Genomic DNA, 144,179 nt, shown 5'->3' with positions numbered 1-144,179 from the left:
AAAGATTGAGGGTATATCTTGAAAAACCAAGTATGCTTATGCTTTGGATTCTGATAAAGGAACGAATATGTCCAAGCTGAGATATAATCCTAATAATTGTAACCGTATCCATAAACAAGTTTTCTGGATAAATTAAGATTTAATCCCCAGTCAGAAGGCTTATAAATCTTTTTAAAGATAGCTTTACTACAAGTAAGAGGACTATCTTTAAAATTCAAAAATTGCTTCGTGTGGGTAAATTCCACAGAGGAAGTTTCAATAAGTATAACTTCATAGACATATCTATGGCGATCATCTGGTGCTGCATATTGCTGTGTTTGGAAATATCTGGATGTTATCTTCCAATGATCTGGCATCCACTGCTCATCCTGAGAATCCAGTACCAATACTGTTTGTATATACCTTTCATTAGGTAACCAAGGAGTTTCTTTTTTAAGAACTTCCTTCATTGTTGGTTTTTCTAGTGAGTTGCCCACTACTTTAATGGGTGAGCGAAGCAAATCAGCGAGATGCTCCAGAGCTGGATACTAATCCTCATTAAGTGGTATAACCACCTTGGCTTTGCCTTTGCCCTTGCCACATCCTTTTGAGGCATTACCACTGCCTTACCCATTATGGGGCTGACTCATGAACCCTGTAAAAATTCACGAGTAAGAAAATCAGGTAAAGAGTTAGAACTGCCTTTAATATATTCAATTGAAAAATCAAAAGCAGATAAATCAGCTTGCCAACCAGCAAATATCTGTTTGGAAACTAAAATTTTAACATCTTTTTCCAGTACTTATTTAGCAGCACTACAGTTAATACGTAATAAGAATTTCTGATTAATTAAATCATCTTGGAATTTATAAATGCATTTAACTAAAGTAAGAATTTCTTTCATAATAGTCGAATAATTTAATTGTGCATTTTTCCAAGCTCCGGAAGTGAAGCGAATAAGCTCATCTATTCCTATATCTGGATTCTTTTGCTTAAGAATACCACCATATCCAATGTTGGAAGTATCAGTTTCAATAATTTTAAACCAAGAAGAATTTGCTAAGGCTAAGCAAGGAATCTGTTTAGCTCGAAGTTTAATCTTCTGGACGGCTTTGGTGTGTTCCTCAGTCCAAGGAGAAGGTGACTTCCTTAGTCGTGTATATAAAATTGCTGTATCCTGTGCAAGATTTTTGTAGTAATTACGAATATAATTCAAACTACCAAGAAATCTTTGAAGTTGAGTTTTATCTTTAATTTTATCAGGGAACTTAAAGGCAAACTCAATACTCCTGTCAATGGGTTTAATTTTTCCATCACAAATTTCATGACCAAGAAATCTTACTTGAGTGAGAAAAATTTTTAGTTTAGGAGCAGAAACTACTAAGCCACTTCTGTAAATAACATCTTTGAAAATTTTCAAATGTTTATAATGTTGATCTATTGATTTTGAAAATATTAAAATATCATCAATATAAACAATAGAAAATTCAGTGTAAGGGTTAAAAATGTCATTCAAAATATATTGAAATTCTGAAGGGGCATTTTTTAAACCAAATGGCATTATTTTCTATTCATACTGTCCAAAGGGTACACAAAAAGCAGTTTTATATCTATCCTTTTCTGCAATCTGTACCTGGTAATATCCCGATTTAAAATCAAATTTAGAAAAACTTATAGCAGATTGTAATCTATCTAACAGATCTTTGATGTTTCGAATTGGGTATCGAATCCAACTCAAGGCTAAGTTAAGTGGTCGATAATCAATTACCAATCGGGGAACTCCTCGTTCTTTTTTAGAGTTTTTATTGACATAAAAAGCTCTGCAACTCCATGGGGAGTAACTAGTTGTAACTAGCTTCTTTTCCATTAAAGAGCTAATTTCATTCTTGTAAAGTTCCAAGTAGTATGCTTTCATATGGCTAGGACTAGCTTTGGAAGGGATCATAAGATCGGTAAATCCTTTTTTATAAGGCAAAGAAACAATATACTTATTTCTGTCCCAAAAAGCATTAGGAACATTACTGCAAATATCCTTTAGAAAACTTTGTCGTATTGCCTCAATTTTCTATTGCTTAGTGGGATGTACCAATCTCTGATTGATTGCTAAGGAAGAGACTTCCTTTTGCAAATAATTCAGTTGCTTTTCCTTAAAGATAATGCTATCTTTAAGTGCATTGATATGCTTGTCTACTGGTTTAGTCAAAAATTCAAAAGTAATTGACTGCCCCTGTATAACAGAGCATATTCCATGAGAATCAATTTTCTCAATTGGCATAATCAAGGCTAAAAAGGGAGTGCCCAGAATAACCTGTTGTGCCATGTTTTTAATAAGTAAAAAGGTAGATAGAAGACAAATACCTTGTTTACAAATAAAAACGTGATTAAGCTTATACTTAATCTGCATCTTACCATCACTTGCACTGGTAAGACCTTGGGTGGTTTTCTTAAAATATTGAGTAGGGACCAATCCTTCTTGAATACAGTTCATATCTGCACCACTATCAACTAAAGCAACAACATTAGTGATAGTAAATTCCTGATTAAAGACTAAATTAATGGATATATACCATTTTTGGTAAGTGACCTGATTTAAAAGATTAAGATAATCTTTAGCTTCAGGTTTGGGTACTTCAAGTTATGAAGTTGAGGATTCAGTAGCATCATTAGCCTTGTTCATCCTTGACAATCTTGACAGCTGAAAATATCTCTGCCTTCTGTACATCAGTGAGAACATTATCCTACCATCCTTTAAGGATGCCTATAAAACCAGCAACAATAAACTTTACAATTGTTGGATCAGTGTTCTGGCTAACTTTACAGATTTGACTATACATCAACATTTGATTTACCACTTCGTAAATCTGATAGTCAGATTTACCATTAATGTTCCATTCGTAAATGGTTTTCCTATGGAAATATTTCTGTGTATGAAAATAATCTTCTTCATACAAGATATCTTGAGGGGTTGGTCTGGGATAGTAATATCTACTCAGAGCAGGGGATGTATTTGAGTGGATATTTTTATCATAGACAATTTTGTTGAAATCAAGCATATTGGAGATTGAAAAAGCAGCCTGAAGATCCTCAATATGAGGAAAGAAATCATTTTTCGAAACAGTATCAGATTCAGTACGAGACAAGGTATTTATTTTAAGTCCTTGAATTTTCTGAGTGAGAAGTTGAAGAAATTCCTCATTCTTTTTCTGATGAGACAACTTGAAACCTGAAACCTCAATAGCAGGTTGAGCAAGAGCCTTTGATAAGGTAGCCTCAGGAGGAGGTTTAACAGTTATGGTTTTAGTATTAAGAATATTTAATACTGTATCCATTCCTGTTTCAATTCTCCCTAACTAGGACACTATTGTTTGCATACAGACATTTGTATAATTGTTTTGTCGGTATACTTTATAAATGTCTTCTTTGATAATAAAACTGGTATCTTTATCAATAGAAGATGATGGTTGGCTATAAGCCTTAGTTTCTACTTTAGAACCAGTATCTTGATCTGTGGTTTTCAAAAGTAGAGTTTAACATAACTTAAATTTATATTGTTAATGTTTACATTTTAGTAGGATGATTATTATCATACTTTTGTAATGAATAATGAGACTACTAATCTGTTTAAATCCTACTTAAACCAGATTCTATTATGGGTCGTCCAAAAGTCACATTGGAATATTTAGACCACTTTTTGCATTAAATTGCTCCACAGGTCATTGTTTCCGTAAACCATTGACAGGCGAGTAATAGGACCTCTGTTAAGCAGCACGACGACAGAATAGTAACTTACTATTCATTATATAATATTATAATAATTATGTTATTTAGATCTTAAACATTAACAATATTTTAAGATCTAGTGTGATTTAGGTGCATGTTTTATCCATTTAGAAAGTGAAATCAGTCCATCAATACTTACATGTCGTGTATACAACAATAATAATGGAAGTACTTGTTTCAGTTATTTAAAGTTTGCTACATGTATGTTTTTTTTTTTTTTTTTTTTTTGGGTAAAAAACTATTACGATCTAGACCAATCACTAATTAACACGTAAATAAAAAGTTGAATAAAACATCTTTACATGTCAGCGAGTGATTTACCAGGACAATGTAACATTTTTATCTATTCGGCTCAAACCATATGTCCACGTCCACCTATCATATATGTATGATATTTTGTGTAGGAACAAACTCATGTAACATACAAATACTAAGGTATACAAATTGATTGAGAAGTTATTACATTGTCCCTCACCAATCATCATTGGATACGTAAATAATTATATTGAAAACGTGCACAAAAATTTCAATATTTGTTTTCTTATGGTTGGTACTAACTGTAACAATTTAGATGGTACTTTAAACTTTTAGGGTTAGTCGCTTGAAATGACAAGAGAACCCCTTTGAAGTTTGCAGATGTGGACATGAGCTGTCTGGGAGAGTATGTACTGAAATGTAAAAGAACAGTTCTTCACAAGTTGTTCGGTTCTCGAATTTTCTAGCATCCATCCCCCATGGGATATACCATAACGTAGTTTGGGGCGCATACTTCAAACACTGTGTCACTCACAGTGTTTTTTTGATTTGTTGCATATGTACAATAAAATAGTTCGACAAGGATGCTTGAAGCAAAGTAGTTCTCCCACACCTCTTAATTTAACATGGGAAAACTATACTTCAGCTCGACTGGAGCCCTAAATAACAAAGTGATTTATTTTAAAATTTATTTTTTATTTTAGTTGAATTAAATAAAATAATTACATATTATTGTTCAAGTCGATAATACCCTTGAAACTCTTATTGCAAAATACTTAATTTTCATTCTTAAATCAAATAATTCCTTCAGTAATAACAATAGTAATAATAATTGATTAAATATTTTGTGTGTAGCGTTTATTTATCTGTTATTTGTTTATGCTAAATATTAAATTATTAATTTTAACTGTGCATGTAATAAATTGGTTGTTCTTACTGTATTATTTTACTGTGTAATTATAATGTTAGTTTTTATCTATATATAGTTATTTATTATGTGTTTAGATTAGTTTAAGTTAGATATTTATGTTAAAATTAGATGTTTTGTTAGATTACGTAATTGATGTTATATCTTTATTTATTTATTTATTATTTAAAGTTAGTTATTTGATTTGGATGATTAGATTTTATTATTATAAAATTAGATGTTAGATAGGAATATTTAAAGTTAGATAGGTATGTTATATAAAGATTAGATATATTATAAGTAAAGTTAGATAGTTGTATTCTTTTCTGGAAAAAAAATAAAAATAAAAAAAAATAAAAAAATAAGATAGTTGTATTATTTATATAATATATTAGTTTATAGATGATGGTTAGTTGTACTTAGAGTGTTTTGCGTGAAGTGAGGAATGAAAGAAGGCAGAGAGTTAATTTGGCAAAGTGCAAGAGAGAGAAAGGAAGGAAGGAAGGAGAAGGAAGGAGCTTGACCCGAGAAGGAGTAATTTTATCTGGCTACCTTGTATTTTGGGTTTATTTCAAATTCATAAGACTAAGTTTTTACTCTACCCTACCTTTTTGAATTTATGAACCTATCACCTTGATTATCAAAATTATATTTTGTTAATTAAAATAATTTATTAATTGATTTTCTATGAATATGTTTATTTCTTTATAAATTATAGATTTAAACATGTGTATATCGTGTAGGTGTTGATATAGAAATTTAATGTTGTATGTAGTGTTTTGGTTAATTTAATTTTGGTTATGTTGTTAGAAACCATGCTAGGATTTTAATAAATTAATATTTAGTTTATTAAATTAATGAGATTTTAATTATTTAGGGTGTTAAATATTTTTTATAGGCCTATGTAATTAAATTATAGCCTAAAGTAATTATTTTAGGCTTAGGGGAATTTTCAGGGAATTTTTAGGAATTTTCGATGAATTTTCTGGCAAGATTCCGGCCACCGGCAGTGGTGAGATGACCGGAGTAATCTAGTGTGATGTGGCGCACTGTAGGTGAGTGTGCACACGAATCCGACCGTTGAATACATTGGATCGATCCAGTGCATCGCAGTCCATGCTAATGCTATGCATTCGGATCAAGGATCGTTAGATGATAGGATGATGGCTGGATTCATTCGGTGGGACGCGCACACAAGAACCTGATACATGTAGTGAATCAGTAAGCGTCGCGTCAGCAGGAAGCTTCAGTGCGCGCGAGGTAGCGCATGCGTGCGAGTGGCAAACTCCAGACGTGCATAGATGCACGTGGGGAGTGCGTGTAAGCGCGTGTGCGAGTAGGGAAAGGTGGCTGGGCGTGGGAAGGCTTTAAGGGGCGCGTGGGAAGGGTTTAGGGACCTCTGTAGCAGCTGGAAAAGTCCATAATACCTCTAGGGACTGTTTGGTAATTTCTAGAACCTTAGACCTTCATTTTAGGGCCTATGGTTGGTATTTACGGGTTTAACGGGACATTAAATTATTATTTTTTTACCTGTTAATTATTATTACTGTCCAATTAATATTTCTAAGTATTAATTGTATTGTTTCCAGTACAAACCGCTATTAAACAGATTTAATTTATTTAATGGCATTGTTAAATAAAAAACTGTATCATATGGTATTTATCATTAATGTTAAATTAAATGATTGCATGATTTTAATCATATAAATTGTCCATTGTACATTATGGAATTATTTATGTTGTTAATGATATATAAATCATTATTATTATGCTGTATGCATTTCAGGTATTAAATAGAGTGATTAATAAATTAAGTTACAGTTATATTATATGGATGTGTTGCCATATAGAACCATGTGAGCTGACTAATAAATTTAGACTCATTTATACCTTATGCATTCGTTGATAGACAAATAGGTTGCTGTCGGGGTATGTGGTACAATAGTAAGGGCATTTGTTGCCTAAGTATGGATTTATTATATTCATTAGTGTAATATTTATGTTTTTCACCATTTTTCATTTTCTGATTTTTCGAGAGTATTTTCATCTTTTCTCGTTTTGCGTGTAGGACACCGTGGAGTGTGCCGGGTGTGGCCGAGAGTTGATTGGGGCATTTCTTTGAGTTCAGAAGTCCTAGAAATGCAATGGTTGCCATTTCGGCATTTTTTAGTTTTTCGGGCCGGACGGTCCTAGGTGGGACCCGTTGCTGGGACTATTGTGTACGAGAACTATGTTTTGGGTCCATTGTATTCCATGCATATTTTTATGATTGTGTATCATTTTGTGTGGTTGTAAAATAAGTAGCCTATATATATAAATTTGTGGTGGAAATTAAAGTTAAAAGAAAAAAAAAAAAAAAAAATCTTTTGGAGGGGACCCACCATCACCTAATTTAATGGTTATGAGACCATGTTTGGTCTCATTCCTCTCACCCTTTCCCGTAAACTCTCTCCGCTCTCTCTTTCCTTATCTTTTTCTTTTCTTTATAATTTCTAGCTCTAATTACTCCCTCAATTTTTGGAGTTTTTAAGTGCCGTTTGCGGCAAATTAAATATCACGGCGAGATTTACAATTGGATCGGAGCAATTTCTTGTTTAGTGCACTCTAAAAAATTTGTAATCTAGGGCACAAATTGGGAGGTTTTTGCAATTCTTGAGGTAGGGGTCTCTAATACATGATTTCTTATACTTTTGTATGTTATTTCTCTATAATTTACTGATTTGCATGCTTAATTGGTTTAAATTCTTGCAAATTGCCTAAGTGTAGTATATGAAATATGTGATAATGTGTTAATTGATATGTTGTGATCAAGCATGTTTGTATGAAATAGAAATTCATGATTTACATGCTTATTATGTTGGAATTGTTGTTGAATGGAAGCAGGAGATATGTACTTGTATAGAAACTTATTTGAAGAGCATGTATAAATTTAGATGTTAACTTGAAATATATGATTTTTTCTCACTTCATGACATTGTAATACATGGACATTCATGCATCCATTGGGAAAGAAAAAGGAGAAAGGTGTTTTTAAAGCAAATGGTTTTGTTTTAGAAAAAGGTTTTCTTGAAAGAGTTTGTGAAAACTGGATGCCTAGGAAGTGCCTAGTGGTCCGTGGTGTTAGAAATGATTTTGGGAAAATGTTTTGAAAAGTGTTGCGAAAACCCGAATGCCTAGGAGGCGCCTAGTGGTCCGTGGTGTTAATGTAATCTAGAGGAAGGTTGAGCTACCTAGGCCTAGACGATGCCATGGAGGTGCCATGTGGACGGGGATTGCTAGCCAACTCTCTCCTCGTGACGCCATAGAGGTGCTATGGGTCGGGTTGCGTTAATGGTTTGGAACGATGAAATGGAGATGTTTCGGAAATGGGGAGCGACATGAGTATGGCATTGCACTTCATTGGCATACATGGTGTATTTGAGACTTGGATGACATTTGTGTTTATATTGAATGTTGTTGTTATGGTTTATACCCTTGGTGTAGTATGATCCCGTTCTCTTGTTTTCTATTCTATACGTGGATTCATGGGGTCATAAGAGGCATGTCTTAGACACTTCCTACTGAGCTTTATGCTCACCCCTTTATTATTAACATTTTTCAGGTCATGGTAAAGAAGTGGCGGACAACAATACACCATCAGATTAGCCGAGTTGACGGACTTAGATTCTTTTGAGCTTAATATGTATTTTACCCCTTTTTGCTATAAAATGTATTAGGGATCATTTTGTATCTCTCACATGGTTAGAAATGGTCTTGTGACCATTCAATTGTATTTTGTGTTCTCATTATGATTTTAATATTCATGTAAGGCCTTAAGGCCATATTTTTGCTGTATAACACTCTCGTTTAATTTTAATGATGTAACAGACTCATGTATGGCCTTATTAGATTTTTAATACTATCTAGTTGTGTTAGTATCATCATTAAATGAAGATTTGTGACAGGTTTGGGCTTTAAGTAAGATCACCAAGGGACCAAAGTTGTGCCAAGGTGTCACAGATTACAATTTTAAGCTGTTTGGGCCTATTTTGAGGTTTTGGGCATTTTGAACCGGTGCAGCCCCATTGAACCGGTTCAAGGGGTGCATTTGGTTCATGGATGGGCTTACTATCGATCTTGAACCGGTTCAAGATCTTGAACCGATTCAAGTCCCTCAGTGTGTGTATTTTGGTTGTCAGCTTATTAGCCTTGAACACCTGACTTCAGATGGTCATAACTTCTTTGTTACGAACCCAAATAGGGTCATTCTTGAGTCCATTTTCAAGAATTTTGAGTTAGCTTTCCAATGAGACTAACCTTACCCTCAAATTCCATTCATGTTGAGAGTTATGATTATTTTAATGGAATAGTGTTGGAATTCGCCTTGAACCGGTACGGGCGCTTTTGGGAATTTATATCCGATGATTGTGGAACCTCACCGAGTATCATAGAATGACTAGAATAGTTGTTTTAAACCTCATTTGACTATTTTAATGATGGTTTATCTTTTCATATTATAAAATGACCATTTTACCCCTAGATTGTCCTCGGGTTTGGGTAAGGACCTGGTTAGTGATTTGAACCCCTAAATTGGGTCGTTATAATTAGAAGACTAATTAATAAGTTAAGCTGCACTTATATTATATGGATATGTTGCCATATAGAACCATATGAGCTGACTAATAAGTTTAGACTTATTTATACCTTATGCATTCGTTGATAGACAGATAGGTTGCTGTCGGGGTATGTGGTTCAATAGTAAAGGCATGTGTTGCCTAAGGTATGGATTTATTATATTCAATATTATTGGCATGTGTTGCCTAGGTAAGGATTTATTATATTTAATAGTATTGGCATGTGTTGCCCAGGTTATGGATTTATTATAATCATTAGTACTTTAGGATGTGTTACCACTGTGTAGGACTTATGGTATGTGTTGTCTATACTGTGCACTGTGTATTAATAGCTGATTTCCCAGGTTAGGGAAATGCGACACTTAATCACCTCGTGTGTGTATAAGTGATCATCGTTTATTCTGGTTGAGGTCCTATTTTACATTGTGTGGTCTTCATTAGTGTGTATATAGATATAGATATGATTTTGGTTAGAGATGGTCTGTTTATCGATTCTCTGCTGCGTTGCAGAAGAAAGGACTTGCTCGTGGGCTGACCTACCTTTTGTTGAAATATTTTAGGACATCGTCAGTTTTAGTATAAGGATTGAAGCTTAACACTGTGGAATCATCATCCGTATTCATCTTCTCTTACAGTCTATTATAGGATAGAAGTTTTATGTATTATTTGGATTTCCATCTTACTTTTCAGATGTTGGACTTTTGAGTTTGGATTTTAGGGATCCTCGATATAGGATTTCCAAGTTGTATAATGGAGGATTTTATTTAATGAAGGATGGATATTTTATTGTTCAGAGTTCCTTTCCTGTTTAAGTTCTTTCATTATTATCATTTGGTATTCTATGCTTGCATATTACCAATTGTTTTTTATATCACATAGCAGGTTGAGAAACTAAGCGATGCTTCTCAAACTAAAAGATTAAAAGTCAACCAAACAAGTTAAAAGAAAATTAATTAATGTGGCATTCACCTAATTGAAAAGTATAACCAATGATCAGGTACAAGCCTAACAAGGGTGAAGTATTGGATCCCAATCTCTTTCTTCGAGGCTATTTGTTACAAGGGGAGATTTGTTCCACATTGAATTCAAATAGAAGAATGATTGGGTATAAATAGACTGAATGTTAATCCCACCTAATATTTTAAGTTTTTTGGGTAGGATTACAAAACACCCACCCGTTATAGTTTGCCCTATTATGATTGTTTTTTTTAAAAAAATTAATTTATTGTGTATTAATCTTTTGGAGAATTAATTTTTTTCAGAAATTATTTCTAATGTTTTATACACTAACATTCAAATTTTAGAATATAAAATTATATGTAAAGTAACTTAATGCTATTTTAAGTCCAAATTTTTATAATACAAGGTTAATGCTATTTTAAGTCCAATGTCGAGAGCATCAATATATATATATATATATATATATATATATATATATATATACTGTCCTATCCATGATAATTATCAAAATACGGGCCAATAAAATATAGGGTAAAGTGTAAAAAATCCGCCTGAATTATTGGCTTTTTGCAACTAACCTCCCTGAACTAAAGATTGCCCCCTTAAACTATTGATTTGTTGCAATTAAGGACAAATCCATCACAAAAGACTGTTTTACCATTTGTTATTAAATTTGTCATTTCTTATTAAATTATTATATTTTCTCTTATTTAAATATTAATTATACAATTTACCTTAATTTTATAATTAGTATTAATTGATTATAAAAATGGAAAAAAATAAATAAATTTGTAGCTATCATTTTCTAAAATGATTAACTTATTATAATAAAACTTATTTGTAATGTTTTCAAATTTTACTATTTTTTTTTTTATTTTTTGTTTTTACGAGGGCATTTTTGTCTTTTCTCGTTTTGCGTGCTAGACACCGTGGAGTGTGCCTGGTGTGTTCGAGAGCTGGTTGAGGTATTTCATTGAGTTCAGGACTCTTTGAAATGTAAAGGTTGCCATTTAGTTTTGTTTTTTGAGCCGGACGGTCCTAGGTGGGACCCGCTACTGAAATTGTTGCGTACGGGGATTTTATTTTAGGTCCATTGCATATCATGTACATTTATTTTATGCATAATTTGTGGTGATGTGCTAAATTGTGTAGTGGGAAATTTAATTGAATTATATCTATATATAGAAAAATAAGTGGGATATTTTATTTTAATTGATGGGACCCACTACCAATTGCTTTAACTTTTAATGGTCAAGAGACCATTTTTGGCCTTAAAAACTCTCTCTTTGCCCGGCACTCTCTCTTTTCCCTCTCACTTTTCATTTTCATTTTCATTTTCTTTTCTCAACAAAAACTTCAATCTTTGAATTCTTTCTCATTTTGAGAATTTTTGGGTGTTGTTTACGGCAAAATAGAGAGCACATTAAGATCTACACATTGATGTAAACAATTGATCATTTGGCCAACCATAGGATTTTCGAAATCTAGGGCTTCGAATTTGGGGTTTTGCATCTTAAGAGGTAGGGATTTCTAATTTATATTTTCTTGGGTCTTTTGTGAATTAACCTTATTAAATTGTGGTTAACATGCTTGATTTGTAGAAATTTCATGCTATATTGTGTATATGTTGTGCCAAAGTTGTGACTATGTGTTGCTTAGTATATATGATGATGAAACATGCCTAATTGATGATTAATTTGTGCTCTTTGTACCTTTGGTGCTAAATTTCATGACTTGAAAGTATGAATTGTGCCATAGAAATTTTGTAAATTATGTGACTATGTGTTAGTTAAAATTATATGAAAAAACATGCTTAATTGATGATATTACTTGCCTATGGTATGGAAAATGTTAGATGTTGTGATATGAAAGCATGGTGTTTATTTTCTTTGAAATTCTCTACAAGGCATGTTATATTGTTAATGTTTGATTTGTGAAGCATGAAATTCTCCATGGGCATGGCATTGAAAGGCATGATGCATTTTATGCATGACATTGGACATTGAAAAGGGAAAATTGATTTGAAAAGAAAAGAAAAAAATGGTTTTTGGGAAAAGTTTAGAAAGGAGGTTTTGCGAAAAAATCCGGTCGCTTAGGAGTTGCCTATGGGTCCGTGGCATTAATGTGACCTAGAGGGAACTAGGGAGATTGCCCTAGCGTGGTTGAGTTAACTAGGCCCTAAATGACGCCCTGAAGTTGCCTTGTGGTCAGGGACAGTTAGCCAATCTTTCTCTCGTGCCGCCATGGAGCTGCTATAGGACGGGTTGCATTAACGGTTTGGAAATGATGAAGGAAAAGGTTTTGGAAATGGGGAGTGATATTGCATGACATTGCATTCCATTGTCTGGCATGGCTTGTTATGACTTGGATTGTTTTTTGTTGATATTATGGTCATATTTTTTCTCTGGAGTTGTATGATCCCGTTCTCTTTTGCTTTATTCATTGTTTGGGTTCATGGGGTCACAAGAGGTATGTCTTAGGCACCACCTACTGAACAATTTTGCTTACCCCTTATTATTAACATTTTTCAAGTCAAGGGAAGGAGGTGGTGGATGACATTCCTCCACAAGCATGAAGGGGAAACATGAAGTGTGTTTTGCAACCATTTTGTAGACTTGGGCCATTTTTTTGTAAAGCAACATTTTGACATGTATTAAGAGTGTTTAGCATGGCCTTGCAAATCTAACTATGAGACTTTGGCTCTATTTTGATGTAAATTGGACAAAATGTAAGACTATGCAATATATCATATTTGAATGAGAAAAATGATGTTATATTCTATTAAATTGTTGATGTAAGTGACCATGACATGTAGAACATTATTTTGCATTGTGCTGGGACAGGTTTTAAACTTGGATTAGGGTCACTATGGGACAATGGGGTACCAAAGTGTACAAATGTTTAATCTTAGGCTTTTTAGGTCTTCTTTTAGGTTCTGGATTTGGGGAACCGATACCTTATCCGGGAAACGGTTCAAGGGTACTTAGTTTACGTTTTGGGCATTTTGCCTATGTGGAATTGGTACCAAGTTTAGGAACCAGTTCCAGCCCTGTATATTTTTGCCTTCACAGTTTTATCAACTTTGATCACTTGACTTCGAATGGTCATAACTCCTTCATTCTAAACCCAAATAGGGTCATTCTTAAGTCCATTTTCAAGGATTTTGAGTTAGATTTCCAATGAGACCAACCTCATCCTCAAATCATATTCATGCTGAGAGTTATGATTATTTTAGTGGAACAGTATCGGAATTTTCCTTGAACCGGGTAAGGGTACTTTTGGAAAATCTTATCCAATGACCGTAGAACTTCACCGAGCATCATTAAATGACTAGAATGATTGTTTTATACCTCATTTGATTAGTTTAAGGATGGATTACCCTTTCACATTGTAAAATGACCATTTTACCCCTAGTGTGTCCTCGAGTTTGGTTAAAGACCTGGTTAGCGATCAGAACCCCGATATAGGTCATTACATTATTTTACTCACTTTAAAAAAAATTAGTATAAAACAATATCTTCTTTTTTAAACAATAATCATGAAAAATTAATAAATTACGTAAATAAAAAATATCTTCTTTTTAATGCAATATATGGTCGGTGCTATCCGATTAAAATTATAATCAACCATTTTCAATAGCACAGATCATTGTAAAATAGGGCTATTGTACGGGTAAGTCGAACCACTGGGATTACTAGTTTATGGCAACCAAGGCCTTGAAATTCACTTTGTTTGATGAAGAGGGTGTATAGTTTTTTGTTCAGTTTGTCACTTGGTAACATGGAATTAAAGATTACATAAAACAATAAATGCAAGGAATTTAAAGAAGAAAGAAATTTAGATAGAGAGAACTAGGGAAGTGAATCCAAACCAATCCTATAAACATGTTAGATTATGATTAACTTGGGGAAACAACATATATAAGTGACCATGATATGTAGCAACACATGGTTGCTACATTATCTTCAAGAAATTCATTAAATCAAAAGGTAAGAATAACCTATCAAAGTTTCACATGCTTGAACTACCTAAGCTAGGGTGTAGCCTTAGATATGCTCACTAAGCTAGAGATTATTAAGCCCTCAATCAAATGATAAAAGCACATGAAGTCAAGAGTCAAGATTAATCCATCAAACGGAGGCCCTAAGCTATGGACTAACAAATTTCTCATAAAGCATGCCATTAAAACCATTTCACAATCTTATTCCCATTGTCACTTAGAAAATGCAAGTCATACAACCATGGGAGCATATAATCTAAGACAAGATAATAGATTCAATATGATCATTTATAGAAATTAATATCCATTACAACATGTAAAGTGCTCTAGATTATGAAATAACCACATATATATATCATTCCCCTAATTTACCAAAACTAAGGCATACTTATAAGGGAGGGTTTCATCACCTCCCTAGAAAGGGAGTTAGTTATTGATGGATGCAAAGAAGGAAGGAGAAAAGATGACCACACCTTCCATTTTCGCACCTAGAGGCCAAGAACAACACAAACCCTCCAAAACTCAATATTTCTCTCTCTAGAACCCCTTACAATATGATATATCTTTATACAACCATACAAGCCTTTTATATATCCAAGATAGCCTCCCAGCCACTCTAATTTCGTGGCTCACCATCCCTAGAAGATTGCAGAACCACACATTGGGTTAAGGGGACAACATTGGGTGAAACAAAGTTGTTGGTGGCTTGCTGTCTGCAGGACGGGCGCTCGCACTATGTCAAAAGGGGATGCCGCGGGGCTCAGTGGGGGCCCGCAGCTCATAGCGGGGCCTCGCCAAATTCCAATTTCTCTGCCTCATTTCGCGGGTGCCCGCGGGGCTTGGCGGCGCTCACGGGTGGCCTATCATGACATCTGGCTGGGGCCTGCAGTGTATTACAGCCCCTGTAATTTTTGAATTTTTCTGCCTGGAATTGCGGGCGCCCGCAGCTCCTTGTGGGCACCTGCAATGTTACTACTTAGGTTGTGAGTTGCTTCTTGAATTGGCTTCAGCTCAGCCCGATGACATAATCATTGTTCTTAGCGCTTTTTGCAGAGAAAACATGAGATCAATGGGTCACTGGCTTGGGCAAAAATGAAGGTTCCCAGTAACAGCCTGCTTTGATTTTTCACGAACTCAACAAAAACTCACTTTGAACTATCTTTGGGGAACCAACTTGAAAGTAAACAAAAATATGGAAATGAAACTAATATATACAATATGATTAACTAAGGGACTATACTAATGCAAATAAGGGCGCTTAAATATTCATTATTCGGCGCTTATCACACCCCCAAACTTACATTTTACTAGTCCTATAGCAAAACCAAAAATGAAGATCTTAACAAAAATGACAACATTTGCAATGCTATTAACATACATCAACTATGGTGTAAGAAAATACACGCATAACTCAATTGCAACTTGGAACAGACAAAATATTGGAGACGGAATCAATTTGCAGACTACTTTGTGTATATGAGGCCTTTATATAACACAATGGCTAAACACATTTCAATTCTCATGCATCAACATCATAGTCTATATAAATACTTCAATTGTCATCTTTTTAATAGAAATCAACTTTAACTCCAATGAAAGTGAACTGGATTCCCAATATGTGGTTTTTACCTTCTTTTCCCAATTTCAAAACACAAGTCTTGAAATCATTGGAAATTTCTTTTAAATGAGGTCTCTAAGGCATGATTTATTCAAAATATACATTTTTTTTTATGATACATATTATGGTCGTGCAATGCTGAAGTTCTTTAAGCTTTCTAACCGACCCATGTAGCAAGTGTTAGGCCAGCAACTCCCAAACCGGATGGCTTTAGGGTGCTAAGTGTAAAGACACTCCAAGGGCTTAATAACTTAAGTTGGCAAGGCTACGAACTCCAATGAACCATATTTATTTATTTTTGTTTCGTGAATGACCGTGGAATGCCTAAGTCCCTTAAGGTTTCTAACTAACTCATGTAGCAAGTGTTAACTAGTAACTCCCAAACCAGATGGCTTTAGGGTACTAAGTGTAAGGACACTCCAAGGGCTTAATAACTCGAGTTAATAAGGTTACGAACTTAAACTAGTCATTATCCTTATTAATTTTTATTTTTTAAGATCTATGCCAAAGATATCCATTCATTAGGGTCATCAATTCAAATCAACTGAGTCATGGTCAAGGTAAATCGGGTTGCATGCCTCATAATTGAGTTTCCGGTGTGCATCTGTGAAGTGTGAAGCATAGAAGAGTATGAAATCGGATGAAAATCTAATTGAAGCATTTATACAAACCGGTTTGAATCAACATGATCATTTCAGATTTTTCTTTATTTTCAAAACTATCATTTGCCTCTATACACAAAGTATTAAACATATATTTCAATCTCCAACAAGTTCCAAATTACAAGATCGTTGCTTGCCAAAAATTTAATTTATTAACTTATATGAACAATTTAGCGCATGTAAAAAAAAAAATGTAATACCAAAAATGCAATAATGTACCCCCAAACTTAAATGTCACATTGTTCACAATGTGAGAAGACAAAGAATGATTAATGAAAAATAAAGAGGGTAACAAGAATAATATTACGAAGTGGAGGGAAAATTAGTGGCGGTCTAAAAATATGCCACATTGTGAATTCCAAAAGCACGCCCCCAAACTTGATTCTAAAAACCTGTCAACAACACATCTATGCACAACAAGCATCATATAAATCCAGACAGAGATAAAACTAAACAACTGCAATTTTATTTAACAAAAAACCAAGTAGTTATGCAAAATATAAAAAAGAGTTGCAGTTAGAGGTTCAAAATAAGAACTGAAAAGCATGCCAAAAGTGACCCAAAATAAATCCAGGTAGTACAACTGAAAAAACAAAATAGATACTAAAAGCATAAAATAACTTCATCATCGGAGTGGAGGATGAGCCACTTGCGTTGCCTGACGAGTGGTCAATCAAGGATTGTAGCATGGCCTGCAACACCTTCTGTCCCTCCTGAGTCTCCTTACGAAAGTTCGTAAGGGTGCTTTTGAAGTTCCCGACTCGCAGGTGAAGTGCATCAAGACGAGTGCTAAGAGAGACATAATCAGCACGGAACATAGCAGGCGGCAGTGGCGCAACAGGTGCGAGAGCAACCGGCGTAGGAGCAACAGGGACAGCCGGACCTCCTTAATCCAACACATCGCCAATGCAGGCTTGACGAGAAATCTTAAGCTGGACGTCGCTAGACTTTTATGCACCATTGTCGAAAAAAAAAACCTTCGTGTTCTTTTCTTCTCCTCAGGGGACCTTGAACTATTTAGTTTTAAGGAGCTTGGTGACCAAGTACGGAAAAAGAAGTGCCTAAGTGAGGGCATTATCCGACTGCGTCACAAAAAGGTCATTGTAGACCTTAAGAAGCTGGTCGCAGATAAGCTGTGGGACACAAAACCAATGTCCTTTCTCAGCTGTATAAAGGGTGTGCAGAAAAACCCCCTTACGCTCAGAATGCTTAAGAACAGGAAGGAAATTTTTTGCCAGGATGGAGTCCACGAACCAGAGCCGGCACGGGAGGAATGACTTATTGGTGCTCGACTTGCGATTCCCGGTATACTGGTTGTGGCAAATTTCCTCCATAATTTCTGACAATTGCAGATCAACTGGAAGATCAAAGTATAGAGGCAGACCCGCCTCATCCATAGGAGATTCCAATGGACACGCCAAAGCCGTGGAAAGGTCATGAATGTTGAATTCAAAAGTTGCGCCATCAATGGTGGTCTTAATAATGTCCGGGTCCACACACGAATAAAACATGTTGGAATAGAACTGGCGGATAATGCACGGATAGAAAGAGCTAGTGCATGGCTTGAATAGAGATTTGAGTCCATGGTCCGTTAATTCTTTGACCGCCTATGTAATGACCCACTCCACCACATGGTATGATATTGTCCGTTTTGGGCCTGAGCCCGCGCGGTTTTGCTCTTGGGTTTCACCTCAAATGGCCTCATATCAATTGGAGATGGCATACTTACATATAAGCACTTCACCTTTCCTTTACCCAGGCGATATGGGACTGTGCACCCATAGCTCGCCAGTGTGGTAGCTTGTTAGTGTCTCTTGCACCCACCCACGGCACACCCGCCCACAAGGTCATCACAATCCACCCCCCTTAGAGGCCCGACGTCCCCGTCGGCACACTTCCAGCTGGGTCAGTCTCTGATACCATTTGTAACGACCCACTCCACCATATGGTATGATATTATCCGCTTTGGGCCTGAGCCTGCACGGTTTTGCTCTTGGGCTTCACCCCAAAAAGCCTCATACCAATTGGAGATGACACATTTACATATAAGCACCTCACCTTTCCTCTACCCAGGCGATGTGGGACTGTACACCCGTAGCTCGCCAGTGTGGTAGCCTATCAGTGTCTCTTACACCCACCCATAGCACACCCACCCACAAGGTTATCACAGCCCATGCCGTTTCCGGATTATCATCTAAGCCGTCTTTGATGACAAATTTGGCCTCGGTTCAATGGGCCATTTCGCCCAATTTGGCATGGGAGGTTCCTCGGATGGTCCCTCGGATAAGCGAGCGTGCTTGGTTGAGGTTTTGGGCACCATTTGGAGGAGGGATTTGGCTTGGGCAATTTATCGAATACCTGGTGCGCAAGATAATTTGGAAGAGAGACAAAGGTTGATTAGAGATGTGTTTCCCAAATATTTTGTCCCTACAATTGCAATATACAACTCCCAAACAATCACAAATCCTCCACATAATCAATCCCGTCCTCTATTGATCAAATATTGAGAGAAAGAGAGAGAGAAACTTACCCCAAGGTGAAGAACTAAAAGCTCCCTGGTCGTCGTCCTACCATAAGCTTAAGAGTGTGCATTAAGGCAAGAGCCAGTTTTACATTTATATAATCCACTACTACCTTCACTAAAAATATAGTTAGGGCGAGTAAGGATCGTCCCAAGGGATTATACGTGTTGAAATTCAACTTCTACTCTAGCGTGTCAAAAGATTACAAAGGAGGGTTGGTTGTTTGACTACTCTAGAATGCAATGAATTAAAATGTAATTAAAATAAACTAGTGAGAGATAAGGATTTAAGAGATATGAAGAGAGGACTTAGGGTGTTGGAATCACCACTAAGCTCATGTAATTAACCACTTGCTTTCCATTAATAGGGAATACATTGTTGTGAACAAAATGCGACTACCAATTGCAATATTAAGCATGGACCATCAAATTAAAGAATGAATTGTCTACCTAAACTAAGTGTAGCACAACCCATCAATTCTAAGCAGGACCCATCAAACTAGTCACAATTGTAACACACATCAATCTAGAGAATCATGGAATTTGCAATAATAAGCCATGGAACATCAAAGCAAGTATAGATTGTCTACCTACCTATAAACATGAATTAAATTGCAGAATAACCCATCAAGCATAAGTATAAATCATCAAATTAATTGACAAACCCATTTAATGAAAAACCCATGTCTAGCCATCACTAGATTCTCAATCAACCACACATAGACATGCAATTAATATAGAAAAACTAGTGTAGAGATCAATTCCCAAATAATCACACATAAGACAACATGTAATTAAAATAGAGAATCAATAGGAAGAATTAAATCATATGAATCATGTGAGACATAATTCCTAATTTAATCACACATAGACATGTAAATAAACTAGAGAATTAATAGGAAGAATTAAACCATAAAAATCATAGAAATATACCAAGATTCATGAAATTCACAAGGTTAGAACAATAATCACAACAATATATATATAAATCCCCAAAAATAGAAATACAAGGGTTTAGATTACACAAGACTTAGGGCTCATCCAAGCCCTAAATGTAGATCTAGCCAATCATGGAGGAGGTGGATGTGGTCATGAAATCAAGCTCCAAACATGGCTCCATCTTCTTCTTCTTCTTTGAAGCTCTAGAGATGGAGAGAGAGTGGGTCTAGAGATGTGTTCTTGAGATGTGCCTTCACTTCCCTCTTTTTTTCTAACCCTAATCTCTAACTTTGCTAGAGAGAAAATAAAATTACAATGTAAAAATAAAAAGATCAAAAGCTCTTTTAAAAAATGGGTCACTTCCCTTTATATAGAAGGTCCTTTTCTTAGTCACTAAGTCAGGAATATAGCCCTAAAAATATCTAATCCTGTACTATGTGGTAGGTGGACTTTTGGGCGTGCACAGGAATAAGACAGCTCGCTGCCAGCACATGTTCGATCGATCTAACTTTTCTTCGATCGATCTGAGAAAAGTTCGATCGATCTTAGAAAGTTCGATCGATCCAACTTTGATTTTCGATCGATTCAACTTTGATCGATCTCAGAAAAGTTCGATCGATCTCACTTTTTCTGCAATCGATCTCACTTAGCAGCTTTTCAGCATCAGCCTCTTTTTGCTCTAGATCAGCCTCTTTTTGCTCCAAATTCTCACCAAGACTTAGTTTGACTCCAAAAAGGCCTTAAGAAGCCATTTTTAGCCCATTTTAACATTATTGACCTGAAATAGACAAAAACACAAATAAGTACTAAAATGGGAAAGTAAGATAGATAAAGGTCCTAGAACACTCAAGCTTAAGGGGTTTAAAAGCACACTTTTCAGCGCTCATTACACCCCCAAACTTAAATATTGCTAGTCCCTAGCAATAAACTATAAAGTAAAGGAATGAAATAAACAACTAAACAACTACGAACTATAAAGCAATAAATGGATAACGCCACTTTCGTAGGGAACACGATTGCACTTAGCACATGTAATAAGCTTTTTAAACCCCTAGGTTACCCCTAGTGGACGAGTGAAGTCTCATGAGGGTTTCCAGAAATGATACCCACAAACATTAAGCTCATTCTTTCTAAAGAGGCACTAATAATGCAAACAAGCATTGGGAGAAAACTACCTCAAGTATGCAAATTTTCAACCCTTTCCAAGTAATCTCCCAAAATCTTAACATTAAGCAAGCAAATATAGTCCTCCACACATCAAGAAAATGATCATGCAAATCAAAACAACTCTAGAATCATTTTGAGTGGACCGGCATCAAATATGTTGCAATCTTAGCCAACTAAAGAATTAATCACATCCTTACCCTCAAACTAGCACACAAATCTAGTACCAATCATTAAGACAAAAAGTGGACCTTTTATTAAAGTTTATTGTTCTAGGTGCGCTTATTCTTTTCAATCATTTTATTTATTTATTTTTTATTTATTGAGGATCAAAGATGGAAGCATGGTGCAATGTGTTGATCTATTAAGCTTTCTAGTGATTCATGAGATCGAGCGTTAGGTCAATGACTCCCAAACCAGACGGCTTTAGAGCATTAGGCGTTCAAACACCCCTACGGACTTACAAGCTCAAATCAACTAGACTACAAATCAAAACAACCTCCATCTAATCATTTCCTACTTCTCACCTTTTGGAAGAAGTCCTCACTTTTTATTTTTTAATTTTTTAATTTTTTTTTATTAACCTAGAGTTTGGGTCCTCCACCTTTCGGTGCGAGAAATTCAATGCTTAATGAGGCTAGAATCCTGGTTACTTAGTGAAAAGGGGTTGTTTTTCACCTTTATCAAGAATGAAAACTTTCAATGCACTACTAGCCCAATTGGGATATAACCAATTCAATAATCAACAAAGCATGTACCCCACAAATGAATGCTAGTGTGCACCTATTCTAGTGTAGAATCCTATAGTGAATTTCAAAACAATCACAAAATCAAGATGATGTGTACCACAAATGCAAGCAAGATATCAATCTTTCGAAAAATTAACTCCTAAATGGCATCTACAAGGCATGCAAGGAGTATTGGACTCTCAAGTGAAGCAATTTTTAAATTTTAAGTAATATAGTCCTCAAAAGATAAAAATCATAGCTAACATCAATCTCAATTCTCAATCATGCATTTAAAGTTCAACTTTAAGTAGAATGCAACAAAGACACCTTACCCCCAAACTTAAACCGCGTATTGTCCTCAATGTGCAATGAGAATAATGGAAAAGATGGAAAGAGTATACCGTGGTGGTGTAGACGTGAAGCCCGGTCATGATCCAATTCAAAAGGCGTCTCCCCCAAACTTGGAATCAACAACCTATTTGAATAACCACACTAGCAAACTCACATCCAATATCAAATGGGATAAGACTAATCAAATCAAGCATTCTAAGGCAATATAACACAAGATGAAAGAGAGATATGAGATCAAGCCCAATATGAAATATAAAAGTAGCATGACTACACATAAGGGCACAATGGTGAAAAGTTTTTATATTTTTTATTTAATGAGAGCAAGTATATACAAAATGCAAGAAAAACAAAAAATGAAATGCATGAACAAAATATAAAAAGAAAAATAAAGAAGGTAAAATGTAATGAAAGAATTGTACAATGCAAGCAATGAAAAATAAAAAATAAGAAATGATGCAAGAACAAAATAATGAAAAATGAAAATAAATTTTTTTTATATATATATATATATATATATATATATAATTATGTGAAAACATACAAAGAAAAATGAAAAATGTAAGAAATATGCAAAATAGGTGCTAAGTTTAACGTCTCTAGCAAGACGGAATGCTTCTTAGAAAACCCGTCTCTTTTTTTTTTTTTTTTTTTTTACTATTTTTATTTATTTATTATTATTATTATTTTTTGAAATAAAAATAAATCTTGAAAATAAAAGTAAAAATGAAAATAAAAATCTTTTTAGAGTTTTCTAAAATAAAATAAAATAAAAATATTTTTATATTTTTAACAAATTTTAAAACTTTTTATTTTAGGAAGTAAAATAAAAATGAAATAAAAATATTTTTGAAGTTTTTGAAAAAAAAATAGAATAAAGTAAAATATTTTTGGAATTTAAAATTTAAAAGTCAAAACAATAAATTCGAAAATTGAGATCGATCTGAACAAAATGTTCGATCAATCTGACAGAGAGGTAAAATATGCAAGTTTTTGGGTTCAGAAATTTTTATAAGTGTTGGGACTTGCAGATCGATCCAATGATGAAGTTGGATCAATCGAAGAACTTTAGATTGATCTTGAAATACTTTCGATCGATCGAATCATGTGAAAATGGAGATCCCGAGAGTTGACATTTTCAGATTGGATGAAAGCTCAAAATTTTTCTAAGTGTCAAAACTCAAGATCGATCGAATTTGATGTTTGGATCGATCGAAGGTCATCTGATCGATCTAACAGAGAGCTGAGATCTAAAAATTTCCTTGGATCGATGAGACAGAAAGGTGATTTGGATATAGGTTTGCTGTAGGATGAAGTTTGATCGATCAAACCTCATTTTGAGATCGATCGAACTTATGTAAAATGCTCAATTTCAATATGGAAGCTCTTGCAATCCTAACCATAGTTCCTAGCTATGTATATGAACCCAAAACTAATATCTAGAATTTACAAGAAATGAAAGATAAAAAGACATAGTAGAGGAATAGAGTTGGAAACTCTAAGAATACTAGTGTTTAACGTCTCTAGTAAGACGTTGGGTCAACTTACTAATCAAAAGAATCAAAAACCGGATATGAAACATCCTTATTGACCCTCTTTTCACTTTTCTCATTTAATGTCCCACTTACAACAATGAAATCATCCTCTAAAAGAATGATGATGAGCACTGAAAAGTGCATATTTAAACCCCTTAAGCTTAGGCATTCTAGTACCTTTATCTATCTTACTTTACCGTTTTAGATTAATTTCGTATTATTTCCCTTTTTAGGCACTTATCCCGAAAATAAGCTAACTCAACCAAATAAGAGCTTAAGTGAAGCAATTAATCAAAGAAAGGAGCAAAGTGGAGAAAGAAGGAAGCAAATGAAGCCAAAGGTGGCAAGCAGCAAAGTTCGATCGATCCAAGTTCAAGGTTCGATCGATCGAACAATGATCGATCTCAGCACTTCAAGATAGATCCAAGCCTTGAGCCAAAAGCATAAAGTTCCAAAAATTCGATCGATCCAACACCATCCTTTGATTGATCAAATACTTTTGTCCTTATTCAAATGATTGATCCTATCCACAATTGTACCACCCGCTAACCACTTTTGTCCTTTTCCCATAAATATCTCGGATTTGTCTTTTTCCAAAAAGCTCAGCCAGTTGGATCGATCCAGCCTAAGTTCGATCGATCTCATTTACCTTCGATTAATCCAAGTTCTAGGTTCGATCGATCGAACTTCCTCCAATGCGGAAAAGTTAAAATTCCATCTCATTGAAAGTTGTCCTTTATCCAATCATTAGGGAATATTGTGTGCATAACCCCAGCTCATTTTGGGTGTCATTTTGACCTACCTATATAAGGATAAGGATTGTTTTTTCAAAAGGGAGCCAATTTTATTTTCATATCATCTCTTGGAGAGGAGGAGGAGGCTAGAGACACCATTGGAGACTCTTCATCAACAAGGAGCAGATCTCAACCATAGAATTAGCCCTTGAGGGTTGGACCATCATCATCATGAGTGGCTAGACATCCTCTTGGGGCTAGAGTTAGCCCCAGGCATGCTTTCTATATCTTAATCTTATGTATCATTGAGGGATTAGTGTTGTAATTGATGTTTTGACACTTTGATATATATATATATATATATATATATATATATATATATATATATATATCTTATTTATTCAATGATTTATATGGTTTAATGTTTCTAATTGGTCATTTCATTCTATCTATATGTCCATGTATGCTAGAATAGATGTTCATGTGCTTATCTCTAGATTTTGTGTTATTGATGCATGTCCATGTGTATTGATGCTATAAATTTGGAGATTGTCAAAACATTATGCTTAAAAGAATGCTTTTGTGATTCTCTTGATGGTTCATGCTTATCTCTTGATGGATTGTGCCTCTCCCCTAGTTTATTTTCATGTTAGTAGTGTAGATGTAGTGTAGTTGTAGTGTAGTGTTAAATGGGAGGACAATCTATGCTTGTTGTTTGATGATCCAAGCTTTTGAATGCAATTAGCATATGTCTCTATCCTTGTGTTGTATTTGGATTGTGAGCTTAATAAAAGGACTAATGACTTGTTTTGATCTATTATGCCTTTCACATGTTGTTTAGACAATATATGTTTCATTGCTTAAATATATTGTGCCTTTCACATAATGTTTAGATAATACATGCTTAACTAAACATAGCAACCATTTCTTTAACCCATTTCACATTTCTGCCCTTGCTTAGCTTTTGAACATATGGCCATTTTTTTTGTGCAAGGCCTCTCAGAAATGTCCCTTGTATTTGTACAAATTTTCATTTGGAAAGTGACCGCTTTGATAGAGGAGTGCTGGGTCAGTGGCCATCGGCCACTGCCTTCTCTTGTCAGCATTGGACATCCTTGTATCAGATTTGTGATATTTTTTTTTTTTTTTTTTTTTTTTTTGCCCCCAAAAATGGTTGTGTGGAACTTCTTAAAATACTTCATATTTCATCGTAGACAAAACAATACTCATTTCACATTCATCAAACAATAATAAGGAAATGAGTAGCGCGGCTCCAAACGAGCAAAATGTGAAGGGTAAGTGTTATCATTTGACTAGACACCCATTTATTCTTAGGAGAACTTATTTCATTTCTCGTGCATTTTGAGGGAGCACCACAACCCGAGTAATATTTAAGATTTGTAAAATGCATGGTTATCAAAATTGCGGTTTTGAGTCGTAGAATCACACGATTCTACGATTCAGAACTCAAAATCGATCCAAATCTTAGCAAAATCGCTCAATTGGTAGAGTCGGGGGTAGAATCGGTAGAATCGTAGGTATAATCATAGAATCGTACGATTCTACATGTTTCTACAAAAATTGGGTATTTGGACGGGCCTTTTTGGTATTAGTTGTTTGGGCTTTATACTATTGATTGTTTGGGCCTGCAAAAAAGGTCTACTAAAAATAATAAGTTATATATTTATTCTATAAATTATAAAATATAAAAATTTCACTACGACTTACAAAACCTTAATTTGTTATTACAGAAACCATAGAAGAGGCGACATAGGCTCAAAGAGAGCAGATCGGATCCATATAGTCACAGACAGCTTCGGCTAGGTGTGTTCATTTTTTGTTTTCCTTCCTTGATCAAGTGATGCCAGCTGTGTTCATTTTTTTTTTTTTTTCCTTCCTTGATCAAGTGATGGCATGATCCAAGAAACCCCCAATTTATTATAACAGAAACTCCCTTTTGTTAAGATTAGGTATGATATAAAATTCATATCTATACAATATAGATTAATTTTCTATTTTTAGCTTTTAATTAATTAAATTTATATTTATTTTATGCACATCATATATTCATCATGTGATAATTACCTAATAAAAAACTACAATAATAATAAATAAAAAAAAATAGTACTTATGTATTGGTATGTATGTGTGTTAACATATACTATTAGTATATCACAAATATAATATTGTATAAATTATTATAATATTGTATAAATTATTAAATTGTATTAATTTTCTTTCTTTCTTTATGCTTTATAGTTGAGGAAATTTATGCAATTGATGATAATGAAAACGTAGATTGATGATGCCAATGAGGAAGATGGTGATGAAAATATTGATGGTGACGAGTTCAATGATTATGGATATGTAATTTTAGTTTCTAACTTTGGAGATGGTTGAGTTAGGATTTAAGATTTGTGACCTCTATATTATTTTAAGTTACATTTTCTTTTATTTATATTCAGACTTTGGAATATTCTCTTTTATTTATATTTAATTTTGAAATATTGTTAGGATTTAAGATTTGTGAACTCATGGATATGTAATATTGTGTGTTTTGGCCTTATTTTGGTTATATTTTATAGATCTTATTGTTTAAGAAGTTAGTTTCAATTGTTTTTTCATAATTTGGTATAATCTTACGATTTACGATCCAATTCTACGATTATGATTCTACGAAACTCAAAACGATTCTGTGTAGAATCCCGATTTTAACAACCTTGGTAAAATGTCCCATGAGCATGACAGAAAACCCACATGTAAGATGGTTGTGTCAAATAAAAGATGCTTTGTAGCAGTGCAATTTAAATGGCGACTTGATACGTTTTCACCATCATACATGAGTAGTGATTGTTGTAAAATAATGCCATTCGTGTCAATGGACCTATCCTTATAATCAATTAATTAAGACCATGAATATAGTTCACGATTTGGAACCTTTGTTAGTAGCAAAAAAATATTTAATGAATGCTAGCTGTATCGGATGTCCGGTGGTTGAGTTTACGATAACAACGGTACCTTTTCATGACAGAAACAGTATTGGATGTCTGGTGCAGGACCGGTGGTTAAATTGTATTGATTTTTCTTCCTAACTAGATTCATGAACTTGTAGTACATGCAATATTTGTAGAATGTGATTCAACGAGCCGACTTTTATCTATATAGAATTGGCAATCCCCACATTTGAAGGTGACATTAACCTACTGAAAATTTATTCCATGTCTTTGTAGAATGGATCCTTTTTTTTAGAAGTATCTACTAGGGAGTAAAGGAGAAGTCCATCATTTGTTGTTCAGTCGCAGTTCAAAAATAAAGACCCACAGTGGAAAGTAGAGGTGCATCAAGACTTTTAAACCTTCAATAATTGTAAGGGCCGGGTACTTTGTAATTTTTAATATATATATATATAAAAACACAAAGCGTAAAATTTTTAGAGGGGCCACGTGTCCCTCTGGCCTTAACTTTTAACATGTGTTCTCATTTAGGAAGTACGTATGAGTCGTACGCAGCGAAAAATACTTAGAAAGTTTTATTTATTTTAAAACAAATCTTTGTCTTTTCCAACTTTACTTTATTTTAGCAATTAAACAATTAACCACATGCAGATAAAATAAAGCAAAGTATAAAGTTAGAGATGACACTAGGATTTTAGCGAAAAAACCTCAGTTGATAAAATACGTCAACGGTTTGTATGGAAAAAACCTCATGGACTATGCAGTCCAAAGTAAACCGATCCACTATGCTTGAAACAAGGTATACTGAACTTTGACTCTGGCTCACACCCTATCGTTCTACCAAATACTAACTACTGACAATCCTCTGGCTTGGCTTCTCCCTGTCCAACTGCAACTTGACCTCAGGCTTATGCTTGATATTTGTAGAAGAGTAGCAGGTAGATTAGACAACATTCCTCGAATGCTCCAACCCTTTCAAAGTGTGATCGCTTTTATTTCTGTTCTTCAATCGTCTGAATTCGATGTAGAAGTAGATCTGCTTTCGTCTAATCGATGTAGATGTAACTGTATAATCATGATCAGGATTTGAACACCACAACTCTAAACTCACTGTGTGTTTATGTGTATGTGTTCTAGAAAGATGACAGATAAATCTCTTGGATTTTCTGTAAGACTAATCTTCCTAAGGCTTTTAAAAATAATGAAGTTTTGTAACAAAAGCAGTAAATAAACCTATATGTATGACATGGTTTATATAGAGGTTTTGCAAAGTCCTATTCCTTCTGAAAATAAAGGAAATTTTGTACATCGGACTTGGAAGGAAAGTTAGATTAAAAAGGAATCAAATAGAATAAGCTAACTGGAAACCTTTTACAATCAAGACTCCTGGAATTAGTTCCCAAATTTGGTACTGGTTTCCAAAGGACAGAATGAAGTTCTTCGAATCTTAGCTTCTAGAACCAGTTCCCAAATTCAGGTACCGGTTCCCACTTGATAGAATCCAAATGGAACTTGGATTTTCTGTTTTTGGAAACTCTGAAAAATATGCCATAAAGGTATTTGTGTCCTAAGTGGGAAACGATGTCCTAACATGTTGTTCTTTCCTTTTAGATGATCAATAGTACTTCCTCTTCGGAACACCCTTTTAATTCCGTAGTTGATGTCGATTCTGATATGGTAATGAATTTACAACTCGACTAGGACTTGTTTTATTATCGAAATATGCCAATTACAAAAATATATCTCACAATCTCCCCCTTTAGCAATTTCGTGGCAAAACCCTAAAAATAATTTATAATCTACCCAAAGCAAAAAAATAAATTACAATTGTTTAAGGAAACACGAAATTTTGTATCTCTGTTCTCTTCTACTCTTAGACAAAAATTTCTCCTGAATTCTTGCACATGGATCAAGCAAAACTACCAATGAAAGTTTAATAAAACAAGTTAAAAACTCCCCCTGAATAAATTATCCAAAAATTTTAGATTTTTTCTACCCCTTAATATAACCTTGTTCTCCCCCTTTTTGGAACAAAATTGACATCGCAACTGAAACAGGTCATTGAGAGTAAAAATAATACTAAACAGAGAAAGCAGTAATCAGTTTATTATATGTCAGCAATTAAAAGGTAATATCCAAAAATATCAAGTCATCATAATGTAAAAACTAAACAAAAAGTGATGCATGCATGATATGAACATGAAATCAAGCATCAACATCTCCAGCAAACGGAACAGTAGTAGTCGGAATTTCCTCATCACCATCATCAGTGTCACTACCACTACCATCCTCATCATCCTCTGCATCCTCATCTATCTCATCATCCTCATCTCTCCTGTCTCAGGAACAAGTGACGAATCTAGAGGGGCTGGTCTGTAGACGTTCTAAGAAGAACTACCAGTCCTCTACTCCTTAAAAAATTTAACCTTAGCCTTAGGATCAAGAATAACATCCATCATGGACTTCTGATTCTGAGCAGCAGAGAGTATAGCAGATTAGCATCTGGTGTGGTAAAATTCCATTTAGTAGGAAAGAGTTGAGTAATCTCAAGAAGAGATGACGAAGCAGCTGAACTTCTATTTGTTTTCCTAGATGAATCCCTTACAGATTTAGACTTATTAAAAGCCTTAACATCCATCTCAGATATAATCTCACTATGATGAGCACAGGGTGGAAGTGGAATCTCAAACTGTCGATACAAACCCATGATGATCATAAGGAATGAAGATGACTTCTTCTTGAATTGTTCTTGTAGTGTGCTACCATCAATCTATAAATAAAAGAATCAAGATGTATCAGTGCATCAATAGATAGTAGATATAATACCTTTGCACAATCTGAGGAGATAACATCCTTCTTCTCGAAGTAACCAAGATTGGAGATGGCAAACAAATTCAGATATGCCGCTTCATCCGTGAGATAACGAGATGGTATATAATCGAGCTATCTCAGCAAATCTGGAACACATAACTCATTACAAGTATCTTCCCACTTCAGTCCAAACTTGTTAAGTGGAAGATGATAGCCCATACTTATAAAACTCTTGGGTAGGCCAAGAATTTTTCCGATCACTTTTTTTTATCAACCACGTAGTCCTTGCCAAATAAAGAGGCCTCAAAATATCTAGAATCATGAAATTTTTGGATATTTGAGTAGAAACAGTGAACCATATCTTGGTAAAGAATAGCCAATTATGCTTCTAAATGTAGTCAACGATTTTTTTTCTCGGACTTTCTTTGAGCTTCTTCAAGTTCACATTACGTTCTGACTTAATCAGACCATCTTTATACACCTTAGTGTATACCTTCCATGCATGCTCATTGTAGATTTGTTCTTGAGCAAACTCTGACTTCCCGATGTCAGACACTAAAAGATACCTAGGTGGTATCTCAGTTAAAGGGGAGGAAGAATGCATATGTGAACTTAGGTCGTCCCTAGAAACATGTGGACCCTCTTATGGTTCCCGAATAGTCATCATTGTTCGGGCTTTCTTTGGAGGTGGAGGAGAAGCAATTCCTTTTCCTTTGGCTTTCTGAGACAATTTTGGAGGCATCTTGTGTTCGAAAAATTTTGGTTTGAGGCTCCGAAGTTCACTCGGTAATTTTGTCGAACACTTGGCGTGCACTTCAATACTTGTTCTTAGATAAACAAGTTTGAATCTTTAAAAACCTCAATCAACAATCAACACAACAAGCAAAGGATTGTCACAAGATCAAAACCCAAGTCTTCAATGTCAATCCACAAGCACTGTCACCAAAAACTCAACCAAATTCTCTAAAATCTTCTTTCAAACCCAAACTCCTCAATCTCAATCTTCAACTTCCCCCAATCTTCAAATCCAAGATCAAAGAGATGATATATGTTCAATCTTACAATATGATGAGAATGATGCAAGAATAAAACAAAATATGAAGATATATATATGTATATATATGGAGTTATGTAGAGAGAGAGTTACATATAGAGAGAGAAATTCGATATGAAGCAATGCCCAACAATATGTCAAAATAGGCTACTTAAAGAAAAATCCCACTACTAGGAACCGGTAGCCCAGTTGGGAACTGGTTCCCACTAGGCATTGAGCAACCATAAAGTGTGGACCACTTTTGAACTGGTATCAAACTTGTGGTACCGGTAGCCAAGCTCCAGTAAGGTATAACCTTACAACTTGGTACTTTGAACCGGTAGAGGCCTTGATGAACCAATAGCAATTGGGCAGTATACTTTCTAAAGACTTGGAAAAAAAAATTTCAAAAAAATTTTATATCGGACTTTTTTAATCACTCAATGGTAAAAAATAATAATAATAATAATAATAATAATAATCCTTCAACCTAAAATCAAAAATCTTATTGAATATATTTTTTAGTTTTTTCATTTTTTTAAATTTTTTTTTAAAACAAAATTAAGAACAAATCATTAAGCAGTCAATTAAAGTCATTCAAGTCCAAACATGATCCAAATTTCCAAAAAAATTTCAGAGATATTTATGAACGAAAATTTCGACTCTACAGAATATTCAATCAATTTCAATTCTCAAGAAATAATCACAACACGAATCTTAACTTGCAAATTTTAATAAAACATTTAGAAATCAATTAGCAAGTTCAAGTGTGTGTGTGCAATCCATCTAATCAATTTCCAATCACTTATCAATAAATCATTGTCCAAACCATATTGATAAAAAAACATCAAGATAAAATTGTCTTTGAGCAATTTTTCTAAGTAAGGTGGTTTTCACTCTAAAGAGCAGACAACAATTCCCCAATTCAACTTGTCTCCACCTTTCTTTTTACTCATTTAGCTCCTCTTCAAAGTTTAATGGGAGCTTTCGAACACATCTCAATAGGTAAACTTTTCCTAAATAAAGAATTCAACGTATTCAAAATTTTCTTTTCTTTTTATGCTGAATATTTCATTTTTTTTATCATTTGATTTCAAGCTCCTTTTTTTTTTTTTTTTTTTTTTTCTAGACAATAACCTTTATAGCTTTTATAATCAATATACCCTAGTCAACAATTCAAAGATTTTCAATCAAATTTTTCATATTTGAACAAGTACACAAAAGGTTATAAACTTAAGAGATTCAAATCTAAAAATATCCTAATCAATGCAAATCAACTTTTATTGTATAGATTACAAACCAAGAATCTATTTTTAATCAAAAATCGTTTGTCCCAATTTGCATTCAAAGATAGATTATAAATTCAGTGGAAGAATTTTATCAAATATATCATAAAGACTATGATCAGAAACTCAAAACCCTAACCAAACCCTAACAAGTGATCCAATAACAACAAAATTTTCTTTTAAGCACAAGACGTGATCACTGAATTTTATAGGACTTAGTTTGAAGGTGAAGTCCTTTTTCGAAACTTATTCCATGGACTTAACAGGCACATGATTGATTAATTCAGCTTTTGATCTACACAATTCTCAATCTCATTTCCTGAAATTCTTTATCTTTCTTTACCTCTTTCTTAGGCAAATTTTCAGCTCTAGAAATCTTAGGTGTCACATTCTTTTTCTTCCTAGAATGCACCTTTTTCCTAGCATGAGAATTTTGAGAATGAATTTTAGAAAAGTCTTTCTTTTTCCTGTGAAAGCATGAGTTATACTTATGTCCATTCTTTTCACAAAAAGTGCAATGCAATAATTTAGGAACATAAAACATATCAGAATGTGATGCATCAGGTAAACATGGTTTAGACAAAATAGTAGGTTTAACAAAAGTTGTTTTACCTTGATTACTAGAAGAACCTTTAACAAATCCTAATCATGTTTTATCATTCACATCCTTACCCATGTTGATTATCTTATTCACACTGTTTTGACTCATATTGAACCCTTTCAGTTTATCTTGTTCAAATTTCAAGATAATCATTTTTCAAAGTAAGACATTCCTTCAATGAGTTAGCAATACTTACCTTATCCTCAAGAATGATAATCTGTTTCTCAAGCTCAGTGATGACAGAATTGCTTTTAAAAGCTTTCCTTTTACCTTCATTAATCTGTTTCTTTAGATCTTCATTCTCTCCTTTTGCTTGGATAAACTCCTTTGATAGCTTATTGATTGCCTGTTTTACTTCCATGGTTTCTTTGACCATCTTTTTCAATCTCTCATCGTCATTTTCAGCCTCTTCCACTTGTTCATCATAAACTTCATTGTCTTCATTATCTGAAATATCAAAGTCAAATAAAGTAACAACATGAGGACCTCTTTTAAGAAAAATGACATAAGAAAAATTATTATTATCATCCTGAGGAAAATCATCATCACTTCAAGTAGAATTTTCAGACATAGAAACTTTCATTGTTTTTCCTTTATTCCTATCCTTTTGTTCTTTCCTAGGACTAGGAAAAACATTGGATGAGTGACCTTTGCCACCACAATTCCAACAAATGAATTCAGTTTCTTTTGATTCTTCTACTTTTTTTTCATTAAACCTAAACTTTGACATCTTGTCAAAATTTTGAGGATTAGCTATGTTGTTATTCCTTCTACTCTGTTGTCTTTATAAAATCTGACTGAATTGCCTTGACAAGAATGTAAGATCATCATCAGAATTGTCATCCACAGAATTCTCAACCTGTATAGATTTTAAAGCAAGATTTTTCTCTTTCTAATTTAAATCAAAGTTCTGCATCTCAAAAGTTTTTAATGAACCTACCATCTCATCTACTTTATTAGTAGACAAATTCCAATGTTCAGTGATGGTTTCAACTCTAATCTAGAATCTTTTACGTAAAGACCTTAAGATTTTCTCACAAATTTTCTTATCACATACTTTTTTTACCTAAGTGATGCAGTTCAGAATTTATTTTAGGAAGACTAAAATAAAAATCAAAAAATGATCCATCTTCTTTCATCACGATATTCCCAAATCTATGAGAAAGCATCTGAATTTTAGACAATTTCACTTTTGAAGTTCCTTCATGAGTAACCTACAAAATATCCCAAGCTTCTTTAGCTATTTTACAATAAAAAATTCTAACATATTAAGATGGAACAACAGAATTAATAATTGAATATAAAGCTTTGCCATTAGCATCATTACACTCAGTTTCAATAGCAGTAAAAACAAAAGTATCTTTTAACTCTTTAACTATTTTAACATCCACAGTTGTATCTACTGTAGGATGTGTATAGCCAGATTCAACTATTGCCCAAGTTTTACCACCAGAATTTTACAAATAGGCTCTCATCTTTAATTTCCAAAAATCGTAATTATCTCCTTCAAACAAAGGACCACGTTGACTAGAACCACCTTCTTTCAACGCATAAGACATGATTTTGAAAACAATTTTTGAAAAACAAAACAAAACTTTCAACAAGGATCAACTCAATGTATAGAGATTGGCTTTGATACCAATTTGTGAGTTGTACGCAGCGGAAAATACTTAGAAAGTTTTGTTTACTTTAAAACAGATCTGTATCTTTTTCAACTTTACTTTATTTTAGCAATTGAACAATTAATCACATGCAAATAAATTTAATAAAGCAAAGTATAAAGTTAGAGATAACACCAGAATTTTAGCGATGAAACCCTAATTGATAAAATACGTCAACTGTTTGTATGAGAAAAATCTCGTGGACTGTGCAGTCCAAAGTAAATCGATCCACTATGCTCGAAGCAAAGTACACTGAACTTTAACTCTGGCTTATACCCTATCATTCTACCAAACGCCAACTGCTGACAATCCTCTGGCTTTGCTACTTCCCGTCCAATAACAACTTGACCTCAGACTTATGCTTGATATTTATGGAAGAGTAGCAGGTAGATTAGACAACACTTCTTAAATACTCCAACTCTTTCAAAGTGTGATCGTTTTTACTTCTGTTCTTTAATTGTTTGAATTCGATGTAGAAGTAGATCTGCTTTCATCTGATTGATGTAGATACAACTGTATGATTACGATCAGGATTTGAACATCACAACTCTAAAGTCACTATGTGTTTATATGTATGTGTTCTAGAAAGATAACAGATAAATCTCTTGAATTTTCTACAAGACTAATCTTCCTAAGGCTTTTAAAAATAATGAAGTTGTATAACAAAAGCTGTAAATAAACCTATGTGTATGACATGGTTTATATAGAGGTTTGCAAAGTTTATTCCTTCTGAAAATAAAGGAAATTTCATGCATAGGACTTGGAAGGAAAGTTGGATTAAAAAGGAATCAAACAGAATAAGTTAACTTGAAACCTTTTGCAATCAGGACTCCTAGAATCGGTTCCCACCTTTGGTACCGGTTCCTAAAGGACAGAATGAAGTTCTTCGGATTTTAGTTTTTGGAACTGGTTCCCAAATTCAGGTACCAATTCCCACTTGACAGAATCCAAATGGAACTAGGATTTTCCATTTTTGGAAACTCTGGAAAATATACTATATAGGTATTTATGTCCTAAGTGGGAAACGATGTCCTAACATGTTGTTCTTTCCTCTTCTAAGCAACCATTTAATTTCGCAGTCGATGTCGATTCTGATATGGCAATGAAATTACAACTCGACTAGGACTTATTTTGTTACCAAAATATGCCAATTACAAAAATATATCTCATAGTACAAACACTTTTATGAAAGAGCCGTACCCGTGTCAAACACCGACATTCCTCGGACACTCTTCAAATACGTGTCCGACACTTCATATACGTGTCCATAAATAAAAATTAATTTTATTATTTTAGACACTTCATCGACACTTCACTGACACTTTTTCGATACTTCGCCGACATTTCTCTAACATTTCTAAAATAATATAAATACTATCATAATCTTTAAAATAAGATGAATACTATCATAACAAAGTAGTGAAATAATGGTATATATAATATAAAAATTATTATAAGAATGACATAAATTCATTTTCTAATTCATTTCAGAGTAACTCTTAGTATATAAACTATAAATGAATTAAAGTGTTATAATACTATTATTGAATAGATGTATAATAATAAAAATTTATATTATTATGTAGCCGTGTCCGCGCCATACCCGTGCCTTACTTTTTAAAAGTTTGCCGTGTCGACGTATCCATATCGTATCGTGTCCGTGTCCCGTATCCGTGTCCGTGCTACATAAGTTCTCATGTTTTTATTAGCACTTCGTCACTTTTACTTTGGTCCCTTAAAATGTTGCAATATTTATTACTTCAAATTAACATTTTTTGCATTTAGATTGAAGAAATTGGAAGAAAATGATAAAGGGAAGAGGAATGTGCTAAATTGCATTGAGTCCTCTTTCTAGCTATATTCACAAAGACAAGCAATTTGTAGAATGTATGACCTCAACAAGTTGATTTTTTTTTTTTCTAATTGGTATTCACACACCTTTTTAAAGAATTGTCTGCACCTAGCAAAAATTGATTATGAGACCTTATACGTCACGAGGCACTAGGGCCCAAGTCTTTTCCAACTAAGTCAACCCTTGCGGTTCAACAAGTCAATTTTTATTCACAAATAATTCGTAATCCCCACAAATGGTTTTGGTTTCCAATTTATGGAGGTGATCGACATTAACATCTTTGCAGAACGGACTTATATTGTAGAAGTATCTCACAGAGAGTAAAAAAGAGGTCAATCATTTGTTGTTAATCGTTAATAAAGACCGTGGAAGAAGCAAAATGAATACAAACTTAACTTCACATTATTCACATAAACTATGATTACTTTGGAGCTCGAATATGCATTCTCATGCTTGCATGGTAGCTAGTAAAAATACATGTCACTTTTTTGCATGAGATGAGGCAACTTTGAACAATAATTATGTATAATGGATATCATTAGAAATTGAATGGGGGTATACCTAAAATTTTAATAAAAAAAAGCACAAACATTTTAAAATTTTCACAAAATATATGGATAAGTTTGTAACTAAAAAAAACTCAGGGGGGGCGGCTACCCCCACTGACCTTTATGGGTTCATGCCTGCTTTCACTTTTGTTGCTAAAAATGTTGTAATATTAATTTCAAATTAACAATGATTACATTTAGACCCCCACTGAGTTTCATGGGTCCATGCCTGCTTTCACTTTTGTTGCTAAAAATGTTGTAATGTTAATTTCAAATTAACAATGATTACATTTTGGTTGAAGAAGTTGGAGGAAAAGATGAGAAAAGAAGAGGATAGAGTTTATCTCATGTTTGCTTTAAAATGAAAGAACTATAATATAGCAACTGACTTAATGTGTCGCAAATTAAGGTTGTTCTGCTAATGCATTTGTTTCGTGTGTTTTGTTTTTGCTATTGTACTGTACTGACGCAAAAACACAAAACATGTTTGGTAACATTTCCTTTCATTTGAATAGTATCAAAGCGCTTCCAAAATTGAGGCCAAAATCGAAAGCATAAAAATGATATTTTTATTTGTTTCAGCATTGTAGCAAAGCACTGTTCAAATATATATATGTATTTAAAATGACATTTTTAACTAGCCATTTAATTTTTCAAACTTGCAACACTTTTTAGCAAACATGCTTACATGTTTTTGCTTACAAAAATCTTGCAGCAAATTTACGTTACCAAACAAGCTTCAAAATAGTGTTGAACATACTCTAAAGCAAAAATATTACCTCTACTTCGAGTCAAAGCAAAAGCATGAAACAAAAGCGGTTGCCAAACGAGCCCAAAAAAACCATCCCTTCAAGTCCTTTTTCCTTTGTTTGGTAGGAAAAAAGGAAGAGGTGTGAAAAAAATCAAGATTGAATTTGTTTGCCGGAGATGATACTGTTGGGATTTATATGCCCTGGCATAGCAAATTCCTGTTTGGATTAATTGACATATGTTCCTGACGTTTCTGAAATATTTATGTTTTATACAATTGGTGAATTCAATGTATTATATTTCGATTCACTATGAAATTGATAGTATCTATGTAATTACAAGAAATATTTATGTATATGTATGTGATGGCAATCAATGCATGATATATAAATAGTAATTATAAATTGTTCATAGTCGGTAATTATGGATGGACTCATAATTAATTAAGACTTGAACTGGATCCGCGTTAGGTTGAGATATATTGCGAGAGCCGTCGTATGCAATTACTCCCTATCACCGTCATGGCATTTGACTCTTAAGCATGAGAAAAGTATAGACTCTTTTATTAATTAATAATTACTTTGATTTGTTCGGCGGATTCTTCGGGATCCTTAGACCGACACTTCGGGTAGTTATGTAATTAATAGTCAGAGGGTTATATTTTCAATATTTGCATCATTGCTACTTGTATTTATTTTGTATTGATTATGGTTGATCACAAAGTAAATTCGAAGGCCTTCGTATGATTTTAGACAAAATGATTTATTATATATTTATTTATTAAATTATTATTTTTGTCGAACAAATGTTTTATTGTGATCAAGCCAGAAATAATCAAAGGTACCAAAATAAATATATTAATTAAGTAGTCGGATTGATGGCATTATTTATCCGATAACTAATTATGCATAGAGGGGTCAAAGTGCAACATTGACTTAGAGGCTATTTATTATTTAATTGGAGTTCAATTAATTTCTTTTAGTGGAGTAGAAATTAATTTATGAATTAATTGAATTGGGTCCATGGACCGGGCCAATTATTAATTCATTGTAGCCAATAAAATAATAGGCCCAATGGATTCTCACTCATAGCCCAACTTGATATTGGAATCATATTAGATTTGAGACATATGAATTAGAGATGGAGAAGGATTTGTTGTTTCCTTTTCTTTATTTTTATGTTGCCTATAAATATACATGGTCTATGTATATTTTGGTGGGTGATTTTTATGAGAAGGAAAAAGGAATAAATTTTCTCTCTCTAGAAAATTAGGGTTTATGTTCTCATCTAATGGAGGCTCCCACAAGCCTAGTTTTCCAAGGTCATTCAAGGAGGCTTATGAGTGATTCCTAAAGGCAAGACCATTACCAAGAAGATGGAGATCCATGGAAAAGATGTCTAGCAAAAGGGATCTACAATAAGTGAGAACATTCACTTTAGATGAGAGATCTGAGGTTTACTCAAACCTTGATGTAAGTATTCAATCTTTTAGTTGAATAATACATCATATTTTATTTTATTTTTTGCATAAAACTTGTCTCTATGTGATGAATCAAGATCTATGAATTTAAATCCCTCGAAAAGTTTTTAAAACTTGCACGTTTCCTAACAGATACAATAAAAAAAAAATAAATAAATAAAAAGAATATAAGGTATGTGTCGTCCTTCATTCTTTACAAATTTTTATCAGTCCAAAATGGGCCGAAGAGATGAGGGAAGAAAAATGATTGAAGTATAAATTAAATAGTATCCCAAATTACACAAATTTTAAATTACAATATTATCCTTTAAGAATCACACTATTATAGATATTAATGGACATAATAATAAAAATAATTTAAAACTTTAATTTTCCTTCTCTCATTATTATTCTCTTCTCTTCCATCATTATTCAAAAACAAAATAATTATTCTCATTATTCGGTGAAAGTTTCGGGATAACTTTCAGTGTTTCTATCATTATTCAAAAAATAATAATAAAAATAAAAATACCTACAAATAAAAAAATAGAAAAAAAAAAAAAAAGGAAAGAAAAAGGATAGTCTGTCTAAAATAAAACAATAGAAACCAAATAATAGTATTTTAAAGTCCAAGAAAAGAGGGGAACGGGATGAGGGAATAAATGATGAGGTCAAGTGAAGGTAGAAAAGAATAGTAGCAGCATTTATAATGCACTAACAATTAAAAAATTAATAAGAAATGGCTTAGCTTTTTCGTTTACCTAGACTAGACATATACACACACTCATTGGAGTTCTGGCCACCACTTTTCTTCCGGAAGAGGCGTTAAATAAGCGAAAAGAAATGCCACTAACGACGCCAAATATTCTTTGACAGCCCACCAAATATTTTCTTCCTCTAAATAAAGCTGGTCTTTGTAGCTTATAGCCGAGAAAATTTTCCAAAGAGCTTCTAGTTTAATGACCTTCCATTTGGGAGGGTTCTGGAAATCAGTGAACATAAGTGTAAGTGAGTATCTGACACTCAAAAAAAGAAAAAATAAAAGCTTATAGCCAAGAAATTATGAGAACGCCACGAAGGTGACCCTTCTTAGACTTATATGCAAAGAGAATGTGAGAGAAAAGAGCAACAAATGTGAAAGATCGAATTCAATTAATGTATATACCACTTGGTGTGACAACACTTCAGTCTACTAGTTAATTTTACGATCCTACCACAAATAACAATAGGGAGTACTATAGATGTAGTAAAATGAAGGGGTAAAATCATAAAACCTTCTTATACTATATATATATATGCATATGATCTCCAGTAAAATCAAATAATCTTCATAATTAACAAAATTTATCATGTCACATTATATTCATGTTTACTGAGTTGTGAAATGACAAAATTAGCGTTACTATATAATGCGAAATTAAAATGCTGATTAATTGTTCTTTTAAAATTAAAATTTTAACCTTCGTGGAATCCATTTCAGTTTAAGTTTAATGTGCTTATGGGGTGTTTGCTTTCAATTAGAATAGACCTCACGAAGGTTAAATTTGTAATTTTAAAATACTAATTATTAGTATTTTAATTTAATATTAAATAATAAGATTAATTTTATCGGATTACAACTCAGTTAACATGGAAATGGGATAACATGATAAGTTTTGTTAGTTTTGAAAATTAATTGATTTATTTTGTTAAGCATTATATGCATATTTTTAATAATACAGTGTGTTTTCTGATTTTATCCCTAAAATAAATTTCAAATTGTTGTTGCATGTTGATGTTCCTATAACAGCAAAAGAATATGTTCCAATTGTAAACCTTCTTACCAACAAGGCAACAAACATATGTTAATTTTAATATTTGCTTAGAATATTTGATTAATCAACGCCAGGAAATTTGTTAATCTAACTCTAGTTTATAAAACTTATTGTCGTGGACATGCTGAACATACAAAATAGAATAAACTAAAGGCTGTAAATTTAGTGACAAAATATACACATACAATGAAAAAATATATATATTAAATAAACAAGTTAGAGAATGATTTTCTCTTTTTAGCCAAAACAAGAATCATGTACATGTACAAGTTTACAATAATCTGATAGAGATAGTCAACCAAGTCAACTCATATGAGGATTGATCATATATACGTATATTCTTGGATTTTTCTAAGAAATTCAATTAATTAATTAGGTCATATATAGATATCCCAGTCAAAGGTAGCTGTAATTCCATTAGGGTCTGGTTTAAATTCAAGAATTTTGAGAAATATTAGTCATGCTCGATAATGACTCGTATATTCTAAATATTGATAATACTAGTGAACTTAATTTCACATAATGAAAATTCCAGTTAACATGAACTATGTAAGCATTTTTCTTCATTTTGAATCCATTTTATTGTGGGAAACCAAATTTTGACTACGAATATGTCTTAGATTCCTGTGAAGGGACAGTTTACAAGAGGACACACGAGAGGTAAGGAAAAAATTAATTAATGCTTTAGGAATTATTGGTTTAGACCATACCAGGTGTGTCGAGGGGATATGCTGTGTGAGATAATTGAGTGTGATGGTGAAGGAACCTAGAGTAATTTATCAGGGATTTCTGGATTGTGGTAAGGTAACATGTTAGCATAAGATCAATGTAGGTCGAGCCTATCAATAGATCCAATTAATCATATATTGGAGAATACACTTCTAGATTAAATCAAGAACAAAACATGTTTCACCAATTGATTCATAAATATATGATACACTTATTACATAGCAAGAAGACATGCAAAGTACCATACTCCAGCATTGTAGGCTGGCCTTAAAATACGTATGTAGCTAATGCTAATATGAAACTGATTCAAATGAAGCATAACTTGGGTTTCAGAGGAATGAACACTTTCGCGCAGCCATTTCTTGATATAGTTTTTGGAACAAAGTGTTGTCTAACAAAAAAACTTCTACTTCCATGATGTTTAAAGATTTGATTGTAACAAACCGAGTTGATGATCACATTTTCCTTCTTCGGTCTCGACTGAATCGATGGTAGAGTCTTCACACCCTTTTAATTTTGGTATTCCAATGGATTGTAAATTGCTTTCATTATGTCTTGAAGGAGATCTACATTGGAGTCGAATTGGTTGTTAGAGTTGAAAAACATCTGAAATACTTTCAGACATGATAAATGGAGATGCTTGCCTGGTTTGGGCAAATCATTAAAGCCATCCATCAAAACATGTTCAAGTAACTCTTTCTTCTTTTCATCCAATATCTACCTTACATTAGTGATTGAGCTTTCAATGTTTGCCCATGGATTTTCTTTCAAATCAAGCAAAACAAGGTTCTTCTTCCCATCCTCTTGTTCCTTCTGCACAATAAATGAATATATATGAGATTTTTTTAAATGCTTACATGTTATTAGTGGGCATTAATTTAGATGTTATGATCTCTCATCCAAAAAAAGGAAGTTGAGTGTTCGTTGTGGGGGTGTACATGAACTTTCTGAAAGAAGAAATGTTTACATGTTCATGAAAAGGTACATTCATTAATTAACTACTAACCTGGTATCTTTGAATGTCATTCAACAAACGAGCAATGAGCATGAGCAATTTCGTGACAGTTTCATACTACGCGGGCTTGAGTAGTTTGTGAGGCAAGCTCGGACTCATAAAACACGAAGCCAAAAGAACAATAGTGTGTGTAGCAATCGATATCATGCCTGTTTCAAGGTATTTATCGATGGATGATAAATATCCGCTCTTGCTCCATATAGTTTCTGTTAGCCAGGAAACAAATGTTTCGCGCCACTTTCACACAGGATTTTCTTAATTATTTTGAGCTTTAGTTGATAAATAGCTCAAGCATTTGTGAAGTAACTAGTTGAACTACACATGTAAAAAAGCTTACTATCTTTTGTAGATCATTTGTTATGTCACTCCCTTATCGATGGAGTTGTTTCGCTGCAATGTCCCTCACAAAATTGTCAAGGGCATGAAAGATAATCTTACCATGGCCAGTGCCTTTACCATCCCATCTATTATAAAATAAAAAATTATATATAATGTGAGACAAGGAGGGCTAGAAAAACAAAGTACTATGCAAGGTGTTCGAATTCTTAAGTGTATATATATATATATATATATATATATATATATATACCTTAGAACTGCATTGGTTAATCGATGTAACTCATTCAGAGGGCCTTCTATATCATAAAAATCATCAGCAACTGTAATAAGTATTGCACTCTTGGCAACTACCATTCGAATTGTGAGGAAGAGAACTACTGGCTGCAACGACAAAGTAACAGTAAGAACCCACTCCTGGGACCACCTATAAGAAATGATGAAATAGACAAGCCATTTTGATTAATTGCATGTTACTATATATGCATAAATATAACTATCAGGTTTTTGTGTGTGTGTATATGCATGTACCTTTTAAGTTCCTCCAATTCATTCCTGTAGATTGATTGCCGAAACTCATAGTTCTCCATAGCAAGTTGCATTAGCTTGTCATTTTGAAGAAATGATAACCTAACAATTTATAGTTTTTTTTCGTTAAAAATATCAATCATATTAGTATGAAATTTGAAAATCTAAAGACTGACTTGTACCTATAGAAGGAGACCTTTCCAATGCACAGAGAGTGGATGTTATTAAATTCAATCCACTTTCCGTGATCCAGAGGATTAAGTCGAGCAATCCATGGAACTGTCAACTCAGGCTCGATCTGTGCAAAATTATGGAGTCATATGATTAATGTGATTAATATACAGTAACTTTGAGTATTGAATATTCATGCTTCACAAGCTTACAAGACACTCCACTCTCCTATTCTCCTCAAAAAAAAAAAAAAAAAAAAGAAGAAGAAGAAGAAGAAAGAAGAAAAAGATTATAATAATAATTATTATAAAACTCTGAACCACACAGAGCATTTTCTAATGTCATAATTGCCTTTACTATTCAAATTAAATGATATTTGAGGAAATATGCATTTATATTCTTTTTGTTCCTAGTTGATATTTACACATGTACCCTACCTCAAAGAATTGTTTGCACTTAAGAGTGTGATATCTATTTTTGTAATTGGCATATTTCGGTAACAAAATAAGTCCTCATCGAGTTGTAATTTCAGTTACCATATCAGACTTGACATCGACTACAGAATTGGAAGTTTATTCAGAAGAGGAAAGTGCTTTTGATCATCGAAAAGGAATGAACAACACATTAGGAATCATTTCCCATTTATGACACAATTACCTACATGGTATATTGTCCAGAGTTTCCAAATACAGAAAATCCAAGTTTCAGTTGGATTCTGTTAAGTGGGAACCGGTACTTGGATTTGGGAACTAGTTCCAAAAGCTAAGGTTCGAAGAACTCTATTCTGTCCTTTAGGAATCGGTACCAAATGTGGGAACCGGTTCTAGAAGTTCTGATTGCAAAAGGTTTACAGTTCCCTTGTTCTGTTTAATTCCTTTTTGATCCAATTTTCCTTCCAAGTCATATGCACAAAATTTCCTTTATTTTCAGAAGGAATAGGACTTTACAAACCTCTATATAAACCATGTCATACACATAGGTTTATTTACGGCTTTTGTTCTACAGATTCATTATTCTTAAAGCCTTAGGAAGATTATTTTTGTAGAAAATCGGAGTTGATTTTTTTGTTATCTTTTTAGAACACATACATATAAACACATAGTGAGTTTAAAGTTGTGGTGTTCAATTCCTGATCGTGATCATACAGTTACATTTACATTGATCAGACGAAAGTAGATCTACTTCTACATCGAATTCAGACGATTGAAGAACAGAAGTAAAAGTGATCACACTTTGAAAGGGTTGGAGCATTCGAATACCTGCTACTCTTCTACAAATATCAAGCATAAGCCTAAGGTCAAGTTGTTATTGGACGGGGAGTCGCAAAACCAGAGGATTGTCAACAGTTGGTGTTTGGTAGAACGATAGGGTATAAGCCAAAGTCAAAGTTCAGTGCATTTTGTTTCAAGCATATTGGATCGGTTTACTTTGAACTGCACAGTGCACAAGATTTTTCCCATACAAATAGTTAACGTATTTTATCAACTGGGGTTTCTTCGCTAAAATCCTGATGTCATCTCTAACTTTACTTTACTTTATTTTATATTGCATGATATTGATTTATTAATTGCTAAAATAAAAAAAGTTGGTAAAGACACAGATCTGTTTTCAAGATAAACAAAACTTTCTAAATATTCCGCTGCGTATGACTCACAAATTAGTATCATATCAGATCTCTATACATTGAGTTGATCCTTGTTTGAAAGTTTTGTTTTGTTTTTAAAGAATTGTTTTCAAAATCATGTCTTATGCATTGAAAGAAGGTGGTTCTAGTCAACGTGGTCCTTTATTTGAAGAGGATAATTACAATTTTTGGAAATCAAAGATGAGAGCCTATTTGCAATATTCTGGTGGTAAAACTTGGGCGATAGTTGAATCTGGCTATACACCTCCTACAGTAGATACAATTGTGGATGGTAAAATAGTCAAAGAGTTAAAAGATACTTTTGCGTTTACTACTATTGAAACTGAGCGTAATGATGCTACTGGCAAAGCTTTATATTCAATTGTTAATTCTGTTGTTCCATCTAAATATACTAGAATTTCTGATTGTAAAATGGCTAAATAAGCTTGGGATATTTTGTAGGTTACTCATGAAGGAACTTCAAAAGTGAAGTTGTCCAAAATTTATATGTTTTCTCATAAATTTGGGAACATCCTGATGAAAAAAGATCAATTCTTTTCTGATTTTTATTCTAGTCTTCTTGAAATAATTTCTGAACTGTGTCACTTAGGTAAAAAAGTTAGTGATAAGAAAATCTGTGAAAAATCTTAAAGTCTTTACCTAAAAGATTCCATATTAGAGTTAAAACCATCACTGAACATTGGGATTTGTCTATCAGTAAAGTAGATGAGATGGTAGGTTCATTGAAAACCTTTGAGATGCAGAACTTTGACTTAAATCAGAAAGAGAAAAATCTTGCTTTAAAATCTATACAAGTTGAGGATTCTGTGGATGATAACTCTGATGATAATCTTGTTTTCTTGTTAAGACAATTCAGTCAAATTTTATAAAGATAATAGAGGAGAAAGAATAGCAACACGGTTAATCCTCAAAATTTTGACAAGACGTCAAAGTTTAGGTTTAATGAAAAGAAAGTAGAAAAATAAAAAGAAACTAAATTCATTTGCTGGAATTGTGATGGCAAAGATCACGCATCCAATGTTTGTCATAGTCCTCTAAAAGAACAAAAGGATATGAATAAAGGAAAAGTAATAAAAGTTTCTACTTCTGAAAATTCTACTTTAAGTGGTAATTATTCTCCTCATGATGATACTAATGATTTTTCTTATGTCACTTTTCTTGATAGAGGTCCTCATGTCATGTCTTTATCTGACTCTGATATTTTAGATAACGAAGACAATAAAGTTCATGATGAACAAGTGGAAGAGGCTGAAAAGGACAATGAAAGAGTGAAAAAAATGGTCAAAGAAACCATGGTAGTAAAATAGGAAGTCAATAAGCTAGCAAAAGAGCTTATCCAAGCAAAAGGAAAGGATAAAGATCTAAAGAAATAGATTCATGAAGGCAAAAGGAAAACTTTTGAAAGCAATTCTGCCATCTCTGAGCTTGAGAAGCAGATTATCATTCTTAAGGATAAGGTAAGTATTGCTAACTCATTGAAGGAATGTCTTGCTTTGAAAAATGATTATCTTGAAATTGAATTGAAATCTGAAAAAGATAAACTGAAAGGGTTTAATATGAGTCAAAACAGTTTGAATAAGATAATCAACATGGGTAAGGATGTGAATGATAAAACAGGGTTAGGATTTGTTAAAGGTTCTTCTAGTAATAAAGGTAAAACAACTTTTGTTAAACCTGCTATTATGCATAAATCATGTTTGCCTGATGCATCACATTCTGATATGTCTTATGTGCCTAAATTGCTGCATTGCACTTTTTGTGGAAAGAATGGACATAAGTATAACTCATGCCTTCACAGGGAAAAGAAAGACTTTCTAAATTATTTCTCAAAATTCTCATGCTAAGAAAAAGGTGCGTTCCAAGAAGAAAAAGAATGTGACACCTAAGATTTCTAGAGCTGAAAATTTGCCTTAGAAAGAGGTAAATAAAGATAGAGAATTTCAAGAAATGAGAGTGAGAACTGTTTGGATCAAAAAGTCTGATTTGATCAATTATGTGCCTGTTGAGTCCATGGAACAAGTTTCTAAAAGGACTTCACCTTCAAACTGAGTCCTATGAAATTCAGTGATCATGGCTTGTGTTTAAAAGAAGATTTTGTTGCCATTGGATCACTTGCTAGGGTTTGGTTTTGAGTTGTTGATCATAGTCTTCACGATATATTTGAGAAAATTCTTCCATTGAATTTATGATCTATCTTTGAATGCAAATTTGGACACATGATTTTTTGATTAAAAATATATTCTTGTTTGTAATTTATACAATGAATGTTGATTTCAATTGATTAAGGGATATTTAGATTTGAATCTCTTAAGTTCATAACCTTTTGTACACTAGTCCAAATCTAAAAATTTTGATTGAAAATCTTTTAATTCTTGACTAGGGTATATTGATTACAAAAGCCACAAAAGTTATTGTCTGAAAAAAATAGGAGCTTGAAAAAAAAAAATGAATAAATTCAGCTTAAAAAAAAAAAATGTGAAAAGTGCTGAATTTTTTAGGAGAAAGCTACCTTTTGAGATGTGTTCGAAAACTCCCATTAGACTTTGAAAAGGAGCTAAATGAATAAAAAGAAAGGTGGAGACAAGTTAAATTGGGGAATTGTTGTCTGCTCTTTAGAGTGAAAGCCACCTTAGAAAAATTGCTCAAAGACAATTTTATCTTGATATTTTTTGATCAATATGGTTTGGACAATAATTTATTGATAATTGATTGAAAATTGATGAGATGGATTGCACCACACACTTGGATTTGCTAAATTGATTTCTAAATGTTTCATTTAAATTCCAAGTTAAAATTTGTGTTGTGATTATTTCCTGAGAATTGAAATTGATTGAATATTCTGTGGAGTCGAAATTTTCGTTCATAGATAACTCTGAAAATTTTCTAAAAATTTGGATCATGTGTGGAATTGAAAGACTTTAATAAACTGCTCAATGACTTGTTCTTTATTTTATTTTTTTTTTAAAAAAATAAATAAATAAATTAAAAAATATAAAAATATAAAAAGATATTTTATTTTAGTTTGTAGATTTTTGCTTTGATTTGATCATTGAGTAAATCAAAAAGTTAGTTGAAAAGGTTATGAAAAAATTTCAAGGCTAAAAAGCATACTGTCTCTTTCCTACCGGTTCCACACATTCCTACCGGTTCAGGTTGCAAAGGAACAAGGCCAAAGCTTACTGGAGCTTAGCTATCGGTAACACAAGTTTGGTACCGGTTCAATAGTGGTCCTCGCTTTGCAATAGCTCACTGCCCCGTGGGAACTGGTTCCCACTCTGGCTACCGATTCCTGGCAACGTGAATGGGCTTTAAGAAACCCATTTTTTGCCCTATTAGGTTTGTTGCATTTGCATACACTCATATTCTCTCTCTAAAGTGTGCACTCTCTCTCTCTCTCTACACAACTTCAAATATATACATATATATATATATATATATATGTATATATATATATATATATATCTTTATATTTTGTTTCCATCTTACATCATTTTCATCATACATTGTAAGTTGAACATGGAATCATCTTCTTGAACTTGAGATTTGAAGATTGAAGATTGAAAAAGGGTTTGGGGTTTATGAGAAAGAAAACTTAGAGGATTCGGTTAAGTTTGTTCTAGATCTTTTGTGATACCCCTTGATTCTAGAGTCGCGGGTGATCAAGTCCGAGCACAGATCCGAGGGATACCAAATAATTAAGTATATAAACAAGCATTTGAATACAAAAAAAAATACTAAAGAAATAAATAAATAATAAACTGAAGGGAACTAAATAATAAATCCTTATTTAAAAATCCTCAAATAAATAATAATTAAAAATCCCATAATAAAATCCTCCAATCCTCTGATACCAGTAATTAATTAAACTACAACTCGGGAATCCATACTGTAGACCCTTAATAATATCATAACTGAAATAACTGAATCGAAATAAAACTAATAACTAAAACATGAAGAAGAGTCTTACGTAGAGTCGGTAATGGTGGGTCAAACCCACAAACAAGTTCTAATCTAGTACATCCCAAACAGAGACCCGATACACAAATACATCCTAATTAATTCAACAATAACTAAATAGTCCATATATAGATATATACACACTAAAGGAACCTCACTAGACTATAGAGTTGTTCCAATCTGAATAGTAGGCAACATGCAAAACGCACCTATAGTGGGCATGAGTACTTAGACCTACCAGGTACACAACTATACTATATCTAGCTACATATCCCTGGCAATATACGCACCCTAACCACTAATCCTGAGACTCAAGCTCATATCATAGCGCATAATTATATGTGTAAAATCCGTTTTATCCAACCATCGAAATAACTTTTCCAAATATTATTTTAATAATATGTCATCCAACTATTTCGTTGACCTGACATGAATAAGTATGACTTAACACTATGGTTAATCCGTTTCCTTATTAAAAATAGGTAGGACTCAACTTTTAAGTTAATCCGTCCCTAATATAAATCATATATAACTAAACATGATATAAATCATATATACATCCTTTACATTTAATTAAGCAAAAATAACAGTTATAAGTATCATGCATTTAATTTACCTCATAAGAAATTAACATGTTTTTCAATTAATTGCACTCCTCCACAATTTGATTAAATTCATTTAAACCCAAATAATTGATTTAAATAATTTAATCCAACCCTATTTAATTAATTTAACTTTTAAATTAAATTTCATACTTGGCATGAGTACTCTAAATCATACAACCCAATCATTAATAAATCTATTTAAATTAAATAAATATGTAATACAAACCATCAATAAAATATATAAAAAAAGTAAATATAAATTTAATTTAATCATAATATCAATCATTATCTCATTCATTACTTTACTTTATAATAATCTTTATTTCAATCATTAAAACAAAATCATGACTTCAATCATTAAAAACAAAATCATGACTTCTATCATTATTTTAATCATTCCTTAACTAAAAACCCCAAAATAATGAAACTGAATTCACAACTTAAAACTGGTACATGCCAAACTCAATCTCGCCTTGTTCGGCGTGCTGTCTCTAGGGAAAAAAAACAAACAAATTAAATTAAAATTAAAATTACACAAATTGGTGCATTATTCCTTCCTCATTCAACGTGCCAAATATGTGAAGTATCAATTTCGTCCAGGTACACAATTTGGTTAAAGTTGATTTATATAAAAAATACCTTCCTCGTACAGGTACACATTATGAACCTATATATATATATATATATATATATATATATATATATATCCATTAAGTATTAAACTATTCATGCTAGCAACAATTCACGTAAAAATAAAAATAAAATAATTTCAATTTAATTTATTCCAAGAACCTATAATTAATCTAATATGTATAGGTTATGAATCAAATGAGAAGAGAAGAATTAAAACCCTAGCCTCCTTCTTCCTTTTCCTCTTCCTTCTTCTTCCTTCTTTCTCTCTCTAAAATATATTACGTAATTAGTTTTTAGCTCCTTTTACAACCCTATAGTTATATATTTATAGGTAAATAAAATAACCCTAATCCTTTTCCCAATCCAAGTTAAACTAATAATAAAAATAAAGTAAAATTTAAATACTAAAAAGATAACTAAAATATATTTTACGTACAATCTATGTGCAATCCTTTTATATATATATATGCACATCAGATTATTACTAAAGAACTTTCCTTATATATATATATATATATTTATTTATTTATTAAATATGCATATACAATTATCCATTGGTAATTATCCGTGCCCATTAAACCTATTATCCAAATAGTCCATGGGACCCAATTGGTTGGTCCATTACTACTATCCATATCTGATTCCTTAAAAATAATAATAATAATAATAATAAATAAAAGTAAAACAATTAAATTCCTAAATAAATACACATCATCATATACAATTTAATTTAAACAAATAAGTCTAAAACAAATAATTTTAGCACACCATTTAATTTTAAACAAACAATTCAATTAACACATAAATAATCAAATCAATTAAACAAATAAAAGGAATCAAATCAATTCAATTAACACATAAACAATCAAATCAATTAAAATAACTAAAAAAAATATCGAGACTATCCTTTTGAAATTAGGGGTATTACATCTTTGGAGTTGAAAATTGAAGACTTTGGGTTTGATTGTGCTCATCTGTGCTTGATTCAGTATTGATTTTTGGGGGTTTTGAAGATTCAAACTTGTTTATTCAAGAACAAGTATTGAAATGCATGCCAAGTGTTCGGCAAAATTACTGAGTAAGCTTCAGAGCCTTAAACCAAAATTGCCTAAACACAAGATACCTCCTAAATTATCTCAGAAAGCCAAAAGAAAGGGTATTGCATTACCTCCACCTCCCAAGAAAGCCCGAACGACAATTTCTATCTAGGAACCGCAAGAGGGTTTACATGTTTCAAGGGATAATCCGTCTTCACCTAGCTCACCTACAACTGAGATACCACATGGGTATCCTCCAATATCTGATATAATGAAGCTAGAGTTTGCTCAAAAACACTTTTATAATGAGCTTGCATGGAAGGTATACACTAAAGTGTATAAAGATGGTTCGATAAAGTTGGAACGGAATGTGAATTTGAAGAAGCTCAAAGACAGTCTGGGGAAAAAACTTGTTGACTATATTGAAAAGCACAATTGGTTTTTCTTTACCAAGATGGGGAGTACCTACAGTCCAGATATGGTTCATTATTTTTATTCAAATATCCAAAAAGTTCATGATTCTGGATATTTTGAAGTCTTATTATTTGGTAAGGACTATATGGTTGATGTAGATGTGATCGGGAAAATTCTTGGCATATCCAAGAGTTTTACAAGTAGTGGCTATCGTCTTCCTCTTGACAAGTCTAGATTGAAGTGAGCAGATATCTGTAATGAGTTGTGTGTTCCAGACTCGCCAAGGTACCCCGACCACATTCCCTCTCATTATCTTACAGATGAGGCGGCGTTTCTGAATTTGTTTGCTATCTCCAATCTCGGTTATTTTGGGAAGAAAGATGTTATCTCCTCAGATCGTGCAGAGGTACTATATCTCCTATCTATTGATGCACTGATACATCTTAATTCTTCTATTTATAGCCTGATGGTAGCTCATTATAAGAACAATAGCAAGAAAAAGTCATCTCCATTCCCGATGATCATCGTGGGTTTGAATCGGTATTTTGAGATTTCACTTCCACCACGTGCTCATCATATTGAGATTATGTCTGAGATGGATGTTAGGGCCTATAACAAGTCTAAATCTGCAAGGGCTTCATCAAGGAAAGATAGCAGGGGTGCAGTTGCTTCTTCGTCATCACTTCCTGAGATTACTCAGCTCTTTCTGACTAAACAGAATTTCACCACCTTTGATTTTAATCTTCTCTACTCACTGATTCTTCAGAATCAGAAGGCCATGATGGATGTTATTCTTGATCTTCAACAAGATGTTAGATTACTTAAAGAGCAGCGATATGGTAGTACTTCTGAGGACGTCTATAGAAGCCTCTTCAGATTCATCACTTGTTCCTGAGGCTGATAGAGATGAGGAGGATGAGGATAGTAGTGGTAGTGATGCTGATAATGGTGATGAGGAGATTCTGACTTCTTGTATTCCGTTCGCTGGAGATGACATTGATGCTTGATTCTATATTCTTATCATACATGCATCACTTTTTGTTCAGTTTTTACATTGTCATGACTTGATATTTGTGGATATTATCTTTTGACTGCTGACATGTAATAAACTAATTACTGTTTTTTCTGTTTTATAGAATTTCTACTCTTTATCACCTGTTTCAATTGCTTTATCAATTTTGTTCCAAAAATGGGGGACTTTTTAACGAGGAGAGTGGAGAGTGTATTATGAAAATCTGGTATTTTTTTTAGATATATCATTCAGGGGGAGTTTTTAATATGTTTATTAAGCTTTCACTGGTAGTTTTGCTTAATTTATGTGCAGGGAATCAGGTTTTGCTCAAAAGAAGAAGAGAGAACAAGATATAAAAAAAAATTCCATGTTTCCTTAAACAATTGTAATTTACTTTTCTGCTTTGGGTAGATTATAAATTTTTTTTAGGGTTTTGTCACGAAATTGCCAATGGGTAAGATTGTGACATCTATTTTTTGTAATTGGCTTATTTTGGTAACAAAATAAGTAATAGTTGAGTTGTAATTTTAGTTACCATATCAAACTCAACATTGACTGTGGAATTGGAAGTTTGTTCAAATGAGGAAAGTATTGTTGATCATCGAAAAGGAATGAACAACACATTAGGACATCGTTTCTCACTTATAACACAATTACGTACATGGTATATTGTCCAGAGTTTTCAAATACAGAAAATCCAAGTTTCAGTTGGATTCTTTTAAGTGGGAACCGATACCTGGATTTGGGAACCGGTTCCAGAAGTTAAGGTTAGAAAGAACTCTATTCTGTCCTTTAGGAACCGGTACCAAATATGGGAACTGGTTCCAGAAGCCCTGATTGTAAAAGATTTACAGTTTCCTTGTTCTGTTTAATCCCTTTTTTATCCAATTTTTCTTCCAAGTCCTATGCACGAAATTTCCTTTATTTTAAGAAGGAATAGGACTTTACAAACCTCTATATAAACCATGTCATACACATAGGTTTATTTACGGCTTTTGTTCTACAGATTCATTATTCTTAAAAGCCCTAGGAAGATTATTTTTGCAGAAAATCAGAGTTGATTTTTGTGTCATCTTTCTAGAACACATACATATAAACACATAGTGAGTTTAGAGTTGTGGTGTTCAAATCTTGAACATGATCATACAGTTGCATCTACATCGATTGACGAAAGCAGATCTAGTTCTACATCAAATTCAGAAGATTGAAGAACAGAAGTAAAAGCGCTCACACTTTGAAAGGGTTGGAGCATTCGAGGAGTGTTGTCTAATCTACCTGCTACTCTTCTACAAATATCAAGTATAAGCCTGAGGTCAAGTTGGTGTTGGACGGGGAGTCGCAAAGCCAGAGGATTATCAGCAGTTGGTGTTTGGTAGAACGATAGGGTGTGAGCCAGAGTCAAAGTTTAGTATACTTTGTTTCAAGCATAGTAGATCGGTTTTTTTTTTGGACTGCACAGTCCACAAGGTTTTTCCCATACAAACAGTTGACGTATTTTATCAACTAGGGTTTCCTTGTTAACATCCTGGTGTCATCTCTAACTTTACCTTGCTTTATTTTATATTGCATGATATTGATTTATTAATTGTTAAAATAAAGGAAGTTGGTAAAGACACAGATCTATTTTCAAGATAAACAGATCTTTCTAAATATTCCGCTGCGTACGACTTACAAAGAAGAGTCGAACAATTGATCTGCTGCTTCAGGTCTAGGCACCAGGACCAAGTTCTTACCCATATGAGCCAACCCCTTGGGGTTAATATGCATTTATCTTAAATTAAACTGTCAAAAAAAAAAAAAAAAGATAGACTACAAATTTTGTTTTTTTGACCATGACAAGAAGATCACTCACATATCTCATCGGAACTTGAATCCTCCTCTTTCTACTTTAAAAGGAAATCGAACTTGGTAAGTTAGCTAGGGTTTATTGAGTTGTATTCAATTACTTCCAATATATGACTTTTGAGTAAGACTGTAATTTTTGGTTATTTTAAAATGAGGCACCTTCAGGCTATCTACTTCTATCAAAATGATAGTAAATTGATTTTGTTTACTAGATGCTGAGGATCATGGGTGGTTATGACACATGCCCTGATGACTATGCAAAAACTACAGCAGGCCTGATGTTCAGAAGGCACTCCATGTAAGCAATGGTCATCACCTAAAGAACTGGATCATCTGAAAGTAATGCAATTTTTCTCTCTTCTTTTTGAAGGTTGTCATGTTTTATTAATTCATTCAACCATGCCCATACTTGTATAGATACTTGAAGAATTTTATATATTTAGAGATGCCTTAAGTATGAGTAGAAACGTATAAAAGTATATGTAGCATGAATATATTTGATCATTGGATAGATTCAAAGGAATCTGTTATTCTAATATACAAGAAACTTATTGTTGCGGGGCTTTGAATATGGGTCTACAGGTACTTGTTCCCCAACTAACATTAGTTTCTATGGACTGTAGTGAAATACTCTGTTCATTTTTATAACGTTCTATTCTGGGTGTTTTCTGGGTGGGTCAGTGGAGACACAGATGGAAGAGTTCCTGTTTTGTTCACAAGATACAGCTTAAGCTCTCTAGGACTGCCCATCACTAGGGCATGGAGGCCCTGATACCATTAAAAACAGGTAATCCTTATATTTTCATATGTAATGCTCTAACATTCTTAAATGAGATGAGGAAAGAAGATCAGATTCCACTACTATTTTGGAAGTTCTAAAAATTTTCACTACCCAGGTGAATATTTTTTGGATTTTCTTAAAGACCGAAACACAAAATGTATGTACATATCATCTTCTTCTTCTTTTGTTTCCTCTCTAAATGGTCTGTACATATCTTTTGATTGTGCGAGTATGATTCATAGTTTTTTTTGGGTATAAAGCACCATTAAACAATTATTTCTTTATTCCTAGTACAGTTTTAATATGAATTATACTTAGTAGCACCCCGATTGGAAACAGAATGCAAGAGTTTTATTTATTTATTTTATTTACCTATGCTTCAGCCTCAGTTCCCCGATAAAAGTATCTGTATTAGTCTAAACAAATAGATTATGATCATTTGAGTTGTTTGGCAAAAAATTTCAAATTCGATGGTTGCAACCAAATAGTCATAAAATTGAGATAATTCCTAATACCTTTTAAGTGTTGATTCTTTTATATCACGCTTTTAATAACATGGCATGGGAACCAAAGTATTACAGTTAGCCAAATAGTATGAAGCAAGAACAATTATAAATACATTTAAGCACCTACAGCTTTCATGTGTAGCAACCACGAATCTTCTTCTAATTAATGCACTACTTTGTTTGGATCAGGTTGGGGGTTAGCTTCAAGAGGATGAGGGGCCACTACAACAAATTGGGGTTTTTGCCACGAATTTTTTTTGCCACACATAAAATTCGTGGCAAAAAGTGGTGGTTTTGCCATGAAATTAAATTCTTGTGGCTAAATATTGTGATTTGCCATGAAGTAACTTTTTTATGGCAAATCTTAGGTTTTAGCCACGAATATTAGGGACGACCTAAAAATTTGTGGCAAAATTGGCCTTTTGCCACGACAAATTAGGGACAACATATAAAGTTGTGGCAAAATGTTACCTTTGCCATGAATTGTTATTGGTGGCAATTATATGCTCTTTTGCCACGTAACTATTTTCGGGGCAAATGTATTAGTAATTCGCAACGATGCCAGTATAGTGGCAAAAAATGTCATTTTGCCACAAATATTTTGTCTCGTGGCTAAAAGATTTATTTAGCCACAAATTTTCAACCGTGGTTATTGTATGCTCTTTTACCACGTAACTATTTGCATGACAAATCTATTAGTAATACACCACGATGTTATTCTTATGGTGAAAAATGTTATTTTATCACGAATTTTTTGTCTTGCGGCTAAAAGACTTATTTTGCGAATTTTCAATCGTCACTTTTGTTTGCTTTTTTGCCACATAACTTTTTTCGTGGCAAATTAATTAGTATTTTGCCACGATATCATTGATTTGGCTAAAATGTCATTTGATGTAGCCATAATATCTAGTTGATTTTTTTAAATATAAAATTGTTTTGTTTATTTTACTTGTTATATGAGAAAAAGTATAAAGAAATTTATTTAGTTACAATTATTTTTATATATTTAAAATATTATAGGTTATAGTGAACGATAAAGTTATTTATATGCAATTGCTTTAATATATTATTTTCTTATATAAAAAAACCATCTTAATAGAGATGAAAATTGATAGCAGTTTTACATATATTATCGATGGTCAATCTTAAATAATTTTTCCAACATTTCTTTATTAGCTTTCATAGCAATTGTTTTAATATAATTAATATAAAATATTTTATTTTATAGGGAAAAATAAACGTCATTAGAGGGAATTGTTTTTATCTAAATTTTTCCTTATTAGAGAAATTTATGTCGTCCAGTTTACTCGATTATTCCAATAAATTGATCCGTGACCGCTAATATGTCTCAAGCTAACAAAAATAAATTATTCTGACGTATACTAAGTTTCAGTCTCCTATTCATATTTTGTTGACTAATCTTCCCTAATTCACATATATGTTTAAAATTTTACATAAGGAGACAGGAAATACAAGATCCCCTTCTGAACCAACAAATTATTTGTTGATAAAAATTCAAAATGATTTTTTCATAAATTTCATCCATTTTAAATTTTACTTCTTATTATTAAAAATTTTAAAAAATTAAAAATAGTGGTCGTAGCAAACATTCTCTAGATTTTCTCTTATGATCTGTTTGGTAGGAAAGGAAGAATGGTGAAGGGAATATAAAAAGGAAGAAACCAACTTTCTTCGATTGACAGAGAGAAAGTAAGGACAGAAGAGAAAAAATGATGGATGAGAGAGAAAACGAGATGGACGAGAGAGAAAAGGGGATGGATGAGTCATCTTTTCTCTTTCATAAATTTTCATCCCTTTAAAAATGGATAAAAGACATACGGCAAGGGAAAAAGACGTGGTTATTATAAACATTTTTAAATTACAAAATTTTCCTTTTGGTCAATCTTAAATAATTTTCCCTACACTTCTTTATTAACTTTCCTAGCAATTATTTTATATATATTTATAAATATTATATCTTATAGTGAAAGATAAACTTATTTAGAGGGATCTTTTTAATCTATTTTTTTTTTTAATTAGAGAAATTCATATTGTCCAATTTACTCAATCATTCCAATCAAATGATCCGTGAGGTATACCAAGGTTTAGTCTTCAGTTCATATTTTGTTGACCAATCATCCCTAAATCACATCTTTATTTAAATTTTTACATAAGGAGTTAAAAAATACAAGATCCCACCTAATCTTGCAAATTAATTGTTGATAAAATTTAAAATGGATTGAATTTTCTTAAATTTGATCCCTTTTAAATTTCACCCCTTATCATTAAAAAAAAAAAAACTAAAACAGCAAGGGTAGCAAATATTTTCTCTTAGGCTATGTTTGGTACGGTGGGTTTGAAGGGGGGGGATAAGATTAGGTATGAGGGAAAGGGAAGGGAAGGGAAGGGAAGGATAATTTTAACCCTCCGTTGTGTTTGATTAGTTAATGAAGGAAAAGAAAGGTAAGGATAATAATTATGTTTGGGAAAAGAAAGGAAATGGAAGGATAATAATAAATTTACTATTATACCCTTATTATATTTTAAAATATATATATATGTATATATATATATATAGAATCTCTTATATTTTGCTACAAGAAAAGAAAAACAAATTTAGGGCAAATCTCGGCTCCATCTCTATTATATATACATATATATATTTATATATACTGTCTCCTCCTATACCAGGCCATGATGGGCCAAAAGAAAAGACATAAAGAAGAAAAAAAAAAAGATTAGGGCAAATCATTTCAGCCTCCATCTCTAATCTCGTTCTCAAATCACCTCCATCTCTAATCTCGTTCTCAAATCTGAACTTGCCCTCTCATACCTTCTCTCTCTCTGCACTACAAGACCCATATCGTTCTCAACACTAAAAAATCAAAACCAATATCTTTCAGTTTCCAAGAATCAAAAGTTCAAAACCCATATCGGCATATCATTTCATATTGTTCAAAAAATCAAAACCCACATCTTTCAGTTTCCATCGCTGTTCCAGTTTGGGTTCGCCGTCCGCCGTTCGCAAGCTTTAGCCGCTGTCTTCTTCAAGCTTGCCCCTCTCTCTCTCTCTCTCTCTGTGCAACTGCTAACTCTTGTGTATGGGTTTTGTGTGTGTGTGTGTGTTTTTTTTTTTTTTTTTTTTTTTTTTTTAGGGCCTAAATCAACTAATCAATTTGGGCAATGTTGGTAGTTACAAAATTTTGTTACCCTTTCCTTCCGTTTCCCTCCGTTTGTTCCTAATTTTGGGAGGATAACAAAAATTGATCTGAACCTTTGTTGAATCCCTCTGTTTCATTCTGTTTCCTTTCTTTTCTTTCTCATATTTCACCCCAAACACAAAATCCCATCACCCTCCGTTTCCTTTCTTTTCTTTTCCTTCTATTACTTTCCTACCAAATTGGCCCTTAGAAAGTTGTCAGGACCCACTCTTCTTTATATCGACAACCAATCCTATAATTTTAGGACCCCACTCTTCTTTATATATTCCTTTTGTAATTTATGTCTATTCCTAGAGTATATTTATTATGCTATGAAATGTTGAGTATCAATTAAGTATTGAATGTTATATATATAGAATAATGAAATGTTATTTTTTCTAATCTAATTTTTATACTAATCTAATTAAGTATTGTGTATTCAACAGGACGGGGCACCCACTTCACAAATCTATCCCCTAATGAAAATCTTTTCTCAAACCCAATTATGAGTACCCGATATACATACTTTTTTGAATAAACAATTCAATCGCTAATAAAAGGGTATTTATTTATATATTGGTTGTCAGTCAAGGCGGGTTCAGGCTTAAAACCTATCCCAAAATCCAACTATAACCTTGTTATGAAGATTCAAAACAAGTCCCAATAAGGGCGGGGCCCAATCAAATTAACATCATTAGTATAAGTGGAAGATTTATACATAGGAGAAAAAAGTAAATATGATAGTATTAGTTATGAGAGAAAATAAAAGAAAATAAATGATAGCAATAATCTCTATTTATGTTTAGATAGATAGAAGAGAAAAAAAAATGATAATATTCTTATTTAGATATGATATAGGGGAGAAAATAAGAGAAATGATAACAACCAAATTACTATCATATCCTTTTAAATATAAGGGATACAAGTGATAAGCGCCGAATATTGCATATTCAAACGCCCTAAATTGCATTAGTTAAGTCCATTATTTGATTTTATTATGTAGATTATCTTCATTGGTGCATTTTTGTTTATTTTCAGGTTCATTGGCTTAAAAGAAGCAAGAATGATGTTTTTGTTGAAATTTTGAATGCAAAGTGCTCAATGCTGAAGCTTGGCAGCAGTGGAACCTGACTTTTGTCGCCATTTTTGACCTAGCAAACTAAAGAACTGGACTTCCATCATAACATAAAAGATTTAGAGCTCTGAATCAAATTTCCAAATCTTCAAGCGGTTCATCATTCGGAGTTCGGAGCAGAGAGTTATGATCTTCTTATTAGAGGTGCTCAGAACTGCCTGGCAGCAATGAGTTTCTGCCTTGATCTTCAATTTTGACCAACCAGACTTGAGAATTGGATCTTTACCAAAACATAAAGTTTTTAGAACTCTGAATTAGCTTTCCAAATCTTCAAACGGTTCATCATTCGGAGTTCAGAGCGCAAAGTTATGGCTGTTTTACCAAAGTAGATCCGGGCGAAGCAAAGCAAGCATGGAGCAATCTGCTCCATCTTCGAGTGCTCGAGGCCCTATTTCGAGTACTCAAAATTCCGGTAGATTGCACTTCAGAAATGGCTCATTTCAGCCACTTGTGCATTGGGTTCCTCATTTCTACTTACCTTCTTTATGGAGTGGTTGGAAATGTTTTTGGGAGGGAGGAGAGAGAGCCTTGGTTGGGGTCTTGATCTAGATAAGAGGGAAGCAAAGCCACAGAATGGGATAAGCTTCATTTTGAGAAGATAGAGGAGAAAGAAGAGAGCAAGAAAGAGGAGTTCTTCAAGCCAACACAAGGGAGCACGAAAATGGAGTTGGAGGCCTTGCTTCCTCCTTCATCTAGATCTACCATAGGTAACTAAACCTCTTCTTAGGGAGTTGATGTAACCCTTGTCAAGTAAATATGTATTAATTGTGTTTATATTTGGGGAACTTTGCATTTATGTAACAAGTTATCTAATCTAGAGATACACTTTGATGTATTTGTGTTTCATTCCATATTTAATCTTGTCGAGACTCTTATCTTGTCTTAGAAATTGTTTCTTCATGATTATGCTACTTACATCTTTATAGTGAGAATGAAGATGAGATTATACAATGGTTTTAATGGCATGTTGTTTAAGAAATTTGATATTCCATGGCTTAGGGAAACCTTTGATGGATTATGGCTTAGTTCTTGACTTCATATGCACTTACCACACAAATTGAGGACTTTGATAGTTCATAGCTTAGGAAGGATACTTCATTCTATACCCTAGTTTAGATAGATGACTTATGCCAACCTTGGATGGATTATACTTAATTCTTGAATGTGTGAACTTCTTGAAGATATTGTAGTTGTCTTGCATTTCTACATATCTCGGTTGCATGTATACTTTGTTCTCCAAGTTAATTGCAATTAGGCATGTTTATATGGCTTGTGGTGAAGTCAATTCCCTAGTCTCTTCTCTATTGTTCTATCTCTTTACTTCCTAGCACACTATTGTTTTATGCACTTTGAATTCCTAGTTTAGTGATTATCAAACAAACCCTTATTACCCCTTATCATTCTAAGAACAATTCTAGACTCTTAGGTTACCATAGACTAGCGCAATCCCAGTGGTTCGACTTACCCGACCAATAGCCCTATTTTACAATGATTCATGCTATTGCGAAGGTTGATGTTAATTGACCAACCGATCAATTTTTGGCGCCGTTGCCGGGGACTGCAAACGGTTTAGCAACCAAAGTTTAGGGTTAAACTTAGTGTGATTGTTAATATTGTGTTTTGTGCATATTTCTCGTGTGGTTTAACCATTTTTATATTGTAAGATTTTAGGGACTCGACTCTCGCTGTGGGAACGCTAGCAAAGTGTAAGTCTAGAGGACCCTAGGTAAGCTTTTTGACCTTTTAGTTTCGCATTGTTATATTTTGTGCATGTGTTAAGCTTAGAAGTAGTTAATTTATTTGCAAGCCCTTGTTGAGGCTATATTATTGTTTTAATTTCGTGTTCAAGCATCGGTCCTTGTCGTGGCCATTTATTTTCTGTCTTGATAATTGAGGAGAAAAGGAACATCGTATATAGAGTTATGGTTGATGAATTGTTTTGTTGAGTATATGCTTTGTTGTTGATGTTCGGTCGTAGGTCACTTTCCTTACCCACAATCGATTCTCCCATTGATATTAACTCTCTTGAAAGAACTCTTAGACGGAACCCTAGGGAACCTACTCTTACACGGGATCTTGAAACTGAATTTAATACAATGGGGGATAATATAGGAAATCCGAGGAATGAAAGGGCTGAAATTCCTAATATCGAGCCAATGACTCTTAGAGATCATTTCATCCCTACCACCTATGCTTCTCCATCTTGCATAGTGATGCCAAACATCGATACAGCTCAATATGAGATCAAATCTAGTACCATCCAAATGCTTCCATCTTTTCATGGTTTTGATAATGAAGATCCATATAAGCATCTCGATGAGTTCCTTGAAATCTGTTCGACCATCCGGTTGAGAGGATTTCCTGAAAATGCACTCCACTTACATCTTTTCCTATTCTCCCTAATGGATAGGGTAAAATATTGGTTGAACTCCCTCGCTCCCAACTCTATTACTTCTTGGGCTCAATTGCAACAAGAATTTCTTAAGAAGTATTATCCGGTGAGTAAAATCAACCAAATGAGGCGTTCCATTCTAAGCTTTTCTCAAGTTGATGGAGAACAACTCCACGAGACTTGGGAAAGGTTACGAGATCTTCTTCGGAAGTGTCCTTATCATTTGATCCCAAAATGGCAATTAGTGCAAGCTTTCTATGCCGGCTTGACCGACACCCATAGATTCATGGTTGACTCTTCTTGTGGTGGGATGTTCATGTCCAAGAATGCGGATGAGTCTTGGACCTTACTTGAGAATTTGAGTGAAAATTCACTTCAACACAATTCTCGTAGGGCTCTGACCTTAACCACTCTAAAGAACACCAATCCTTGTCAACAAAAATCAATAAGGGAGGAATCATCTCAAGTGGATGCCATTACTCATAAATTCTACCAATTGATGGCACCACATCTTCCCCCTTCATTGTCTCAAAATTCGGCAAGTTCGGTTTGTGCTTTATGTACTAGTCCATTCCATCTCTCGGAAGATTGCCCCACAGCGGAGCAATTTCCCAATCCCAACCAAGAGCAAGCTAATGCCATGTTCTCAAGGCCCGGGCATAACCCGTATTCCAATACATATAATCCAGGTTGGAGGGACCATCCGAATTTTTCGTGGCGGCAATAAGCCCCACAAAATTCCCAACTTCAAAATCAAGGGCCTCAAAATCAGCCCTCTTCTCAATATCAAGGTAGGCCTTTCCAAGCCTCTTCAAGCTACCAACCTCCATACAATCCAAATGTCTCTACTCAACCTCTTGTGAATCCAATTGATGAGATAGTGGCTGCAAACAAGCAAATGATGGAATCATTAAATGTGCAAATGATGTAATCATTAAACAAGCAAATCATGGACTCCAACAAGCATCTCTTGACATCCTTGCAACCTACTCTCCAAATGGTTCACTCCCATACTCAATCCATAGCTAGGCTTGAAAATCAAATGGGACAAATAGCTAACCAAGTGAACCAACTTCTTCAAAAAGACAAGAGTAAGCTTCCTACTCAACCATTTGAAAATCCTAGAGGGATACATGCAATTGATGAAACCCCTCTTCCGAGTGGGCCGAGTCTTGAGCATGTTTAAGCTATCACCACCCTTCAGAGTGGTAAAGTGGTTGACAACAAGGTCGATGGAGACAAAAGTGAACAAAATCCTCCTTTGAAAAATCCAAATTCAAGCTCTTTCAATCCAAATCCAAATCCAAATTCTTCTTGTCCAAATACCATTCACGGAAATCCCACGCATGTCACCCTAAATGTGGAAACTACTTATGAGCCAAAAGCTCCGTTCCCTCAACGTCTTCAAGAGTCGACACATTTTGGGAATAAGAATTGCAAAATTCAAGACATGTGGGAGGTCTTTAGGCAAGTAAAGATCAATCTTCCTCTCTTGGATGCTATCAAGCAATTTCCTCCCTATGCAAAATTCCTTAAGGATTTGTGCACTCAAAAGCGCACTTCCAGAAGTCATTTACCAAAGAAAGTGAGGTTAAATAAAAATGTTAGTGCGATCATTCAGCATAGCACTCCTCCGAAGTATAAGGATCCGGGTGCCCCCACAATCTCTTGTGTCATTGGTGACAACAAAATCGAGAGGGCCCTCCTTGACTTAGGAGCTAGTGTGAATTTGATTCCATATTCGGTTTACCTACAACTTGGTTTGGGAGATCTTAAACCAACTCCGATAGTATTGCAACTTGCTGATAGATCTATTAAGCAACCACGGGGAATCATTGAAGATGTTATCATAAAGGTGGATAGGTTCTACTTCCCGGTAGACTTCGTGGTTCTTGATACGGAACCAGTCCACGACCCAAGAAAACACATTCCCATAATTCTCGGACGTCCTTTTCTAGCTACAGCTAATGCTTCTATTAACTGTAGAACCGGATTGATGGATATCTCTTTTGGGAATATGAATGTTAAGCTCAATATTTTCAATGCTATGCATCTTTCTCTGGATGAGAGTGAGTGTTTTGCAATCATTATTGCTGATGAACTCATTGAAAATCCAATTCCACCTCCTTCAACGGAGGATCCCCTACAAGCTTGCTTGGTCCACTCTGATTTTGAAGATTTTGATGAGGAAAAATCCATTCGGAAAGTCAACTCCTTACTTGATATTCCATCACCATTTTCCTCTCCTTTATGGGTAGCACCAAACCCATCTCTATCTTGGGAATGTCCATCTCCTTCCATTTCTTCACCGGAGTTACCTCAACATTTTGAGGGTGAACCACTGGACAAAGGTAAGGAGAATGTTGACAAGTTGCTGAAAATTCTTTCAATCATTCCGGCCCAATCTAGAATCATTGTCCATGATACTCAACCTGTGAACAAACCATTTGAGTACAATGAGGTATATGACTTGGAGATTGCAAATATGAAAGATCATGATCCTCCCATTGTTAGTCAAGACAATGACATTCAATGAGCCTCCATAATCTCGAACAAGCAACACCTTTGCTTAAATCTGAAAATAAAAGAAGTGAGATTAAAAGCGATGCTCAAATCCTCTAAGGCCAAACTTGTTTCTCTTCGGAAGGATCAATATCCCTCACCATTCATTGATCCAAGTTTGAGACCATATGAAGGAGGCAAGTTGCATACGGAGCGTTAAGGATCCATTTCTCCAATGGATCCTGATCCTGGTTCGTCTAGCTATCGACATTAAATTTAGCAAAGCAAGGGAAGAAATTCTTTCGATGTTCCAAGCTTCCCTACCTTCTCAAATTGCTCGTGCCTTGAAATTTTCTGGGAAATGGTTTAGAAAAGCCAAAAATTTGATTTTTCTGAAATGGTCTTAAGTTGTGTTCCGCAATTTTAGACCGGCCTCTTAGACCTTCATAGCTCTAATTTTCATTCCCGAAAATTTTCATCACTTTCTAGCAATTTCATAGGATCTTTGGCATGCAACTCATATACACAACCTCTCATTTTCAATGCATTGTTGGATCATGGTTCCCCAAAATTTTCCATACATTGGAGATGAAGTGCAAGGTTTAAAAAAAAAAAAAAAAAAATTTCCTACATCCCATCCATGCATTGAAGAGATGTTCTAAGGTTTAAAAATTTTGTCAAAATTATTCATGCATTGTGTGATGTTGCAAAGGTTTAAAAATTTTCCTACATTCATCCATGCATTGGAAATGTGTTGCATTTTGAAAATTTCTCCAATTTGATTCATGCATTAGCAAGATGTTGCAAAGTTTGACACATTTGTTTCAGCAATTGCATCCATTCAAAATGCTCACTGGGCCAAGATTCTAGTGCTCGAATGATCTAACCAAAATTCTATGAGCTACTGCCCATTTTTGGAGCACTCTAGCTTCCATTTGGATTGCTCCAACTTACCACACCAATTTTGCATGCTCACTGCCCAAGTTTGGAGCGCTCTAGCTTCCATTTGGATTGCTCCAAACTTCTCCACCAATTTTGCATGCATCACTGCCTTCATTTAGAGCACTCTAGCTTCCATTTAGAGTGCTCTAAATTTTCAGCCCAACATCCCGCAACCACTGTCTCCAATTCGAGCACTCGAAGGCCAAGCTTCAAGTGCTCGCAACTGCTATCCCACTGCAACCCAACATACCGAACTCTCTGTCTTCAAATCGAGCACTCGAAATCCCATTTCGAGTGCTCGAAATCCCTTTAACCCGAGCCATCCATGCAACCCCACTCACCTTCCCATCCCTTCACTCCCTCGGCACCTCCACTCTCCAACACCATTTCAAACCTAACCAACACTTCAACATCACCCTCACCTCACCACCAACCCACCTCACAAACCACCACCTCTCAACCACCATCAACCTACCCCAACCCTCCTCCTCCCCACCATGCCGAGCTCTCCTCAACCCACAAACAAACCCCTCGGCACACACATACATGATGTCTTTAAGAAAAAAAAAAATACATCATACTATATATATATATAAATAATAATAATAATAATCTTACTATATATATATATATATATATATATATATATATACATAATAATAATAATACTAAATAAATAAATAAATACATAAATTTTTGGGTTTTGTTTAGATTTTTATCTTGCCATATAATTCATGTGACTATTTTTCTTTCTGTTTTGATTTTTCTTAAAAGCCTATGCTTTTACTTGTGTATAGTAGTTATGTTTTGACAGGTCTTCCTGTCCAAGTTTGGGGGACGCGTTTGCGCATTCACATCGATGGATATCTTTGCATTCGTCACTCCACTTGGTAATATTGTTCTTTTACCTTCTTTTCTCTTATTTTGTTTCACTTGTCTTCACACATTGAGGACAATGTGACATTCAAGTTTGGGGGTGCAATATGACATTTTTTGTTTCATATTTTTGCTAAGCAATGATAGTATGATTTGAACTTGTCAGGGATGAAGCATATGTTTAATACCTTGTGTATAGAAGTTATTGACATTTTTGAAAATAAAGAAAAATTTGAGTTGAAATGATTATATGGATTCAAATTAGTCTGTATAAATGTCTCAATTAGATTCTTGCTGGATTTGACACTCTTTTAAGCTTCACAATGCACATATGCACATTGGAAACTAAACTGTGAGGCATGCAACTTGATCGACCTTGACCTTGGCCTAGTTAATTTGATTTGATGAACCTGATAAATGAATATCTTTAGCATGATTTAAGTTGTCTAAAAAAAAAAAAAAAAAACTGAGAAAGAAAGAAAATAATGACCAGTTGACGTTCGTAGCCTTTCCAACTCGAGCTATTAAGCCCAAGGAGTGTCTCTACACTTAGCACCCTAAAGCCGTCTGGTTTGGGAGTTGTTGGCCTAACGCTTGCTATATGGGTTGGTTAGAAAGCTTAAAGGACTTAAACATTGCACGGTCATTCAAAAATTTTTTTTGTAATAAACATGGTTCGTTGGAGTTCATAGCCTTTCTAACTCGAGCTATTAAGCCCTAGGAGTGTCTCTACACTTAGCACCCTAAAGCCGCCTGATTTGGGAGTTGTTGGCCTAATGCTTGCTATATGGGTTGGTTAGAAAGCTTAAGGGACTTCAGCATTGCACAACCATTCTATGTTTCGCTTATGAGTTACAATAAATTATCAACAAGCAACAAAAGTTGTCTTGTAAATAAAATCATGCCTTAGGGGCTTCATTTAAAGGGGAATTCAATGATTTGAAAACTTGTGCCTTGGAATTGGAAAAGAAAGTAAAAGCCGCATGTTGAGAATCCAATTCACTTTCACTGAAGTAGAGTTGATTTCCATTTAAGAGATGACAATTGAGTTATTTATATGAACGATGATGTTGATGCATGCATGTTGAAATGGTTTTTGTCAATTTTTGTATCAATGCTTCATATATGTATGGTAATTTTCCCAATGACTTCGTCTCCAGCTCTTTGTCTGTTTCAAGTTGTATTTGAGCTATGTATATATTTATTTTTGCCATGGTTGATATTTTTGTTTTAGCATTCCCATGTTTTTCATTCCATCAAGTTTTTCATTCTGGTTTTGCTAAGGGACTAGCAAAATGTAAGTTTGGGGGTGTGATAAGCGTCGAATATTGCATATTCAAGCGCCCTAAATTGCATTAGTTAAGTCCATTATTTGATTTTATTATGCAGATTATCTTTATTTGTGCATTTTTGTTTATTTTCAGGTTCATTGGCTTAAAAGAAGCAAGAATGATGTTTTTGTTGAAATTTTGAATGCAAAGTGCTCAATGCTGAAGCTTGGCAACAGTGGAACCTGACTTTTGTTGCCATTTTTGACCTAGCAAACTCAAGAACTGGACTTCCATCATAAAATGAAAGATTTAGAGCTCTGAATCAGATTTCCAAATCTTTAAGCGGTTTGTCATTCGGAGTTCGGAGCAGAGAGTTATGATCTTCTTATTAGAGGTGCTCAGAACTGCCTGGCAGCAATGAGTTTCTGCCTTGATCTTCAATTTCGACCAACCAGACTTGAGAATTGGATCTTTACCAAAACATAAAGTTTTTAGAGCTCTGAATTAGCTTTCCAAATATTCAAACGGTTCATCATTCGGAGTTTGAAGCGCAAAGTTATGGCTGTTTTATCAAAGTAGGTCCGGGCGAAGCAAAGCAAGCATGGAGCAATCTGCTCCATTTTTGAGTGCTCGAGGCCCCATTTCGAGTACTCGAAATTCAGGCAGATTGCACTTCAGAAATGGCTCATTTCAGCCACTTGTGCATTGGGTTCCTCATTTCTACTTACCTTCTTTATGGAGTGGTTGGAAATGTTTTTGGGAGGGAGGCGAGAGAGCCTTGGTTGGGGTCTTGATCTAGATAAGAGGGAAGTAAAGCCACAGAATGGGATAAGCTTCATTTTGAGAAGATAGAGGAGAGAAAAGAGAGCAAGAAAGAGGAGTTCTTCAAGCCAACACAAGGGAGCACGAAAATGGAGTTGGAGGCCTTGCTTCCTCCTTCATCTAGAGCTACCATGGGTAACTAAACCTCTTCTTAGGGTGTTGATGTAACCCTTGTCAAGTAAATATGTATTAATTGTGTTTATATTTGGGGAACTTTGCATTTATGTAACAAGTTGTCTAATCTAGAGATACACTTTGATGTATTTGTGTTTCATTCCATATTTAATCTTGTAGAGACTCTTATCTTGTCTTAGAAATTGTTTCTTCATGATTATGCTACTTACATCTTTATAGTGAGAATGAAGATGAGATTATACAATGGTTTTAATGGCATGTTGTTTAAGAAATTTAATATTCCATGGCTTAAGGAAACCTTTGATGGATTATGGCTTAGTTCTTGACTTCATGTGCACTTACCACACAAATTGAGGACTTTGATAGTTCATACCTTAGGAAGGATACTTCATTCTATACCCTAGTTTAGATAGATGACTTATGCCAACCTTGGATGGATTATACTTAATTCTTGAATGTGTGAACTTCTTGAAGATATTGTAGTTGTCTTGCATTTCTACATATCACGGTTGCATGTATACTTTGTTCCCCAAGTTAATTGCAATTAGGCATGTTTATATGGCTTGTGGTGAAGTTAATTCCCTAGTCTTTCTCTATTGTTCTATCTCTTTACTTCCTAGCACACTATTGTTTTATGCACTTTGAATTCCTAGTTTAGTGACTATCAAACAAACCCTTATTACCCCTTATCATTCTAAGAACAATTCTAGACTCTTAGGTTGGCATAGACTAGCGCAATCCCAGTGGTTCGACTTACCCGACCAATAGTCCTATTTTACAATGATTCGTGCTATTGCGAAGGTTGATGTTAATTGACCAACCGATCAACGAGTGGAATAATAATTTTATCTTTTTAATTGTTGAGGACACTTTCGGGATTATGAAAATACTATTTAAATACTATCATTTCTCTCCTTATCTTCTCAATTTTGCAAAGAGACTCCCAATCCTTTCTTTTCTCTCATTTTAAGCTACCCAAACATACTTAAGCCATATCATTTCATTTCATTTCTTTCCTTATCCCTCCAAATCATCCCATCCAAATGCACTCTTATAGTGATTTGGGACTTAAATGGAATTTTTTTTTTTAAAAAATGACTTATTGCTTATGAAGAACCTTTTTTTTAGGATTTATTTGTTTATCAATGAGAAATGTAAGATGGGGTAGTAATTTTTTCTTTTAATATAAAACTTTTAAATAGAGTAAATCAAACTTATATCGGTGTCATTGGAGAGAATACTAAATCTAAGTAAAACAAAATGTAAAAACATTAACAAAGAACACTAACGTGAGTTTCATTATCAATTAGTCTGTATATATACACACATACCATACTCTTTAATGGGAAAAAAAAAATTAAAAATAAGATTACATATAAGAAGATATTATAATTATTTATTATTTAAATAAATTTACTTTTTTTTTCATAATTGTATATAAATTTACTTATATATGAAAATTAATTTAATTTGTATGATACTTATATAAAACTTATACGTAGTACTGTAGTAGTATATATCATTCTATTTAACAAAATAATTTATTTATTTAAATTGCTTATAAAAACTTCCAAATATTTAAATAGTTTATATTTAAACATTATTTTTGGGCTAAATGCATCGGGCGCCAAAGTTTGGCGCCTGAAAATTTCACTGAAGAAAAATTAAATTTAATTTGCATTGGGATGCTAAATCTCTTATAGGCACCTCATTGTCTCACATCACTTCTATCCAACAAAGCCTTGTTAATATTATTTTCTTATTATATTCGTCATAACCTCCGAACATTACCCTCGATGAAGACTAGAGGTGCACAAAAGAACCAGAACCAGAACCGAAATCGTTTTTTTCGGTTCTCACAGTTCTGGTTCCGGAATTTTGGAACCGTGAGTTACGGTTCCGGTTCCAGTTCCGGCTCCAAATCGTGGGAACCGTCAGGAACCGGAACCGTATATATATATAAGTATATATTTAATTATATGTATTCCACAATTGTATAGACAGATATTTGTAGCTATGTGTTGACAGATGGATGACATAGATGAGTCAACAAGAATCATTACATAGCACGTGGTGGTCCACTAAAACTCAAATCTCAAGTCTCTTATCTAAATTCTAAACCTAGATCTAATATCTCAAATCTCAACTCTCATCCCAACTCTCGGTTTGTTCTGAAAATTGATCGAAGCCGCCTTCTCGCCTCGCCTGAGTCGCCTCATCAGTGATCAGTCCTCGACTCCTCTCTATTGGCCGCCTCGCCTCACCTCACCTCGCCTCAACGTCGTCGCCTCCCCTCACCTCTCATCGCCCTCGCCTGAGTCGCCTCCTCTCATCTCCTCAATCCTCATTGCCCTTGCCTCTTCTTAAGTCTCAAGTCTCATCTCAAGCTAATCAATTCATCGTCGCTGTTTATTAACTGCATCGTCTTCTCCAAGAGAGAATCCAAAGCACCGACTTCTGTCATCTCTCTTAATTTAATTTTATTTTTTACTCTCTTTGAAAAATCTGGTACAGGTTTGGAATTGATTTACTAGGTAAATGATGATGGTTGAAGAAGGAAGTGGTTGTCCGATCAGCATACAATTTCAGCCTAACAAGTCTTTTGTATTTATTTATTTATTTTGAGATAAATTAGACTTCGTTAGAGTTTATTATACTGATATACTCAATTGATCCGAGTGCCACATGTGATGGTGTTCAGTTTCACCATTGAGATGCCCACATGCATAGTTTCTCTACCGTGCATAGAGTAATATTGATTTTTGTTATTGTATCTTAATTTACACACAAACAAAAACCAAACAGTTAGCGGTTCTGGTGGAACCAAACCGGTTCTAAGGTTCGGTTCCGGTTCCGGTTTCATATTATGCGGTTCCGATTCCATTTTCACCGTGTGCACCCCTAATGAAGACCAGGTCATTTTTCCTTCTACTCTGTCATAACAATACTCCCTCTTCCATTACATCAACGGACGCGGCCATATCCGATCATTCTATTCTCTTCGATCTTTGGCTTGATCTCTTCACCACTTGTAAGTGTTCTCACTCGTCTTAGTAATTTGATTTACATTTAGGGAATTTTGAGTTCTAATGTGGCTTTTAGGGTTTAAAGGATTTTGGGTATATGGATGGATTTTGAATCTTTCCTATGTATTTTCAATTACTTATTGCTCTGTATCTTCATTGTTGAGTGTATAATCTACTACTGCAGCTTTGATCTATTTATATTGTACGTTCGAGCTTATCCCGTCAATTTCTATCACTTTTCTGCTGGGCCTCGCTTCTACCGATTTCATATTCCACTTTCCCTGCGCTTGGCTGAATTGAACCCGTTGTGTAAGGTGCATCCATTCCATTATGATTGAAAACCCAAAAGTTTGTTGTTTTGCTCTTCAGCCCCCGATCCCCTGACCTCCTCTTCATCCTTTACTAATCGAGTATGCACCCACTTATATATTTTTGGAATAAAGGGCCTGCTAGTTGTAGAGCGCTTGGTCAAGTTTAGTATTCTTTAGCTCAATGTTTTTTTTTGGATTTGAGGAGACAGAAAATAAGATTGATGTTAGGGTTTATAGAATTTACTATTGGGAATCTGATTTCAATTTTTTAATTTTTTTATGGTTTTGGGTATTAATGGTTCTGAGAATTTGGGAACTTTACAGTTATCATGATCAACACTCCCCCTTTTTTTAAAAAAAAAAGAAAAAGAAAAAGGAAAAAGCTTATTATATATTCTAATTCGTGCTCTCTTTGCAATAATGTATATTAAAAGGTAATTTCTAATAGCAATTTAGTTGTTTAAGAAAGTGTTTGAGTTGTGCACTTGGCAGTTTGGGTTTTGACAAAGATCTGCATCTGTAAAACCAAATTCACCGGGAAAAAATAGTAAATCAAATACAAAGATCCATAGAAATAGATATATATATCTTTTGCTAAAAAAAAAAAGAAAAGTAAAAGAAAAGTAAAAGGAAAGAAGAAGATATAGATATATCTGTTGTGTTGCAAATATGAAGAAAAAATAGTTACAAGAAATTGAATACCTTGAATGATGATGATATGAATAACTCTGAAAAACTAGTATAGAAAGAATTTAGCACATCCTCTAAATTCTTTTCTTGCTTTTGGTAGCAACAATAAACTTATTTCTCTCGTCTGATTAGATATTTAAAAAAAAAAAAAATTGTTTTTTTTTAAATAAACACTTTAGGAGTAAGGATTACAGAAAAATAAAATTTGAGAGAGTAATTTTTCATAAACAAATAAAGATTCAGATTAAAGTAGGTAATAACAAGGTATTTCAATCAGATACATAAATAAAACCAAAATATTTCAGGGAATGCAATTCGAAACTAAAATATTAATTGTTGCAGGAGTATCACTCTAACTTGCTATAACACTACAACAGTACTATCTACTAGTTACCGAAGTATTACTGTCCATAAGTATAGCATGCCAAAGTTCATGCTACTGTAACATTTATAATTAGGGCCTTTTATGTCTCTGTCTATTTATTTATATTAAATATAATGTATAACTGACACCAAAACTGTTTGATGATTATGATTTAATACTAGTTATCTTTAGGTAATATACCTTACAATTAGAATATATAACAACTTTATATGGAGACTTCTAGTGGTTAATGAAATTTTCCTTTAGCAATTTGTTGAATCTGCTTGAGATAATCTCATAGAAGAAGAAGAACTCAAAGGAGAGGAGAATTATTATATTTTTTACAATGATGCTAATTTGGAACCATTTTATTGGAATTAAGAATGAAGGAATTAATGTACTGGAACCATTTTATTCCACACAAAAGCTTGATAATAGAGTAAAATATCAAGTGAGCCAGCTGAGCAGACATTCCCCTCTAACACATCATACCAAAAACCTCACCAATGGAATTATAAGAAAAACTATCACCACATCAACATAAGCACGCTGACTGCAAAAATTCCAACAGCAGCCGCCCAAAATCTCAATAAGAGTTCAACAATAGAAAAAAGAACAAACATTTAGAGCCACAGGTCTCCAAGTAAAATCCATTCATAAGCTAACCACCTATTTTACATAGTAACTGAAAATTTACCCAAAGAACAAACCCTCAACCCCACTGTTGGGATTTTTATCAGTTTCATTGCAATAATTATTATTTTTTAATTTAAATCTATTGGAAGTGTAAAAATTATGAACCTCCTTGTAGCATGTTGGGTTTATTATTATTATTATTATCATCATCATTATTATTATTATTATTATTTATATATATATCATGTGGAAGGTAGATTTAATTCCCGTTTATCTACTTTAATCCATTGTGGGAAAAAGCTTCAAAATTTATTTTGTACATCGTAGGGGTTCCATTTTTCTGTTAGTATATCACTATTCACTAATATTTGGTAAAGCAAATCATTGTAATCATTGCATTCGTGTTTTCTTTTTGAAGTAGGGCAGGGGTCGATTTCAAGCACTTGCATTTTCTTCTTTGTTAATGATTTTGCCTTAATTTCAATTCCATTGTCCTCTTGAAGTTTTGTCGTTCCGAAAGTTTGATGTTAGTTTATTTCTGTTTTTATGTGTTTGTTGATATAGACAGTTCATTCTTAGAAGTGTGTCAATTTTTTTTTTTTTTTTTTTTTTGGGTGTTGTGGTGGAGGGTGTGCGGGTTGGCATTATGGCATTGTGTATTTTATCTTGTGTATTATTTTTGTTTGTTTATTTATTTATTCCTATATGAAGTTTAGATTATTTGCAGTTGTCCAAACAAGGGGCCACATTCCTTGTTCAGTTTGAGGCTTTGAGCACGACTCTACCTCATCCTTATGTTAGTTTTGTTAGGATATGTGTGCCCTAGCATAGCAAATTCTAATTTTGGATTGTAAAAGTCATGGTTTCCTGTCTGGATATTATTATTAAAGCATTATACAATTGGTGAATGGAATGTATTATTTTTCGATTCTTTATGGAATTGATGGTGTCCGCTTGATTACAAAATATATTTATATATGTATGTAATGGCAATTAATACTATGATATAAATTAGTAATCATAAATGGTTTAAAGTCGGTAATTATGGATGGACATTTAATTAGTTAAGACTTAAACCGAGTCCACGATAGATTGAGATATATTGCGAGAGCTGTCGTATGCAATTGCTCTCTATCACAGTCATGGCTTTTGACTCTCAAGCATGAGAGAAGTATAGACTCTTTTATTAATTAATAATTACTTTGATTTGTTCGGCGGATACCTCGGGATCCTTGGATCGACACTTTGGGTAGTTATGTAATTAATAATTAGAGGTCTATATTCTCAATATTTACATCAGTGCTATTTGTATTTATTTTGTTTTGATTATGGTTGATCACAAATTAAATTCGAAGGCCTTCGTATGTTTTAGACAAATGTTTTATATATATATATTTATTTAATAAATTATTATTTTTTTTGTCAAATAAATATTTTATTGTGATCGAGCCGGAAATAATCAAAGGTAACAAAATAATTATATTAATTATGTTGTCGGATTGATGGCTTTAATTATCCGATAAATAATTAAGCATAGAGGGGTCAAAGTGCAACATTGACTTAGAGGTTATTTACTATTTAATTGGAGTGCAATTAATTTCTTTTAGTGGAGTAGAAATTAATTTATGAATTAATTGAATTGGGTCCATGGTTTAATGGACCGGACCAATTATTAATTTATAAGAGCCAAGAAAATAGTAAGCCCAAAAGGATTCTCACCAATAGCCCAAGTTGATATTGGAGTCATGTTAGGATTGAGAAAGTTGAATTAGAGATGGAGAATGATTTATTGTTTCCTTATTCTTATTTTTATTTTGCCTATATATACATGAGTTCATGTATATTTTAGGTGTGACTTGGAGAACAAGAAAAAGGAATACACTTTCTCTCTCTAGATTTTAGGGTTTTGTTTCTCTTCTAAAGGAGGCTACCACCAGCCTAGATTCCAAGGTCATTCATCAAGGCATATTGGTGATTCCTAAAGGGAAGATAATAATCAAAAAGAAGGAGAAAGGATCTTGCTAAAGGGATCTATAATAAGTGAGAACATTCACTTTAGAGAAAAGTTCAAAAGGTTTACTCAGACCTTTGATGTGAGTATTCAATCTGTTTATTGAATTATGCATCATCTTTTATTTATCTTTGCATAAAACTTGTCTCCATATAATGAATCAAGATCTATGATTGCAAATCCCTCAAAAAGTTTTAAAAATTTGCACGTTTCCCAACAAGTTTCTCATAAAAATAAGTGTTATTTATGTTCCCCCAATGTTCTTCAAATTTCAATCAAGCACAACTAGTTCCCAAGTGTCGTAGAATCTTAAATGTTTATCTTTATCCTTGAAGAAAGTAAGTTGATGAGAATTAGTGTGATAACCTTGACAACCTCATCCAACACCCCAATTTTTCCCCACTTCAAAACTACTATAAACTTAAGTCCCACTATTAGAATATTGGTCGCTACCTCCAGATTTTCAAAGGTAAATTTTGATGAAGAATTAGATGACACTCGGAACAAATAAGCATTACTGGAACAACATTAACATAGTTCTACCACATGGAAACAAATTTTGCAGCGTATAACATTAGCTAAACATGACACTTCTATTGAATAAAGCAATTTTAATTATATTTACCATATTTATTATTTAGTTCAACGATATAGTGTGCAACTTAAGCCCTGGATTATACCATTTAGTTTTGTGATCCTCAAATAAATAGTTCTCTTTAAAATCTTGCAATTTCACCAAAATAGTTTTAAAATATAATGTGTATGAAATGTTGGCAGATTAGTAAAAAGTGTGAGATATATATTTTTTTAATTGTTTAATTTCATTGTCAAAACAAGTCCAATCGAGTTGTAATTTTTCAATTCAAAATTTTAAAGATTGAAGATCGGATGCGGATTTGAAGAAGTTCAAGTGTTTATGGGTTGCTACACTCTGGGATGATGATAGTAATGCTTTAGAAATGTATGTGAGTGAGTGAGAATACTTTAGGGAGTTTAAAAGGCTGAAGGAAACAAAAATTTCAATTCTGTCTAGTGGGAATTGGTAAGAGAATCCTTGAACCGGTAGCAAGCCTTGGTTCACAACAAGTTTGTTCACTGCTAATCTTGAACCGGTACCACAGTTGGAAACCAGTAGCCAAAGTGCATTGGATAGGTTTCTACCTTCTTAAACCGGTACCAAGTTTGGGAACTGGTATCAAGAGTCCTGACAACATTAAAACTTTCAGTTTCTTCTTCTAATTATTTCCTTTTTGATCCCAACTTCCTTCTAAATCCTATGCACGAAATTTTTTATATTTTCAGAGGGACTAGGACATTCTAAACTCTATATAAAACCTTGTTAATCTTCTAGGTTTATCCATGGCTTTAGGAAAAATCAATTCTATATTTTAAGAAAGTCTTTTAGAGAGAGAAAATCAGAAAATCAAATCTGATAATTCTGAATTTATTTATGAGAGTACACACATATATTCATGAGTGATTTATTAGTGCTATTTTCTGTCTCATCGGAATTGGAGCTATATTGAAGATTCAGAGATTTCGAATGAAGAGTATGATTTAATTCTTCGACATCAAGTTCAGATCTTGAAGAACGGAAGTAAAAGCGATCACACTTTGAAAAGGTTGGAGCATTCGAGGAGTGTTGTCTGATCTACCTGTTACTCTTCTACAAATATCAAGCATAAGCTTAAGGTCAAGTTGCTGTTGGACTGGGAGTCGCAAAACTAGAGGATTATCAGCAATTGGTGTTTGGTAGAGCGATAGGGCTTGAGCCAGAGTTAAAGTTCGGTGTACTTTGTTTCAAATATAGTGGATTGGTTTACTTTGGACTGAATAGTCTACGACGTTTTTTCTATACAAACGATTGATGTATTTTATCAACTGGAATTTTCTCGCTAAAAATCCTAGTGTAATCTCTCTAAACTTAACTTGCTTTACTTTTAAGTATTTATATTTGATTGTGGATGTTTAAATTAATCACATAATTTAATCAATCGTAAATTAAGCAAGTTGACCTAATAATCAGATATAGGTCATTAAAGGAGTTAATCACAATTAAAATCAACTAATTATTTCCACACCCCGCGTAACTTTATTTTCACAATTTGGTATCAGAGCGAGATACTTGATATACAGAGTAGATTATATTTGTTGATTTTTGCATCATGTCTGAAAATTCATCTATTAATGTTTTACCTCCTGTTTTTGATTCTGTCACAAGCATGCAAATTGAGTGGTCCAAGTTTAACAAGGATTTTGAAATTTTGTTAGAGAAATTGAATCTTGCGGAACTTGATAGAGATATTTATAAGTTAGAAATTTCTATCTCTAATAAAAATTTGAGTCTTCTTCTTAAGATTGGTTTTCTGGAAAAGGAACTTAAGAAGGTAAATTTGTTTAATAAATCACTAAAATTTAAAATTGATAATTTAAATAGTGAATTTGTTAAATCAAAACAGTTTGTTCAGAAAGTTGATATTGACACTTGCAAAATTGATAAGTTGAAAAAAGTGGTTGAGAATATTAATCATAACAAAGAATTAACTTTAACTTCAAAGGATTTGTTATCTCTAATTCTCCCAAACTTATTTCAATATGTCATTTTTGTGGTGAAAAATGACATATCAAATATAAGTGTTAGAAAAGAAAAATTGAACTAAGGAAGAAATTAAAAATTCTAGAGAGTTCAAATTTAAGGAAAAAAGAGGATTAAGACTATTGAGCCTTGTGACACTTTGTCTAGAATAATAGGGAAATCATTGCATAATGAATTTAAATTGGCTGGGTAAAGAAAGATAATTTTAAATGTCTTGCCATGCACACAATAAATAGTTAGGACTGTGATATATCTCGATTCCAGAGCCACGAGTGATCAAGTCTGAGCACAAAATACAAAGAATATCAAACAATTAATATTTAAAGAATCATTTGAATACAAGATGAATTAAGAATAAATAAATAAGCTGAAAAAGAAAATTAAATAAATAATAATTGAATAATGCAATAATAAAATCTTCTAATCCTCTTATAGCAGTAATTATTTAAACTATAACTCGGGAATCCATACTGTGGATCCCTAATAAAACAAATTGGAAATAAATAAATAATCCAAATCCATAACTAAAATATAGAGAGGAATCCTACGTAGAATCGGAAGAGTGAATAAAATATCTCTGCTTAGCACGAACAACTTTTAGGTCTGGAATTGACGAACACCTGAAAAATAATGATAGGTCAGGCCCACAAACAAGTTCTAATCTATTACATTCCAAATAGAGACCCGATACATATATACATCCTAGTTAATTCAACAATAACTAAATAATCCATATATAAATATATACACACTAAAGGAACCTCATTAGACTATAGAGTTGTCTCAACCTTAATAGTAAGCAACATGCAAAACACACATATAGTGGGCATGAGTTCCTAGACCTACCAGGGCACACAACTACACTATATCTAGCTACACATCCTTGACAATATACACACCCTAACCACTAATCCTGAAACTCAAGTTCATATCATGGCGTATAATTATATATATATAATGCGTCCTATCTAACCATCAAAATAAACTATCTAAATATTATTTTTAATAATATGTCATTTAACTGTTCCGTTAACCTAACAAGAATAAGTAGGACTTAACTACATAGTTAATTCCATTCCTTTATAAATATAAATAGGTTGGACTTAATCATTCCATTAATCCATTCTTAAAGTGCCTTTATCCCATAATGGTGCACTAATCTTAAATAATAACCAAATAAAAGTTTTCATATCTATATAAAGATGCAAACAATATTTACATCTAATAATCCAGATAAACATGATATAAATCATATATACATCATTTGCATTTAATTGAGTAAAAATAACAATTCTAAGTATCATGCATTTAATTTACCTCATTAGAAATTAACATGCGTCTCAATTAATTGTACTCCTCCACAATCTGATTAAATTCATTTAAATCCAAATAATTGATTAAAATAATTTAACCCAACTTTATTTAATTAATTTAACTTTACTTAGCATGAGTACTTTAAATCATGCAATCTAATTCTTAATGAATCTATTTAAATTAAATAAATATTTAATACAGATCCATCAATCAAAAACAACAAATATTAATTTAATATCCCAGCATTAATTAGATTAACATTAAAATAATTAATGCAAAACCACTTCAACAAAACAGTAAAAATAAAGACCCAGGCCACCAAACAATGCCCAGTTCGGCAGACTACCTAAACTTTCTCTCTTTAGAATTCCCACTGACACCATCATTCATTCAATAGGGAGACCTCCTTGCTGGGATAAATCCAACGTAGTTAAACATGGAATTGGCAAGTGGACTTTGGAATCCCAAAAAAAAAAAAAAAAAAAAAAAAAAAGGTTTTCTAAGATATTTAAATATATATATATATACATGGCCTTCCTTTATTCTCCTACAGCCACCTACGTCCCTGATAAATTTTTTTGCCCTTTTTTTTATCTTCATTGTTAATGTCATATGAATCAAATCTACATCCCGAAATTGTTCCAATAGCAACTATACATTATATCAACATGATTTGAACAACATAAAACTCAATACATTCAACAATTCCTTGAAACATAAAAAAAAAAAAAAAAAAATCAACACAAACCCATTATTATAAATACATGAACAGTAACATCCTCTCGTTCCCAAGTAGACTCAGCCTTATTATGGTGACTCCACTGGACATGTATTAGTGCTATGACCTTATTGCAAAGAACATGATCCCTACGGTCTATAATGCGACACGGTGGCTTCATATATGTTGCATCCGGTTATAACTCAATCTCACCAACATCTGTATGCTGATAACAATCCTCATCTTACAAGAATTTCCGCAACATGGAACATGAAAAACATTGTGAACTTGATGCAAGTGGTCCGGAAGTGCTAATCGATAAGTCACAACTCCAACCCGATCCGTAATCATGAAAGGACCAATAAAACGCGGTGACAACTTCACTTTTTTCCTAAAATGCATTACTCCCTTCATAGGAGATACTTTGAGTAAAGCCTGATCCCCAACCTGAAACTCCAATGCACGAGTATGACGGTTTGCATAACTTTTATACCTATTCTAGGCAGTGCGCATACGATCCCTAATAAGAGTGATCTTTTCAGAAGTGTCCTTAATGAACTCAGGACCTAAAAATCTGCTATTTCCAACCTCCATCCAACAAACAGGAGATCTACATGGTCGGCCATATAATACCTCAAATGATGCCATACCAATAATCTTCTGAAAGCTATTGTTATATGCGAACTCCACAAGTGGTAAATACTCCTCCCAATGGTCCTTAAAGTTAAGGATAGTAGAATGAAACATATTCTCCGCTATCTGATTAACCCTCTCGGTCTATCCATTAGTCTGAGGATGATAAGCAGTGCTAAGATGCAACTCTGTACCAAAAACCTGCTGAAAATTCTTCCAAAATCCTTACACAAAGCTCGAATCCCTATCCGATATAATAGATAATGGTATGTCATGTAACTTCACAATCTCTGTAATGTAAAGTCGCACCAACTGTTCCGAAGTGTAATCAGTGCGAATAGGCAAGAAATGAGCTGATTTAGTTAACCTATCAACAATGACCCAAATGGAATTGTGATTTTTAAACGAATTAGGCAATCTCTCCACAAAATCCATAGAAATGCTCTCTCACTTCTATTTTGGTATAGGTAATAACTTCACAATTTCTGTAATGTAAAGTCGCACCAACTATTCTGAAGTGTAATCAGTGTGAGTAAGCAAGAAATGAGCTGATTTAGTTAACCTATCAACGATGATCCAAATGGAATTGTGATTCTTAAACGAATTAGGCAATCCCTCCACAAAATCCAAAGAAATGCTCTCCCACTTCCACTCTGGTATAGGTAATGGTTGTAGAGAACTTGGAGGTCTCTTGTGATCAATCTTGACTATCTGGCAAGTACCACACTTAGAGACAAAGATAGCAATATCATTTTTCATACCTGCCCACCAAAACTATCGTTTCATATCCTGATATATCTTGTCTTCTCCTAAATGAACGAAAAACTCAGAATGATGAGTCTCAGTCATCACATCCTTCCTCAAATCATCAGCAGAATGTACTACTAAACGCTCTTTGTACCTCAAGCCTCCATCAGTCCCCATATAACAAAATGGAACCTCCCTAGAAGCTATCTCTGCCACCTTATCAATGCATTGCTGATCTGTGAGTTGTGCCTTCAGTACCTTGTAATGATAGAAGGTGTGACTACTATGCACGCCATAAAGACAACTCATTAATTATCTTCAACACATCCCACTTAGTGGCGAATAATACAGAAGGCTAGCATAGGGTCGGCGACTGAGCGCATCTGTCACCATATTCGCTTTCCTTGGACGGTACTGTATAGAGAAATGATAGTCTTTCACAAACTCTAACCATCGGCGCTGTCTCATATTCAGCTCCCGCTGAGAGAACAAATACTGCAAACTCTTGTGATCACTAAATAATCGGAAGGACTCTCCCAACAGATAATGCCTCTAAATACGTAAGGTAAAAACCACAGCTGCCAACTCCAAATCGTGTGCTGGATAATTAAGCTCATAGGGCTTAAGCTTACGAGATCTATACAAAATTGATCGTTCCTCCTACATCAAAACACACCCAAGACTTTACAAAGAAGTATCTATGTAGACAAGATACTCTATCCCGCTCTATGGTGTAAACAGAACCGGTGCAAAAGTTAACTTGTTCTTTAGCTCATCAAAAGCTTTCTGACAGCATTCATCCTATACGAACTGTACACCCTTCTCAGTCAAATGAGTGAGTGGTTCTGTTATCTTCGAGAATCACTGAATGAACCTACGATAGTATCCTGCCAATCCGAGGAAACTTCGAATCTCCGTAGGTAAAGTAGGCTATCCCCACTCTACCACTATTGATACCTTAGTTGGATATACCGCTATCCCCTTCTTTGACACTACATGACCCAGAAACTTCACTTCTCGCTACCAAAATTCACACTTCTCGAATTTGGCATATAATTTGTGTTCACAAAGCGTCTGCAACACTGTGAGAACATGTCTAGCATGATCGTCTTCCGACTTAGAATATATCAAAAATATCATCAATGAATACGATGACAAATTAATTTACGTAAGCCCTGAAGATTCTGTTCATTAAATCTATAAAGACTGCAGGTGCGTTAGTCAATCCGAAGGGCATGACATGAAACTCATAAGAACCATATCTAGTGAGAAATGTTGTCCTAGGACCATCTTGCTCCCTAACCTGAAGTTCATGATATTCAGAACACAGATCAATTTTAGAGAAGTATGTAACTCCCTTCAATTGATTAAAAAGATCATTGATCCTGGGGGCAAAAGATACTTGTTACGAATAGTAACCTTGTTCAACTCCCTGTAATCTATATATAGGCGAAGTGAACCATCTTTCTTCTTCACAAACAAAACTGGTGTTCCCCAAGGTGAAGTACTCCTACAAATAAAACCCTGACTAAGCAATTGTTGAATCTGATCCCTCAGCTCTCGCATCTCTACTAGTACCATTCTGTATGGTGCCCTAGCAATAGGCGCAGTGCCTAGAGCTAAATCAATCACAAAGTCTATCTCTTAAAAGACAATTGGTATGCTATCCAGTGATACAATAACCTCCTCCTCGATCTCTTCCTCCATATAAAACAAGTATGCGCTAGATACCCAATTAGAACATGGCATAGTGACGACGTATATATCTTGATTAGGTATAGCGAATACAATAAACCTATCATAACAATTAACTTGGGTATGGTAGTGAGTTAACTAATCCATCCTGAGTATCACATCATAAGTGTGCATGTCCAGGACTAATAGATTGGCTAGAAATCTAAGTCTACCAATATCTAGTGTCACAGGCCCATCACCCTCATATAAGATGGAGGTAATGCCTATAGGTGTGGAAATACTACGAGATCTATCGCATACTCATGTCGTCATCTCAGATAATACAACAAATGATTTAGACACGAATGAATGTGTAGTACCCGTATCAAATAAAACATAACCATGTGTACCATGAATAGGAAACATACCCTCAATAGCTTGAGGCGTCTGAGTATCCTGTGGCCTAAGGTTATACACCCTGCCATAATGCAACTGCTGCGGTGCCTGTCCCTATAGCTGCGGCGATGCTGGTAAAGCCGGGAAGGTTTGTCCCTGAATAAGTGGAATTTATGGAACTGGTAAAGGTAATGGTGCCCTCTGACCCTGTTGCACCTGCTGTCCTTGTCCAGTTCTAGGACATTGCCTGGAAGTATACCCAAGCTCTCCACAAGTATAGCAAATACCCTTGAAAGTACCAAACGGCCTCCTTTGCTGGTTAGCCTGTGGCTGATCCTATCCTGTCTGTGGTCCCCCATTCTACTACCTCTGAATGGGGGCCCTATCTCTGTGAGCATTTGCACTACCCTTGTGCTTCTTTCAAGACTGCTGTCCTGATAAGCGTTAAATATTGCACATTTAAGTGCCCTTAATTGCCTTAGTTAAGCCCATTATTTGATTTGTATATATAGATTAACTTGATTTTTATGTTTTTGTAGGTCTAATTGTGAAAAAGGAGTAAAAATAAGGTTTGAAGGGTTTTTTGAGCATAAGTCATATTGGGCCTAAACACCAAGTGGTTTCAAGAAGGAATGGCCCAAACAGGCGATGAATGCAACCAGTATTGTAGAAGGAAAGAAGAAGCCAAGTAGTGTGCCTCGCGTCCAGATGTAGGAACTGGCGTCCGGACGTCAACTATCAGGGCCTCGCGTCCGGTCGCCATGATTTGCATCCGGACGCAAGGCTACGGGCCCCCATTTTTAAGAAGTCCGATTTTGTTCTATCTTGAGTAAAAATTTGAATTTAAACGAGTTATTTTATTTTAAAACTCATCTAAAAATAAAGAGGGGGCAAAGACTTGAATCAAGTAAGTTAGTTTTGGTTTTTGAAAAGATATTGTGAGGGAGAGGATTATCTTAGGGTTCTTATGCTAAGCTTTGCAACAATGGTGAAATGAGGGAATTTATTCTTTTCTTCAATCCTTAAGGTTACTGCCATATCTATGAAAGGCTAACTTCCTTTCTAGGGAGTGGATGTAACCTAGATCAAGTAAACATGTATTGATTTGTATTTTAATTTGGGGATTCTTATTGTATATATTCAATTTCATAAATTAGAAGTATTTACATTGAATTGATGTATTTTACATTAAATTGATGTATGTGGTTATCATTTGAATATATAATTTTGTTGATTTGTTTATCTTATCTTAGAAATCACATTAACACAATTATACATTTGATTTCCTATAATGACAATGGGAAATAATTTATAGAATGGTTATATTGGCATGCAATTAAGTATTTATATAGGTTATACTTAAGAAAGATGAACCATGCTACACCTTTAGATTAATGTAGTTAGGTAGATGGTCCATACTAACTGAAAATAATCTATGATATTTAATTGATTTCATGTGTTGTAACATACCATTGAAGGACCTTGATAAGTCATGCCTAGGGAAGATGGTTCATACCACAACCTAGTTTAGGTGGATGAACCATGCTGACCAAAGATGGGTTATGCTTAGTCCTGAAATGTATGATCTTTTTGATGATGTTGTGGTATTTTATGCTTCTACACATCATTCTATATATATAATAGTCTATCCCCAAGTTGAGTGTAATTTAACATGTTTATGGGGTTGAGGTGAAGTCAATTCCATAGCCTTCTCTTTATAAGTCCAATCCATTCTAATCACATTATTTATTATTTTATTAAATTTAAATTCATAGGTTAAGTGACAAACTAATCGAACTATCATCTCTGTTATCAAATTAGGAAGTAATTTTACAATTCTGTTTGCCATAAACTAGCAATCCTTGTGGTTTGACAACCTCTTACTATAGTATTAATTTGCAATGATGAATGTGCTATTGTTATAAGTGGTATTTTTAAGTGGTACACATTTGTGCGCATCATGTCCCTGGAATCTGCCCTTTTCATTAGGTCGGTGTCCATTGCCATTCCCTTTCTCAGCTGACTGATTAGTAGAGTCTCTGTCACCTCGCTTCTCACCCCTAGCCTATCTGAAGTCTACGGTCAACTGATAATGCTATAGAGCGGCGTCTACCACCTGAGCATAAGTAGCGTAGGCTGGACTACCTATAATAGATTGTTTAATAGACCACATAAGTCCTTTAACGAAGCTAGCACGTTTCTTTTCCTCAGTATCCACCTCCTTTAGAGCAAAAAGAGATAAGCACGTGAACTACTGCTCATACTCTGCCACTGTCATGTTCCCCTACTCTAAATTAAGGAACTCTGTCTTCGTAGCTGTCCTGACTGCATATGGAAAGTACATCTCATCGAACTGAGCACTGAACTGATCATATGTCAATGAAGTCTGGTGTGTGGTGTTACACCCAAACCCAAAGTTTGTGCACTAAAAGATAGTGGTGTAGGGCTATGATAAATGTGGCCAAGTTTTACATTTAGAAATTGCCACTACTAGCTTTCACTAAAAATATAGTTAGACCAAGTAGGGATCATCCCAATGGATTGGTGGGTCGTATTAGGTTGTGGAATCAAGATTAGGGTTAGTAGGTCAAGTGATCAAAAGATTGGTTGGTGGTTGAATTACACAAAGATGTAATTTAAACTAAGGCAAATAAATGTAATGGAGAGAAAATAAGAGAGAGATCTTAGAGTTTAGATCACCACTAAGCATAGCTTTTCTACACCCTTAATGAGTGATTAATGAGGTAAAAAGCATGTATTGCAACATAGTGTGTGTGTGTGGTTGTTTCAACAAGCATGGATGACAAATTAAGCATATATTATCTAAGCAACATGGTAGATAGCACAATATATCAAATTAAGCCATTAATCATTTCTTTAAACTCACAATCCAAACACATCACAAGGTTAGAGATATATGCTACTTGCTTTCATAAGTATGGAACATCAAACAACAAGCATGGATTGTCCTCCCATTTAACACCTAAATTACAACTACACTACAATTAAGCTAATGACATGAAATTAAACTAATTAAACTAAGGGAGAGGCACAATCCATCAAGAAATGAGTATAAACTATCAAATAAACCATAAGAATATTTCATTAAGTACTATGTCTTGACAATCTCTAGATCTATAATATTAATATACATAGATATGCATCAATAAATAAGAAATAGAGACAAACACATGAACATCTATTCTAGCATACATAGACATATGGATAGAATGAAATGATTAATTAGAAGCATTAAACCACACAAAACATTGAATAAACAGGATCTATATATATAAAAGTGTCGAAACATGTATCATAATACAAATCCCTTCAAAAATACATAAATCAAGATGTAGAAAGCATGCTTAGGGCTAACTCTAGCCTCAAGAGGATGTCTAGCCACTTATGGATGGTGTCCTCCAACCCTCAAGGGCTAACTCCATGGTAGAGATTGCTCCTCTTCTTGGTTGATGGAAGAACTCCAAACTTGTGTCTCTAGCCTCCTCCTTTCTTTTCTTCTTCTGTAAGAATATGAAAATTGTGCTTCTATCTACTTCAAGTCTATCTCAAAAAGTGGCTCATATTCTTTATATAGGTAGGTTAAAAATCATCCCAAATGAGCTGGGCTCGTACACCAATATTCTTTCCAATGATTGGATATGAGACAACTTTTAATGAGCTGGAATTTAGATTTTCTCGGGATTTGGGAAGTTCGATCGATCGAACTTGTGGTGAGATCGATCGAACATGGTTGAGATCTATTGAATTTAAGCTGGATCAATCCTCTATGGCATCGCCTTTTTGGATAAAAATAAATTTGAGATATTTTGAAGACATTTTTGGGAAAGAGACAAATGTGGTAGGTAGGATGGTACAAGTGGATAAGATGGAATCTTTTTGATTGACCGGAAGAAATTTGGATCGATCGAACTTTGTGGGATCTTTGGATAAGGACAAGAGAGCTTGGATCCATCTTGGAATGCTGAGATTGATGAACTTTCGATCGATCGAATATTTTATGAGATCGATTGAACATGCTGAATTTCCACCACTTGCTTCCTTTTGCTCCCACTTTGCTCCTTTCTTTGATTCATCTCAAGATTGCTTCAATTATGCTCTTATTTAGCTGAGTTAGCTTATTTTGGGGATAAGTACCTGAAAATGAAAATAATACAAAATAAATCTAAAATGGGAAAATAAGATAGATAAAGGTTCCAGAACACCTAAACTTAAGGGGTTTAAATGCGCACTTTCTAGCGCTCATCAAAGTCCTCTCTTCCGCGGTGGTAACTGACTCCCACCATTGGAGTGCATCTCCAATAAACTTGAAGGTAGTAAGCATCTGCTTCTGAACCTCTGTGCACTTAACCATGCAAAGATGTCGCTTGACGTTTTTCTTTCACTGATAACCTATTTTCGCATCGGTGGAGCCAAAGAATTCAGGTGGCCTCCCCTTTGTGAAAGAACTCCTAGCCTTCTCCCAAGGATTAGTCTGAACCACTGCTACACCTGTTTCTATAGCCCGAACAATGAGGTCATTAATATGAGGATGGTACTCTGGATCCCTACCCTGATTGTAGCCCCGATCCTGAGACTCCTGATTCTACTGTACTTTCTCCTGCTCAATGTGCAACTAGCCATCTTCCTCCTGCTCCTCTTTCTGAAATCTAGGTAGTTATTGTACTTCCTCAATTTGTTGATGCCGTAGGAAATCCTGCTGCTTACGTCCCGTTCGCTGCTTATTTATCTGATTGTCCCGTCTTCTTCTGCGTTAACCATTCTGTTAACAAAGAAAGATAGACATCAGTACGATTAAAACGAATTGTAAAAAGTACAATGAATCTTAAACTTAGGCTCTAAACAAAAGAATACGCTACGCGGAAGTCTTAGAAACGATAGATCCCTAGAGACATTTGAACCTGGAGTGCTTAGATACCAACTGTGATATCCCTCGATTCTAGAGCCATGGGTGATCAAGTCCGAGCATAGAATACAAGGGATATCAAACAATTAATATTTAAACAAGCATTTGAATACAAGATGAATTAAGAATAAAAAAATAAATTGAAAATAAAACTAACTAAATAATCCTTAAATACATAATAATTAAATAATGCAATAATGAAATCTTCTAATCCTCTGATACCAGTAATTATTTAAACTACAACTCGGGAATCCATACTGTGGATCACTAATAAAACAAATTGAAAATAAATAAATAATCCAAATCCATAACTAAAATATAAAGAGGAATCTTATGTAGAATCGGAAGAGTGAATAGACTGTCTCTACTCAGCACGAACAACCTCTAGGTCTGGAACTAACGAACACCTGAAAAATAATGGTAGGTTCGGCTCACAAATAAGTTCTAATCTATTACATCCCAAACAGAGACTCGATACACGTATACATCCTAGTTAATTCAACAATAACTAAATAGTCCATATATAGATATATACACACTAAAGGAACCTCACTCGACTATAGAGTTGCCTCAACCTGAACAGTAGGCAACATGCAAAATGCACATATAGTGGGCATGAGTATCTAGACATGCCAGGGCACACAACTATAATATATCTAGCTACACATCCTTGGCAATATACGCACCATAACCACTGATCCTGACACTCAAGCTCATATCATGGCGTATAATTATATATATATAATTCGTCTTATCCAACTATCAAAATAAACTATCCAAATATTATTTTAATAATATGTCATCCAACTGTTCCGTTGAACTAACAGGAATAAGTATGACTTAACTATATATTTAGTTCCGTTCCCTTATAAATATAAATAGGTTGGACTTAATTATTCTATTAATCCATTCCTAAAGTGCCCCCATCCCATAATGGTGCACTAATCTTAAATAATAACCAAATAAAAGTTTCCATATCCATATAAAGATGAAAACAACATTTACGTCTAATAATCCACAAAAACATGATATAAATCATATATACATCCTTTGCATTTAATTGAGTAAAAATAACAATTCTAAATATCATGCATTTAATTTACCTCATAAGAAATTGACATGCGTATTAATTAATTGTACTCCTCCACAAACTGATTAAATTAATTTAAATCCAAATAATTGATTAAAATAATTTAATCCAACCCTATTTAATTAATTTAACCTTTTTAAATTAAATTTCATACTTAGCATGAGTACTTTAAATCATGCAATCCAATTCTTAATGAATCTATTTAAATTAAATAAATATTTAATACAGATCCATCAATCAAAAACAACAAATATTAATTTAATATCCCAACATTAATCAGATTAACATTAAAATAATTAATGCAAAACTACCTAAACAAAACAGTAAAAATAAAGACCCAGGCCACCAAACAATGCCCAGTTCGGCAGACCACCCAAACTCTCTCTCTAAAATTCCCACTGACACCATCATTCATTCAATAGGGAGACCTCCTTGCTAGGATAAATCCAACTTAGTCAAACATGGAATTGGCAACTAGACTTTGGTTTCCAAAAAAAAAAAAAAAAGTTTTCTAAGATATTTAAATATATATATATATATATATATACACACACACACACACACACACACATGGCCTTTCTTTATTCTCCTACAGCCACTTACGTCTCTGACAAATTTTTTTGCCCTTTTTATCTCCATTGTTAATGTCATATGAGTCAAATGTACATCCCAAAATTGTCCCAATAGTAACTATACATTATATTAACATGATTTGAACAACATAAAACTCAATACATGCAACAATTCCTTGAAAGATGAAAAAAAATCAAACACAAACCCGTTATTATAAATACATGAACAGTAACTTCAGATTTTATTCATGCAATTATATTTAATTAATTTAATTAAATTCCTGGAACTAATCTAGCATGTATAGAACACAAGTCAAAAGAGAAGAGTAAGAAAAGAAACTTGTCTTAAGGATTTTCAGATTGAAAACCCAATTTTTTTCTCTGCTTTCTCCCTTAAATCCAGCGACACCTAATTCTTTTTTTTTTCTCTCTCTCTCTTTTTCTCTCTGTTTTCTCGCCCCTCATGTTGCCTGCTAATGGGTTTTGCCAACCCTTAGCAGACTAATATACATATATATGTATATACAAGTCCTAATTAAACCACAAGTCCTATTTCCTTATAAAATAAAATAAAAATAAAAATATAAAAAGAGTATTATAGAAACTTAAGTATACATATATAACTATATCATCTGCCAACCCATGTGATATAATGTATATATATAGTATTAAAATATTAATAACCTTATGCCACTATCACATATGCTCAGTTTGACATACATATATAAAGTAATGAAACATTAATAATTATATACAACTAACTATCCTTTTATTCATAATACCATTAAATAAATAAAAAAATTATAATAATAATAACAATTTTATCCTTATATATATATATATATATATAAACTAATATCTATGGGTAATCCTCCACACCCTATAAGCCTTCTATCCAAGTAATCCATGAGACCCAAATGGTTGGTTCATTACTAGTATCCATATTTAATTTCTTTTAAAAAAAATAATAAAAAAATAAAAATAAAAAAAATAAAAATAAAACAATTAAATTCCTAAACAAATACACATTATCACATACAATTTAATGTAAACAAAGAAATCGAATACACATAATTTTAGCACATAATTTAATTTAAACAAATAATTTAATTAACACATATACAATTAAATCAATTAACCAAGAAATCAAATAAACAATTAAAAATGCAATTAAAATAATTAAATAAATACCAAGACTATCCTTTTAAAATTAGGAGCATTATAAAATATATGTGGCTGATATTATTTTTGGTGCTACATGTGATAACATTGTTTATAATTTTTCTAAAGATATGAGTAATACATTTGAAATGAGCATGGTTGCTGAACTAACTTTCTTTCTAGGTCTCCAAGTGAAACAACTTGATGATGGGATTTTCATATCTCAATCAAAATATACAAATGAGCTAGTTAAGAAATTTCGTATGAAAGATTCAAAGTATGTTCAAACTCCTATGAGTACTTCATCCAAATTAGATAGAGACTCTGATCCTAACAAGGTTGATCATTTCTTATATAGAAGTATAATTGGTAGCTTATTAAATTTGGCAGCAACTAGGCCAGATATTTCATTTAGTGTACGTGTTTGTGCTAGGTATCAAGCTGATCTTAGAGAACAACACATTCTTGCAGTTAAGTGTAATACCCCAATATTTTAAAGGTATTATTTATTGGGATTAATGATTTTATTTTTATTTAAAATAATTTGTTTGATTTAGTTGGGATTAATCGCTTTTGTTTTTATTTTTAAATAATTTGTTTTAGTTAATTGAGAGTATTATGATTTAATTGTCTTGTTTGTATTAATTTATATTTCATGATTATGTATGATGATTGATTGTTTGTGTACTTAATTATTGATTTAATTATTGAAGTGTTAATTTTATTAGTATGATGTAAATTCTTATTTGTTTATGTGTTTTGTAATTAGTTGTTTTAATTTAAGTGTTTATTTAATTATTTTATTTATTTAGATTAATTGGTTTAGGCTTAAGGGAAGTTGGACCAAATGATATGGTCTTAGGCTTAAATGAAACCTTATTAGGCCCATGGTTATTTTATTAATATAGTAAATAAATAATTGGTTATGGAAGGATGATATATATATATATATATATATATACATATATATCAATATATATATATATACATCTATTCATATAACTCATAAATTAAATAAACTATATATACACATATATAAAAAAATAAATAAATAAATATATATATATATATATATATATATATATATATATATATCATTTAAGATGATTAATATTATTATTCTTATTTGGTATATCTTGATAGGTTGATTATTAAATTATACGTATAATATTCATGAGATGGTTATGTATGATTTAGCGTTTTGTTAAGTTTAAAGTGATTCATGGTTAAAGTGTAGGCATGGATGAATTGCCAAAGGATTAAAAATATTACCTAAATATTTGTATGAATATAATACATACATGGGAAGCATGGATGAGTTGCTAATTAAATATATGAATAAATATACTTATGGAGGCATGGTTGAATTGCCAAAGTATAAATAATTATACTTAAGGAGGCATGGTTGAGTTGCAAATATATTGCTAAATATATTTATAAGGGCATGGTTGATTTGCCAAAGCATAATTAAATTGTTATGTGTTAGATGATTAAAATTCTATCTAGGGTTATTGTGTGTATTAGTTGGATTAGGATTACATTAGAATAATCTAGTGTTTAAAGGTTAGTATATTCTTTTATATATAGCAAAAAAAAAAAATAATGCTATGAGAGACATGGATGATTTATCAAAGCCTAGATATTGACTGTGTGATTTAGTGAATAAAGATCATTATCGGGATTTGAAATTTAATATAATTTTCCTTTTATTATAATTGATTGTTTAAATGATTAAATAATTGTCTATAATGGATTTATGGTCAAGGGATTTTCTTTTTAAAAGAAATATGAATTGTGGATTGGTCTAAGAATGGTTGTTAATTTAATCATTATTTAATAGTTTTGAATTTAGTGAACCTAATAATAGATGCGACTAATGTAGTATATATAATTATATATATATGCGTACCATGGTGTACTAAAGATAAAAGCTTTATTAGGATTGGCTTTGGTCAGAGATGATCTTTTTATTGGTTTTCAGAGGCTTGATAAAAAGAGCTTTCTCGTAGGGTTTAACCCACGATTTATTTTTCAGGTTATTAAAGGTTCCAGTCTCGAGGTTGAGGATCCACAGCTGGGAGACTGTCATTCATCTATTCATCTTGTGTATTTTTAAGTAGTATTAGATTATTGAATAATGTTTTAAGGAGTCCTTGAGTTATGAGATTCCCGAGTTGTAATTGTTGGAGAGTTATTAATGAAAATTTTTATTTATTAGTTTTTCTTCAGCATATTATTTATTATTTTATTTTATTTTGTACTCTGTGCTTGTTTGAAATACTTTAATTGTTTTGATATCCCTTAATTTTGTACGCGGATTTGATCAACCCATGTTCCGAAACTAGGGGGTATCACATTAAGCGTATTATTCGTTATGTTACTGATGTTGATTAGGCTGGTAACAAGAATGATAGAAATAGTACTTCAAGTGGTTGTTTTGATGTTGGTACTAATCTTGTTTTATGGTACAGCAAGAAGCAAAATTGCATATCTTTTTCTTGTGACGCTGAATATATTGTTGTTGGAAATTGTTGCACATAATTGCTTTGGATGAAACAGATGCTTTTGGATTATGGAGTTGATCAAGGTACTATTGCTATCTTTTGTGAAACTAATACAATTAATATTTCAAAGAATCCAATTTTGCATTCTAGGACTAAGCGCATTGACATTCGACATCACTTTCTTAGGGAACTTGTTGAACAAAATGTCGTGTCTTTGGAAAAATACATACTGATCAGAATTTGGCTGGTATTTTTACTAAACCATTAGATGCTCCTAAGTTATCTCATTTTAGGAAATCTATTGGTGTCTGTTGTCTTTATTAGATGCATTGCAAAGACATAATCTAAAAAGGATTTTCATGCATATTTTGAGAGTCTAGATTATGTTTTTGGAAAGTTAAGCAGACCATTTTGATTGGGTATGTTAAACATAAGGAGTTTCATGATACATGGATTATTTTTGGGAAGCATACAATGACTATGAATTGAGAAAATTAGTTTTGTTTCCTTATTTTGTATAGTAAATGAATCATTGATAGTACATTTACTTGAAATATCATTGTTTTGGTCAAAGATTATGTTGACATGATTGATCATTATCTTGAAATTTAAACTTGATTTATGTGTTTTTAGATTAAAATAGTAGGAAAAAAAATTGAAAAACAGCTTGAAATGAAATTTTTTTGAAAAAGAAAGAAAGATATTTGCTGTTTTGAAAAAAAAAAAAAGGGGTGAGATGGAAAAGGTTACCTTTGGGATTTGTCTGAAAGCTACCTTAACTCGAAACAAATAGGAATAAAGGAAAGAGTTGGTTGCCCATAAGCGTGAAAGCCGCTAATGTGCAAAAAGAAAAAAAGGAGCACAAAGAGTGAAAAAAAAAAAAAAAATTTAAAATGTCTTTTGCACATGTTGATTGTTTGATTTCTAAGGATATGTGATATCATTGATTTAGTATCTGAAATTTGAACAATTGATAGATTATATGTTTTTAAAACTTGGTGGTGATTTTACTACATTTACTAAGTTTTTGGAACTTCATTGAATTGATCTTGGTTATGTGTATTGAAACATATAGTCTTGTGGAGTCTACATTCTCATTGGTTTCAATTTACAAGATTTATATGGTTGATTGCCTCCTACTTCTAGGATTTTTTTTCCTTAAAACCCTTATTAATTTGTGACAAAAAGGGGGAAGATAGAGTTGAGATACTTATCATTCAGGGGAAGATATACTTTTTGCATTAAAGGGGAGAACCATTGTTCATTGTATTACATTGCATTGACATTCAGGCATTATTAGCTTTGTTATTTTATACTTGTGTTTATTTTCTTGATTAAGCTTTACAGTTAGTTGTGTTTGAGTTATTGTGTAGATTACAGGTTGTTACATGCATTGAAGCTTCATGAGGTTCAAGAAAATTTCTGTGGTTTTATTTTCTTTAACAATCATTGTAATTTACTTTCCTGCTTAGGTAGATTGCTGAATTGGTTTTAGGGTTTTGTCACGAAATTGCCAAAGGAGGAGATTGTGAGATATATATTTTTTTTAATTGGCTAATTTTGTTGTCAAAACAAGTCCGATCGAGTTGTAATTTTTTAATTCAAAATTTCAAAGATTGAAGATTGGATGCGAATTTGAAGAAGTTCAAGTGTTCATGGGTTGCTACACCCTAGGATGATTATAACAATGCTTTAGAAAGGTATGTGAGTGAGTGAGAACATTTTAGGGAGTTTAAAATGTTGAAAGAAACAAGTATTTCAATTCTATCTAGTGGGAACCGGTAGGAGAATCCTTGAACCGGTAGTAGGCCTTGGTTCACAACAAGTTCGTTCACTGCTAACCTTGAACCGGTACCACAATTGGGAACCGGTAGCCAAAGTGCATCGGAAAGGTTTCTGACCTTCTTGAACCGGTACCAAGTTTGGGAACCGGAATTAAGGGTCCTGACAGCATTAGAACTTTTAGTTTCTTCTTCTTATTGTTTCCTTTTTTATTTCAACTTCCTTCTAAGTCCTATTTACGAAATTTTTCATATTTTCAGAGGGACTAGGACATTCTAAACTCTATATAAAACCTTGTTAGTCTTTTAGGTTTATTCATAACTTTAGGGAAAATCAATTCTATATTTTGAGAAAGCCTTTTAGAGAGAGAAAATTCAAAAAATTAAATCTGATTATTCTGAATTTATTTATGAGAGCACACACATATATTCATACACATATATTCATGAGTGATTTATTAGTATTGTTCTCTATTTCATCGGAATTGGAGCTATATTAAAGATTTAGATATTCCGAATGAAGAGCAGGATTTAATTCTTGTACATCAAGTTCAGATCTTGAAGAATAGAAATAAAAGCGATCACACTTTGAAAGGGTTGGAGCATTCGAGAAGTGTTGTCTGATCTACTTGCTACTCTTCTACAAATATCAAACATAAGCCTGAGGTCAAGTTGTTGTTGGACAAGGAGTCGTAAAACCAGAGGATTGTCAGCAATTGATGTTTGGTAGAACGATAGGGTATAAGCCTGAGTCAAAATTTGGTATACTTTGTTTCAAATATAGTGGATCGGTTTACTATGGACTGAATAGTCCATGAGGTTTTCCTTATACAAACAGTTGACATATTTTATCAACTGGAGTTTTCTCGCTAAAAATCCTGGTGCAATCGTAACTAGGTCATATAATTTAATCAATCGTAAATTGAGCAAGTTGACCTAATAATCAAAACTAGGTCATTAAAGAAGTTAATCACAATTAAAATCAACTAACTGTTTCCGCACCTCGCGTAACTCTATTTTCACAAAAAGCCCCCGGTTAATTGCTTGTAGTGATTTAATTATCTGCTATCTATTATAATCACTTAGTGGGATATACTGTTTAACCAAAAGAAATTTTATGTTTAATTTTCTATGATTAATGTTGCATGGAGACAATATATATTAATATCCTATAGACAATATATTAGTGTTGTAATCGGATCACACATATATGCTTAAATGGAAGATAAATTTTTAGTGCTTCTTAATGCAAATTTATTCTTTCTGATGAACTGTTTTTAGAATTCATCTTTGGATTCATTTTTCCAATTGACATAGGTACAAATTGTACATCATCGATTTTCCAAATTCTTGACTGATCCGTGTTACAAGAATTTCTTTTTGCACAAGAAATGGGAGAGTGCATGTAATAGAGGTTATTCTTTTTGTTACAGAATACTGAAAAGCGAGAGTTTGAGCACTAAAATTTAATAAAACATTAAAAAGGGTTTAAAAGTGTTGTAGACTAAAATAATAAGGAGCATTTTACAAAATGTAACTAATTAACAACACTTAGACTATTATCTTGTAAATACCACGTTGCTAATAATCATTTTTGTTGTAGTGTAGTGAGGAACAATATAAAAGGTAATATGATTAAATTTGTTTCATAAACTAAATATTCTTATATATTGAATTTACAAAGCGTAACTTGTCAACAAAAATTTTTAATAATATTATGTGTTTTCTATTTATACTTTTACTTATCTTTAATGAGTTGATAAATATTTTTTATTGGTGTTCTTATTTTCTATATAAAATTTTTATTTCATGTTGCATATTTTAAAAACTTAGCTTTGGGTTCATTTTTTTTGACATAGGCACTAATTGTATTTATTTATTGTTGGTTTTGCAGATTGTTGGATCATGCTATAAGAATTCAAGCTCTTTTTGTTTAAGACAGTTTTGATGATTAGTGTGGAACCTGATAGATACTGTACACTAAGCCCTAACTCCGTGGTATTTTGGTTATTTCCTCCCTTGTTATGTTGCCCTAGTGCGAGAGTATTTATTCATTCTGAACTCTCTGTATCTCGTACCGTTTTTTGATCATCATAGTGAAATATCTACAACCCTTGGACGTAGCCTTGAATTTGGGTAAACCAAGTAAAATCTCTGTGTTCTTGGTGTGTGTGTGTTTAATCTATTTCTTGTGTTTTTCTGTTTGATTTCGCAACAGGTTTAAGTAGTTTATGTCCAGATCTTTGAACCCTTTGTTTAGGATTCTATAGCTTATTTTTGTCTAAGATCTCGAAACATTCTATTAAGGATACTAGCTTATTTTTGTCCAGATGTTTTTATTTTTTATTTTTTATTTATTGTTATTATTTTTTTTATGGGTTTTATTGTATATGTTGTAAACAATACTTTTTGTGGCTTATATAATATCAAGTATTTATTTATTTGCATAATCATTTTGATGTATAATTAAATTTTATTTTTGATATTGTTTATAATGTTAATAATTTATAGGTTATAAAATTTTAATTGGTGCCATATTAATATGTTATTAATATATATATAAATTCAAAAAAAAATTAATATATTGAAAAAAATGGGAACATTTTTCACGAATAAATATTGTGGCCTATTTTGGATATTTAGTACGACATATATTTGTGGCAGATTAAATTTATAGCTAAGAATAAACTCCGTGGCTTATTTTGGGTAGTGGCCACGGCATATATTCGTTGACAATTAAAATTATAGCCACGATTAAACTTCGAGGCCTATTTTGGATAGTTGCCACGATATATATATTCATGGGCAATTAAAATCATAACTACGAATAAACTCCGTGGCCTATTTTGGATATTTGCCACGACATATATTGGTGGGCAATTAAATTGAATTAGCCACGATTTATTCTTATATCAAGTTTGCTACCTGCCACGAAAGTATTGTTATTTAGCGATGAAATAATTTGTGGCAAAAAAGGTATTTTACCACGAGTTCAAATTTGTGGCAAAAGTTCCACATTTTGCCACGAAAATTTTTAGTCATGTTTATTGACATTCTGTGACAGGGTTATGCCCACAATCAAGCCACGAGCTATTTCTTGTGGCTAAAAGACTTTCGCCACGAAATTTGAAAGTTTTTGCCAAGAACCCAAATTTGTTGTAGTGGGCTTACATTTGCGACATTTAGAGGAGCTGGCCGCGCAGTGCCCATCTTCAAACCGAGCTGAGTCACTTGCATTTTTCATATCCTTTCTTCTCGGGGAATTTCCCCCTTTTGAACGATGAAATCAACTCTTGATGGGTTGTTTGAGCAATGCAAAAGATTTTGCCAACAGTTACTAGGATTGATATAGTTTGCTACATGTAGCAGAAAACAGCTGATATAAAAATATATCAGATATGTGAGTGGTTTCCCCACACTGTACTTGATAAATAAACATCTCCCTTTTATCTATCTTTATATATATTCGCTTGCTTGGTTGAGGGAGGACAAATAAATTCTAGTTTAGAATCCCACTGGTCCATTTTCACCAGAATATATGTAGGGTTTTTGAGTCTCCAGTTATTTTTGTCTCCATTTTCAGTACCTGAAAAGAACTCATAGTTGTGGTGGGTCTCAAAAATGTTGTCAGTGTTGGATGACATGTGAACATTAACATTTAGTTTCTCCCATTGTTCAATATGGGGCAACCATTTTGCACAGAATATATATATATTTTGGAAGCTGACAGATAACAAAGCTCTCATTTTCGCCGGGACTTGTATCTTCAACCTTCCATTTTGGAAGGTGAGGAAATGCCACTACTTCCGCTTTTGTTGGTATCATTTTATAAATTGAATCAATTTGTTTGTAGACCTGAAGGTCACGAATTTGAAACTTTTGTAAGTGTCAAACTCTACCCAAACCAAAGACTAGAGCCTTGTGCACTAGGGTAGTCCTTTTTACTTCTCGATCAATGGGGCATTTTGACAAATCTACTTGCATCAACTCTATTTGATATAAATCTTATATTTCTCATGTAACTCGAACGGGTTAAGGGATTAACTCAAGTCCAACCAAAGTTATAAAAGCTTTAAGCCTTTAACCCAAGTCCAACCCAACCCAAGTTCTCTAAACCAGGCCCAACCCATCTTCAAAATTCTGAAAATATCTATTTTGAGCATCTATAAAAATAGAAGGCATTGTTATTCTATTACAGCTACTCGACTGGGCCCTAACCTCTTCTCTTTCTTCTCCAACTCCGTCCTCTCTGATTAGTCCAACACTGCCCAGGCCTTCTACACAGTTTACGTTGACGTATTTGACAGAATCTACTCCGACAAGTTGACTCTGCAAGAAATTAGGCTTACAATTAGGGACTTAGGGGTGGTGAAGGAGGTGCAAGTGAATCGTGATGGGCAATTGGAGAGTCCGTACACGTAGGTGACAATGTTTTATTACTTTGGTGTTGTTTAATAACTCGGAAATGCTTAAAATTTCAACATTTAATATTTAGCTTTAAAAATATTCATCAAGTAATTTTAAGTTTTATCAAAGAATAATGAATGGTGGCATCTTTGTCATTTCACAATATGATATATTTTTTTTGATTAAAATAATATTATTATATTGAGGAAAAAAGAGTAATTTTATTTGAAAAAGTTCATAACTCAGACAGGAGTACAAGTGTAAGTTTTCTCAAAATGTTATAATTAGGACTTAACTTAGGAAATGTGAGTGTAATTTATTCAAATAAAAATTGAAAATTTTGATATTTTTCTCTCTGTACCTTCTCCATGCCCAGGAGGGAAGGTTGAACGAGACCCTTTGCGCAAGAGAGAACAAAATTAAAGAAGAAATTCATGTTCACCTTTTCTCGTTCACAGATTCGAGTTGTAAAATATGATACATGCGTGTCCCACAGATGAGATACTCAGAGTCTCAAATCCGATACTAACTCTTACATTTCTGGGGGAAAAAAATCTGACACTATTTTAAGATTGTTTTAGTCAATTAATCAAACAAATTATTGTTCAATTTTTTTTTATAATATCTTATCAAACTTTATGAATCCACTTTTTTTAATTGAATAGTTTTGATATCACATCATATAGCACATTGTTGATGGTTTACCTGGTAATGAAAAATGATATAATTAACGTATTCTTTTCATTTGACTGAAAATCGATTGAAGTGTGTATACACTCTTTCTTGAACATTCACAATAAAATCACTCGGTGATCAAGAACCAAGAAATTTTCATTACTCACTTAGCTCATACTCACATAGTTCTCAAACAGATTGGCTGAGACGCAATTGTAATTGCATAAAAAGTATAGAAGGCTATTAAGGGACAAACCTAATGTAGTTGCCCCCACTATATATATATATATATATATATTTTTTTACTTAATACCACTAGTTTTTTCTTTTTTCCAATTATATATATACACACCCCCGGATCGGGAAATTACAAACAAACTGTGTCTTATTATAAATATAAGTGCATATGCATATATGTGTGTGTTTATGTGTGGGATGTAATTTAAAAGCAAAAGAAAAGAGAAAAGAAATTAAAAAAAAAAAATGGTGGAACCCACCATTAAACCAATTAAGGGCCAACGAGACCACATATGGTCTCATTTCTCTCTTCTCCCACTGGTTCACTCTCTCACCCTCTTTCTCTGGATTTTTTCTTTTTCTGTGGCCACAAATCCTTGCACCTTGATTTCTCCCTCATTTCTTAATGTTCTTAAATGCCATTGGCGACAAATTGAAGCCCACGACGAGGTCTTTAAATCCATACCAGCAATTTCAGATTTTGGCCATTCTAGGGAGTTCGAAAATTGAGACCAATTTTGAGGGTTTGAGGTGAAAATTGGGGGTTTTGCATAAAAGTGAGGTAGGGGTTCCTAATCCATGAGATTCTTGCTCCCTTGTGAATTATTCTTTATTAATTGTAGTTAAACATGCTTAATTTGAGATGAATGCCTCTAAAATGATTTGGTTTTATATATGGAATTCATGATTATGTGTATATGTGGATTTGTGTGAAAAACATGCTTAAAATGTTGATTTTATATGCTGGTGTGTTTGATATCTTGTTAAAACTTACTATATGAAAAACATGTATACATGTTAATTTTTCATGCCTATGGTGTTAATAACTTATTAGAAATTGTTAAATGGAAGCATGTTAAATTGTATAGTATAAAAGTCTTTCATTTGTCATGACATTTGAGAAAGTATGTAATGTCCATGCATGTCATTGGGTATGAAAATGGAGAAAATTATTTTGAAATGAAAAAGGGAATTTTGGGGAAGAAGCTTTGATTAAAATGTTTTATGAAAATTCGGTCGCCGCGGGGGTACCAAAGGGCCTGTGTTAATATAGCCTAGAGGGAATTAGGGAGATTGCTCTAGCGTGGTTGAGCTAGCTGGGCCCAAAATGACACCGCAGAGGTACGAAGGGTCAGGGACACTAGACAATCCTTCTCTCGTGTCGCTGCGGGGTCACCAAAGGGCGGGTTATATTAAAAGTTTGAAAGTGATGGATTTGAATGTTGAAAATGGGGAACGACATCGGCATGCATTGCATTTCATATCATCATATTGTGTATGCTGAGATTAGATTTAATGTTGTACTTTCCCGATATAGTATGATCCCGATTCCTATTGTCCTATTCCTTGCTTGGATTCATTGGGACACAAGATGTGTGTCTTAGGCACCACCTACTGAGCAATTTTGCTTATCCCTTTTATTTAACATTTTTTTTCGGGAAACGGGAAAGAAGTGGCGGATGATGTTCCACCACAGGCCTAAATTGGATTAGAAGATCGTTTTGCTATTTTTGTATTTAAGACCCATACTTTTTGTAAAATCTTAGATTATTATATTTGGTATAGAGATTTGTGAACTCTTGTTATTGTAATTATATTTATGAGCTGTAATTTTATTATAAGTGGTCTAAACATTGTAAGACATGGACTTTAGATCTAAACCATGTATTGTTGGGACTGTAATCATGATATTTGGATTAAATGGTATGTGGATGCTCCACCGTGAGATGAACTATGTTGAGGCCTGATGAATGGATGAAAGGGATGTTGGAATGTATTATTTGCATTTTTATGTATTTAAGCAGGTTGTCGTAGGACCCTTTTTAGCGGAGGTCATGCCGAATTTTTTTTTTTTTATCTATGGTATCAGTTTAAAGGTCGTTACAAATTTGGTATCAGAGCATTGGTAAGAAAACCATTAGGACGATGCGTAGAGGCCTACCTAGGGTTGTCTGGGAAGTCATTTGCATTGTTAATTCCTTATTTGCAAAAGTGTTTTGCTACGTGAAAAAGGCATGCTTAACTATTTGCTTATTTACATGTTTATGTGCTTATATGCTTATATTAATGTGTTCATTGCATAGTATTGCATGCTAAATGTTAGTATAATATCCTTTTATGTTGAGTTGTACACGGTTGGACCTTAGTGTTATCGTTATTGAACTGTTTTCCTTATTTTATATAACGATGTCACGGTGTGAGGAACCCAGGGAAGTTGGCCCTAGGCCAACAAAGGGTGATGTTAGTGAGAGCTCTAGCTCCAATTCGACAGAGCCAGTTGATTAGGACATACTTCTTAGGGATTTGATTGCCCCAAGAGTTGTTCCTAAAAGGAGGGATAATGTGGAAACACCCGTTGAAAAGGGTGAAAGTTCGGCGGAACTAGTATTGAATCGCTTGTTGCAGAGAGCCTTGAGGGCTACAATTGCTTCTCATCCGTAGCCGGTACCTCAACTAATACCACAACCTATAACCTAAGTTGAAGAGACGCCAGCACAGAAACGTCTCAAGATTATTAAAGGGTTTTCTTAGTTGATGCCGATAATGTTCGAAGGTAGTGCGGATCCCATGGAAGCGGATGACTATATGGATCAAGTTGAAGCTCAATTGACTTCTATGGATATGATGAATGATCACTTGAAAATCATCCTAGCCACTTACAAGTTTTCAAAGGATGCCAAGTTTTGGTGGAAGTCGGTCACAAATCAGTATAAGATTGAAGAGATGCGTGGGATAGGTTCAAGGAGCTGTTTTATGAGAAGTATTTCCCTGCCTCCAAGAGATGGGAGTTAAAGGATCAGTTTATTGGCCTTATCCAAGGCAATATGTCAGTGACGGAGTACGAGAACAAATTCATCTCACTCTCTCGCTTTGCTCCAAAGATGGTGAGTAATGAAGTTAATAAGGTTCGGAAGTTTATCTTCGGACTTGACTACAAGACGAGGCTGTTGTTAATAGCACAGGGCATCAAGGTTTGTTCTAAGGTAGTGGAAAGAGCATGATGCTAGAGGCGGAGGCCAAAATAAAGATGCAAGAAGGGAACAGTGGAAGCAAAAGAGGAATGTAGGGTCATTTTCAGAGGGACCTTCAGGGAAGAGGAACATGGGTGGTTCATCTCAGTTCAGGGGCAGTCGTCTGCACGATTTGCTCCTACCACCCCTATGCCAGCTGGGTCAGATAAGAGTGCAGTTGTTTGTTATCAGTGTCAGTAGCCTGGACATTATAAGTCCAGATGTCCTATGAACTCGACCACAGTTTCTGCACCATCGAGAGCTTGTTATGGGTGTTGTAATACCCCAAATTTCAAAAGGATAGTCCTGGTATTTAATTTATTATTTTAATTGAATTTTTAATTATTTAACTGTTTATTTGAATTATTTGAATTACTTGAATTATTTGAATTATTTGACTTATATGAATTAGTTGAGTTATTTGACTTAATTTTAAATTGGTAAGTTGTTTAAATGACATAATTTTATTTCTTTGAAACACTATTTTAATTTAATTATTTTTTTTCATTTAAAGATTTAGATTAGGGTTCTTTTAAGAAGTCACGTATGTAGCCAATATAATTTATTAATTAGGTTTTCTATGGGCCAACTAATGATTTAGTGTAAGGTTTGAATTAAACTAGGGTTTGGTGTAAACCTATAAATATACGTCATGAAGTTAGGCCCAGGGTTTTAGAACCCTATTCACATCTATGGAGGTAGAGAAAGAACAGAGGAAGGATTTCAGTATAAATCGCTGGAACTTTTGAAGACGACGTAGAGATTTTGAGCAAAAGTCTCAAAGGCAGGTTCTAATCCTATCTCTATTCCTTAGACTCGTGTTTTTTGCATCTCTAATACAATTACAGGATCATATAAAGTTTAAAATTCAACTGGTATGCATGTCTGAGTTTTTTAAATTGGACGTGGTTGCAAGATGTGTATCGTTGGTTTAAATTTCTTCTTTGCATAACTTCTGTTTTAAATTCATGTCAATTGGTGTTTTAAGAGTTTAATTAGTCTAGAACCTGTTGGAGACCACTAGAAGTAATCTGGATAACAGTGTTTGAATTGTTTAAACAATAAGCGTTTACAAACTGTAAATTGTTTGTGTTGAATCCTTAATGTATAATTTGGGTTTAAATCATTATTCGTCACTAGAAAAAGAGGTTAATGGTCTCTGGAACACCTTAGAGTTTAGTTCAGACCTTTTTGAACCTTAAGTTAGGAGGACAGACAAACTGGACGTTTTCAGATTCTGTTGGAAGCTGTATTAGAGTGTTTAGAGATGTTCTAAGCCTTGTTGAACTTCAGAAAGTGGGTTTAATTCATAATGAACCATAGATGTTCATAGCTTGAACAGTAGTTAATAATGGATAAACTGTTGTTATTTTAATTGTGGAGGATTTTAATGTTTCTAAACCTCGAGTTAATTATTCTCTGTGAATGGAAATTTGTTTAATTCTATACTGATAAATAGTAGACAAGCATGATAATTAATATAATTAATATTACACTTGTCATGGAATAAGGAACGGGGAAACGGATTTTGTGTAATCTCAGGTGTTGGAGAATTCTGCATTGGTAATTCAATATAAGCATGATAGCTTATCTATTTGTTATTTGTTCAATATGGAATTGATTTATATATCTCATGATAAGAGTTATCAGTTACTGGAGTAAGCATGTTAGATTACAGAATGATTATATGCTTATAATGGATGAATTACTTATACATATGTTAACTATATTAGAAATTCTTGGATAACTATGTAATGGGGTAAAGTAAGCATGTTCAATTTAATATTTTGACTCTGCTTATTGTGAAATTTGTTGGTATTTACATTCGTGTTCTATATTAGCAACTTCAAGACGGATGGATTGTATGCACCGGTATGGGACGGTGACATACCAGGAATGGTTTAGTTACAAAATACTAAATCCAACCTAAATTGGAATAAGGGAATGGATTATAATTAAATCCTACTTACACTTATGCTAAGTCAAAGAAGCTGCATAAGCTGAATGATTAGCTGGATTACTTGTTATCTATGTTAAGTCTGTGCAGTTGAATAAGCTGAACGACTTACTAGATTTATTATGGATGGTTATGAATGGATTTTAAATATATTATTATGGTACCATGACATGAGCTTGAGTCTCAGAGTCGACGGTTAGGGAGCGTATATGCAGTAGGATGCGTAGCTGGCTATGCTGGTTGTGGTGTACCCTGTTAAGCTTAGGTAGTCATGCCCACTTAGGTGCGTTTTGCATGTTGCCTTCTACTCAGGTTGAGACCCGTATCATAGTCCAGCGAGAGTCCATAGTGTGGATATATATATATACACGACTAATATAGGTATTGTTGAGTTGGTTAGTGTGTATATGCGTATCGAGTCTCTACTTGAATTGTAGTAGGTTAGAACTTGTTCTTGGGCCTGACCCACTCCTATTTTTCAGGTGTACGTTAGTTCCAGGCTTGAGCTTGTTCGTGCTGAGCAGAGATAGTCACTCATTCTTCCGACGACGTAAGATTTCTCTTTATAATTTAATTAAGGATTTCTTCTAGTTTTATTTCAGTTTGGTTTTCTTCCACTGGATGGATTCCCGAGTTATACCCTTGGAGGTTTTGGAGTTGGATTATTATTATCCGGGTTTTTTTAGTATTTAATTTTAAAGGATTTTATATTTTAGATTTCTTTCAGCTCATTATATTATTTCTTTAATCACTTTGTATTCTGTGTTCATTTTAAAATATTAATTGTTTGATATTCCCTCAGGTTTGGGTCTGGGCCTGATCAACCCGTGTCTCGGATCTGAGGGGTATCACAAGTGTGGCTAGCAGGGTAATCTGATTCAAGACTGTCTAAGTCAGGGAGCAGGCATCACTAGTGGCAGACGAATACGGCAGAAGTTGCCACAGTCGGTTACAGTTCAGTCAGGTTTCAGACCACCGCCACCACCACAGCCTGCCATGTCTTTTTAAGGTTCACGGCCAGTTAGATGGGATACTCCTACTATGTCAGTGCAGCAGTCAGGTGTTCAGGTTGGTAGTTCTCAGGCACAGGCACCACAGGGACTTGTTTTTGCACTTGCACAGGCCGATGTATCTTCTTGTCCATCAGTTCTCCGAGGTATATTTCCAGTGTTTGGTTCTTGGGCCCATGTTTTGTTTGACTCTGGTGTATCTCATTCCTTCATTTCATCATCATTTGCACTTGCATCGGGGTTAGAGGTTAGTTTCATGGATCAGGCGTTATGTGTAGATACGCCAGTTAGGGTTTTAGTGTCTTTGAGCCGAGTTGTGCGAGATTGTTCCATTGTGATAGCCGGGCAGACCTTTGTGTTTGACCTTATCCTCTTGGAGATAACTAGCTTTGATGTCAATCTGGGGATGGATTAGCTAGCTTCCTTTCGTGCCACGATCGACTATTTTAGAGGTAGAGTCACAGTTTGCACTCCCGAGGGAGACTGTTTCTTTTTCGTGGAAGATCGGAGTGATTCCCACATTTCATCATTTTATGGAGTTCGTGGATGGAGTCGTGGTGATTACTTCTTGGCTAGCCTTATAGTAGAAGAAGATGATGTTGTGGAAGAAGATTATCCTGCAGTTGTTCGTGATTTTCTGGATGTGTTTCCAGAGGATTTGACAGAGTTGCCTCCACACCAAGAAGTGGAGTTTACTATTGATTTGATGCCTGGTACCGCGCCAATTTCTATGGCACCGTATCGTATGACACCAATTGAATTGGAAGAATTGAAGAGGCAGCTTGATAATTTGAGGATAAAAGGTTTCATCCGACCGAGTGTGTCACCGTGGGGCACACCGGTCTTATTTGCGAAGAAGAAAGATGATTCTTTGAGGTTATGCATTGATTACCGGAAGTTGAATCGTTCCACCATCAAGAATAAGTATCATTTGCCAAGGATAGATGATTTGTTTGATTAGTTGAGAGGAGCCAGCTGTTTTTTGAAAATTGACTTAAGGTCAGGCTACTATCAGTTACGGGTTAGGGATGAGGATATCCCGAAGACAGCATTCCGTACACGGTATGGACACTATGAGTTCCTTGTTATGCCTTTTGGCTTGACTAATGCACCAGCGGCATTCATGGACTTGATGAACCGGGTCTTTCACGATTACTTGGACCAGTTTGTGGTAGTTTTTGTGGATGACATTCTAGTGTATTCATGATCTTGGGAGGAGCACGAGGTCCATTTGAGTATTGTTTTACAGATTTTGCGGAAGCATCGATTGTATGCCAAATATGAGAAATATGAGTTTTGGCTACAGGAGGTGAAATTTTTGGGGCATGTTGTTTCAGAAGGTGTAGTGTCAATAGATCTATCAAAGGTTGAAGCAGTTTTGAATTGGGAGCAACCCAAGAATGTTTTTGAGATCCAGAGTTTCCTTGGCCTGGCGAGTTACTATTGGAGATTTGTGAAAGATTTCTCCCGTTTGGCAGCCCCTATGACCCGTTTGACCCAGAAAGGGATTAAGTTTGTCTAGAATGAAGCCTGTGAGACATATTTTCAGGAGTTGAAGATAAGATTGACTACAGCTCCAGTGTTGGTGATACCTGAACATGGCTTGGGTTATGTGATTTATTGTAACGCTTCACGTGATGGTTTGGGATGTGTGTTGATGTAGGATAGTAGAGTAGTGGCTTATGGGTCTCGACAGTTGAAGACTCATGAGCTTAACAACCCTACTCGTGATTTAGAGTTAACAGCAGTTGTATTTGCCTTAAAGTGTTGGAGACATTACTTGTATGGTAAGAGATTCGAGGTGTACTCGAATCATAAAAGTCTCAAGTACCTTTTCTCCCAAAAGGACTTGAACAACAGACAGAGAAGATGGGTTGAGTTCTTGGAGGACTACGATTTTGACTTGTAGTATCATCCGGGCAAGGCAAATGTGGTAGCAGATGCCTTAAACCGAAAATCTCGTGGGACTCTAGCCTATTTGGCTATTCAGAAGTGGAAGATGCTTAAGGATTTGGTAGAGATTGGATTGTATTATTTTGATGACGATGTTGACAGTGAGCCAACATTCTTGTTTAGTCTTGTGGCTCAGCCTACTCTTGTTGTAGGAGTGATTGAGTCACAGCGACAGGACCCGGATTTAGATGTCATTCACACTTTGATCTCCAGTGGTGAGACAGTGAAAGATTGGGCCTTGCATGCAGATGGGGGTCTATAGTTCAGGGGTTTGTTGGTGGTTCCCACGGTTTGTCGTGATGACGTCTTACGGGAGTTCCATACTTCCCACCTTGCAGTTCATCCAGGTGGTACCAAGATGTATCACAATTTGAGACGTCAGTATTGGTAGAACGGGATGAAGAAATATGTTGTTCAGTTTATGGCTAAGTGCCTTACTTGTCAGCAGGTGAAGGTTGAGCATCAGAGACCAGCCGATTTGTTGCAACCATTACCTGTAGCACAGTAGAAATAGGAACATATTGCTTTGGATTTTATGACAGGTCTTCCAAGGTCAAGGAGGGGCAATGAAGCCGTATGGGTCATCGTTGACAGGTTGACCATGACGACTCACTTTTTGCCTATTAAGGCAACAGATGATGTAGAGAATTTTAGTATACTTTATGTGAAGGAGATTATAAGGTTGCATGGAGTTCCAGTAACCATTGTCTCAGATAGGGATGCCAAGTTCACTTCGAAGTTCTAGGAAGGACTTCAAGCAGCGTTTGGCTCAGCGTTGCACCTAAGTACAGTATTCCGTCCACAGATAGATGGCCAGTCAGAGCGTATTATCTAGATCTTGGAGGATATGCTTCGGGCATGTGTGTTTGACTTGGGTCGTAGTTAGGAAGATCAACTACCACTTATTGAGTTTGCCTACAACAACAGTTATCAGGCGAGTATCCAGATGGCTCTATTTGAGGCATTGTATGGTAGACCTTACAGGTCTCCTGTTTGTTGGACTGAGGTGGGTGAGACTGCCGCTTTACGACCCTGATGCTCGGCCCTTGGTGTGCACAAAATAACGCATAACACTTTGAGTTTGGAGAATAGTGTCAAATGGGCATCATACTTAAATTTATAAACCGCTTAACACTTATACTATGAAGTATGAGTGAGAAGGGATCGTCCCAAAGGATTATGAGGATCGAGCAATGTAGTGGAATCACAATTAGGGCTTGTAGGTCGAGTGATCAAACAATTGGTTGGTTAGTTGATTAAAGAGCAACTAAATTAAACTAAGTAATAGCAAAAGAGTGCAATTAAGAGTAAGTAGGAGAGAGAGAGATCTTGGGGTTTAGAGATCACCACCAAGCAATGCATTTCTATACCATTGACAAGTGATTAATGAGGGAAAATGGTGTGTTGCAATATTGGTGTGTGTGTGTTTGGTTGATTCAACAAGCAAGGATGACTAGTTAAGCATGTATTGTCTAAACATCATGTGAGAGGCACAATATATCTAAGCAATGAAGCATATATTGTCTAAACAACATGTGAAAGGCACAATAAATCAAAACAACTCATTAATCCTTTCATTAAGCTCACAATCCAAATACAACATAAGGATAGAGACATATGCTACTTGCATTCAAAAGCTTGGATCATCAAACAACAAGCATAGATTGTCCTCCCATTTAACACTACATTACAACTACACTATATCTACACTACCAGCATGAAAAATAAACTAGGGAAGAGGCACAATCCATCAAGAGATAAGCATGAACCATCAAGAGAATCACAAGAGCATTCCTTTAAGCACTATATTTTGACAATCTCCAAATCTATAGTATCAATACATATAAACATGCATCAATAACACAAAATCTAGAGACAAGCACATGAACATCTATTCTAGCATACATAGACATATGGATAGAATGAAATGACCAATTGGAAGCATTAAATCACATAAATCATTGAATAAACAAGATCTATATATATATCAAAATGTCAAAACATCAATTACAACACTAATTCCTCAATAATACACAAGATTAAGATATAGAAAGCATGTTTGGGGCTAACTCTAGCCCCAAGAGGATGTCTAGCCACTCATGGTGATGATGCTCCAACCCTCAAGGGCTAATTCCGTTGTTGAAATTTGGTCATTGTTGATGAAGAACTCCTATGGTGTCTCTAGCCTCCTCCTCCTCTAAGCTTGCTCTCCAAGAGATGATATGAAATTAATGTTGGCTCCCCTTGTAAAAAGCAATCCTTATCCTTATATAGGTAGGTCAAAATGACACCTAAAATGATGAGTTGGGGTCGTGCACACAATATTCCCTAATGATTGGATAAAGGACAACTTTCAATGAGATGGAATTTTAACTTTTTCGCACTAGAGGAAGTTCGATCGATCGAACCTTGGTCTTGGATCGATCAAAAGTAAGTGAGATCGATCGAACTTAGGCTGGATCGATCCAACTGGCTGAGGTTTTTGGAAAAAGACAAATCCAAGATATTTATGGGAGACAATTATGGGAAAAGGACAAAAGTGGTTAGTGGGTGGTACAGCTGTGGATAGGATCAATCATTTGAATAAGGACAAAAGTGTTCGATCGATCGAAGGATGGTGTTGGATCGATCGAACTTTTGGAACTTTATGCCTTTGGGTCAAGGCTTGGATCTATCTTGAAGTGTTGAGATCGATCCGATCGATCGAACCTTAAACTTGGATCGATCGAACTTTGCTGCTTGCCACATTTGGCTTCATTTGCTTCTTTCTTTCTCCACTTTGCTCCTTTCTTTGTTTAATTCCAGAATTGCTTCAATTAAGCTCTTATTTGGTTGAGTTAACTTATTTTTGGGATAAGTGCCTGAAAAAGGAAATAATACGAAATCAATCTAAAACGGTAAAGTAAGATAGATAAAGGTACTAGAATGCCTAAGCTTAAGGGATTTAATAATGCACTTTTTAGCGCTCATCACACCCCCAAACTTAAATATTGCTAGTTCCTAGCAATGAACTAGAAAGTAAAGAAATGAAATGAACAACTAAACAACTATAACTAGAAAGCAATGAAATGATAGCGCCACTTTCGTAGGGAACACGATTGCACTTAGCACATGTAACAAGCCTTTTAAACCCCTAGGTTACCCCTAGTGGACGAGTGAAGTCTCGTAAGGGTTTCCAGAAATGATATCCACAAACATTAAGCTCATTCTTTCAAAAGTGGTACCAATATTACAAACAAGCATTGGAAGAAAACTACCTCAAGTATGCAATTTTTCAACCATTTCCAGGCAATCTCCCAAAATCTCAATATCAAGTAAGCAAATATGGTCCTCCACACATCAAGAAAATGATCATGCAAATTAAAACAACTCTAGAATCCTTTTGAGTGCACCGGCATCAAATGTGTTGCTATCTAAGCCAACTAAAGAATTAATCACATCCTTACCCTCAAACTAGCACGTAAATCTAGTACCGATCATCAAGACAAAAAGTGGACATTTTATTAAAGCTTTATTGTTCTAGGTGCGCTTATTCTTTTCACTCGATTTTTTTTTATTATTTTTTTTTATTATTTTTTTATTGAGGATCAAAGATGGAAGTATAGTGCAATGTGTTGATCTCTTAAGCTTTCTAGCGATTCATGAGGTTGAGCGTTAGGTTAATGACTCCCAAACCAGACGACTTTAGGGCATTAGGCATTCAAATATCCCTACGGACTTACAAGCTCAAATCAACTAGACTACAAATCAAGACAACAACTATCTAATCATTTCCCACTTCTCACCTTTTGGGAGAAGTCCTCACCCCTTTTTTTTTAATTATTGCTTTTACTTTTTTTTTTTTTTTTTTGAATTCAATTATTAACCTAAAGTTTGGGCTTTCCACCTTTCAGCGTGAGAAGTTCAGTGCTTGATAAGGCTAGAATCCTGGCTACTTAGTGAAAAGGGGTTGTTATCCACCTCTATCTAGAATAAAAGCTTTCAATGCACTACTAACTCAATTGGGATATAACCAATTCAATAATCAACAAAGCATATACCCCACAAATGAATGTTAGTATGCCCCGGTGCTAGTGTAGAAGACTAGAGTGAATCTCAAAATAATCACAAAATCAAGATGATGTGGACCACAAGTGCAAGTATGATATCAATTTTTCAAAAAATTTACTCCTAAATGGCATTCATAAGGCAAACAAGGAGTATTGGACTCTCAAGTCAAACAATTTTTAAATTTTAAGCAATATAGTCCTCAAAGATCAAAATTATAGCTAGATATGGACCAATCATAGAAATATCCCTCAAATACACAAGTCATGCTCAAAATTTGAATTAAAACTAACACTGTAAAGCACCATTCCCCCCAAACTTAAATTGCACAATGTCCTTAATGTGTAAAGAGAACAAAAGAAAGAGTATACCAGTGCAACTAAGCAAGAATGATTGAGACTGAAGTATCCGAAGTGGGTGGCATGGCCCCCCAAACTTGGGATGAACTGTAGTCTTGAAAATTAGCACTTGGATAAATTTATCAGATAACAAAATGGGATAATCAGTGCATAGTGGTCATGTAAGTGTAAATGGGATAAACAGATAAAGAAATGAGAAAGGTATAAGGGTGGTCCTGGAAATTGGGTAGCATTCTCTCACTAAAGTCACTGTGATGCACCTGATGGAGTCAAACATACAGATATGAGAATACAATCATGTGACATCCATAGCAAAAATAGATATATATAAAATGGATAAAGTGCAGGTATAACAAAAATATCAAAGCCGACAGACCGGCTGTAAAAATAATACAGTGATAATAGTAAAGTATCAAAAGGAGAGAGAGATCATAAGATAGAAAAGACTGGGAGCTCAGGCAGATGAGGTAGGACGGGCAGGTCTGGCTCCATGAATGTCTCTGGATAAATCTCTGAACATGGTCGTGATATCCGTACGGAAGGCAGCAAACTCAACTCTGTGGGCTGTAAGGTCAGCTCGGATGGAAACAACATCATCCTCAAGCGTCTGTAGATGTACTCCAAAGCCGGGGGTCATATCTGGAGTCTCAAGCATAGATGAATCAGAAGAAAGCTCCTGAGTCTGCTCCTGCTCATGAATGGGCGACCTGGCTGGAGAGTCCTACTTTGCATCATCTGCAGGGCGCTCTAAGTCGATGTCTAAATGCTCGGCAGCTAGATCGACTGGTATGTCGTTCGCTGTGGGATGTGCTGCTACTGCCTCTGCCAGTGCCTGTGCCTGTGCCTGTGCCTGTGCCTGCTCTAGCTCCAACTCTGCTGCAACCAGTACCGCGTGGTCCTGCAATCTGGTAATAAGGGAGCGGTAGGTTTTGTTCCAGTCCTTCTTAAGGTAGTGACAGGAACCTCTCTCGGGGTGCTCCCGAGGATGGATGGGGTAGCACTGGTCAATGAGAATCTGGGTGATGAGGTAGCTGAAAAGAAGAGACTTAACCCATCCGGGTGTCTCCTTGCTAATGTACTCGTCATACAGCTTCTTCATCACACTCCAGATGAGCACGGGAATGGACACCCAGTGCCTGGTGTAGAAAGAGTAAAGGGCTGTCAGATAATCGCCCCTCCTCTGAATCTTGTGCCCCACCATGTATATATTCTGAAAGAGAACGGAATCAATAAACCATAGGTCGTCAGGAAGGAATGTCCGGGTGGCGAAAGTCTCGCCACTAGCATGGTGACCTGTGAGGGAAACTGCCATGTCGGCATATGAAGGCCTGAATAACCTCGAATATGTGTCCTGAAGCTCTGGGGGACATCTGTGTGGACAGCGGCAAGAGCGGGCTAAAGTGTCCATTGTAATGGTGATCATCCGGCCATCGATAGAAGTGATCATCTCGGCTGTGGTACGCAGCGATGGTCGGAGGTTCTGGTAGAACAACCGAACCAGCCGTGGGTAGACCGGCTCTGTAACAGGGGCAAGAATAGCGGTTAGGCCCCTCTGAATAATATCCTGGTAGGCAGATCAGGTCAGCACCGATCGAGAGAAGAATGCCATGTCAAACTCTGACTCATGGTCGAGTGTCATGTGCGCATATTGTGGTGTAGACCTATCACGCCGCAGATGAGCTAGCTAAGCAGGCTGAGGTGGTATATGTGAATGCTTAGCTCCAATCTACGGTGAAGATGGTGATGGATTGAAAGCAGAATGAGCCGCAGAAGTGGATGGTATGTGGTTATCCTCCGGCTCATGAGATGGTGACTGAGGCGGGGTAGCCTGTGCTGGCTCTCGCTGTGCATAAGAGGGCTCTGCTGGCTCCTCTGTCCGTGGCCTTGTACGTTGGGTGGGCCCATGTTGCCTGTTGGCAACGGTCTTCCTCTTTACCAAGGCCTGCAAAAAGAAAAAGAAAAACTTGCAATGGGAGTTAGTGCCAGAATAAGAAATTTAAAAGCACGAAATAGAATCATGTATGTCAAGTGAAATAGACAAAACAAATATAACATGAATCTATGCAAGTGGTAGAATATGAAACATGCTAAACAATGTAAGTATGAAATGCAACCAACGTGGAATATCACAGGCATTGGGCATAGATATAAAAACATGAACATAAGATATGATGAATGAAGTGTGTGTGTGTGAGATCTGTGAAGTTCGATCGATCATAAAAAGAAATAAGATCGATCACAAAAGTTGGATCGATCGAAAGTAAGTGAGATCGATCTCACTACTTCAATCGATTGAAGACATGAGTTCGGTCGATCTCTCAAGATCGATCAGAGATACTAGTTCGATCGATCGAACTATGCGACGTTGAAAACTCAAAGGTCACATATGTGTGACCTTGGAAGCATGGGCCTCACACGAACGTGTTCGTGGGCCCATCAACACAACAAATCACCTAATCCCATCACAAATCGAGGCCCATACTCCAACAAATCTAAACAAATCTCAAAAATATATACACACATATACACATATATATACATATATATATAAATGCTTCGAGCTTCAACAATGGAGGATTTTGTCATGTATATAGCATGTATTCAACATATAAAGCATGTATGCACAAGATTGAAGCTTAAATCATGAGGGACATTCTCGGATCTTACCTCAAACAATGAGAGAAGTGTAGATGTGGAAGAGTGGAGGTGAATCCGAGAAGGGAGAGAGAGATTGGTGCTTAGATGCTCGCCAGAAAGCTTCGCCGGAGATGGTGAAGTGGTTGGACAGAGACGGTGACGAAGAGAGGTCAAGGTTTTGAGGATGAGGGTGAGTTAGATCGATCTTTGTAATCGATCTTACAACCCTTGGTTCTATTTTTAAAAACATTCTCGACAGAGTTCGATCGATTGAACTCAACTGTGATCGATCGAACTTTGATGAACTCTCTTCAAAGTTTTTTTTTTTTTTTTAATCAAATTAAATTAAATAAACACTTAATAATTAAAAATTAATTAAGATATTTTGGGATTTTTGAAAACTTTTTTGAAAAATAAAATAAAATAATAAAATAAAATGAAAATAAAATAAAGTAAAATAAAAATGAAAATATTTTTGGATTTTTGAAAATTTAAAAAATCAAAGTAAAGTCAAAATAATAAAATAAAGATTGAGATCGATCGAAGCAAGAGTTCGATCGATCAGACAGAGAGCAAAAATATGCAGGTTTTTAGCTAAGAAAATTGGCTAAGTGTTAAAACATGAGATCGATCGAACTAGAAAGTTGGATCGATCGAAGAACTTTCAGATCGATCTGGAAATGTTTCGAACGATCAGACAGAGAGCTGAAATATACAGGTGGATGCAAGCTCAAAATTTTTCTAAGTGTTGAGTCATGAGATTGATCAAACTGGGAAGTTGGATCGATCGAAGGTCTCTTGATCGATCTTGGAGTTGGTCCCAACGATGGGACAGAGAGGTGATTTGGATGCAGGTTTCTATAGGTCAAAATTTTTTCTAAGTGTTGGATGCAGAATGGAGTTCGATCGATCGAACTCAAGTTTGAGATCGATCGAGCTATGCAGAATGCTTAATAATGACATGAAAGCTTATGCAATCATCACCAAAGTTCCTTGAAATGCATATGAACCAAAAACAAGTATCTAGATTTCGCAAGAAATGAAATGAAAGATAGAAATGGGGGAGGAATAGGGTTTGACACCCTATGAATGCTTTTACTAGTCTTTAACGTCTCTAGCAAGACATTGGGCTCTTTTAGCCCAGATCAAAGATCTTATAATGCATCCCCTCCTTGTTGGGGTGATAGATGCTTTGAACTTCTCCCAACAAATGGTTCTTTGAAGAACTTGTTGGATCAAGCTCAAAAGAAATCTTTGGTCCATTGTCTATGCAATTACAACCTTTGGGCTTCCATGCCCTTTCAAAGCAAGAGTTTGAAACAAGACTTTTAGAATGCAAGGTTGAAGATGGTCCTTTAGAAGTTTTGGTTTTACATAAAAGCTCATTTCCTTGGCATTGAAGATCATGACATTCATCTACAACATTAACTTCTCCCTCATATTTGTCAAATGAATTGGGTGTGGGATTAAAGATATTCAACTTCACCTTCATATGGCCAAATGAGATCTTCATTATCCCCGTCCTACAATTGATGTTGGCATTAGTGGTTGCCAAGAAAGGACGGCCAAGGATAACGGGAATTTGGCTCATAGGATTGGGAACCGGTTCTGTGTCTATGACAACGAAATCAACCGGGAAGAAGAATTTGTCAATCTTTATCAAAACATCCTCAATTATACCCCTAGGCTTCTTAATGGATCGATCGGCAAGTTGCAAAACTACCGACGTCGGTTTCAATTCACCTAAGCCCAATTTAACATAAACCGAGTATGGAAGAAGGTTAACACTTGCTCTTAAGTCAAGAAGCGCCCGATTAATGATATACCAATAATGCATGATGTAGTGGGTGAACCGCGGTCCTTAAACTTTGGAAGAGTGTTATGTTGCAAAATTGACCTTACTTGCTCGGTCAAAACCACTTTTCTTGGTGCTTGGCTCTTGTTCTTCCGCTTTTGGGTGCACAAGTCTTTCAAGAATTTGGCATCAGCCGGAATTTGCTTGATTGTATCCGATAGTGGAAGATTAACTTTCACTTGCCTAAACATTTCCATGATTTCATTGGTTTTTGCCTTTTGCTTGTCTTTTGAAATGGATCCTTTTAAGGCATCCGAAAATGAAACCTTTGGTTCAAACACTTTTTCAAAATTTTCTTTTGAACTCTCTTCAACATAAGAAGTTTTCAAATCATTTTTCAATAAAACCTTTTTAACATCATTTTTCAAAACTTCTTTTTCAAACACATCTTTCAAGACTTCCTCATTTACAAGGTCATGTATATGCAATGAAGAAGGAATGGGATGTGAAATGGGACGGGTGACAACTTGAGGTTGCACCGGTTCACTCTCTTCATTGGACATTCCAACTTGATTGTCCACAATCCTACCACTCCGTAAGGTAGTCACCGCATTAACATGTTCAATGGTGTGGCCTTCCGATGAGGAATGGGTTTCCACAACACATTGTTGTTTAGGTGGGACATTTATAGGCATCTTTCCCTTCTCTCTTGCATTGAGAGTGCTAGCTATTTGCCCTACTTGGGTTTCTAGCTTCGCAATAGATTGAGAGTGGAATGAAGTAATTGAGTATTAGCTTCTAAAGTGCCCAAAGCATTCAAAACTTTCTTTTCAAAGGCGGGACTTCTAGTATTACCTTGGGAATAAGATTGGTTGGGAAAATGAGAATTAGAAAATTGATTCCCTTGTGATTAATAGGGTCTATAACCTTGGGATCCTTGGTTTTGAAGTGGAGGTGGAATGTACTTCCCTTAAAAACCACCTTGGGAAGGGTTTGAGCCCTCTCTTTGGTTTTTCCAAGAGAAATTCGGATGATTCCTCCAACTTGGATTATAATGAGTACCATAAGGATTGTTCCCTTGGTTCACAAAAGCCGCATTGACTTGTTCATTAGGTTCACTTTGCACTTGTCCGTGAGGACAATGAGAAGTAGAATGAAGAACACTAGAACAAGTCATACATATTTCATTTGATGCACGATGAGAATGGTTAGGGAAAGAAGATACTTGGTTCGCCGAGTTTTGGTTAATCAAAAATTGATCAAACCTTTGAGACAAAGACTTCATTTCGGCGGCTATTTCATTTGAATGGTCGACTTGATGTAAGCCAACACTCTTCCTACCTTGTGAATTTTTACCATTCTTGGATGATAGTGTTCTATGTAAAAAAATTTCACTCATGCTCTCATAGAGACGTCACACGTCATCCTCATACTTATCAATGTATGAGCCACCCATGGAAGCATAAACCATACCCTTATAGTTGTCCGATAAGCTTTCAAAGAAGTATTGAACTAATTGCCATTTGGGCATGTCATGATGTGGACACTTCCTAAGCAATTCATTGAAGCGTTCTCATGCCTCATGAAATGTTTCTCCATCCCCATGTGAAAATTCTCGAATTAAGGTTCTCATGGCATTGGTCTTAGAAATCGGATAGTACTTCTTTAAGAACTCTTGTTACATTTCTGCCCAAGAAGTGATTGAAAAAGGCCTAAAATTGTTAAACTAATACTTTGCCTTATTTTTTAAGGTGAATGGAAAAAGTTTGAGTCTTAAAACCTCTTCCGGCATGTCCGTATATTTTACGGTGGAACATACTTCAAGAAACTCATCCAAATGCTTGTAAGGTTCTTCACTTGGAAGTCCATGATAGTTAGGAAGCATTTGAATGGTTTGTGGCTTAATTTCATAATGATGTACTCTGAATGGAGGCAATTAGATGCATGTAGGTGCATTATACTCATTAGGCACATAATGGTCTCTTAAAGCAATAGGTGGATTAGCTACTTGAGGTGCAACATGAACACCTTGGTTTTGAATTCCTTGATTGTTGATGGGAGGTTGTGGAACATACATTGGCCTTGGCATTCCATATGGAACTTGGCCTTGTTGTTGTTGTGGTTGGTGAATGAATGGCCTAGGCATGCCTAATGGTACTTGTATATTCTCATTGTGCACATTGGGATGAAGGATACCTTGTTGGTCTGCGTGACCAAGGTCCTCAACATGATTATCATTATGGTCATCCATTGAAAGATTGGCTCTATTTGAACTTCCTCTTCCCCTAGGATTTCTAATAATAGATTCAAGATGCGTATCAAGAGGGACAAGAGTTGGTCTCAATGAACGACGTCCATGCATGCACAATGCAAAACACAACAAACACAAAGAATGACAAACACTATGCCTTCACAACAATGCAATTAGACTTCTTCGACAAACATTTAATTCATACTCCCATGCTTTAACAATAATGATGCAAGACAATTAAAAATAAGCCTCCACGCGGGCCGACGATTTAACTAAGGGATTGAGTAAAGAAAATCTCACAAAGGTCCTTTAGCACTTCAACTCCAAATTTAAAGCTTAGCTTAGCAATGTTTAGAATTTTTAGCTTTTTACTTTCTTTACTTGCTTGAATTGAATGCTCAATGGCTCCTTTGCTTGCTTCCTCTCCAATAATGCACCTAGTTAAGTAAGAACAACACAATAAGTAACCAAAAAGAAAAATAAAAATAAAGATAAAGTAAAGACACGATCAAAAGAGTACTAATCCTAGTCAATTGCACAAATCCGACGTTGCCAAATCTAATCAACAAATCCCCAGCAATGGCGCTAAAAACTATGATGCTCGGCCCTTGGTGTGCACAAAATAATGCACAACACTTTGAGTTTGGAGAATAATGTCAAGTGGGTATCATACTTAAATTTATAAACCGCTTAACACCTATACTATGTAGTATGAGTGAGAAGGGATCGTCCCAAGGGATTATGAGGATCGAGCAATGTCATGGAATCACAATTAGGGCTAGTAGGTCAAGTGATCAAACAATTGGTTGGTTGGTTGATTAAAGAGCAACTAAATTAAACTAAGTAATAGCAAAAGAGTGCAATTAAGAGTAAGTAGGAGAGAGAGAGAGATCTTGGGGTTTAGAGATCACCACCAAGCAATGCATTTCTATATCATTGACAATTGATTAATGAGGGCAAATGGTGTGTTGCAATATTAGTGTGTGTGTGTGTGTTTGTTTGATTCAACAAGCAAGGATGACTAGTTAAGCATGTATTGTCTAAACATCATGTGAGAGGCATAATATATCTAAGCAATGAAGCATATATTGTCTAAACAACATATTAAGGCACAATAAATCAAAACAAGTCATTAATCCTTTCATTAATCTCACAATCCAAATACAACACAAGGATATAGACATATGCTACTTGCATTCAAAAGCTGGGATCATCAAACAATAAGCATAGATTGTCCTCCCATTTGACACTACACTGCAACTACACTATATCTACGCTATTAGCATGAAAATAAACTAGGGGAGAGGCACAATCCATCAAGAGATAAGCATGAACCATCAAGAGAATCACAAGAGCATTCCTTTAAGCACTATGTTTTTACAATCTCCAAATCTATAGCATCAATACACATAGACATGCATCAATAACACAAAATCTAGAGACAAGCACATGAACATCTATTCTAGCATACATAGACATATGGATAGAATGAAATAACCAATTGGAAGCATTAAATCACATAAATCATTGAATAAATAAGATCTATATATATATCAAAATGTCAAAACATTAATTACAACACTAATCCCTCAATAATACACAAGATTAAAATATAGAAAGCATGTTTGGGGCTAACTCTAGCCCCAAGAGGATGTCTAGCCACTCATGGTGATGATGTTCCAACCCTCAAGGGCTAATTCCATGGTTAAAATCTGCTCTTTGTTGATGAAGAACTCCTATGGTGTCTCTAGCCTCCTCCTCCTCTAAGCTTGCTCTCCAAGAGATGATATGAAATTAATGTTGTCTCCCCTTGTAAAAAGCAATCCTTATCCTTATATAGGTAGGTCAAAATGACACCCAAAATGAGCTGGGGTCGTGCACACAATATTCCCCAATGATTGGATAAAGGACAACTTTTAATGAGATAAAATTTTAACTTTTTCGCACTGGAGGAAGTTCGGTCGATCGAACCTTGGTCTTGGATCGATTGAAAGTAAGTGAGATTGATCGAACTTAGGCTGGATCGATCCAACTAGCTGAGCTTTTTGGAAAAAGACAAATCCGAGATATTTATGGGAGGTATTTATGGGAAAAGGACAAAAGTGGTTAGTGGGTGGTACAGCTGTGGATAGGATCAATCATTTGAATAAGGACAAAAGTGTTCGATCGATCGAAGGATGGTACTGGATCGATTGAACTTTTGGAACTTTATGCTTTTGAGTCAAGGCTTGGATCTATCTTGAAGTGCTGAGATCGATCATTGTTCGATCGATCGAACCTTGAACTTGGATCAATCGAACTTTGCTGCTTGCCACTTTTGGCTTCATTTGCTTCCTTCTTTCTCCACTTTGCTCCTTCTTTGTTTAATTCCAAAATTGCTTCAATTAAGCTCTTATTTGGCTGAGTTAGCTTATTTTCAGGATAAGTGCCTGAAAAAGGAAATAATACGAAATCAATCTAAAACGGTAAAGTAAGATAGATAAAGGTACTAGAATGCCTAAGCTTAAGGGGTTTAATTACGCACTTTTCAACGCTCATTAGACCCGACATAGTACTCGAGACTATCGAGAAGATTAAGTTGATCAGACAGAGGTTGCTTACAGCTTAGAGTCGACAGAAGAGCTATGCAGATAAGCAGAGACGGCCGTTATCTTTTGAGGTGGGAGACTATATTTTTTTATGGGTTTCTCCACGGAAAGGATTGATGAGATTTGGGAAAAGTGGCAAGTTGTCGCCACGATTCATTGGACTGTTTGAGATTTTGGACAGAGTAGGAGAGGTTGCCTACAGACTTGCTTTGCCACCACAGTTGGACAGGGTCCACAATGTTTTCCATGTATCGATGTTACGAAAGTACGAGTCAGATCCATCTCACATTTTGAGTTGGGTTGATGTGGACATTGATGAGGATGTTTCCTACGAGGAGGGATCAGTTTAGATCCTTGACACACAAGGGAAGGTGTTGAGGAACAAGATGATACCAATGGTGAAAGTTCTTTGGAGACACCATGGAGTTGAGAAAGCTACTTGGGAGCTCGAACAGGAGGTTCGCTCCAAGTATCCAGCGTTGTTTTCTTCCTCAGGTATGTCTTGATTTGGGGAATGAAATCTTTTAAAGTTGTTGAGAATGTATGTCTGTGTCTTATTATAAATATAAGTGCATATGTGTATATATTTGTGTGTGTGTGGTATAATTTAAAAGCAAAAGAAAAAGAGAAAAGAATTTATTTTTTAAAAATGGTGGGACCCACCATTAAACCAAATAAGGGCCAAAGAGACCACATATGGTCTCATTTTTCTCTTCTCCTGTTGGTTCACTCTCTTACCCTCTTTCTCTGGATTTTTTCTTTTTTTTTTTGGCCATAAATCCTTGCACCTTGATTTCTCCCTCATTTCTTAGTATTTTTAAGTGCCGTTTGTGACAAATTGAAGCCCACGACGAAGTCTTCAAATCCATACCAGCAGTTTCAGCTTTTGGCCATTCTAGGGAGTCAGAAAATTGAGACCCATTTTGAGGGTTTGAGGTGAAAATTGGGGGTTTTGCATAAAAGTGAGGTAGGGGTTCCTAATCCATGAGATTCTTGCTCCCTTGTGAATTATTCTTTGTTAATTACAGTTAAACATGCTTAATTTAAGATGAATGCCTCTAAAATGATTTGGTTTTATATATGGAATTCATGATTATATGTATATGTGGATTTGTGTGAAAAACATAATTAAAATGTTGATTTTATATGCTGGTGTGTTTGATAACTTGTTAAAACTTACTATGTGGAAAGCATGTAAACGTGTTAATTTTTCATGCCTATGGTGTTAGTAACTTATTAGAAATTGTTAAATGGAAGCATGTTAAATTATATAGTATAAAAGTCTTTCATTTGTCATGGCATTTGAGAAAGTATGTAATGTTCATGCATGTCATTGGGCATGAAAATGGGGAAAATTATTTTGAAATGAAAATGGGAATTTTGGGGAAGAAGCTTTGATTAAAATGTTTTATGAAAACCCAGTCGCCGCGGGGGTGCCAAAGGGCTGGTGTGTTAATATAGCCTAGAGGGAACTAGGGAGATTGCCCTAGTGTGATTGAGCTAGTTGGGCCCAAAATAACGCCGCGGGGGTACCAAGGGTCAAGGACACTAGCCAATCATTCTCTCGTGTCGCTGCGGGGTCACCAAAGGGCGGGTTATATTAACAGTTTGAAAGTGATGGATTTGAATGTTGAAAATGGGGAGCGACATTGGCATGCATTGCATTTCATAGCATCATATTGTGTATGCTGAGATTGGATTTAATATTGTACTTTCCCGACATAATATGATCTCGATTACTATTGTCCTATTCCTTACTTTGATTCATGGGGACACAAGAGGTGTGTCTTAGGCACCACCTACTGAGTAATTTTGCTCACCCCTTTTATTTAACATTTTTTTTTTCAGGAGACAGAAAAGAAGTGGCGGATGATATTCCACCATAGGCCTAAATTGGATTAGAAAATCGTTTTGCTATTTTTGTATTTAAGTCCCATATTTTTTGTAAAATCTTAGTTTGTTATATTTGGTATAGAGATTTGTGAACTCTTGTTATTGTAATTATATTTATGGGTTATAATTTTATTATAAGTGGTCTAAACGTTGTAAGACATGGACTTTAGATCTAAACCATGTATTGTTGGGACTGTAATCGTGATATTTGGATTAAATGGTATGTGGATGCTCCACCGTGAGATGAACTATGTTGAGGCCTGATGAATGGATAAAAGGGATGCTGGAATGTATTATTTGCATTTTTATGCATTTAAGTAGGTTGTCATAGGACTCCTTTTAGCGAAGGTCATGCCGATTTTTTTTTATATATATATATATGGTATCAGTTTAAGGGTCGTTACACAAACAAGCAAAAAATTTGCTCCCCCACCACCCCATGTCCACCCTTTACACAATTTTCTGGTTCTGTCATTAAATGCGTTGCCTTAAACTCCGTTGTGGTGGCCATTAAAAGCATCAACCTTAGATTGATGCTGACTCTTAAGGTTTTGTTTATCATGTTCTTCCTACGCTTCTATTATCATGCTTGAGAAAGAAAAAAATCAAACTAGGATGAAATTTGTTTGAAATCCTTGGTTGAGGAAAGAAAATAAAAAAAGTAGAAAAAGGAGAGAGGAAAGAGCCCGACACTCAAGAGGAGAGAAAGGTGTTTGAATATACTCAGAGAAAGATCAGTTGTAATTTATTTTACTTTTTGTAAATTTCAAAAAATTGTCTTAATCAAATGGTTAAGAAAAGAAACAATCATTTTCATAAGAGGGCTCTTGTAATAACATTACTCTTACTTCAATTGTGCGACAATATATTGTGCTATGAAAGTTGATCACATAGTCAACTAGTTATCACATATTAGTTTTTTTTAGGGTAAATTACACTGAAGATTTGAGCAAATTACACATAAATATAACATTTGGTCTTTAAATTTTTTTTTTTTTTTTTTCAGTTTTTAAAACTTTGATCTCTCCTAAAAGTGTGAAGTGTCTTTAATAATAAAATAAAATAAAATAAATCTGTTAAACTAAAAGACTCTATTACCTTTTTATTATTTTTTTTCTATAAACATTATATTATCTTCCTTTTTTTTTTTTTTGAAAAAAAAAAAAAAAAAAAAAAAAAAAAAAACCTGTCAAGTATCATTAACAACAACAAAAAAAAATAAAAAAAAATAAATTATTTGTAAAATTTAATAATATAATTTTTTTTTTCCCCTTAAAACCAAAAAGGTGCAGACTAAGAGCAGTAACTAAATTGGCCTCTCTGTGTCATGTGTAATAAATTCGTACAATGTTTTTTTTTTTTTTTTTTTTTTAAAGGTAAAGATAAATTTATTGATAAAGGAAAGTTGTACAATGTAAGTTAGCCCAGTGTCACGATCCAATTCCTAACGACGCCATGAGCATAGAAGATACGCATGCTGGTTGGCTAAGAACATTCATTGACTGGGAATGGTTCCAGGGAAGGGGCGTGCAGGACTACAGGATGGTACCTCTTCAGAGTTCAGATAGGTCGATTAGGTTCAGTTTGAGGTGCTTGTCGCTAGTCTTGGACTTAACTATGAAAAAGGGAGTTGGCCATCCCTGCACAAACTGGTCGGGAACTGGAGCCGTTCCCCTGACGAGGCCACGGCAGGCCGAAACCAGTCAGCATGTATCCTTGGGAGGGCAGGTCGTGGTGGCTGACCAGGGCGTTTGCGCGAGCTGAAGCAACGCTTTAGTGCCGCACGGGCCGTACCGCTGCGCCAAATCTCTAGGCTCGTGACAAATGGTATCAGAGCTAAGGTCGTGAGGCGTCACACCTTGTGTGGAGGAAGCTATGACGGAGCTATCAGACGTGACTGGCACCCAAGAGGAGACTCTACGTGGAAGGGAAACAAATCCCCCTCTAGGCGGAGTGAGGACGAGGGCTAGGTCAAAGGACATCATGGCGGGCTTAGAGGCACGTGTGGAAAAGATGGAGGGGTCCATAGCCAACGTGTTGGAGCAGCTTGAAGATGCTCACCAGCGCATGGATGGGCTGGAGTCGGAGGACGTTGAGGTCCAAAATGCTGTCAAAGGGTCACTCAATGCCCTAAGTGGTGACTTTCAGCAGGAGCTCCAAGCACTTCGAGAACTTATGTTGGGGGAGTTTGCCACCCTACGTGGTTATGTTGATCAGGAGCTTGGCACTTTTCGTGAGCAAATGGAGGAAATGCGAGCGAACTGGACATTGTGCAAACGGGCGGTAGTGTCCAGCACAGCTACTACGGGGGTAGTAGCACCCCGGGTTGATATTCCCAAGCCTAAGTGCTATGGTGGGAACCGGGTAGCGAGGGAGTTGGAGAACTTCCTCTTCAGCATGGAGCAATACTTTGAGGCTACGGGCATGACCGATGAGACCATTAAGATACGCATGGCGACCCACTACCTCACCGACCAATGCATGCTATGGTGGAGGAAAAAGTATGGTGACATAGGCAAAGGTATGGTCTCTATTGATACTTGGGCTGATTTCACTAGGGAAATTAAGAAGCATTTTTATCCTGAGAATGCCGAGGATGAAGCTAGGGGCAGACTCCGAAGGCTAAAATAGGTTGGGTTAATTCGAGACTATATGAAGGAATTCACTAACTTGACTCTTAAGATCCCAGATCTATCCGACAAGGACTCTCTTTTCTTCTTCATGGATGGATTGCAGTTGTGGGCTAAGACGGAGTTGAGGCGGCGCAACGTGCAAGACCTTGCCACAGCTATTACAGAGGCGGAGTCCTTTATTGATTTCAGCTCCAAGAAGGAACCCTCGTCCAAGCCAAAAGACAAAGACAAGGACAAGGGGAGGTATGCCGGCAAAGGTAGGGGAGACAAGGGCGCTGCACCCCACAAGGATTGGTCCCGTAAGCCAGGTGGTGGCAATGGAGGCAAAGAGGGAAGGGAGAACAAGGAAGGAGCACCCAAGCCTAAGGTTCTTGCTTCATATGTGATGGACCACATTGGGTACGAGATTGCCTAAAGCGGAAGACCCTTAATGCCATGACGAGCCGCTATGAAGAGCAACAACAGGAGGAGGCGCAGATGGGTTCACTGCAAATCCTTAATGCCATCAAGGCTAAAACTGAAGTCCCTAAGGCGGCGGCTAAAGGGCTAATGTTTGTGGAGGCGAGCATCAATGGGACACCCACACGTACTTTGGTGGACACGGGTGCATCCCACAACTTTGTGAGCCTTGACGAGGCCAAGAGGTTGGGCCTCAAGTATAGCAAAGAAGGGGGCTCCATGAAGGCAGTTAACTCAGCGGCAAAGGCTATACATGGCATGGCACACGGCGTCCAAGCATGCATTGGCGAGTGGGGTGGCCACATAGATCTATCGGTGGTACCCATGGACGACTTCAAACTAGTCCTTGGGTTGGAGTTCTTAGACAAGGTGAGAGCCTTCCCCATTCCTTTTGCTAACAATATGTGTATTATGGAAAGCAACACAGCATGCATGGTGCCGGTGGAGCGAGGTACCAAGTTGGAAGCCCAAGCTTTGTCAGCTATGCAGTTCAAGAAGGGAGAGACTAGCTACCTTGCTACGTTACTGGAGACACCCGAAGATGAGCTAGTCCCTTCCCCACAAGATGAGGTGCCCAAGGAGATACGAGCCGTGCTAGATGAGTACACGGACGTGATGCCTAAGGAGCTGCCGAAGAAGCTTCCACCTAGGAGGGAGGTGGATCATAAGATTGAGCTGGAACCGAATTCTAAACCCCCTGCTTTGGTGCCCTACCGGATGGCACCCCCAGAGTTGGAGGAGTTGCGGAGGTAACTTAAGGAACTGTTAGATGTGGGCTATATTCGACCATCGAAGGCCCCATATGGCGCACCGGTGTTGTTCTAGAGGAAGAAGGACGGGTCCTTGCGCATGTGCATCGACTACCGGGCGCTCAACAAGGTGACTATCAAAAATAAGTACCCCATTCCTCTCATTGCCGATCTCTTTGATCAGCTTGGTAGAGCACGCTACTTCACTAAGCTTGACTTGCGCTCGGGGTACTACCAGGTGCGGATAGTGGACGGGGATGAGCCTAAGACTACGTGTGTGACGAGGTATGGCTCTTATGAGTTTCTTGTTATGCCGTTTGGCCTCACCAATGCACCTGCTACTTTTTATACTTTGATGAACAAGCTCTTCCATCCCTACTTGGATCGCTTTGTGGTGGTGTACTTGGATGATATTGTTGTGTATAGCACCACTCTAGAGGAGCACGTGCAGCACTTAAGGCCTGTCTTCCAAGTCCTACGGGAGAACGACCTATATGTAAAGACGGAGAAATGCTCCTTTGCCCAAGAGGAGGTGTTGTTCCTAGGGCATAAGATACGGGATGGCAAGTTGATGATGGATGAGGCAAAGGTGAGGGTCATTCAAGAGTAGGAGCCGCCCACTAAGGTGACAGAGTTACGCTCATTTCTTGGGCTTGTCAACTACTACTGCTGCTTTATCAAGGGTTACTCGGCGAGAGCAGCCCCATTGACAGACCTTCTCAAGAAGGCGCGTGCTTGGAGTTGGACAGAGTCATGCCAGGGGGCATTTGATGACTTGAAGAGGGCAGTTACAGAGGAGCCGGTACTTAGCTTGCCCGACCACTCCAAACCATATGAGGTGCACACAGAAGCATCAGACTTCGCTATTAGGGGCGTGTTAATGCAGGAAGAACACCCCATAGCTTATGAGAGCCGCAAGCTTAATGACACCGAGCGGCGCTATACGGTGCAGGAGAAAGAAATGACGGCGGTCATCCATTGCCTACGTACTTGGAGGCACTACTTGCTCGGGGCACAATTTGTGATCAAAACGGATAATGTTGCCACCAGCTACTTCCAGACACAGAAGAAGCTTAGCCCCAAGCAAGCTCGTTGGCAGGACTTCCTAGCGGAGTTCACCTATCATTTTGAATATAAGCCGGGCAAGGCCAATGTTGTGGTGGATGCGCTTAATCGCAAGGCCGAGCTCGCAACTATTAGTCGGCCCCAGCACCCTCTTGTGGAGCGGATCAAGGAGGGGTTACGGCATGACCCTCTAGCCAAAAGCCTTATTCAGCTGGCTAAGGAAGGGAAGACTCGGCTCTTTTGGCTAAGGGATGATTTACTTCTCACTATAGGAGACCGAATCTTTGTGCCCAGGTGGGGCAACTTACGAAAGGAGCTAATAAGGGAGTGCCATGACACTAAATGGGCTGGTCACCCAGGTATGCGGCTCACACTAGCACTCCTAGAAGATTCTTACTATTGGCCTCGGATGCGTGATGACGTGGAGACATATGTGAAGACTTGTCTTGTGTGCCAACAAGACAAGATTGAACAACAGCATCCTGCAGGCCTACTAGAGCCATTGTCTATTCCAGAGAGACCATGGGAGAGCGTCTCTATGGATTTCATCACTTACTTGCCCAAGTCAGAAGGTTGTGGGAGCATTATAGTGGTGGTAGATCGGTTCAGCAAGTATGCCACCTTCATACCCGCACCAGCAGACTGCACAGCAGAGAGGGCAGCAGAGTTGTTTGTTGACCATGTGGTCAAGCTTTGGGGAGTTCTGCAGAATATTGTCAGTGATAGAGACCCGCTTTTCACGGGTAGATTTTGAACGGGACTCTTCAAGAAGATGGGGACGGATCTCAACTTCTCTACGAGTTTCCACCCCCAATTAGATGGGCAGACGGAGCACATCAACGCTCTTCTGGAGCTTTATTTGAGGCACTATGTGAGTGCTAATCAGCGAGATTGGGCCAAACTCCTTGGGGTGGCACAATTTTCTTACAACCTGCAGCGGAGTGAGGCTACCAATCACAGTCCATTTGAGGTTGTTACCGGACGGCAGCCTATGACACCCAACTCCATTGCTTCGACTTGCGATGGTAAGAGTCCGGCGGCCTACAAATTTGCCAAGAGGTGGCATGAGCAGTCTGACTTGGCTAAGGCGTACCTTGACAAGGCGGCAAAGAAGATGAAGAAGTGGGCCGACACCAAGCGAAGGCGGGTGGAGTACATAGTGGGAGACCAGGTGATGGTTAAGCTACTACCCCAACAATTTAAGTCCTTCCGGAGCGTGCATAAGGGGCTAGTAAGAAGGTACGAGAGCCTGTTCCCCATCGTCAAGCGGGTGGGCAAGGTCTCCTACATGGTGGAGCTTCCACCCAAGTTGAAGATACATCCAGTCTTCCATGTCAGCATGCTCAAGCCTTATCACGAAGACACGGAAGACCTTACTCGGGGCATATCGCATAGGGCACCCACGGCCGTTGTTACATCCTTTGATAAGGAAGTTGATTGCATCCTTGCAGATCGTGTGATGAGCAGGAGAGGTGTGCCCAAGTATACAGAGTACTTAGTAAAATGGAAGAACCTACCAGATAGCGAGGCGAGCTGGGAGCATGAGGATACACTATGGCAGTTCGCGGAACATATCCAGCGGTTCAACCAAGAAGACGTGACTAGGGCGTCGCGAGCTTAGGTGGGGGAGAATGTCACACCTCTCAACCAAGAGGCTATGCCACGCAGGCGCCATGCAGACGCCCAGCAAACGATGACATGGAGCCTGCATGGACTGGAGCTTTCTAGACTTCTCTACACAAGTATGGAACTTTCTGGAATTCTCTAGATTAGTGTGGAGTTGTCTAGCCTAGTCTAGACTTGTCTAGAGTTGTATAGAATTCTCTAGAATTCTCTAGACTTGTCTTGTACATAGTAGATAGTTCTAGAGTTGTGTAGATATTTCTGGAGGATTCTAGACACTAAATCTAGGCCACACATTTGTACATATCTAGAATGTTCTTGTAAGGCCAAAGGCCTATAAATATGAGGTGGGAGTTCATTTGCTCCTCACCAAGCAACCAAGTTGTAATCTCTCCTCTCAAGCAATACAAGTTCTATACATTTCCAAACTCTCTTGCTCACTTGCCTAACCTCTTCCTACACACCAAGTAAGCAAAACACTTGTCTAGCCTTAGTCTTCACTAAGCTAGCACACTCGGGTAGGCTGACTTAGCGCTTCAAGGAGGCTTGAAAGTGTCTAAAGCTACACGGGAGCTTGAAAAGGTTCAAGTCCGTGACAGTTGGTATCAGAGCAGGACTTAGGGAAAAACACAGTGGGGTGCCCCCTTGTCGATCCGGGGGTCTTGAGAATGAAGTGGGTGCACTAAAGCATCGGTGGGTAATCAATGTTGTTGGAGGAGAGCCTCCATCTCCCCATGAAGACGCGTCCTTTAGGCCAGAGGGCTGCGCGCATCGGATGGCCGGAGGGCCGCGGGCACCAAAGTTCTTGCAAGTTCAAGAGGCGTGCAAACCGTTGTGAAGGGCGGGTATCAAGTCAGCCGGAGGGCGTTTGTTTGCTCGGGGTGTCGCGGAGGCGGCATAACGTGGGGTTGCGTCCCGAAGAAGTGGGCGTCCTTTTAGCCCGAAACCCTATTATTGGGCGAGTGCAACCAGGGGTTGTACAAGGAAGCGATGGTGGGCAAGCGAGCATACCACTTAGAGGAGAGAGACTTTGGAATGTTGGACGCAGCGGAGTCAGCGCCGCACTGCGACGAGGGCGTCGCAGGATTTGGGTGGGGGAGAATGTCACGATCCAATTCCTAACGACGCCATGAGCATAAAAGATACGCATGCTGGTTGGCTAAGAACATTCATTGACTGGGAATGGTTCCAAGGAAGGGGCGTGCGGGACCACAGGATGGTACCTCTTCAGAGTTCAGGCAGGTCGACTTGGTTCAGTTCGAGGTGCTTGTCGCTAGTCTTGGACTTGACTATGAAGAAAGGAGTTGGCCATCCCTGCACAAACTGGGGAACTGGAGCCCACCCCTGACGAGGCCACGGCAGGCCGAAACCAGTCAGCATGTATCCTTGGGAGGGTAGGTCGTGGTGGCTGACCAGGGCGCTTACGTGAGCTGAAGCAACGCCTTGGTGCCGCACGGGACGTGCCGCTGCGCCAAATCTCTAGGCCCGTGACAGCAGGCTAACCAAGCAAGAGATAGCCCAAAAAAAACAGGCCCAAAGTCTAGACAGCCCTTTACAAAACAAGAAAACCATTACTGGTTGAGTCACTATGCAGTGATCATGGAAGATATGTACTCCCACAAACCCCTTCATACAATGTTGTTGCACAAACATTCGGTATATATAAGGTATCGCGTTGTGCCCCATTAATACATGCCGTCTAAAATCAACTATGAAACTGAGTTTTAGAGGAATGAACACTTTTGGGCAGCCATTTCTTGATTTAGTAGTCTTTTGAACAAAGTGTTGTGTAATTGTAAAAGTTGTACTTCCATGATTTTTGAAGCTCTGATCAAATCGAGCTGAGATGATCAATTTTTCCTTCTTGGGTCTGGATTGAAATGATGGTAGAGTCTTCAGAGGCTTTGAGTTTCGATATTCCAAATGAGTGTAAATTGCGTTCATTATGTCTTGAAGGAGGTCTATGTTGGAGTCGTATCGATTGCCAGAGTTAAAAAACATCTGAAATACCTTCAGACATGATAAATGAAGATGCTTGCATGATTTGGGCAAATAATTGAAGCCATCCATCAAAATATGTTCAAGAAACTATTTCTTCTTTTCATCCAATATCTCCTTTACATTAGTGATTGAGCCTTCAATTCCTTCCTCTGGATTTTCTTTCAAGTGGAGCAAAACAATATTCATTTTTCCATCCTTTTGTTCCTTCTGCATTAAAGCACAATATATGAATATATATATATATATTCATGAAAAGGGGTTTGTTAAGTAATTAATTAATTATACCTGGTAGCTTTGAATGTCATTCAACAAACGAGCCGTGATCATGAGCAATTTCGTGATAGTTTTATATTGTACAAGCTTGAGTATTTTGTGAGACAAGGTCGGGCTTAAAAAACATGTAACCGAAAGAATCAAAGTGTGTGTGGCAATCAATTTCATGCCAATTTCAAGGTATTTATCTTTGGATGGTATATATCTGCTCTTACTCCATTTAGTCTCTATCAGCCACGTAGCAAACGTTTCGCACCACTTTCATAGAAGAAACACACAATTTTCCAAAATTATTTCTAAGTTTTAGTTGATAGTTCAAACAGTTGTGGAGTAATTAGTTGAATTACACATAAGAAAAAACTTACTATATCTTGTAGATCATTTGTTATGTCACTTCCTTGTAGATGGAGGTGTTTCGCTGCAATGTCCCTCACAAAATGGCCAAGGGCATTAAATATAGTCTTACCATGGCCACTTAAGCCTTTACCATTCCATCTGTTAAATAATAATAATAATAATAATAATAATAATAATAATAAATAAAATAAAAAATAAAAATTGAGATAAAGAGAGCTAGAAAAACGAAGTTTTACTTGGTGTATGTCAGCCTAAGTGAGGTGTTTAAGTAGGCTGGTCAATGAATCGAATTTGAATTCAAACCCAGTCCAAGTTTGATCTAATTTTGAATATGAATTTCAATAATTCATTGATGATTTAAATTCGATAATTTGCTAAATTCACAAAATCGAGTATGTATTAAACTAAAAAATTGAATATCAAGTATATTCATTATTGGATTCGGATAGGATCAAACCATATTCGGTTGGAAATCTAGTTGGTTCACAGGTCTACTTCCAAGTAATTCTAGCTAAATAGGATGCAAATAAAAGAATATATATATATATACCTTTGAACCGCCTCGGTTAAGCGTTGTAGCTCATTCATAGAGCCTTCATATCATAAAAATCATCTGCAACTGTAATAAGTATTGCACTTTTGGCAACTAACATTCGAATTGGGGAATTGTGAGGTAGAGAAATGCTGGCTGCAATGGCAAAGTAGCAATACGTAGTTTTCTCCCTCCCAAATTCCATTTCACTAAGACCCCACTCTTTCGACCACCTATATATATATATATATATATATATATATATCATTTAGGCAAAAGAACTGATGAAATAGAAAAGCCATTTATAGATGTATATATATAACGGTCTTGCTTGTATATATACATACATTTAGAGAAATGTCAAGTATACCTTTTAAGCTCATCCAATTCATTCCTGTAGACTGATTGCCGAAACTCATAGTTCTCCACAGCAAGTCGCATTAGTTTGTCATTTTGAAGACATGATAACCTAACAAATATATTTTGCAACATTTCAATATTATTCTTTATAAAGGAATATCTATATATATATTATTCATAATAATTAAGGAGAATGAAACTAAATTTAAACAGTGGCTTGTACCCATAGAAGGAGGCCTTTCCAATCCAAAGAGAGTGGACCTTATTCACTTCAATCCACTTTCTGTGATCCAGATGACTAAGTCGAGCAATCCATGGAAGAGCCAACTAATGCTCGATCTACAGAAAATTATGGAGTCATATGATTGATGCATGTGTGTATAGATATTTTCTTGCCAAGTACAAAATAGATATGCATAAGTATTTTTTTTTTTTTAAAATTGTTTGGAATTAATTAGTTTATCAAAGAATTATAAGCTAGGAATAGAAAATTACCAATCTCTGAAAATTTGGTAACATGACAATATTATCGTTTATGTTTCCCAATGTACTCATGGATTTCTCAAGTAATGTCCTTGAAAATGACCTTGCCTCCTCTAGTTCATGTTCTCCTGAGAACATAAGATCTGTGGCTCTATAAACATTAAACATTGCACTTGTAAACACTTTAAAGTTTTCTTCTATATGAGCTACCACATCTTCATGGAGTAGAAACCAACAGAAAGTCCCTGCACATTTAAAATTTCCAAATTAGTGAAGTCATTTTCTATACTATGACACAAAATTAAGGAGTATTTATATAATCAACATGAGAGTTCTGAAATTTGTGTGAACGACATACATGGGGTCACATTGTACCCTTGCATCCGCAAGAGCCTAAAAGCCAAAGCGTCCTTGTATATTTTTGCCGGTACTAATTCAACTTTTGTCGCCGGTGATTCTTGTTTCTCATACGTGCTAAATGATTGAGTTTAAAATTTGGAAAAGACTAATGAGGTTAGTACATACATAATAGTCAGGTAGGGTAAGCAGTGAATAATGGAAAAAACACGTTTGATAAAAAAAATGTTTTATTTTGCATAGGGCCAAAATGTTTTGTTAATAGTGGCTAAAAATCGAAATACCAATTTGGTTTTTTTACATGTTTCAGAACTATAAAAACGGGTACCGTAGCGATAAACAGTCTTTTTTTAAAAAAAAAACTCTTAAATGACCTTTTTAACCTAGCCATTATTGTCTCAAACTTATAACATTTTTTTTACCAAACTTTCGTGTTTTTGCTTCCAAAAATCTTGGAACAAACGGACATTACCAAATATGTTTATGATTATTGTTCAAAATATTGTACAACAAAAGACTTATTTTGTTTTGGGTTAAAATAAAATATCAAAAATAAAACGCTAACCAAATAGGGCCTAAATATTTTTTAATGTTAATTGTAATTTGAGAACTTATTCAATACTTAATTGAATTTTAATAGTAAATGTAACGTTACCTATACACCTCTGATAAAGTTTTTTCAATCTCCTCATTGAAATGCTCGGACAACCCTAATCTTTGAATTTGATTTACCATACAGAGCTTTATGAGCTCCTCATCCATGGGAAAAATCGATGGAACTGCATCAAAAATGAAGTTCAGAATTCTAATGAAGCCTTGAGAATTGGTTATATATATATATATATATATATATATATATATATATATATATAATCGTAGAATTAAGAAGCTTTATATAACCTCCATGGCCACATGTTTGAACAAGAGACACTAAGTAGTCCATGCACTTCTGATTTCCAGTAGTCATATAGGCGCATGCAGTGGCCGAAGGTGATTGGAACAATGAGCCGTCTGATTCATTCAAGTGCATCACTATATCTTCTTCATCAATATCATATGTTGATGGCAAGGCCTCCAAATATGACAGCAGTGGAGGACAATGGTATTTATCTACAAGTTCTTCCCTACAAATACATGCATATATTTATATTACTGATTATATATATTTGTGTTCAACAATAATTATCACTACAACAAAAATTCAAAATATATATAAATATATATGTACGTATGTGTGTGTATATGTATATTTATAGGTAAGAATTTACACATCAAGAATCCGTTGCCTGTGGAAAAAAACATCCAACACTTCTCCTTTGAGCTCGTCAGGGAAGACAATTTCTAGACCTTTTGCTGGAGAAAGTTCAACCATTGCAGGGAAAACAATAGAAAACCAACGAGGATATCCGTCTTGTTTTACTTTGAGAAGCATCTCCATGTTTGCGTGAATAAATTCCAATCCTAAAATGTTGAAAGAAATTAATAACATGCTTATATCATCTCGTTAAATTAATGATATAGAAAGAAAAATAAAACAACGGTCAGCGTCAGTGTGTTTTTCGTTTGATTTTTGGTTTTGGTTTGCCGGCGTGGATTGAGTTTTTTGTTCTATAAAAATTGAAAATTAGAAATTCGTGTTAAGCCATTAATCACAAATTTACATGAATCCCATATCTTAGAACTTCATGATTTTCACATATCTATAATGCATAAATAAATAGTTAGATATAAATACCTCGATTCATGATATCAAACCTTGTTGAGATTAAATCCAACTTCTAGATCATTTAACCACGAACTAATCTGCAACTCTGATCAACAGGTAAAGGTAGAAACTGGTTTCTCTCTCTTAGCCTTTTTGATCGGTTGGTCAATTAAACATCAACCTTCGCAATAGCACGAATCATTGTAAAATAGGGCTATTGGTTGGGTAAGTCGAACCACTGGGACTACGCTAGTCTATGGCAACCTAAGTGTCTAGAATTGTTCTTAGAATGATAAGGGGTTTATAGAGGGTTTTGGTTGTTTGTCACTTAAACTTAGAACTTAGAATGCATAAAATAGTAATGTGCTAGGAAGTAAAGAGATATAATACAAGTAGAGAAGCCTAAGGAAATGAATCCGCTCCATCCCTAAACACATGCTAGATTAGAGCTAAATTGGGGAAACAACATAAATATGTGACCATGGAATGCTACAACCAAAATTGCTACATTCCTTCAAGAAATTCATGAAATCAATGGCAAGTATAACCTATCAAAGATGCACATGTTTGAACTACCTAAACTAGTGTGTAGCCTTGGACATGCTTACTAAGTTAGAGATTATCAAGCCTTTAATCACATGATAGGAGCACATGAAGTCAAGAGTCAAGAATAGTCCATCAAAGGAGGGTCCTAAGCTATGGAATATCAAGATTCTCATACAACATGCCAAGAAACCCATTTCACAATCTCATTTCCAATGTCACTATAGAAATGCAAGGCATACAATCATGAGAAAAGATGATCTAAGACAAGATAATACATTCATCATAATCATTTATAAGAAATTAGGTTCATTACATCAAGTGTAACTCTAGATTGTGAAATAATCACATATATACATCATTTTCCCCAAAATAAACTAAGGCTAGAACATGCTTACTAGAGAGGGCTTCATCACCTCCCTAGAAGGGGGTTTAGTTACCCATGGTGGCCCTAGATTGAAGAAGAAACTTGATCCTCATCTCCATTTTCGTGCACCCTCCTTGAAGCTTCAAGAACTCCTCCTTCTTGCTCCCTTCTCTCTCCTCTAACTTGCCAAAATGAAGCTTAATGATATTGTGTGGCTCTTATCCCTCTTATCTACCACCAAAAGGCCACCAACCAACATCTCCAACCACTTCATTAAAGAGGAAAACAAAATGAAGAAACCAAGGTGCAAGTGGGCTGAAATGAGCCATTTCCGAAGGGCATTCTGCCCAAAATTCGAGCACTCTAAGCAAGGCCTCGAGCACTCGAATTTAGTGTAAAAAGCTCCATGCTTCACTTGCTCCGCCCAGACCTACTTTGGTTAAACAGCCATAACTTTGCGCTCCAAACTCCGAATGATGAACCGTTTGAAGATTTAAAAAGCTAATTCAGAGCTCTAAATATTTCATGTTTGGTGGAGATCCAGTTCTCAAGGATGGTTGGTCGAAAATGAAGATCAAGGCAGAATTTCATTGCTGCCAGGCAGTTCTACGTACCTTTGGTAACAAGGCCATAACTCTCTGCTCCGAGCTCCGAATGATAAACCGTTTGAAGATTTAGAAAGCTAATTCAGAGCTCTAAATCTTTCATGTTATGAGGGAAGTCCAGTTCTCGAGTTTGGAAGGTCAAAATGGCGAGCAAAGTCCAGGTTCTACTGTTGCCAGAATTCAGCATTGGCACCTTTTGTTGCTCAAGATTCCACAAGGCCTTATTCTTGTTCCATTTTGGCCAATGAACCTGAAAATGCATAAAAACATAGAAATGAAGATAATCTACATAAATTAACATACAACGGACTTTACTAATGCAATTTAGGGTGCTTGAATATACAATATTCGGCGCTTATCACTTTTGTACACATAAAACTTTTACGTGTTGTATCATTAATTGTACATAATTGATGGAGTATATGCACTTTTATAAAGGTAGAGAGAGGACCAGTTTTCCTATTAGTAAAATAATTCTACTTTCCATCAAAGTAAGAAATAAGAAAGGAAAACACTTCTCCAATAAGTAATTACCAAAAAGGTAATTATAAGTTGATCATAAATAAATAATATTAATTGATATCTATTTACTTAGCCACCAAGTAATATGTCATATGTCCAAATCATGTGGGCCACAATTAAATAAATAATCTTACATTCTCCCACTTGGCACATATGATAACTTCTGTAGTGGTTTAGTAAAATAGTCATTAATGTGCATCATAAATCAAATTAAGGTATTAAGTTGGTCATCATAAATACTATGGTAAATAAACTACCAATGTGAGTCATGGTGGTTGTATGTCCTTAAATGACACAGTCCCTTCCATGTACCACAACACTAGTAATCTATTCAACATAGTCTATAAATGAGAAGTATCAATAATGATCTAACAATAATGTCTTTTCCAAGACTATTCCTATTACTACTTATTAAAGCAATACGTACATGTACATTAATTAATAGGAAATATTAGAAACACATTTAATCAACGCAAAATGTTAAATATATATAAGCACTATTTAAGCAATCCACAATTAAAAATAATCATCATTGACTACATTTGAGACCCATTATTTCAACATGTTCCATAAATGTCTTGGATAGTAGTCCATTCATTAATGGATTGCAATCATAAGTTGTGTACTTATAATTTCAATAGACATTCGTTGTTTCTAAATATCTTCTTTAATGATAAAGTATTTCAACTTTAGAATACCTATCATTTTTCATACAAGAAGATCAACAATTGCAGCATAAATTTTCAGCAATCTGAAAACGGTACCCATAACTCCAAGTCCTGAAATAAATTCTGCAACCATAAATTAAAGCCTCAAAGCATGCTACAAATTAAAATTTCATAATAAACAAAGTAATCATAAATTACTTTGCACTTTTTCATAATATTGTTCCTCCAACCAAATCTTCTAGAACTCTTTTAATGTATGCTTTATGAGACAATTCTAAAAACAAATCAATATGATCTATAATGAAATATTTCTATTCCTATCACATAGGATGCCTCATCCATATATTTCATTTCAAAGTTCTTAGAGATAACTTTTAGTTTCACAGAGAGGATTGGGAAAGTGGCATATAGATTGGCTTTACCACCCAAACTCTCTGCTGTTCATAATGTTTTCCATGTCTCCATGTTAAGGAGGTGCTTAAGGGATGAAACACAGGTTGTTGACTGCACAGAGGTTCAGTTGCGCTCTAATACAACTTATGTTGAAACGCCTGTTCGCATTGTTGATCGTATGGTGAAACAGTTGAGGCGGGCAGAGATACCTCTAGTGAAGGTGCAGTGGAATCATCAGGATGAGAGAGAGGCTACTTGGGAGCTAGAGTCAGAAATGAAGGAAAAATACCCACATCTCTTCGAATAAGGTACGTAAATTTCGAGGACGAAATTTCTTTTTAGGAGGGTAGAATGTAATATCCGTATTTTTTTTTTATTAGGAATATTTATTATTTAGTTGACTTTTTAAGGAATATTTGAGATAATAGGTTATTTTTTAAAAAAAAAAAGTTGAAATTTTAAAGGGGATCCTTAATTAGCTCACCTACCGATATTCTTATCTTTATATTAGTTTTATTTTATTTTTCCCTTTTGCGTAAAAGGAAGAAATAAAACAAGGGAGAAAGAGAGAAACAGAAGTTATCGACACTTCTTACCTTCTACAGTAGCCAGGAGAAGGGACGGTGATCCAATCTTTACATAGGAAAGAAAGAGTTGCGTACTCAGGCAAGTTAATCTTGCTTTGTAATTTTATATTATATTTGTGACTTGATAAGAATATTATTTAAGGTTTTATATCATATGAATTTATCAAAAATAAATTTAGTTTAGATTTGTCAAGGTTGATGTATATTATTTTAGTATCATATGCTGAGTCACTAGAGTTCATTTTAACGATGATTAATCTTAGATTGGCACATGGGTATTGTTTGAAAACATTAATTTTAAAACATGTATTCCTTAATTTAGTTATTTTATTTCCTGATAGATGACATATATATATATATATATATATATATATATATATATATATAGAATTTTTGTTATATATATGAACTTGCAAAAATAATTATATATATAATTATTCTATATGTATAATTATAGAATTTTTGTTATATATATACATGTTATTTTAAAATATGTATTCATTGATTCGTGTTAACCATGTGGAGGTGTTGGTTACTGGGTACACAATGGTATATGTAATACATATGTTTACTAAACAATGATTTGACTGGACATAGATGGGTCAGATTACATGTTAATTTGTTAGTGAATGACGTGGGTTTAAACTGGACATTTGAAACGGATTGGTTCTGTGTGCTATATAAAATAATTTTCTTTTTATTTAATTATTACTGTTTTAATTGATTTAAAACTAAAGAAAATTAGGAAAAATAGTATTGCTATGCCAATAACTTAGGAAATTTCCAGAATATTAGTTCTAAGTGCACTGAACTTAGTTGTGCTGAAATACAGTTTGTAAAATGACTGTTTGATGGTTTTACGAAATTAAGACCTGAAAAAGTATTATTTTTCAGCACTAAAAGGGAGAGTACGGAAAAACTATTAGGAGTTAGATTCTGAAATTTTGCAGGGTCTTATATTTAATGTTAGGCTTTATCTAGAAATTTTGTACTCTCACTAGTTGGGTCTTTAGAGTTCTGTTTTTAAATTAAAAGTGTATTTGTGTGTATTAATTATTAATTTAATTATTAATTAATAATGTATTTCATAATTCACTATAATTAGCAATTAATGGATGAGTTCAGATTAGTCGGAGGGGTAGTCTGGGACTGACCCTATGATGACTTTTGGGTATGGTTAGGGACCAGCCTAATTGGGAGTGCACTACCCTATTATTATGGCCATGGGTCTAATGAGCCCTTATTGTGTGGACGTGATCAGGGATCATCTGGGGAGTAGACGTACAATCCAGCCACACGTGTGTTTTCGGTAGTCAGGGACTATACGATTCACACCACTTTATTGGATGTGAGCTCGAGGCTCATGTGAAATATGCGGATTTATTAAAAATAAATAATGGTTATTTATTGAGTTTATAATTAACTAGGTTATGCATAATTAATTAATACATTTATTGAGTCGCTTATATATATGAGAATACAAAATAAGGTTAGCTTGCTGAATAATGATTGTGTTTAGCATTTCTTGCTGAGCTTGTGAGCTCACCCCATTATCACATTTCAGGTGCTCGTAGAGTAGGAACGTGATGGAGACGCATGACAAAGTCAGATTTTAGCTCGGTTTTCCTTTATTATGATTATTGTAATAAAGTTAATGTTTTATGAAACTTTATCGAGTTGTTTTAGTGGTAATAGATGTTTTGTTGTGTTAGAGGGACTTTTACCTCTATTTATGGATTTGATTTATGTTTGTCAGACACTCATGTTAATAAATTAGATGATGGGATTCATTATAGTTATATTTTATGATGGATGTATGTGGAGAATTGGTGTAAGTTATACATCAAATTTTACATACAAGACAAAGAGTCTATGTGTTAAAATTTGGGGTGTGACAGTTTGGTATCAGAGCCTGACTCAGCCGGAAG

General features: G+C 35.0%; 1 non-coding gene and 1 pseudogene across 1 annotated transcript; one reads left to right on the top strand and one right to left on the bottom strand.

The window, feature by feature from the left end:
- Positions 1–42,751: 42,751 nt before the first annotated feature.
- On the bottom strand, positions 42,752–138,350 carry LOC132277231 ((E,E)-geranyllinalool synthase-like; annotated as a pseudogene).
- LOC132284333 (small nucleolar RNA R71) lies at positions 120,767–120,873 on the top strand. Its single transcript, XR_009472252.1, has one exon. It is a non-coding gene; the product is annotated as a small nucleolar RNA R71 (small nucleolar RNA).
- Positions 138,351–144,179: the final 5,829 nt, after the last annotated feature.

Source organism: Cornus florida, unplaced genomic scaffold (genome assembly GCF_030987335.1).
Source record: "Cornus florida cultivar Cherokee Brave unplaced genomic scaffold, ASM3098733v1 CherokeeBrave_3.0.0_Hap2_Chr01, whole genome shotgun sequence".
NCBI classification, from domain to species: Eukaryota; Viridiplantae; Streptophyta; class Magnoliopsida; order Cornales; family Cornaceae; genus Cornus; species Cornus florida.
Note: the sequence above shows the minus strand (reverse complement) of the source record. Positions and strands in the feature narration are given on the sequence as shown.